This window comes from Anas acuta, chromosome 13, assembly GCF_963932015.1.
Source record: "Anas acuta chromosome 13, bAnaAcu1.1, whole genome shotgun sequence".
Classification (NCBI taxonomy): domain Eukaryota; kingdom Metazoa; phylum Chordata; class Aves; order Anseriformes; family Anatidae; genus Anas; species Anas acuta.
This window is the reverse complement of record NC_088991.1, coordinates 12,562,488-12,704,133: the sequence shown is the minus strand read 5'-3', so window position 1 is coordinate 12,704,133 and position 141,646 is coordinate 12,562,488. Positions and strand designations below refer to the sequence as shown.

Sequence of the window (141,646 nt, the reverse complement as noted above, 5' to 3'; positions counted from 1 at the left end):
TAAAATACAGCATAGAGCTTGAGCATTCCTCATCCCTCCCCCCACCAAAAACAAACAAACAAAAAGCTAAAACATATAAACCTTTTTGAAATTTTTGATATTTTTCTTTTCAAAACATTTTTAAATAGTTATCACCTGCTTTTTTTTTTTTTTTTCCTTTCAATTTATCCTGAGCATTTATATTACTCCAGCCACAGAACTAAGAAATATATTGTTTAAGATCACAGAATAACTTGAACTGGAAGGTACCTCTAGTCCAGCCTCCTGCCTCTGAGAATAATGGACTCTCCTCCCCAGGAAACAGAACATGATAAAATAATACTGAGATACTTTTTCATGAGATGTTATTGAAATCCTTGGCTTTCTGCATTTTTAAAATGCTGTGCTAATGCTGTGCTAAGGAGAAATTCAGTCAGATGACAATTTTATGAGGCACAGGATATATCTAGAGCTAGCAAGGTGGTTACAGAAAGGGACAAATTTTCTGGATTTATACAGGTCATCGCATCAACCCTTCCTCATCAAAATCAGGGTCTTATCTGGTGTAAAACTGTAAATAATGTTACAAAGATACAACTGTTAGTTCCTTTTGATTCCAAGACCTAGAAGAAAGAATAGGTCTTCTTCCCAGACTACCCCACTCACCACCTGAAAAATCCCTTAGCAAGACAAGCACTCAAATATTTCTCATGCAATTTCTGTTCCTTCTATAATAATAACAAAAGGTTATTATTATTTCTCCTCTCCTCTCCTCTCCTCTCCTCTCCTCTCCTCTCCTCTCCTCTCCTCTCCTCTCCTCTCCTCTCCTCTCCTCTCCTCTCCTCTCCTCTCCTCTCCTCTCCTCTCCTCTCCTCTCCTCTCCTCTCCTCTCCTCTCCTCTCCTCTCCTCTCCTCTCCTCTCCTCTCCTCTCCTCTCCTCTCCTCTCCTCTCCTCTCCTCATCGTTGTGATATCTGATTTATATGCAGTCCTCCAGGACAGTTATTGTTCTGTTGGGCACAATGTGGTTCAATTCTTCTAACCACCTCATTGGAGTCTAAACTATTGCTTAAACTCAGAGAAAGTGATTTAACTACTGAGAAAGCCTTTATGTACTATGTTAGCTTAACCTGTGCCTTTCCCACATGCTGGAATGCATTTCTGAGGCACTGCTGGCTGAACCTGTACATGTATCTGTATTCAGCTTCGTTAGGTGATTCTGAAACTACTGACAGCTGGAAGTTGATATGAAATGATGTAGGAATTAAATCCATTCCTTTCTTTGCTGAGTGACAATCAGCTACTGACTAATCCCAGAGAGGTCCTTGGCCAGATGAACCTTTATTAGAATCATAGAATAACCCAAGCTGGGAGGGACCCACAAGGATCATCAAGCCCAATTCCTGACTCCACACAGGTCTACCTAAAAATTCAGACCATGTGACGGAGAGCATAGTCCAAATGCTTCTTAAACTACAACAGGCTTGGTGCCATGACTACGTCCCTGGGGAGGCTGTTCCAGTGTGCAACAACCCTCGCAGTGAAGAACCTCTTCCTGATATCCAGCCTGAACCGTCCCTGTCACAGCTTTACTCCATTCCCTCGGGCCCTGTTACACTAATTTTTGTATGAAGATCATATAAAACATTGCTCTGTGTTACTGGAACACTCATTCATTTACTGCCATTTACTTACAGATGATATGACTGGACCTTTGAGAATAGAAATGCTTTTCTTCACATAGGGAAGAAATAAAACAGAAAACTGCAAATCCTTTCACAATGCACACCCTGTGTATGTTTCTTCAATGTTCCTTTTTGCCAGAATTCCTGCTGTTTCAAGGTCTCTAAATGCAGGATTGTGTAGTCTGATCCAAATGGAAAACAAAAGGATACAAGTAAATGAAGTGAACATCTACAGTTGCAATATCATTATACTACTGGAGAGGATGGAGATATAGGCTGTAGTGATAACTCAGATGTTGCTTATCTACCCCTTCTGCTGAGACTGATTTTTCCTTTGAGAGCTAGCCAAGAGAAATAGGTTATTCTGGTCTCAGACTGAAACAAGCCAGTCAGATATATCCCATCTTAATATTGTTACAACAAACATTTCTACAGAAAGTCCTGAGATCAAATTTAATGAATACTAGTAGCAATACTAGTAAGATTCCTGAAAAAAGAGAGATTCAGAAAAATGCTCGGTGATTAAAAATCAATACCAAATCAAAAGCCTTTTGGAGATGAGAGAAACTAACAGTAGTGTAATAGAAAATTAAGATTCTAAAACTATAAAATCATTTAAAGTTATGGGAAAAACAAACAAACAAACAAACAAAAAACACTACAAGGCTTTGACATCCATAAAGAAGCAATTAAATGGAAACAGGCAGATAAAAGGTACAAATTTTTCTGAAGCCTGGAGATGGAGCTTGGATATAGTATAGCACTTCACAAGCTCAGCTGGAGGAAAGCATCATATAGGTCATCTCTTCATGTCCGTGAAATGCAAATTTTTGCCAGATTAATGCCAGGAAAATATAATATATTCTGGAAAAAAAAATCCTCCTACTTTTTTTTTTTTTATTTTTTTCTACTGAGATTGCATTTGAGAGGATATTGGAAGCTGAAGACTTGACAGAGCCATGAAAATTTGAAGTCACAGCAACTATTAGCTCCAGATACACCTTTGTCTGTATCCCATGTGTAGGCAATATGACAGGTCTTTCACATAAACAACAGTCTGGTGATGATGCTGTGACCCCACAATAATGAAACAATAAAGTTCCATGATATCATCCAAACACCTGCAGTTGTCCCTCTGCAACTGTTTATGAGTCAATCTCCTGTATCCTCGCTGGATTTAAATATATTTCAAAAGCTCTTTTGTGAGATTGCAATATGAAATTTCTCACTTTTATTGAAATCTGCCAGCCTCTAATATTGTTGACCACACTTATTTTGTGTCATAAATGAAGGAGAATTTACAGATGCAGTAGATAAGGTGTGCTTTTGTGTGTGTGTGTTAGCTATTTCCCTTTCTTTCTTCAGTCCACTCCTTGTGCATCTATCCTGGTTTCTTCCAGTTTGGACTGATTGATATGTAACCCAGACACCATTTAACCAACATACACAATACCTGAGCCATATACAATCACAACAGAAATTCCAGTTTCTCAGCAGGATGGTGAGAAAGAGACAAAGTTCATGCTTAATTGTGGAAGGAAGATAACAAGTGTAACTTGTTTGCTTGACTAACACTACCTTAATTCTCCACCCCTTTAATGAGATGCCAAGCTTAGCTTGTGTACATGCAAAGCTGAAATGAACACGAGGCTTGGAGCCTATGTCAGTCACACTGGTCACACTCAAGATGACCTCTAAGCCATTTATATAAATACCTACTTCTTCCTCTTCCAGAAGCTTTTCTTCTTGTCTTTTTTTCTCCTGGTAGCCTTGGACTTTTCCCTCTCTCCAACCTTTACAACCAAAACTCCACTTCATACAGCAGCTAAGTACAGCCATTTCTGTTCGTCACGCCTTGCACTGACAGGAGGCTTCATGCAAATTACCCATTGTCACCCACATCCACACCTCCTCGTGCCAAGGCTGCAAGAGAAGTCTCAAGGCTTGGCACAGCACCCTTCACCCTTGTACCTCCCTCTTACCTTTTTATCCTGACATTGTTGAATTTAATGATGGCATTTAAGAATTTGCACTTGTTTTTGTTTGTTTGTTCTCCCAGATGTTTCAGTTTTTCAGGAAGACAATACATCTTATAGCTCTTTGCTATGAAAATTCCTTCTTTTCTTTGAGGCATGGTGCAAACATGGCTGTCCAAAGATAGCAGACTCCCTCTTCAGCAATGTGTTAGGGCAGATATGCTGCCAGAATACGTCCAGGGAAATTCAGTGCTTACATAATGATAACCTCTTCTTCTAGAGCAGTGCCTCTTGGCCAGGACAGGCACAGGTGTTATGCCTATATGTACCTTGGTGGTTACCCCTGGGCAAGGAGAGTGGCTGGGTGCCCATAGCTGGGCAAGCAGAATGTCCTCGGGGTGTGATGCTGGTTGCTAGGAGCTGCAGCATGACTATTCCATCCCCTGTCAGTGCCTTCCCCATGACAATTATTTTCTGTAGAGGGATTACTCGTGTTTACTGGTGCTAAAGAAATCAAGCTGATTTAACAGTACTGAAACACAACAGGTTGGTTTTCCTGATGATGGGACCAGTCTTTCTCCTTGACCAAATTTTCAAAATTCAGTGATAACTTGGAGAACTCTTTCCTGGACATCTGACTCAGAGTATATTGTATTAAGTGTGGGTTAAGTGTGCCCTCTTCCAGAGAAGGGCAACTGGTCAAGTGCTGGCAATGGTGTCTCTTTGCTCTAGCAAGTGGCTTTTTCACTGGTATTTGAGAATAAGGCAGCTTATTAAATAGCAACATTTCAGTAGTAGAAATTTATTCTTTCTGTCTCTCTCCAGCTCTTTTTATGACAAAACACATGGATAAAAACAGAGGTAAAGTCTCACTCAAAAAATAAAACTTTTGTTAAAATAACTTTTTTTTTTTTCTTCTTTCTTTTTAGAGGAAAGATACAGATAGCAATTTTGGCCAAAGTTAGTAATCAAAGGACATACATAAACTTTGCATGACAACGTGATGATTTAATTCTTGTATTAATTCAAAATGAAAAAAATTATAATATATTTACTTATCTTAGTATTTTATTTTCTGTCATTATAGCTGCTTTGTACATCCTCTTCCTTAGTTTCTCTTTTTAAAAAGCACAAAAAAAAAAAAAAATCCGTGTCTGGTATGTTTTCTGTGGCTTAAACTAGATCAGAAAGGAAATGTCAGACTTGTTCTAATTCTTTGTTAAACTACACCATCATCTGTCAGGTGCAATGCCTAACAGATGGAGCAGCTCTTCTCTTTTTTTATTTGCAGTGACATTCACATCAAAGGATTTCTGTATGAACAAAGAGAGCAGCAGGCCATGTGGGGAATCAGAATCCAAAAGGCTACTTAAAATCCATTTTGCCTCCCAAATGGGATGCAGTAGGTTATTATGGTAGTTGCCAAAACAGTTAAATTATTTTATATATAAAATATATATGTTTATATATTTTATATAATATAAAATATATATGTTTATATATTTTATATATATTTTCACAGAAACTACTACATGGAACCTATGAAGCCTTGCTAATTGTTTTTAAGGTTGCATTTACTTCCTGCCATATAAGCCATACCTTTTAGGATGTAAACTGGAAGGCTAATTTTTTTTATATATTTTTTTTATTTTTTTTCCCCCAGTTATATTCCTGACACTGCCAGCAAGTCTTGAACACATGAAAACTTAAAGGCCTCCACCCCTGTGAGTCCACTGTGAGCTAAATGATTGTATTTGTCCAAAGCTGTGGTTTTGTTTGGTCACATCAGGCCTTAACCCTGCTGAGAACTCTGTGTTCTCAGGTGGGAGGAGATGGCATCCAACATCCCAGACACACTCCTGGCCCTTGCTCCACCGTTCATGTCCTCTGAAACTCAATACAGCTTCCAGCACTCCTGTCGACCCTCCATCAATGGTCATCACCCCCACAAACACCATGGAGTTAAAATACTCAGAAAAGAAGGAACTGAAGAGGGATGCTTTATTAGAAACAGCAACTTCAGTGTGCCATCCAGATCTCTAGCTTGCCAACCCACTGAACAAAAGATAACCCCCACAGGAAGGTATTAAATGTGTGCAGTGCATCTCCTGCTGAGTCCCTGCTTTGTTTTTTTCCCACTCAGTTTCTCAGCCACACACCGTGCTGTGAGACTCTGGCAGGTGAAAATGTGGGAGGCTCTAAAACCTGACTTGGAGCTGTGTAAAGAGGTAACTCCCAGATACTATCAATTGTTTGGCTATGTTTTTGTTTTCTGGCTGATTTGTTTGAAAGGTGTGAAGGTTTTTTAAACTTTCCTTAATGTTACTTCCATTGAGGAAGGCAGTTTATTTACATACAAGTGGTTTGAGTTTAAACATAAATATAACCCAAGATAACCTTTCCTTCTTTGTTTTAGCCAATAGGAGTTTACTTAAAGGCTTTATCAAGCCCTCTCCTCCCATATACTTGAGACCAGGAAGACCCCATAAAAAGGATTAGTGTGTAGTTCTACCTGTGGCTGTCACAGAGTAAAGGCCAACTGCCAAAAAGTTCAAGAAAGCAGGTAAATTATCATACCACAAAGGTCTGGATGTCACACCAACAGAACCTTGGAAACTACACATACGCAGCATGGGAGCCTTTGAAGCAAAAACCAGGAAACAAGATTGAGTCTGACACTGTAATGAGAGGAAATCCCCAAAGCTGGTAAAGGGAAACGTTCTGTACTGTTGGCTGCAAGTTTTTGTCGTACAACTCTGTTCCTGAAGGCCATCCTTGCACACCAGTAAAACCACAAATGGGATGCAGAAGAACTAGCTCTGTCCCAGCTTTGGGCACAAAAGTCAGCTCTGGGTCCCTCAGGTCTCTGTTTAAGCCTCTGCTGTAGCTGTGGATGACGGGCTGTGACAGGCTCTGCACTGTCTTGTTTGGTACTGGTGGTGATCTTGGACAGTGAAAGAGTTTCCAAACCTCTTTTTCTAAGGCATAAAGAGTCCTGGAGACACTGGTCCTAACCCTGCTGTTCATGGAGGTGCTGAGGTTTAACAAGGAAAGTTCTTTTTTCAAATAGGATTTTATGAAGATTCAATGTATGAAAGTACCAAACTCACTAACCTTCTGCTAGCTTTGAAAATTATGTGTGTTTATGGAAACCATGCACACACAGTTGATAATCTGTTAATTTAAGCAAGGTAGGACTTCACCTATTGTTTGGGTCTTTCTTGCAACTTCCTTCTCTTCGGATAAGAGTAATCTCATGTGTTGATTAACACAAGCGATCTACCTCACAGCTGCAAATGAGTCTCTCCTTGCACTCCCTCCAGCATCTTCCTCTCCCTGCCCATCACTGCCCCTAAAACTGCAATGTTCTTTCATAAGTGCCAGCAGAGGAGTTTAACCATGTTTTTCTTTCAGTTTGGTCTCCTTCTCTTACTGCCCTTCCTAGAAAGGATGTGTATCAAAAAATAACGTGTTCAAATTCATACTGAATACAAGAGGCCCTAGAAGTCACTTGCATTAGAATACAGATGTTACTGAAGCTTCCATTTCTCATTTACTGTCTACCTGGACTTTGCTGTTTGGATGCCTTTGCAGTGGGTGAGTGGGAGCTGGACTGGACAACAGCTGGCCCCAGAGAGTAGCGAGAAGTAGACACCTAGTAGAGGAAGTTTAATATCTGGCACAAAACGCTCCTTATCTTGGCCTTGGAGAAGTAATCTCCTTTCCCTGCAGATCCCTTATTTGTATCAATAGCCACTGCAGAAACATGCATGGAAAAGTACTCACAACTTTGACTTAAAAAGTCCTATGATAGCATGGTGACAGCCAAAGCACATGAGCAGGTAGTGATACACTGTTCACATCAGGCAGAGAACACATTTTTTGTGTTTGTGCTGCTGAAGAAATTTGGACAGCAGGAATGGGTTCACCACAGAAACATAAGGCTTTAAAACCATCTAGTAGTGCTCGGTGTCAGCTCATGTGGGAGCAGTACCCATTCTTGTGCTATATTTAATCACCTTCACTGTGGCATCTGGGTCAGGGTTGGTATCAGTCTCAATCTTGTTTTATTAAATGTAACAACATCAGATACACTTCATTTGCTGTTCTAGTTATGTTTCTGTTTCTGATGTTGATTTTTGTTTCTGCTGTAGGTATTTGTAGTGAAAACATTAAATGAACTTTAAGTGAACTCAAGTCAATGTAATATAATCAAAGAGTTTATCTGAAGTACTATAAAAATGATATGAGATCACACACTACTGAGAGCAGATTGTGTAAACAAGAAGAAATGTCTTATACAAGCTGCTACAACATTCTTAATCAGGAAGTTTTATTGCTGTCAAGTTCAGTTGGTCATTAATCTCACTGTTAATAATAAAATTCCCAAATTTTATTCCATTGGATTCTCAAGATATAGGCATTCTGACTGGGATGGTGTCTGACAGCAGCACTATCAGAAATAAACCTCTGAGGCAGAAGACCTTGACTGTATTGTGAGGTCAGTCTCATTTGCCAGGTACGACACGGTATGGACCTGGGATCTAAAAAGGCATTAGCTCTGCCTTCCTGGTGCATGTTGATTTCTGTACTCAGTTTCTGTACTGGCTTTCAGAACAGATATCAGGACTATAATGCAAGGTAAATTTTGGATTTGAAAATTGTTCTTGAGACTGTGTATAGAGGAAAGACTATAAGCTCCCTTATTGTTTGAAGGGCTGAAAAGTTATGGGAAAGCCAGTTTATCTGACCAACAACTAGGAAACAAGGTCAAATCCCAAAGTGGAGCCACTGGACAAATTCAGAATCAGGGTTATGAACCACAAACCAGAGCTTGAATTTGAGATTTAATCTGTTTTAGGCAAAATACTGTGATCTTTCATAGAATACGTTAATTCGATTAGAAATCTGGTAAGGAATCATATTTGATCAAAACTATTGCATGAAACAATGCACACAGTTATGGGCAGAAAACAGTTTAAAACAAAACAAGAGACAATCATTATGGATTGTTTAAAGTTCAGTATTGACTGAAGAAATTGTTATAGTGTGGAGATTTTTATTTGTCTTTTGGCAAGGAAATACTTCTAAAGGTCACAGAAGATTACAGAATAAAGGCCCAAAGCTGGGGAGAGAGCAAGGTGAGGGTGTCCAGGAAATAAATGAGGAAAAGACTAGAAATAATATTCAGGTTAAAGCTATTCATTCCCTTATGAAACTTAACTGGAATTCCACAATGTAGTAATAACTCAGCTTGAATCAGTGGAACTGACTTAAGAGCCAGGGAACAGCAAATAAAAGTACACACCAGGCAAACAGAACTGGCACTGCAGGATCAGGATTTCATCACTCCAGGAAAAGACAGCCCTAGTGTTCCCACGGGGAATACCGAAACAGTTGCTCTTGCCCTTGAGGCACATGACTGAACCCAAGGCAATTGCAGAGGACAAATGCTATAAGGAATGACCTGTGAAGAAATGATCATCTGCTCTCACTGTAAGGGGCATGGACAGCTCTCAGTAATGCCATGCCCACAGTAGTTTCAAAGGAGAATTCAGAAACTACTCTAAAAACAAGCGACCGTTGCCAAACTAAATCCTCAGAACTAGATATTTTACTCGCTTCATAACTTCATCTTTATATTTACCACACTGCTATGAAAAGCTGTGGCTCTTCTCATTAAAAAGTGCAGTTTTTAATGAGAACTCCAGTTCTATGTGCCTATAAAATTATTTGCCTTACAATGTTAGAAATCTTAGAAATGCTAAAACAAACAAGCAAAAACACATCATTCTTGTTCTTGCAGTTGCTGTCATAACTGACCGGAAATTTGTTTGTTTGTTTTTTATTACTTTGTAAAATTAGGTGAAATAAATGGGACTATCACACAGTCACAGAATCCCAGAATCATCTAGGTTGGAAGAAACCTCCAAAATCACCTAGTCCAACCTCTGACCTAACACTGACCACTGGCAGTTTATTGACAGTTTCACTTTTTTCATGGCTTATAGTGCATTCTTACATTTTTTTTAAACTAAGACCATACGGCTTGCTAGACAGAACAACAAATGTGAAACTAAGAACACCCATTTTGCGTCTGACACAACTCACTGCTGGCCAATTTCCATCTTCTTTCTGCACCTACAGCTGTCAGTGAACCTGTAGGAGGCTGGGATATGCCTGGAATGCAGACACACAGCTTGAGAGGGCAATTTCGTCCTTCTGTTTCCTCGTATATAAAATAGGGAGGACATGACCAAACTACATATCTAACCTAAGGTTATCCTTGCATAGCATTATGTAGAGCAGAGCAACTCAAAACCTTGCACCTGTTTGATTTATCAGTAGGACTCATTGAGTATTAAAGGTTATGTGTGGTTATTCCAAAAAGCTGCATATATAGGTATGTGTGTTCTTCAGTCCTGATGACTGATGTGCCTAAAGACAAGCAGAGCCCAGAGCCTTTGCTACATCTGTTTCAGGATATGAATGCAGTGGAGAAAGAGGCAGATGCTTCTCCATTGTACAACCAAAAGCTACAACTCCTTAACTTTCCTCTTCTCATCATCCACCAGCAAATCTGCCCTAATATTTGTATTTTCAATCCCAGAATTCAATCCCCAGACCTGACCAGCTGTGGGATGCTGGCAATGCAGAACATTATCAGAAAGCAAAGCTTGGCTGTGTGTCAGCTTGGTCTCTGATGCCTGCTCAAGGATCACACTGGGGGCAAAATGAGCAATACAAGGGGAATACAAGTACAAGGGGAATGTCCGTCTCTGCAGCCCTTCAAGACAATGAAGCTGAACTTCTGGCAGCCTCTCATAAGCTGATAGCAGACCCAGACTAGAGTGGGGAAGGCTACTAGTAACAGGTGATTCTGTTTAATCTCTCACTAAATTATCATGATACTGGCAGGTAACATGCTATTAAGTCTTAGGACAGTGTAGGCTCTGAGGGTTATATTTGGGTGTGGGAGGGGGTTGTTTTTCTCTCTCCCAAAACTCATAAGCACATTCCTTAGCTACAGTGACCTCACTGAAAGGGTGGAGGAAGGAGAGGTGGATTTCACCACAAGATAAAGGTGTTTCTGCTGAAACTGAAAGTAAAGGTGAGACTGGGATTTCCTTTTTCTTTCCAGGCCCATAAGCTACCATATTCACCCCCTCTCAGGACTTCCCCCTGGTCCTGCACTTCAGGAAAGTTAAAACCCCACAACCTGCCCGTCTCAGTGACTGTGTTACCTTTATCACAGTGTGCACTGAGGCTGGCATAGCAATCTACCCATTATAATACAACAGTGAGAAGAACATGGAAAACTTTATTCCTGCAAGTTTTTCCCTTAAAGGCTTCTACACACAGACCAAAGAACTGGAATAAAGCCATGAACCTACTGGTTGCCAGATCAAAACCAAACACTGAGCAGTCCCTCTCCCTCCATCCATCCAAAAATAAACACAACAGCAGCCTTTCCCCCAACCCCTTCCCAGCTGCTCCCAACAACAGTTTCTTTCTCACCATCTAAACAAGTGACAGTAAAATGTCCAATATGCCGCCTGGTAGGAGAAAGAATAAAGCACTGATACTGACTGTGTGGGACGGTGTCCTAAAATACATTGCTAAGAACTAGAGAAATGCTTGTTCAGAGGATTAAACCCTGCAGCAAAAAGGTTTGAGGATTACACTAGAGCAATACTTGACCAGTTCTTCAGGAAGTACGTTATAGATTCTTCATGGAGTAGTTTTTTCTCTGCAATCTGTACGGGGAGCTAGAGGAACATTTACAGAGTTACACCTACACAAATAATTGCTTTTTATGACTCACACAAGAAGTTCAGACTGTTGTGAAAAAGGAGCATACCCATTAAAAGCTACAAGATCAAAATTCTTGGACGAACACCACTAGTTTTCCTACATCAGGCAACAATAAAAAATAACTTAGAAAGACAATTGCCAGGAGCATCCCAGCACTACCTTGGTCATTTGTATAATGGGATTTGAGGGAAGGAAGACAAGGTTAACAAATTTGGAACAAACACAAGGTAAACAACCAACACTTGGGTCCTGCCATTTGTAACTTGCTGCATTACTAGATCAAAATCAGCCAGCAAAACATGTATTCTATCAGAAGAAAAACAAAAATAAAACTTAACCAGTTCTACTGACACCAGGGAGTATCAGGAGGAAGAATGCAGTCATGGCACAGGAGACAAATGACAAGATCAGACACAAAATCTAACCTCCGCTCTGAGCAATGCAGTGCTAAAGCTCTGTAAAAGCTGTGAGCCAGATAGGAAGATGCATGAGTAGAGACGGCCAGAGATTTGCAAAATAGAAAAGGTAAGCTTTAAAAAAATAAAAAATAAAAAATAAAAAATAAAAAGAACTGATGATATCATTGCTAACAATGATGTCTAACTCCATCCCTTCTCAGGGCAAAGACAGTCAGGTTCATCTCTGAAATGCTGACTTGAGATCTTTTAAAATTGAGCTTCAATAGTCTTGTAGAAAAGCAAAGGGCAAAAAAGGAAAAGCAAAGCAAAGATTTGGGTGCTGTTGTCTTTCATCAGGAGTTACTGCAGTGAATGAGACTAATGGGTGCTGTCAGATTTCTCAATATTAACTTTTTGTTGGAAATCATAAAAAACCCACAACTGTTATGAAATGTGTAATTTGTGTGTGTGTTTGATCCTCATGCAATTTTTATTTGTATTATTTCTTCAGGTTTGGAATGATAAGACATTAATACTATTGGAATGTTGAAGCTTACCAGAAAAACTCTGGAGTATTCCTTCACTTCTTGTCTTCTAAGTGTTTAAGAACATTTCCTCAATTGCACAAGCCAGAAAATACCAGAGAACTCTGCAGGCAGAAGCTAGTACTCTGAAAGGAAAGGTTGCTGCTGATAAATCTGCCAGGTGGTATGTATTTACTCAAGGAATCATTTTCCTTTAGATAGAAGAGGGTTAAAGGTACAGCATAAAATCATAACAAATTTGTTTTTTGTGACTGTACATATTGAAAGGAGGACTTCACTATTTAACTCAGCCTTGCAGCCCAGAAATTCCCCAAAGTGGGTATTGCTCATTGCAATGAACACACTGTCAAACACACTGTTTTTACACTCTGATTATAGTGTACTATTCCTGGACTGTGTTCTGGAAGGGGCCATGAAGATACAGTCTGCTGCTGACTTCAAGTAAAGTTAATGAAAAGCAGTAACACTTCCTACCAGATATATCATCACCAGCAAAGAATGCATTATGGTACGTAAATTATGGTACATTATGGTACCTGAAAGAGTACATAAGGGTCTACAAAGAACAATTACAAAACGCCAGTCTGCAATAACTCATTTGGTTTTGCACTTTCATAGGACATTTTTTGGGATTCATATACATGTATAGAAAGAGGTAGAAAAGTGCTGATTGAATTCAACCACAGGAACTGGCTGAAGCAAAAATTATTGCATGAGATTCCTTTGCAGGAGACAAGGGTAGGCAAATATAAATATCCTTCCTGTATTCAGATCTTGGAATTTCGGATAGAAAAACAAAACAAAACAAACTCCTAAGCTCACATCACATTAGCATACGTGAACTGTACTATTCTTAAACATAGGACATATGAAACAGAACACCTGGAATAGACTTAATATGAACCAGATACCTAGGAGGCATAATAGCCAAGCAAAAAAGTTAAATTATGACAAACTTATATTCCAGCAAATAGAAAACAAATGGCTTTGCTCTGAAATTAATTTAGTACGCACATTGGCTGCCAGACTGAATTAGAGCTTATAATGAAATATGTAAGAGGCCTGGAATTGCCACAGGAAACTGCCACAATCATTTTCAAAACATTTGAAATATTTCATTTAGGTATAAAGTAACATTCATATTCGTTGAGTTAGTCACACTGAGTCTTCTAAATGTGTTTTTCTCCAAAGTTATGCAACTTCTGTTTGTTTAAATTATTATTTTTGATATTCCCATCTGATCTGGAAAACAACAATTCATACCTGTAGCAAAATGCCTCAAACACAGGTCAAAGCTGATTTCATCAATGCATAGTCTTAGATGAAATCTTACCTTGTCTTCTGTTTTATCCTTTATTTCTATGCAGATTTTTTTTAGATGACAGGTATACCAGAATTGTACTCTTGCTATAGGTAGGCAAAAAATAAAATAAAATAAAATAAAATAAAATAAAATAAAATAAAATAAAATAAAATAAAATAAAATAAAATAAAATAAAATAAAATAAAATAAAATAAAATAAAATAAAATAAAATAAATTAAAAAAGACACTGACCATACTGGCACTACATGACACTGGAACTGTAATATGGGCAACATCTGATGACTTGTGTAGTCCGAGGTTAGCATTCTCTATTCTTGGAGACACTGCTAGAACAAAGCCCTGTTGTGTGTAGGGAATAGTTGTAGGGAGAAGGTATTTTCAGGATACTGCTTGAATACAATAAAATGTGATTGCAGGTATTGAAATTACACTACACATACTATACAGTAAATTCTCTCTGAAAGTAAGGGTGTCACTGGAATCCTGCCTGAACACTTAAAGCATGCAAGATCAATATTTAACAGAGACACCTGATACATGTCTTAGGGAGCTATTATCTATATTAGTCATCCAAGTGACATTAAGCATAGACAAATAGGAGCCCAATTTCCTTGTGCAGACAATGCAGGAAAGCTTAAGTATGTCCAGAGGAAAACAAAGAAATATTAATTCAAAAAACGTAAACTTAGACCATACCAGTAGCTTTAGGCTCCCTTAAAAGCTGATATAGACAGAGGGAAATTTGTCTAAGACAAACTGCTGTGGATCCTTTTTCACTGCTGAAAAAAAAGGAAGCCAAAGATTCTGCAGTGTTGATGGTATCTCTGCACATAGATGAGAACAATCCACAGGGATTTTCTGCAGCACCCTAGCATGTGGTCTGGCACCAGCAATTACCTTTTATGAACATTTTTGTTCAATCACATTTCACCTCTCATTCAGCTTTAATATTGTTCTGTGGGTTCATGGAGTTTTCACAAATACATCAGTAAAGTTACCAGGTAGAGTAGAAATGGTTTTATTCTGAGTGCCACAGTAAACTTTTAGTAACTTACAAACCGCCAAATCTGACTATTTTTACGATGAGCACGAGATCCACACCAAAAATAGACATGCTAAATTTTTTAAAGCACAGCTGGTTGTAATCTGATTTCCAATGTCCATCTGTCCTTCTCTTTTTAAAAAATAAATAACAGTATTAGTGCACTGAAGTTGTTTTCATATCTTCCAGTTTTCTAATGCAGCAGGCTGTAATTAGTCACTAGGTGGCCTCTTTCTTCTTTTGGAGAAACCTGATACATCATTATATGAACTAAGGACATAACAAGGAAAAAAAATGCAAATCTACAGAACTTTGTTCAGTAAGGTTTTAAGATCATTGCTGCAAAATAGTCCATTGTTTCCTAACTTGAATGTATTCACTGTAAATCACTAAGGAACTGAATACCTTGGCTAGCAGCCTGAGCCTTGAACAATGTTTCATCCACACAGCAACCTGTAAGAAGGTACACATAGTATCTTATTTCCAAAAAACAGATAAAAACAATACCGTTTCATCCAACTAACAGATATCAGAGCATACAGAAAGGAAGAGTTTATGAAGATAGAATTGTTGCTCTTGTCTACCCTGCTTAGGTTTTCCCAGATAATATCCAAAACCACAATCAGAGCCTCATCTCTCCCTTTGAACCAAGCTCCTGCTTGGTGTGTCCTCTTGCTGCCAAGTGGATTGCAAAAGCAGAGAATTGTGATAAGTCATGGAGCATTTAAGAGACTTTCATGGATGGTAAAATTCTAATGGGATTGAGGTTTCTAAAATAGAGACCAGCACATAATAGTTTAATTGGAGTGTTCAGGTTTCTTGAAGACACTAATGAGGAACTAAGGCATTGCCTAAAGCAAGAGAGCAATCTGGCAAAACGGCTTCAGGACAGGGGTTCTTAATTTGCCTTTCAGTATTTCCCAACCACAGAAAGCACAATCACTTTCTTGCAAAATCACTGTGCTTTTGCAGAATGAACTTTGTGCTAAACAAATGCTTGCAAGCACGTTTAGTCTTTAGAGCAGTATGTGCTGTTATATGAGATTACATGAGGAAATAAAGCATGTTTTGCTATGGTGTGGCAAATTCCTCCATCCACAGAAATGAGATGAATTTTTTTACAGAGGAGACAAATATTCCATGGAAAGACACTCCTGTGAAGAGGAAAGCACTTCTCTTAGTCACAGCATGAAGGAAAACAGTCAGCTCTCTCTTTGCCCTGTTGCAGTTTCTCTGGCTTAGCTCCACTGTTTCTTCTGAGTATTTTTCTGCTTGAACTGGTGACAGGGAGGGTTGTAGACCTCAGAGAAACTGAAAACAGATTTCCTCTATGTGCTTTCTTTAAATATTTTCTCTGTAAACCACTTGAATACACAAAGGGGGCAAGGGCGAAGAAAATGGTCTGTATGACAACTGTAGATGTTAACAGATAGCTTTACACTACTTCTTTATGATCTATTCAGACATGATGTTAAATATTACCGAGTTTACTTTACTGTTATATTTTAAGCTGGTCTAACATGCATACTTGCAGTAATATTAAGGCAAATATTGTAGAACAAACACAGCTAGCAACTTGAACACAGCAAAGATTTATGATGGGGTCCACAGTAGGGGGGGAGCTCTGGGAACAACCCCTCATTCTTCATGTGTCTCCAACCGCATCTAGTGTGGTTCACCAGGCCACGTGTTACCAATGCACAAGTTCTTGGTACTGTAACCTGCTCTGCGACCCATGGAAAACCTGTGAACATTCTTTAGTACTGCCTCTGAACATTCAAAGGCATTTAACAGGCCCTCATGCTGAATCCATCCTGTTCATTCCACATGAATGAATCTCAGCAGAAGAGCCTCTGATAAGACAGTTTTGTTGTAGTACGGATCCATGTTGGACTGTCAGCTGAAGGAGTAAACATTCCTGACTTCTCTGGAATTTCTTTTTTGGGTGTTCCAGTGCATAAAAGAAAGATATCTTCGCAGTCTTTCAGGGGATAAGGATCAAAATAAAATCAGATGAAAGACTGCCAAATCCTGGGCGGACAGCCAGTGATGTCCATGGGGCTTTCTCCAGTTAATATAGTACATTTAGTATCATACTCTAAAAACTTTTTTCCGGACATGTCCTTGAAAACAAATCCCTTATGTTGTATCATTTCCTTGCTAGACAGAAGTCTATTATCTTAGATTTGAAAGACAAACAAACTTTTTTATTAGTCCATACGTTGATTTCTATACATTCTTAATCAGATTTTTGTCAAACATATTTACTTTGAATAGCATATTGAATAACACATAGAGGAATCCTCTTCCAAAGAAACAAAAACACTTTGAAGAACAAATCCTGTGCAACATATTTATCTAAAAGGGGACCATTAATACAGTACAACAAGGACATTTAGCATTTTATGGTAAACAGGGATCCAGGACATTTTAACAGCCCTGAATTCAAAACAGTAGAGATTTGTATAGAGAACCAAATTGCAGTGAGTGACCTTACTTCAGAATGAATTTCACTGCGATCAGTGAAGGAGTTTGCAGGATAAGATGCTAGCAGCTCAGGGGTCATGAAATCTATTTAATGATGTATTAAGTTTCTTACATCACTTAGCAAGTCAGAGTACAGATGCTTCCTTTTCAACATCTGCAAAGAATACTTATTGAGCTCCCCTGCAAGTGAAGGCCCTGAACAGTTGCATGCCATGTAATCCTCATCTCATTAAAGATTTTGGGAAGCAACATATTTTAAGCTGGTTTTGGACTAGCGATGAAATGCTTTGTTTTCTCAAGATGAAGTTGTAGCAGCTACACTTTTTCTACTCCATTGTGACACAGCTGCATGCCTTGTACATTTTGTATTTGTAATTTTCACTTTCGTGCCATTGCGAAAGAGCTGCATGTTTGGATGCTGTCCTAATACTTAATGCAGATGTTTTGCTGTAATTTTTTGAAGGAAGCTGTGTGTTGTGCATGGCACTGCATCCCAGTTAGTGGGGCACCCTGGGGCTGGGATGGTTGTGGCCAGTGGCTCCCAGCCTCAGTGCTCACATGGCAGCTGCCTGCATGCCAACTCCTGGCAAAGCACAAAGGGGCAGGTTTAGGGCACTGGCAAGTTATTTCAGGGTTCAACCCCATTCCTCCAGCACTGGTGATAAAACTGCAAACCCATTTGCATGCATTTAGTTCCTACATGAGGAATAAACTGCCTTATGCATGGGCAGATAGCTTCAGAACAAAAACTTAAAGGAATCCCTGGGGAATGCAGAAGAAACTGTTGAACTAAAATTTTAACAGCATTAATAATGTTCTGCTTTTGCTTCTCTATGGTTTTATTATATGAATGACATGAACAATATAATTTTGACTCCTGTTTATTTTGTATTTATTCCTTCTTTCCTCCTGATTCTTGTGAAACTTAGCAAACTGGGGGAGCACTTATTCTCAGACAGGTACCTCAGTAGATACTCTACCAAACCACAAGGTGATCAGCCAGCCACTGTACCTGGAATAGAGGGTACGTGAGACGCTGAAGATGGCAGCCCTGGACTCCTTCCACAGCAAGTTACCTGGTAAGACAAAGCCACAGGAGACTCACAGACCCTTCCTGGCAGAGCCAATGGGCCAGCACAACAAGCCCCTCTCTGCTGCATTCAGCCAGACCCCACAGCAGGCAGAGAGGAACTGAATGGAGCAGCCCATCCCAACAAGAGCAGTCATTTTCTTCTGAGGGATGGGGAGTTGAGACGAGAGCAGCAAGCCTGCCAGCTTCGAGGAAAGGCTGCCAGACCTCTGCATCCCCACATTTCAGCTTTTCTGTGTTCCCTCCAGGACAACTCCCAGATGGTCCTCATTTTCACAGGGAAACACAAGCAATTTGTTTGTCCCTTGGCTGAAGGGCAAGGGGACTCACCACAGAAGGCAGCTGAGCTGCAACTGTCAGCTGCAGTGTAGCAAGATGATATTCCTGCCCATACTCTGGCCCAAGGAGTTGGACAAGTGTGCTGAGTAGGTGCCAGGGCAGGCTCAGGCTGTGTTGACTTCTCAGTGAGAACATGCTGTACCAAACATTTCTTATTGTATATCTTATATAAACAAGGCATTTAGCTTAGCACTCAGTACTAGTTCATGCTAATAAATGCCAGTGGCTTGCTCTGCTTCATATATTGAAGGAGCATACTAAAGCCAGCTCAGGGACACACACAGGATGCTCAGTTTGGATCAAGATTCTCTGCAATTCATTTCAGCTGATAGTAATCAAATACAGCTAGAAAAGGAAGCTGCAAATAGGATTTGGCGTACAAATATGACAGAGACCAAATGAACCCAATGGGAAACCATCCATTCTATGCCTCTCTTGGGAAAGACACACTGACAGGCCTAGCAATGTTCCAGAACATCCCCCTTTCCAAAGAAATCATGCTGCCACTCAGCTTTAACTCCAAATCATCACTTCCATAGGGAAGAGCATCATTCACCCCTCTGCAGCAGGTTTGCCTTGGCACTGACACTGGCACAACCTCTCCAAAACCCAGCTGTTGCTCATAAATTCATCTCACCATACCTGCACAGAGAGCAAGACACTGAGAAATCATGTATGTGCTTGAAATTCCCTGAGAAAATTGCAGGCATCACGCTAGAGTATAGTATCAGGACAGGCACAGGATGCTGCAGGGCAGCAAAGCAGACATAAGTGGGCTCCCCAGTTTGCACATCCCTCCTTGGACTGGATGGCTGCATTTTCTGAGTCCCTAAGGGAACACAAAGCTTGCAAAGGATCAGGACATGAAAGGGAATCTGAGGTTTGCTAGAGAGAGGCTGTAACACAGTATAACTACTGGAATGGTTTGTAAATATCGGCAGAATGTTCTGTTGAAAGGAAAAAAGTAGCTTCTAAATTTGCAAGAAAAAAAAAAAAAAAACAACTTGCATTTTCGTCTACATTCTTTTTCAGAAAATCCAGAAAAAAATAAACACAACATTCTGAAAGTGTGGAAAATCACATTTTCCATGGAAAATCCCTGAAAAATCCCATGAGAATCTCTAGCATGAAAAAGTCATAGAGCACAACAGTATTCAATTTGCTCTAAAAATAAAGCAACACCAACACAGATCTTCCTGACTTCCATCTCAGGTTTCTCTCCAGACAGTCTTTTTTGGGTGTTTGTTTAACGAAGCTACTCAAATTCGTGACTTATGTATAAAATACAAAGCAGATTTGGCAAACAGAAATGTCACTGCCGAGCTAGTGAGTTCTCTTAGTTTATCACCCTTTCACCCTTGCAAAATGTGACCTTTGAAAGAAGGGATTTTCCTCCTCTCCCTGTCCTGCCTCCCATTTATTATTATTATTATTTTATTATTATTATTTTTTTTTCCTAAGAAAAGAGTGCAGCTCTCAGCCCCAAGAAGCAGTCATTGATTTCTGCTCTCTAGCTGCAGCCATGGGAGACCCTGCATTGCTGCTCTATCCTCTGGGAAGTTTTATCTTCATTTTCCTTGCCTCTCACAGGTGTAAATCTAACTGCAGCTAGATTTCAGATTTTTGTCTTATTTTCCTACCTGTGGAGGTTTGCACAGGCATAGGACTGGATGAAAACTGTTCTTTTTGAGCAGGTCCAAACTGACATGTTGAAAATATATAAGCTGTACTTACGCCCAGAACAGATACAGCTGGCACAGGTAGGAGTGGGGTCAGTTCATGTAGTTTGTATTTTGTTTTGAGACTACCAAGATGCCAATTAGTGGCACAGTTGTGCTCATTACTGACCTAATCTGTACTGCAGCAAAGGTAAAAAGGCTCTACAGCCTCTTATTACACCTCTGAGCCTACCACTTTGAACACCTGGTAATTTTATTAGTATAATTATTTGTTCTGCAGTAGCATGACTGTGTTGTTGTGTTCATTGCTAAGCAATTAACAGTTTGTCCTTCCAGAAATATCCAACGCCCCAGACACTATTAGCTTGTCGGAACATTTTCAACAAAAACATTCCAGGGGAAACACAGTGGCGTCTCTTCCATTTTCTGGGATAAGCATCTCTGCAGCTGCATACCCTACTACCAGAACACCAAACCAGGACAGGGAGAAGTGGTTATTCCTGAAGGCCCCATTTTGCTCAGTTCTGCACAAAATTTCTTCCCACATCACTCTGAAACTACCAGATTTCTTGCAAAATCCTATTTTCAAGGGCACCAGCAAAGCAACATGCCCCTGCTCTAAGAGTGATACATGGCTCCTGCATCATGTTCCCAAGGCTCCCAGGCACTGGCCAGCACTGGGATTTTCAGGGAGGCCAGACTCCTTGTTACCCTGGCAGCACGTATAATTTCTGATTTATGGACTCAGAAGTGCATAGACAAGCTTCAAGGTTAACTTTTTGGACACATTTCACTGAAGCTAATTATCTTTTGGTCCTTGTGTCCTCCAGCATGGGGACAGCCTGCTGGAAATTGAGCATGGTGCTAAAAAAACCCTCTTTTATACTGAGCCTAGTAAACACAATCATTTTGGAAGGATCCACATTGGTGGTTAGAATCAGTATCTCTTTAGCAAAAGCAAATTTCAAATAATCAAACATAACCTCAAAATAGAGTCATTATTTGCCACAATCTTTTTCCCCTTTCTTTTATTTATAAATGAGAAAGCTTATGCATTGAGATGTGGGCAAGTCTTAGCAATCACACCATGGTTTTGCTTCTGGGTGTCAAGACAGAGTCATTTAGGGTTTTTGTATACAGTACCCAAAAAATACAGTAGTAAGTGACATTTGAAATGCAAAAAGTCCAGACCATCAGCAAGTCCTTTCCCTGAAGGCTGCTGGACTGTGTGTGGAACTTATCTCACCCGTGTAGCACCAGGACTTGGTGTACCAGGACTGTTCCTAGGGCATTACTGTCAAAAGTGACCACAGTGGACCAAAGGAAAGGACTACCCGGCTTGCAAACCTGTTACATGCTATGAAAAAGGTATAAAAACATTCGTGTGGTAGGACTTTTCCCCACTAATTCTCTTTTGCCTCCAGCAATTTGCAAATCCATGTCTCCACCTGTTCTCAGGATCCTGGGCCCAAGCAAGCAGGAGGTATATCTGATGCATTTAACATATGTTATCTCTAGCAATATATTTTCAAAACTATATATATGTGTGTGTGTGTACATAATAAAGATCAAATATTTTCTTACAGATAGGTACAGAAGTATCTGCACTGCTTTATTTACACATTCCCTAATGAGAATCTCTTTTAGAAAATCAGCGCAGTCAGTGTGTAATACTCAGCACCTACACAGTTGTAGCTATGGTGAAATGTTCCTCTGGTGTATCTTATCTTTCTGTATTAAACACTTGCCTGATCTCAGGCACATATAAGCAGATATTTAAAATGCCATCAATACAGTTATTTGCCAGAATCTTCCCTTTAGTGCTCATTATGAAAAGGAAGGAAGAATAAATCCTCAGATTCTCCTTCACATAGCTGGTGAGTGAAAGAACAAAAAATGAAAGTAACTGGAGAAAAATGTGTCCCCACTTCAGGGGCAGCCAGCTGTACTGACACAGCCCCATGTCACAACCCAGTGTCTACAGAAAGGATTCAGGGCCCCTCTCCCTGCCCACGGGGGTCTCAGTGTCTCTGAAGCAGCTCCCTTTCCTCAAAGAAGAACTCTCTTGTTGGCTGTTGAACTGATAAACTCGTCGCTTAAACAAGCGATGGAGCTTCTCCTGAAACTGGTTCCCAATAAAACAGTACAGCAAAGGGTTGATGCAGCTGTTGGCAAACGCCATGCAGATGCCAAACGGTAGTGCTGTGTCAATGATCCCTGTCACATCACAGTTGTTAATAATGTTCATATGAGCCAGGGCATCCAAAAAGGTTAAAATGTGGAATGGGAGCCAGCAAATTAAGAAGGCCACAACAACAGCAGCCACCAGCTTCAGGACTTTGTCCATCTTCTGCTTGTTTTTCCCAAACTTCTGTGCTTTTAGCAAGTGCCTCCTGATCCAGATGTAGCATGTTGTGATCACTGTCAAGGGGATGAAGAAGCCGAGTACATTTTTGAGGAAGGCTGTTCCCACAGACCATTTCGCATAATTCTCATGAGGAAATGCCATAATGCAAGCTTTCACCCCCAAGCTTTTAATGTAATGTGTGTCACGGAAATAAAAAGTTGGAAGGGAGGAAAAACCAGCAAGGCCCCACACAACCATTGCTATAAAATACGCCTGTTGTGGAGTTCTTCTTTGAGAGCGAATAGGATGGACAATAGCATGGTACCGGTCCACACTCATGCACGTAACAAAAAATGTGCTTGCAAACATGTTCAGGCACAGGACAGAACCGGAGATTTTGCACATGAGAGATCCAAAGAGCCAGTTGTACTTCTGTGAGTAATAGGTAGCCCAGAAGGGAAGTGTGGCGAGGCACAGCAAATCTGCCACGGCCAAGTTGAAAATGTAGATATTAGCAACTGTTTTGGGGCTACTGTGACGACAGAGCACCACAACTACAATGCTGTTTCCAACCAAACCCAGAACAAAAACCACGGAGAAAAATGCTGGAATTAATGAAAACTGGTAATCCGAAGAGGCAAGTGGGCAGGGAGGCAGAGAGCGCAATGCAGCCGATGAGTTTGCCAGCATTGTATAGAGGACTTGGAGAGTTTCTCTGGTGGTGATGACCACAGAGTAGTTGCTCTGCATGTTGGTGCTGGCAGAAAGGGAGTTTCTGCAGGAAATTCATGTGCTAGTGGCACTTTTCTATCACATTGCTCACCTGCAGATCAGAAACCATGTGTTAGACATACACTCTGTGGCCATCTTAGTTCTGGAATCACAGAATTGCAATAAAATAAAATAATTTAAAATGATGTCAGGAATCTGAGAGCTGCTATACCAGGCAACCCTGTTGGACTTCTTTCCTCTGTCCCACTAACAGGACACAATTAGCACTAGAGAGGTCACGACACTTTTTAATTAGCCTGGCAGAAAAGTGAGCAGCTGGGTTTCATCTGCTATTACAGATGGTGCTTTTTGTGGCCAGCTGAGCAGAAAGATCATTGACTCAAGAGCTGCAGATACTTCAGGAACTTCTGAGACCAAAGGCAGCACTAAAGCTCCTTGTAATCCTTTTCTTTGCTTTCTCATTCTATTTCCAGTACTCTGTACAGTTAAAATAATGTAAAAGGCAGTACTTGCCACTGGGGATTAGGTAGTTCACACCTGAGGATCTCCTGGGACTTCACAAGCATGAAAGCAGCCTTTTAGTAAAGCTATTAGGAAAGCAGCCTTTGATTTTTTTTTAAATCACGGGGCTAGATACAAAGACACTGAAGGGTCTTTACAAAATATCACCTACAATCAGAGTCTTTCTCAATTCAAATCTGCATCTCTTGCCTCCGTGATGGCTTTTAGTCAGAAAATAAATATTTTCCATGTAGATATAAGCAACAGACACTTACATACACAGTCCTTACAAGCACTAGAGTTAACAGCAGTATTTATCATAAATTTAGAAAGATTAAGACTGGTTTTCAGTATGGAAAAATGTGGCTACAAAGCAGCTAAAATAGGAGAGTCCTTTGACAGATCTCTTTGTTCCAGTTCAACGGCTCTCGAGTCTGTACTCTAAGCAGAACATTTTTCAAGCTTCAAGATTTTATAGTCAATAAAGAAATCAGACAAAATATTTTATTGTATATAATAAAAAGACCATTCCTTTTAATTAAGTCCTTATGGAATCACTTAGGCATTTAAGAATTCTCATGGGGCCCTTAAAACAACAGAAATTTTGACCAAGTAAAGACAACAGAGTTGAATAATGATCTCTCATTTAAAAGAGGGTAACTGATCATTTCAAAAATATTTTCTATATTAACCATTTAATATACAATCGCTTATTGTTTCCGTAATGCAAAATATGCAATATGTTCCTCTGAACACACTGACAAAAATGAATTTTAATTTTATTTTCTCAGCATAATGAAAATTCAATAGGAAAATATTAATAATGATTTCTGCAGTGAGCTGGTATTTAAGGTACCGAATCACAAGCCCACATTTTTTAATCAAACAAGTCTTAAAACAGAGGAAGGGTTTGTTTGCGGAGAAGGAAAAATAAAGTCTCCTTTCCCCCTTAACTCTGTTCTGAACCCCTCTCTTCAACCTATGGAAGCTTAAATCTCAGAACTAGTCACAAAGCCTTCTATATCTGATTTCATACTTGATTTAGCTACATTATTGATAACAAAAGGTTTCATTGATAAAAATGTTATCCCCTCTGCATGTGAACAACTTATATCTTATAATCTGCTCCTAAAATACAGTCATTCCTACAATTACATAAGATAAAATGAGGCATCTTACCACAAAATGTATAAAATCAATGGAAATGTTCTAACAACAGACAGAAAACATACCTCTGAAACCTCTAATTTGTCTGGATGTAGCTCTAGGGTTACATGCTTCTTTCTTCTGTTTTCGCTTAACAAGTATCTCCACCAGCTCTCTGCTCTCTTATATCTTCCATTTTCCCACTGGGAGACTTTAACATACATAACTTGAGGACTGAAATATGAATGCCTGCCAGCTTCTTTTCCTTTTGGAAGTGAAACGGTTTGAGAACCCCCCTTTCCAAGGCCACGTGAGCATATGCAGTAAATCAGGAGAGAGGAACAAGACAACCAAAAAAAAAAAAAAAAAGAGCAAGAAAAAAAATAATTCACACAAATATCAAAGCTGGTTTCTCCAGCAGTTCTTGGGCCAGGAGGATACACCCACACACGGTCCCCTTCTGTGCCCCCCTCCATGTACATGCAAGATGTGAGAGCCCCAAGATTAGGATCTGTGTACCTCTATAGGCAGGGGAATTCCCACTCACTTTACAGAGTCCCAGTGCTTGCTAATAAACTTGAGAGAGGAATAGGTTGTTAGTACTGGCAAAACTGACCATAATGTGAACATAAAGAAACAGAAAGCAGGGGAACATCACAGCATTGCTTGTGTAAGGAGGCTGATCCTGTATCCCAATTAGTAGCATGGGAAAACACTGCCCAAGTCCATGCAAAGACATGCACACTGCTCAAACCAAGGAGAACAGCAGGAAAAATCCACGTGGCAGAGAGAAGACTTGGCTCTGAGGCTGCACTAGAGTAGCACACAAAGTTAGCAGATCAGCAAGGTTGTGAAATCACACTAACTTCCCATCCACACAAAACTGAGTTTTTCCATCTGCTTCCTCCTCCCTCGCCTCTCATGTTACACCTGGCCCCAGCCTCTTTCTAGAAGAAGCTCCTGCATCATCCAAGAGGGTTTCTGGAAAATGAAAACTGGGGCAAAGTAAACATCCAGAAGTCTCAGTACCCCAACTGTGATCTCTGCAGCAACAGCCCATCTACTGGGGAGATGTGGGCTGTGCTCTGCAGGCAAGGCTTCACTTGTTGGATGGAAGGCAGCCACAGAAGTCCCTGTCAGCAGTGTCAGCTGCTGCCAGCAGTGGTCCCTCACCAGGATGGACCCCCACTCATCCACTTTTTTGAATGCTAATTCAAAGTGGAGGATGTCTGACCCCAGTAGCTGCCCTTGCTTTGGGACTGTGCAGCACACCAAAGGCAATTGGTATCACAGGCTCCATAACCAGCAGGCTCTGCTTACACCAGTGTGACCTAGGAGAGAGATGGAGAGATGAAACAGACAAAAAAAAAAAAACACAACCCCCCCCCCAAACAAACAAGAAAAAACAAACAAACAAACAAACAAACAAAAAAAAAACACAAAAACAAACATGGTCTGAGCAAGCTGTGGAGAACAAACTCATCTTTCTATCCATCTGTGTCTTTCACACAGCAGGAACTGCAAAGAACGCTGGAAATGCTCATCAGCAAACTCATAAACATCTCTTGGAAGAGAGTGATACTTGTCAAGGCAAGAAAAAGAGTTAAAGCACCCAAATTGACAGCTTTTGTTTTTGTCTGCCTCATATTACAGTCCGGCTCTTGGTATTGTCTATGCAAAAAGAGACAGTTATTTAAAGGGGAATCCCATGCAGCATTTTATTTATCACAGTGCAGCTGATCTACAGCTTCATGGACACAACAACAAAGCAGACAGCAGTCAGGACTGTCAGGCTGCAAGCACACAAGGTGCCTGTACTTGGGGCAAAATCTGGAAGGGAAATAAAGTTCAAATATCTCAAGGAAATGGCAGGCTGAGAATGAAATGGTTTAACACAGAAGCAGACCTAAGCATCACAGGTATCTTGAGGGAGGACAATACCAAATCACTGCATGGGATGGGAGATTCCCTCATCTGTCCCAAAGGCTCGAGCACTGTGTTTTACAGCCAGGTTTAACCAACTTACAAGTCAGAACATCCCTGGCATCTCAGCATACATATGAATCTCCCCAATGCACACACTCACCAATTCCATAGATTTTTAGTTTGGATTTGTGTCATCTCTTTCTTTTCCTTTTCTCTCTCATTTCCTCCACCCTTGCATTTGAGGTTGTCATGGAAAGGGCAGACGAGGACACCCTGGAATGCTGAAGTTTGCATTACTCAGAAAAAAAAATAAATAGAAAAATGTAAAGGAAACAGTAATACCCATAAGGGCTTGGGGGTTGAAAAAGTCAAGACATAACCAAAAAGCTTTATGACGAAGATTTGTGCTCAGTTCATACATACCACAACCAGCACCAGGAGACATAGTTGTTTTGCTCAAGAGGTTTTAAACAGATGATGCATCTTCTTCTACAGACACACTGCAAGAACTCTGTCCTTTTTACAAACTAAACATCCACAAAACAGGTCAGTAGGAGCATACAGGATGTACAAGTGCAGAAGTTACTTGTCTTACTGCAAAGCAAAAAAAATGTGCCTTTTACCAGCCAATCATCCATCTACAGACCCCGCCTCAGATCTGGAGGACTGCTGGCGCTCAAAGGAATGACATGAAAGGTCAGCACTCACTCTGATCCAAATTCATTCAATATTTTACTAACTGTATGTGACAGGACACCCTCAGCTAGGAATTCTTGCTACTAACTGTTTTGCATGCAAACGGCCTCTAGAAGATCTCACTCTGTTTTTCGTCCAACATCCAGTGCACTTTGTAAGCATGGAAAAAAGTCAAATGCATGAGAATGTTTATTTTGCAAAGATAACAAACTCAGACTGTTTAGATTTAAATATAATGTTTTCCCTTACAGATGCAGTTATGATCCTCACAGACACTGGCTGTGTCTATTCTGTTCTACTGCTACCTCAAAAATGGTTCAAACCTTTGTTCTGGCTCCATATCTCTTAGTAGGTCATACCTCATGCTGTCCTTTGCCAAATCCTAGCCTGCTTCTCCCCCCCAGCATTGCCCTATGTATCTGATTCCTTATCTGACCCCAAGTTCTTGCTCCAAAGCTCCATTTAGTGATGTGCAAAAACTCCATTTCCAAATCTATTTCCCTTTTTCTTTCTTTCTTTCTTTTTCTTTCTTTCTTCCTTTCTTCCTTTCTTCCTTTCTTCCTTCCTTCCTTCCTTTCTTTCTTTCTTTCTCTCCTTCCTTCCTTCCTTCCCTCTCTCTCTCTGTCTCTTTCTGGCTCTACGGTTCTATGGCTCTTTTTCTGAGCACTGCCAGTACAGGAGCAGCAGCAAGATATAAGGCATGCCCAATATGGATGCCCAAACTGTCTGTGCATAAATCAGCCTTGTGCCATGCAACACTGCAGCTGAGCTAATGCCTCCTGAGCTTGCAGGACGTTTGTTCAGCTTCCGCAGCCAGGCTCCTAAATGCACATTCTGGCCCAGCACATGGACCTGCAGCATCAGAACCCAGCACAGAGCTCAGAACGGGGGCAGAGTCTTTGACCTTTTTACTGTTCATCTGATTGGAAAGTTTCAAGAGGTGGGAGTTTTCACCACAAGAACACCTATTCGGTTTTAAATGGTAAGGAGCTAGTCCTTCCTGGGGCATGTATTTGAGGAACAATTCTGTGCATGTCTTTTATATCAAGGAACTGAAAAAGAGCACAGGTCAAGAGAATACAGAATTTTTGCTTCATGCTTACAGCAAACTCAGGTTTTCCTTTCTGCTCTCAAGACCATACATCTGAAGTGCTCATTAGAAGTGCTTAAAGAAAAACAAAACAAAACAAAATATATATACACGATGTTCAAAGAGCAACTTCTGATCAGCTGTGCACATTTTTACAACATGGATTAATGCACTCCAATTCTCAGGTCTTAGTTTTCATAGGGAAGCATTTCTGTCAGGGATGGAATATTCCAAAAAGGCAGCGTATCAGACTGCTCCAGCAGACCATCAGAGCCAGCTCCTGAGGTTAAAACTTGCCATCCTGCCAAATTCTCAAAGCAACATGGGACCTAAATACAGACCATATTCATGGGCTTTGTTTCTTTTGGAGAAAGTGAGACAGAAAAATCTCTCATAAACGTGCTCCCCAGAACACATCTCCCAGTGTAGGTCAGCAAGGCTCTAACCCCTTCAGTACTGATTTACAACAGGATTCCCTAACTCTGAAGAACAACAACAACAACAAACAGTCCCAGGGCAGCAGCAGGAGAAGGGGACTCCTTGCACGCACGCAGCCTGGGAGCGACATGTTTGCATCGTGCTGGACAGTGCATTTGCATCATGATGGACAACACGCCTTTGGCACGCACGCACCGAAACCATCCTGCCTGCAGCTGGGCTCCCCCAGCACTCTATAAACTTTTAAATGCATTCCTCCTTCCCACTTTTGTTTGTTTAAGGGTTTCTTTAGGGATTAATTGTTCAATGTTGTGAGTAAGATTAGAGAATCTACTTCATTCCTCACCAGCCTCTGAACACTCTTGTGGAGAATGCTGCTGTCACATCTCTTTTGGGGCTTTAGGGAGGACAGCAGCTGTGACCAGCCCCCACTTGAAAACTGATGTCTGAGGCAGTGAGTCCTGCTCACACCCAGCATCCATGGTCCTTGTCTTGGTGTGCTGGGTCTTAACACTGCCTCGGGTACTTCTGAAGCATAATCAGTTCTGGCAGGGGTTCTTTTTCTGACAACCCAGTATTTTGGCCAGGATGGAGAACTACTAACATTTTTAAAGGGAAGATGTTAGTCAGTGTTTCACTTTATTTCCTGGAGCCAAGATTTTACATGGAAGCACTGAGCAGGCCTGAGGAAATCCCTAGTTTTCCACTTTGCAGCAGCACAGCAGTGAGCACAAGGACGAGATTGCTGGGACCCATCAGAATATGTTATCAAAGAGCTTTGCTCTCATTCATCTGCTGGAAAACAATTTTTGAAGCAGTTCAGTGTCTGGTTGCACCTTATAGTGCAGTGTGGCAGAGGCAGTTCAGAGGGAAGAGGGAAGCTCTTTCCACATTTAGCATTCAGAAAGTTTCCAAGGCATTTCTTTTATGAGCTGTTTGTGTCCAGCCAATAGCACTGCCAACACTGAGATTATCCACTATGACATTGTTTGTTCAAATAATTGGCCTTAAGCGTTTTACAAGTTACTAAAAGTAGTAAGGAAAACAAGCGCATAAGTGACTTTGGAAATGTGTTGCACCCATTGAACTGCATACTTTTGGTCTCTGAATATTTCAAATATGAAATCAATCGCAAAACAAGCAGATTTAGACAGAGAGCTGGGCTTAAACAAGGGCTACACAAATGGGATAACAACCAGAAATAAAGCCTGTGTAGGACAAAAAGAACAACAGAGGAAGTGATCTATCTTCTTCAGATTGAGTTACAAAGCTTCAGCTAGAAGTGAGACAGACCATTCCTGGCATGGGACATGGAGCAGCTCGCTCATCCTGTACAGAGACCAGCAGAAACCTGGCTCCTTTGCAGTCCCAGCTGAGCCAGGAATACAGAGAACATGAAGATTCCACCCACTAAAGCCTTTGGCATGGCCCCAGTTGTGAGTATCCGGATAGTGTGAGCAGCACATGTTTGCATCTTCCTCCAGGACTCCCAGGACAAGCCACTTGCCAAGGCCATGACACTTCTGCTCTCAGGGTGAAAACCGGCATTTGGCCCCCAGTAACACCAAGACAAAGCTGTTTAACTAAGTAAATGATGTTGTTTATAGCTGGAAGATGGTCTCCATTACACAACACAGCAGTCCCAGCCAAGCTTCCAGGAGGAAACTGTTCTTTGGGGGGTTGTTGCTTAAAAAATGCAGAGGAAAACAGAACTAACTGAAGCCAACACAGTGATCTAACAATATGGCAAACCTAACCTGCTTCTGCATAGAAAGCAATGGGTTTGCAAATTTGTACAGTTAACATTTACCATTGGGCATATCATACATTTGTGGTTTTTTTAGCCACTGTTTGGACAGAGTTGTCAGAGCAGATTCTGGTTACCATAAGAGGAACTGGTGAGAGAAAAGAAATCCAAAACCATGAAAGAAAAAACTAAGGCAGACCAAGAAATGATGAGCAAGAAAATGCATCTGAATGGAAGGCGCTGAGAGAAGGTGCTTCAAGCACATCAAACACTTGAGAAGTCCGATATAGAGAAGTGAGGGGGGAAACAAAAATTAAAATAGTGAGAAAAAAAAAAAAGAAAAGCAGTAATTGTGTCACTGTTTACCTTGCTGACACATCATCCAGGTCTAGTCATGTTGGCATTGTAAGTAAAATAATGAGACAGGAGATTGCCAGTCCCTGGCTGTCAGGTGCAACAGTGATCAGCCCCCTGAGGTTCCTCATACTTCCTCCAGAGCAGAAGCAGCAAAAGATTTATGTGAGCATGGGAACCTGAGGAGAGCTCAGATATATCCTCATGTGTGTCCAGTCGCTTGCTCCTTTTCCAATTTATCTACAATGGGAAGATGCAATTTTCTACATGGGGAGAATGAAAATACTTAATCTTGTAAATGAAAACAAAATCTTTTCTTCTGCACTCTGGATATAGGATGAAAACCAGGGAGAAGTCAAAGGACGTAAGTTTTATAGACCCAAGTCCACCTCTTCCTGCATTTTCAGACCCACTGGAGACAGGCAGCACCCTAAGAAGGGCAGCATGCCCCTGGGTTGCTCTGTGCTTCACCCGTGGGGTTAATCTCTTGCCACCCAAAGATGACTCAGGGCTTATCCTGAGATGCTGCTCGATCAGGAAATGGCACTGCCCTGCATATTCCCGTTTGGCAGTGAGAGTGAGGTTTGCTCAGCTCGTGACAGTCTCCCACATCCCATGCCAGATGGGAGAGCCACTCTAAACTGCCTGTGTTGAAGTCCAAACCAGAGGGAAATCCCCCAAATCCCTCCCCTACTCCCAACGTAGGTTTTTTTTTTTTTGGTGTGGTTTTTTTTTTGGTTGGTTGGTTAGTTGGTTGGTTGTTTTTTTAGCAAACTGCCAAGCCAGTCCTGAGAACCATGATCAATCCAGGAGCAGGAGGGTCTCCCAGGCAGATCCCAAGTGAAGTCTATTACCTGCTGCAAAACCCTGCCAGAGAAATCTTCCTGCCTCTCAGTAATGCTCTTTGCAATGCAACAGCACTTAATCAGCTTTTATCTGCCTAAGACTTGATCCCCATTGGTCTGCAGCAGCCAGAAGTAGCTAATTTAATTTCACTGTGTGCTAAAAGCACAGCCCCACTGTTCCTGCAATGCTTGTGCTTCACCTATCCAAAAGGTACATGCTCTTTTTCTTGTCTTCTTCTCCGCTATCTGTCAAGTATTAGATGTGGTGTCTGACTTGTGGCCAGTCATGTTCTTTCTTGTTATATTTATATTTACTTGTGCAGCAAAGACTGGACTGAGTCTGAATCTCTCTGATTCATGCCCAAGCATGTGCAAATGTGCACCTGAAGAGATCATTCACTGTAACAGAGCTGGACTGAGATCCCTCCCTGGAGAAATAGCAGCATCCACAGTCTCTCTAAACCTTTCCAATAATTATTTGCGGATTCTTACCACCAACACATTCAGGAACCTGACTTTCCTCCACAGCCTCTGGCTGGATGGAAACAATCTGACTTTCCTGTCCCCAGGGACTTTCCATGCTCTCAGCAAGCTGCGAGAGCTGCACCTCAGCAGGAACTCGCGCCTCACTTACCTGCATGCAAACACCTTCAGAGGACTATTAAACCTCATCAGCCTGGACTTGTCTCATTGCAATATCTTTGAAATCCATCCACTTCTATTTTCACACCTGCCCTCTTTAGAAAGACTTGACTTAGCCTCCAATAACATGCGCTATGTCCCACAAGCATTTAGGAATCTCTCCAGCCTTATGAGGCTGTCCCTGGAGGGCAATCACATAGAAGCCATTGGCAGAGATTCCCTGAAGGACCTGGAAGCCCTGTATGATCTGAATCTCAGGAAGAACCGGATATGGATTATTCAGAATGGTGCTTTTACAAAGCTTCCCAGATTGGGAGTGTTAAATTTAGGACACAATTTCATTGGTGATTTGCCTAATCAGCTTTTCAACGGGTTGATCCAGCTCAAGACTATGCACCTTGAAGCCAACAGAATCACTGCTATTGACTGCACCTTCAGACATCTGCTTAACTTGAGAAACTTGTACCTGAACAACAACCAAATATCCTCTATTTCAGACTCTGCTTTCTCCTACTTAAACAAACTGCATTTCCTCCACCTGAGTAAGAACAACCTCAGCTCCCTTCCGATCCACTTGTTCACAGAACTGCCAAAACTGAAGTATGTGTTTTTATCTCACAACCCCTGGAAGTGCGACTGCAAGATGTTTTGGTTTTTGCAGTGGACAGCAACGTACAGGGGAGCACTCGAAGGGCTGCACTGTGCCTTCCCGGGCCACCACAACATGACGGTGCTCAGTGTCCCTCATCCAGGGGACCAGACGGACTGCATGGCACCACCTGAGCTGGTGAGCAAGGACAAGTGTGGGGCAGCTGGTACCAGCATGGCTGCTGGGCCTCCTGCTCCCCCTAACGAGGTCTTCTTGCTGGTAGTCATCTGCCACATGTGGTATTTTGCAAGGAGATAGGACACCCTGTTGGCCACGCTTTGTCAGTGTTTAAATTATAAAGTGGAGGCATATTTTCTCACAACCTGCTTATGCACAGTGGGTTTCATTGCAGGAGTTTTTTTTTTTTTTATATATATATATATTAAAATAGGCTTTTTTCTTAACATAAAGGAATTAATTCTGAAATGCTAATATCAAGATTCAGTGGCACCACTGATGTGCTTGGAAAGAGGTCATGTTAGCAAGCACAGGGCTGGGACTTGTGCTGGAGATGTGGGGCTGGTGAGCGCAGCCCTGGGGCAGCCTCTGCTCCCTTGCTGACTGAACACAACCACACACGCTCTTCTGCCTTCCCGCGTCCAGTTCATGCACAGGAGATTGTGAGTACTGCTAAAATACAAATAAATCGCAAGTTTTCCAGCACATCTGGAATCCCCGTAAGAGACTCAGTCTATTGGTGTCTCTGTGAACATGTGGTAGCTTCCCACAGGTGGAATATGAGGTGCTTGCTGTTAAGAGACAAAGACAGTCTTCAATATACTATACACAATAAAACAGTGTTGGGGTAGTGGGAACAAATGTCACAAAATAAAACTTTTTATCTCTCAGCTGCTCCTCAGAGTATCAAGCCTCAGCTAAAAAAATTATGCATTACCCCCTGCAAAGAACCTGTGTGTCTCATGGATGGTCTGTATGCATTGTCTCCTGCTTTTGTTAATGATCTCTAACATGGTATCATCACACCACTGCTGGATCCTCAAGCCACCTACCTCCAGCTGCCAGGATACACTCACTGCCAAGACCCTGTGATGCCTCCGCCACAGTCATTTGTTGTATTTCCTCTCTTGCACAGAGTAGCCTTCTCCATCCTCCCAAAGGGAATTTTCCATTTCTGCAATAGGTATATTATAAAAAACCTGCTGTGGACTATGGGATGCTCTGCCAGAATGTCCCAATGACATCCAAGTGCCACTTCACATGGCCAGGGATGAACTTCATTTAAAGTGTAGGGTCAAGGTTGAACAACATGTCTTCCACTCCAGTGATTAAGTATGGTCTGATCAGAGTCTCATCCCTGTACAGACCTTCCCCCAAGCTCTTCAATTACCATCCTCTGCACAGTTGCTCCAAAATGCTACTCAGTTTTGTTAAATTGGCAAATAAATGTCCCGTAGTGGCACATCAGTACAGAGGAGGTTTTTTTACAAGCTTCAGCCGCACAGGTTCAAAGGCACATTCCTCCCCAAGCTGGTACAAAAACATTAAGTATTTAGGGATGCTTTTTCTTTTGCAAGATTATTTACTTGCAACATATTTCTGGCTAGATAAAACACCTTGATGGGTTAAACCTTTGCCTCTGCCCCTGCCAGGTGCAGACGCCTCGCAGGAAGAATCTGTCCACTCTACAGTAAGCGCATCCCCATGCTGGCTCCTAGGAGCAGCCCAGCAACCTCCGGTTCCAATGTCAGTGTGCCAGCGCTTAACAGATGTGTCCCATGCTAACAGCAGCGAAGGCAAATCCCATCCTTTGTCAGACTGGCTCAAAGGACAATCAACATTCTCTGTTTGCACTTGGCAAATCTGGATTTCCTGCAGAGATGAAATCTCACCAAGGGTACAGTGAGTTAAGTCTGCCCACAGAGACCTTTCCTGCAGAATTAACATGGTCAGCACCAATGCCAAGTTTCTGTTACACGAAGCACCCTAAGCATCGATTTATTGCACAAAAAGCTGAGGGTGCCAGGATTTTCCAAGAAAATCTGCAGAAGCAGGGGCCTCAGTTCCTCAGTTTTCTCAGGGCTGAGAAATTTAATGGAAGAGGGGGAGAATCAGTATTTGACCCTCACTTCCCTAATACTTCAGAAACAAACTTCACGTTGCACTCCCTGCTCTCCCATCCAAGTGCTCTGTTCCCACAGCCCCCAGACCCCTGGCATTCGGTGCTCCTCCATGCCACAGCCCCCTGCTCTCAGGGCTGCTAGCACAGAGCAGCACCAAGCACTGAGCCCTAGAGCAGCACGCAGCTGGAGCAGACCGAAGGGCACTCACTCCACCTCTCCTCGCCAGTCCCCTCCTGCACTGGGGCTGACTGCCACCCGATGGCCAAAAAACGCTCCGATGTGGTGACAGCTTCTACCATGCAACCTGTACAAGAGCAGGTTTGTGTCAGAGGAAGACCTGTCTCCAAATCACATGTCCCTCACTTAGCATTGTGGCCTTGCAGGCCCCAACTTGTATGGTAGCTTTGTTTGCAAAGCTAAGGAAGCAGTCAAACATAGAATGTGCTTGGACAAAGTGATTGCAATTAAATTGGATTGCAGACCAAGACCCATTCCCACTACAATTCATACTGACCACCTCAGAACCCTCACGTGAAAAGAAACAAATATGTGCGTAAGAGAGAACCAGATGAAGAGCACATTGTTGCAAGGTGTTTACCCGGATGATTATTATGTCATTACTGCCTTTCTGACCGTCACCCAGGTCCTCGAGGACGTTCAGCGTGTACCTGAGCACAGGCAGAAAGCACAAGATGAGGCTCAGAGCCTGGGCTAAGACCCAGCAAGCACACTGCCCGGATGCGGTGCAAGCCCATGGCAGCAAGGCAAGCATTCACGTAGTATCAGCTCTGCTTTGGTTGAAACCCCTTTAGCGAGAAGGAAGAACCATCTCTTACCTGCTTTCTCCTAAAGCAGGTAAGCCTTCTCCTTAGCCTTTCTAGCCTTCCCAGTCCTTTAATAGCAGCTCACAAAATTGCCTGGGCTCGGGACGCTGCTAAACTCTTTGAGCATTGGCAATTTGTTTCAGAGGGGCACTGCTTTAGCTGGGAGGCGCAGATCACCTCCCAGCTTAGCATCCTCGCCTCTACCGCCCCCACAGAGCTGACACGCTTTGCCCTGCAATTCTGCAGACCAAGGTAACAACAAGCAGCCACCTGTGCATGCCCCGTGTGCCCCTCTGCACGGCCCGTCACCGCTGGGGGACACGGGGGTGTAGGGAGCTGCGCACACCCCGTGCACCGCCCTGGGACGCGGCTTCCCGCGCCTTCCCGCGCCTTCCCGCGCCTCGCTGCAGGGCGCTGCAGGGCTCTTCCCGCGCAGGACGGCGGCGCTGCGCCGAGCGCGGGAACGGAGCGCGCCGCTCCCCCCCGCGCCGGCCAGGGAGCGGCGCTCGCGCCGCGCGCGAGCCCGTTGGCGGGCCGCTGACTGAAAGCCCCGCCCACGCGCCTGTCAGCAGCGGAGGCTGAGGAGAGCGGCTGCCGATTGGGTGCGCTTTGTAAGGCGTAATAATATGTAATAATAAACCTTAAAAAGTCGCTCCGTGTGAGGAGCTGGGGGCTGTCACAAAAGGCACAAGTTAATTAGGGGCGTTGGGGAGTTATCTGAGAGAACCGCGTAGCATTTCGGGGTAATTTTTTAAGAGAAAAGTGGAGGTAATTGAGGTGGGGGCGGGAGGGAGAAGGGTCGGGCCCGAGGTGGCTTGGGACAAAATGAACATTTTTCAGGGTAAATCAGAGGTAATATGGGCAGCGTGAACATTTTAGAGGGAAAGCCTAAGAAAAATTAAAGTGAGCACAGGTGGCGTTTTAGGAGGGAAAAGGTGGGGTGATTTAGAGGGTACAGAATAAGCAGTTTGAGAAATTTTGTGGGCAAAAATGGAAAATGGTTGTTGCTTCCAAGGAAAAAGCTGAAGTAAATTAAAGGGTCAAAGATGGCACTTTTGAGGAAAAACTGAGGTAATTTCTGGGGAAGAAAAAAAAAAAAAAACACACACAAAAAACCGAAAACAAACAAAAACAACAAAAAATTTTTTTTCAGGGAAAAGCTGAAGTAAGTTAGAAGGATCAAAGGTGGCTTTATTTTTTTTATTTTTTATTTTCCTTTTTTAAGGGAAATCTGAAGAAACGGGCAAAAATTAGCATTTTTTTTTTTTTTTTTTTTGGTAGGGAAAAGCTAAGGTAAATTAGAAGGGAAAATGGTGGCATTTTTTGAAGGGAAATCTCAGGTAACTGTGGCAAATATCAGTTTTTGTTTTATTTTCCCCCAGGGAAAAGCAGAACCAAGTTAGAAAGGTCCAAAGTAGCATTTTTTGAGGAAAATCTTGAGGTAATATGTGGACAAAAGTCAGCTTGTTGTGAGGAAAAGCTAAGGTAAATTAGAAGGGTCAAAGGTGGAATTTTCTGAGGAAAAATTTGAGGTAATTTGTAGGTAAAAATGAGTTTGTTTGTTTTTTTTTGAGGGAAAACCTGTGGTAAATTAGAAGGGTCCAAGGTGGAGTATTTTGATGGAAATGCTGAGGTAATTTGTGGACAAAAATCCTCTTTTTTTTTTTTTTTTTTCCTGGGAAAAGCTGAAGTAAGTTAGAAGGGTCAAAGGTAGATTTTTTTCTGAGGAAAATGTTGAGGTAATTTGTGGGCAAGAATCAGTTTTTTTGTTGTTGTTGTTGTTGTTTTTTTTTTTTTTCCCCCAGGAAAAGATGAAGTAAATTGAAGAGTCACAGGTAGGATGTTTTGAGGAAAATGCCGTATGCAAAAATGAGCATTTTTATCAGTGAAAACCTGAGGTAAATTGAAGGGTCAAAAGTAGAATTTTTTGATGGAAATGTTGAGGTAATTTGTGGACAAAAATCCTCTTTTTTTTTTTTTTTTTTTTTTTCTTCCAGGGAAAAGCTGAAGTAAGTTAAAAGGGTCAAAGGTAGATTTTTCTGAGGAAAATGTTGAGGTAATTTGTGAGCAAATATCCCCTTTTCTTTTTTATTTTATTTTTTTCTTCTCAGGAAAAAGCTGAAGCAAGTTAAAAGGGTCAAAGGAGGAATGTTTTAAGGAAAATGTTGAGGTAATTTTTGGGCAAAAATGAGCATTTTTTTCACTGAAAAGCTGAAGTAAGTGAGTGACAAGGGTGGCTTTTTCTCTTTTTTCCTCTTCTTTTTTTCCTTTTCCTTTTTTCCTCGGAAATCTCAGATAGCTTGGGCAAAAATCAGCATTTTTTTCCCTGGGAAAAGTTGAAGTAAGTCAGAAGGGAGAAAGCTGGATTTTTTTTGAGGAAAATTTTGAGGTAATTTTTGGGCGAAAATGAGCATATTTGTAGGGAAAAGCTGAGGTAAATTAGAATTGTCAGAGGTGGAATTCTGAAGGGAAATGTTGAGGTAATTTGTGGGCAAAAATTGGCTTTTTTGTAAGAAAAAGCTGAAGTAAATTAGAGAGTCAAATCTGGCATTTTTTAAGGAAAAAAGTGAGGTAAGTTAGTGGGCAAAAATGAGCATTTTTTTGAGGGAAAACCTGAGGTAAATTATAATTGGCAAAGGTGGAATTTTTTGAAGAAAATGTTGAGGTAATTTGTGGGCAAGAATCAGTGTCGTCCCCCGCCCCCGCCCCTTCCGGGAAAAAGATGAAGTAAATTGAAGGGTCACAGGTAGGATGTTTTGAGGAAAATGTTGTATGCAAAAATGAGCATTTTTATCAGTGAAAACCTGAGGTAAATTAAAGGGTCAAAGGTAGAATTTTTTGATGGAAATGTTGAGGTAATTTGTGGACAAAAATGAGCATTTTTTTGAGGGAAAACCTGAGGTAAGTTAGAAGTGGCAAGGGTGGAATTCTTTTGAAGGAAAATGTTGAGGTAATTTTTGGGCAAAAATCAGATTTTTTTTTTTTTTTCTCAAGAAAAAACTTTAAGTAAATTGAAGGGTTACAAAAAGGATGTTTTGAGGACAACGTTGTATGCAAAAATGAGCATTTTTATCAGTGAAATACCGAGGTAAATTGAAGGGTCAAAGCTGGCATTTTCTGAGGAAAATATTGATGTATGTTTTGGGCAAAAATGAGCATTTTTATCAGTGAAAATCTGAAGTAAGTGACAAAGATCAAAGGTGGCTTTATTTATTTATTTTTTTAAGGGAAATGTCAGGGCAAAAATTTTCTTTTTTTTTTTTTTTAGGAAAATTTTGAGGTAATATGTGGACAAAAATCAGCTTTTTTTCTGGAGAAAAGCTGAAGTGAGTTAGAAGGTTCAAAGGTGGATTATTCTGAGTAAAATGTTGAGGTAATTTTTGGGCAAAAATGAGCATTTTTTCACTGAAAAGCTGAAGTAAGTGAGTGACAAGGGTCAAAGGTGGCTTTTTCTCTTTTTTCCTCTTCTTTTTTTCCTTTTCCATTTTTCCTCGGAAATCTCAGATAGCTTGGACAAAAAATCAGCTTTTTTTTTTTTTCCCTGGGAAAAGTTGAAGTAAGTTAGACAGGAGAAAGCTGGATTTTTTTGAGGAATTTTTTCAGGTAATTTGTGGACAAAAATCACCTTTTTTTTTCCGGGGAAAAAATGAAGTAAGTTCGAAGGGTCAAAAGTGGATTTTTTTTTTTTTTTGAGGAAATTTTTGAGGTAATTTTTGGGCAAAAATGAGCATATTTGTAGGGAAAAGCTGAGGTAAATTAGAGTCATATATGGCATTTTTTTAAGGAAAAAAGTGAGGTAACTTAGTGGGCAAAAATGAGCATTTTTTTGAGGGAAAACTTGAGGTAAATTAGAATTGGCAAAGGTGGAATTTTTTGAGGAAAATGTTGAGGTAATTTGTGGGCAAAAAGGAGCATTTTTTTCCAGGGAAAAACTAAGGTGAATTAGAAAGGTCAAAGGTACCAATTGTTTTTGAAAGGAAATCTCAGGAAACAAAAAAAAATCAGATTTTTTAGAGAAAAGCTGAAATAAGATAGAAGGGTCAAAGGTGGAATTTTTTGAGGAAAATGTTGAGATAATTTATGGGCAAAAATCAGCTATTTTTTTTTTTTTTTCTTGGAAAAGGCTGAAGTAAATTGAAGGGTCACAGATAGGATGTTTTGAGGAAAATACTGTATGCAAAAATGAGCATTTCTATCAGTGAAAAGCTGGAGTAAGTGACAAGGGTCAAAGATGGTGGCTTTTTTTTTTTTTTTTTTTTTTTTAGGGAAATGACAAAAAATGAGCATTTTCTCCTGGGAGAAGTTAAAGTAAGTTAGATGGGTGAAAGGTGGATTTTTTTGAGAAAATTTCTGAGGTAATTTGTGAAAAAAAAATGGGCTTTTTTGTAGGAAAAAGCTGAAGTAAATTAGAGTCAAAGCTGGCTTTTTTTTTTTTTTTTTTTTTTTAAGGAAAAAAAAAACGAGGTAACATTGTGAGCAAAAATGACCATTTTTTCCAGATTAAAGGTTAAGTAGGTAACAAGGCTCAAACATGGCATTTTCAGAGAAAAAATTTCAAATAATTTCTGGCCAAAAAATATTTTTTTATAGGGAAAAACTAAGATAAATTAGAAGGGATTGGATAGAAACTTTTGAAGCAAAATCTAATAACGAAGGCAAGAATGAGCATTTTTTTTTTTTTTTTTTTTTTTTAGGGAAAAGCTGAAATAAATTAGAAGTCTCTAATGTAGCATTTTTGAGTAACTTAGGAGGAAAAAAAATATAAATATAAATATATATATAAATAAAATATAAAATAAATATAATAAAATGGGAGGAGAATAAACTTCAGGTAACATGGAGGAAAAAAAGTAAGCATACTGTGACAGGAAATTTGAACAAAAACATGGATGTTACATTATTTACATTATTATGTAACATTATGTTACATTACGAAGTAATTGTTTTCCCTCTAATTTAAAGGGGGAAAGACACAAACAAGAAAAAGTATTATTTACATACCAAGTAAAAAAATAAAGTACAAGAAGGAGTAAATGGATAAAATAAACAGAAAATGAGAAGTAACAGGTGCAGTTTGCTCATGGGGAAAGAGAGAGAAGCTAGAGCTCTATTGTTAAAAACGTCTTGTCCTTCCTTTGCAGCAGCAGCCGGTGGGGAAGAAAGAAGAGGGAGGCGTCGTGTGGACCTGCACTGCGAGGCAAGAGCGACAAAGAAGAGGAGCAGAGGAGCAAAGAGAAAGGCACTCTGGGCAAAAGGCCGTCCCGGTCGAGAGGTCTGCAGACACGTAAGAAGAGCATGGCCGGCACCTTTGGTGTCCTGGCCGGCTTTGCGCTGGGCGACCTCCCTGTAAGCAGGGCTCAGGTCTTTTGCTTTAGTCGGCCTTTTGCCACGCTGCTCCTTTGGCTGCCTGGAGAGAGTGTCAACCCTGTAAGGAGGGTGAGCGCCACTGTCTCCGCACCCGAGGGGGAACTGGAGCTCTCTGGACCCCAAGGCCACCCTGTAAGCAGGGGAGGGCCGTTTTGCCCACCCGACTCCTGCGGCCCTGGCGGCTTTCTGCCTGCGGCCAGCGTGACGCCCCGTAGGCGGGGTGTGTGTCACGGCATGCAGCCCCGATGGGGTGGGTCTGAGGCTCTCCTGGCCTGCTCGTGGGTAGGGGTTGCCCCCCGGCCCGCTCTGGATGGTGTCTGCACGGAGTTCCCTGTCTCTTGTGGAAAGCCAAGTTTGCCCCTGGCCCTGGCCCTCTCCCTCTTCTCCCTCTCCCTGTCCTTGTCGGGGTGTGTGAGTGAGCCCGTCCTCTAGGCCCCTGTTAAAAATAAAAAAAGCTGCAGCTTGCTTAGCTTTGGCTTCCCAGAAGGGAACGCAGGGCTGTGTGCAGATGCAGGGGGGTCCCCTTTCAGGCCCCGAGCCGAGGGTTGAGTCTGGACTCGCCCCTTATTTCCTAGGACAGGGCCAAGCCACTTCCTTGGTAGCAGACCAGCCTGTAGCCAGGGCCTGGGTCTGCGCCTGTCCTTCTGGCGCCCTGCCAGTGTGACGCCCCGTAGTCGGGGTGTGTGTCACGAGCCCTGGAGCCCTCTGTCCCCAGGAGCAGCCCGAGCTCCCCCTGTAAGCAGGGCGGAGGTGGCGGCAGTGCCGCAGCCGGCTGCTTTAGCCAGCCAGCAGGAACAACCCCAGCATCGCCCCATCGGAGGGGGCCGGCTGAGGAAGTGTTGTGCCGGAAGGCGGGCATAGTCCCATCGCCTTTGGCGTTGCTTTTGGTTGGGGTGACGTGCGCGCAGTTGGCGCGGAGGTGTCTCCCTGGGCTCCTGAAGACGTGGTGTTGTGCTGCAGCCAGGAGGGCCAGCCCGTCCGTCGGGCCTAGGCCGGAGCCTCGTGCTCCATGGGGCTTTCTTGGAAGGCGGTGAGGCGTGGGGGGACCGCCCTGTAGGCAGGGCTGTGCGTGTCCCCTGCCCTGGACAGGAGGCGCCTGTAGGGCCCCCGCTGTAATCAGGGGGGCGGGCACCTGTGGCCCCGGCCTTTCAGAGGCGCGGGGCCGAGTTGTGTGGAGGGGCCGGGCGTGCCCTCCCCGTACTCGGGGCTGGGGTCCCGGCCCCCGGCCTTTGGCCGTGCCGCTCCACCGCCTGGCTGCTGAGAAGTCGTTCCTGCTGGTGTGGGGGAAGGCCGAGCTCTGGGGCTCCCTGGGTGTCGACCTGCCTGTAATCAGGGGTGCGGGTCTGGGAGCCTTTGTGCTCCGCTGGCAGCCGGTGTGGGGTGACCGTCCCGTTAGCGGGTTCGCGGTCAGGGTGCCCCGGAATCGGAGAGAAGGAGCCTCCGTTTGCCTTTGGGACCAGGGCTGCTCCGTAACTCGGGGCCCAGCCAGTGCCCTGGCGTCCCGGGCACTTTGCGGTCCAGGCAGCGGCTCGAGCCCCCTGTAAGCAGGGGTGCAGCCTGTCTGGCCGCTGCTTTGCCTGCCCAGCTCCGTTTGCCCAGGGTGCCCGCCTCCGAGCCCAGCTCCAGCACCGGCTGGAGCTCTGCTGCGCGTCCCTCAGGTGAGAAAAGCTCATTTCCGCTGTTTTTGTCAGGGGCTGTCTGGGTGTCTGGTCTGGAGGGTGGCAGGGCTGAGCCAGGGGCCAGGCAGTGCTGTGGGGAGCTCTCTCCGGGGACGGGGCTCCCCATATCCGCCAGGCAGAGGAGTTGGTGCTCAGGAGTTGGTCTAAGCGTCTCGTCCTTCCTTTGCAGCAGCAGCCGGTGGGGAAGAAAGAAGAGGGAGGCGTCGTGTGGACCTGCACTGCGAGGCAAGAGCGACAAAGAAGAGGAGCAGAGGAGCAAAGAGAAAGGCACTCTGGGCAAAAGGCCGTCCCGGTCGAGAGGTCTGCAGACACGTAAGAAGAGCATGGCCGGCACCTTTGGTGTCCTGGCCGGCTTTGCGCTGGGCGACCTCCCTGTAAGCAGGGCTCAGGTCTTTTGCTTTAGTCGGCCTTTTGCCACGCTGCTCCTTTGGCTGCCTGGAGAGAGTGTCAACCCTGTAAGGAGGGTGAGCGCCACTGTCTCCGCACCCGAGGGGGAACTGGAGCTCTCTGGACCCCAAGGCCACCCTGTAAGCAGGGGAGGGCCGTTTTGCCCACCCGACTCCTGCGGCCCTGGCGGCTTTCTGCCTGCGGCCAGCGTGACGCCCCGTAGGCGGGGTGTGTGTCACGGCATGCAGCCCCGATGGGGTGGGTCTGAGGCTCTCCTGGCCTGCTCGTGGGTAGGGGTTGCCCCCCGGCCCGCTCTGGATGGTGTCTGCACGGAGTTCCCTGTCTCTTGTGGAAAGCCAAGTTTGCCCCTGGCCCTGGCCCTCTCCCTCTTCTCCCTCTCCCTGTCCTTGTCGGGGTGTGTGAGTGAGCCCGTCCTCTAGGCCCCTGTTAAAAATAAAAAAAGCTGCAGCTTGCTTAGCTTTGGCTTCCCAGAAGGGAACGCAGGGCTGTGTGCAGATGCAGGGGGGTCCCCTTTCAGGCCCCGAGCCGAGGGTTGAGTCTGGACTCGCCCCTTATTTCCTAGGACAGGGCCAAGCCACTTCCTTGGTAGCAGACCAGCCTGTAGCCAGGGCCTGGGTCTGCGCCTGTCCTTCTGGCGCCCTGCCAGTGTGACGCCCCGTAGTCGGGGTGTGTGTCACGAGCCCTGGAGCCCTCTGTCCCCAGGAGCAGCCCGAGCTCCCCCTGTAAGCAGGGCGGAGGTGGCGGCAGTGCCGCAGCCGGCTGCTTTAGCCAGCCAGCAGGAACAACCCCAGCATCGCCCCATCGGAGGGGGCCGGCTGAGGAAGTGTTGTGCCGGAAGGCGGGCATAGTCCCATCGCCTTTGGCGTTGCTTTTGGTTGGGGTGACGTGCGCGCAGTTGGCGCGGAGGTGTCTCCCTGGGCTCCTGAAGACGTGGTGTTGTGCTGCAGCCAGGAGGGCCAGCCCGTCCGTCGGGCCTAGGCCGGAGCCTCGTGCTCCATGGGGCTTTCTTGGAAGGCGGTGAGGCGTGGGGGGACCGCCCTGTAGGCAGGGCTGTGCGTGTCCCCTGCCCTGGACAGGAGGCGCCTGTAGGGCCCCCGCTGTAATCAGGGGGGCAGGCACCTGTGGCCCCGGCCTTTCAGAGGCGCGGGGCCGAGTTGTGTGGAGGGGCCGGGCGTGCCCTCCCCGTACTCGGGGCTGGGGTCCCGGCCCCGGCCTTTGGCCGTGCCGCTCCACCGCCTGGCTGCTGAGAAGTCGTTCCTGCTGGTGTGGGGGAAGGCCGAGCTCTGGGGCTCCCTGGGTGTCGACCTGCCTGTAATCAGGGGTGCGGGTCTGGGAGCCTTTGTGCTCCGCTGGCAGCCGGTGTGGGGTGACCGTCCCGTTAGCGGGTTCGCGGTCAGGGTGCCCCGGAATCGGAGAGAAGGAGCCTCCGTTTGCCTTTGGGACCAGGGCTGCCCCGTAACTCGGGGCCCAGCCAGTGCCCTGGCGTCCCGGGCACTTTGCGGTCCAGGCAGCGGCTCGAGCCCCCTGTAAGCAGGGGTGCAGCCTGTCTGGCCGCTGCTTTGCCTGCCCAGCTCCGTTTGCCCAGGGTGCCCGCCTCCGAGCCCAGCTCCAGCACCGGCTGGAGCTCTGCTGCGCGTCCCTCAGGTGAGAAAAGCTCATTTCCGCTGTTTTTGTCAGGGGCTGTCTGGGTGTCTGGTCTGGAGGGTGGCAGGGCTGAGCCAGGGGCCAGGCAGTGCTGTGGGGAGCTCTCTCCGGGGACGGGGCTCCCCATATCCGCCAGGCAGAGGAGTTGGTGCTCAGGAGTTGGTCTAAGCGTCTCGTCCTTCCTTTGCAGCAGCAGCCGGTGGGGAAGAAAGAAGAGGGAGGCGTCGTGTGGACCTGCACTGCGAGGCAAGAGCGACGAAGAAGAGGAGAAGAGGGATGCGTCGTGTGGACCTGCACTGCGAGGCAAGAGTGACGAAGAAGAGGAGCAGAGGAGCAAAGAGAAAGGCACTCTGGGCAAAAGGCCGTCCCGGTCGAGAGGTCTGCAGACACGTAAGAAGAGCATGGCCGGCACCTTTGGTGTCCTGGCCGGCTTTGCGCTGGGCGACCTCCCTGTAAGCAGGGCTCAGGTCTTTTGCTTTAGTCGGCCTTTTGCCACGCTGCTCCTTTGGCTGCCTGGAGAGAGTGTCAACCCTGTAAGGAGGGTGAGCGCCACTGTCTCCGCACCCGAGGGGGAACTGGAGCTCTCTGGACCCCAAGGCCACCCTGTAAGCAGGGGAGGGCCGTTTTGCCCACCCGACTCCTGCGGCCCTGGCGGCTTTCTGCCTGCGGCCAGCGTGACGCCCCGTAGGCGGGGTGTGTGTCACGGCATGCAGCCCCGATGGGGTGGGTCTGAGGCTCTCCTGGCCTGCTCGTGGGTAGGGGTTGCCCCCCGGCCCGCTCTGGATGGTGTCTGCACGGAGTTCCCTGTCTCTTGTGGAAAGCCAAGTTTGCCCCTGGCCCTGGCCCTCTCCCTCTTCTCCCTCTCCCTGTCCTTGTCGGGGTGTGTGAGTGAGCCCGTCCTCTAGGCCCCTGTTAAAAATAAAAAAAGCTGCAGCTTGCTTAGCTTTGGCTTCCCAGAAGGGAACGCAGGGCTGTGTGCAGATGCAGGGGGGTCCCCTTTCAGGCCCCGAGCCGAGGGTTGAGTCTGGACTCGCCCCTTATTTCCTAGGACAGGGCCAAGCCACTTCCTTGGTAGCAGACCAGCCTGTAGCCAGGGCCTGGGTCTGCGCCTGTCCTTCTGGCGCCCTGCCAGTGTGACGCCCCGTAGTCGGGGTGTGTGTCACGAGCCCTGGAGCCCTCTGTCCCCAGGAGCAGCCCGAGCTCCCCCTGTAAGCAGGGCGGAGGTGGCGGCAGTGCCGCAGCCGGCTGCTTTAGCCAGCCAGCAGGAACAACCCCAGCATCGCCCCATCGGAGGGGGCCGGCTGAGGAAGTGTTGTGCCGGAAGGCGGGCATAGTCCCATCGCCTTTGGCGTTGCTTTTGGTTGGGGTGACGTGCGCGCAGTTGGCGCGGAGGTGTCTCCCTGGGCTCCTGAAGACGTGGTGTTGTGCTGCAGCCAGGAGGGCCAGCCCGTCCGTCGGGCCTAGGCCGGAGCCTCGTGCTCCATGGGGCTTTCTTGGAAGGCGGTGAGGCGTGGGGGGACCGCCCTGTAGGCAGGGCTGTGCGTGTCCCCTGCCCTGGACAGGAGGCGCCTGTAGGGCCCCCGCTGTAATCAGGGGGGCGGGCACCTGTGGCCCCGGCCTTTCAGAGGCGCGGGGCCGAGTTGTGTGGAGGGGCCGGGCGTGCCCTCCCCGTACTCGGGGCTGGGGTCCCGGCCCCCGGCCTTTGGCCGTGCCGCTCCACCGCCTGGCTGCTGAGAAGTCGTTCCTGCTGGTGTGGGGGAAGGCCGAGCTCTGGGGCTCCCTGGGTGTCGACCTGCCTGTAATCAGGGGTGCGGGTCTGGGAGCCTTTGTGCTCCGCTGGCAGCCGGTGTGGGGTGACCGTCCCGTTAGCGGGTTCGCGGTCAGGGTGCCCCGGAATCGGAGAGAAGGAGCCTCCGTTTGCCTTTGGGACCAGGGCTGCCCCGTAACTCGGGGCCCAGCCAGTGCCCTGGCGTCCCGGGCACTTTGCGGTCCAGGCAGCGGCTCGAGCCCCCTGTAAGCAGGGGTGCAGCCTGTCTGGCCGCTGCTTTGCCTGCCCAGCTCCGTTTGCCCAGGGTGCCCGCCTCCGAGCCCAGCTCCAGCACCGGCTGGAGCTCTGCTGCGCGTCCCTCAGGTGAGAAAAGCTCATTTCCGCTGTTTTTGTCAGGGGCTGTCTGGGTGTCTGGTCTGGAGGGTGGCAGGGCTGAGCCAGGGGCCAGGCAGTGCTGTGGGGAGCTCTCTCCGGGGACGGGGCTCCCCATATCCGCCAGGCAGAGGAGTTGGTGCTCAGGAGTTGGTCTAAGCGTCTCGTCCTTCCTTTGCAGCAGCAGCCGGTGGGGAAGAAAGAAGAGGGAGGCGTCGTGTGGACCTGCACTGCGAGGCAAGAGCGACGAAGAAGAGGAGAAGAGGGATGCGTTGTGTGGACCTGCACTGCGAGGCAAGAGTGACGAAGAAGAGGAGCAGAGGAGCAAAGAGAAAGGCACTCTGGGCAAAAGGCCGTCCCGGTCGAGAGGTCTGCAGACACGTAAGAAGAGCATGGCCGGCACCTTTGGTGTCCTGGCCGGCTTTGCGCTGGGCGACCTCCCTGTAAGCAGGGCTCAGGTCTTTTGCTTTAGTCGGCCTTTTGCCACGCTGCTCCTTTGGCTGCCTGGAGAGAGTGTCAACCCTGTAAGGAGGGTGAGCGCCACTGTCTCCGCACCCGAGGGGGAACTGGAGCTCTCTGGACCCCAAGGCCACCCTGTAAGCAGGGGAGGGCCGTTTTGCCCACCCGACTCCTGCGGCCCTGGCGGCTTTCTGCCTGCGGCCAGCGTGACGCCCCGTAGGCGGGGTGTGTGTCACGGCATGCAGCCCCGATGGGGTGGGTCTGAGGCTCTCCTGGCCTGCTCGTGGGTAGGGGTTGCCCCCCGGCCCGCTCTGGATGGTGTCTGCACGGAGTTCCCTGTCTCTTGTGGAAAGCCAAGTTTGCCCCTGGCCCTGGCCCTCTCCCTCTTCTCCCTCTCCCTGTCCTTGTCGGGGTGTGTGAGTGAGCCCGTCCTCTAGGCCCCTGTTAAAAATAAAAAAAGCTGCAGCTTGCTTAGCTTTGGCTTCCCAGAAGGGAACGCAGGGCTGTGTGCAGATGCAGGGGGGTCCCCTTTCAGGCCCCGAGCCGAGGGTTGAGTCTGGACTCGCCCCTTATTTCCTAGGACAGGGCCAAGCCACTTCCTTGGTAGCAGACCAGCCTGTAGCCAGGGCCTGGGTCTGCGCCTGTCCTTCTGGCGCCCTGCCAGTGTGACGCCCCGTAGTCGGGGTGTGTGTCACGAGCCCTGGAGCCCTCTGTCCCCAGGAGCAGCCCGAGCTCCCCCTGTAAGCAGGGCGGAGGTGGCGGCAGTGCCGCAGCCGGCTGCTTTAGCCAGCCAGCAGGAACAACCCCAGCATCGCCCCATCGGAGGGGGCCGGCTGAGGAAGTGTTGTGCCGGAAGGCGGGCATAGTCCCATCGCCTTTGGCGTTGCTTTTGGTTGGGGTGACGTGCGCGCAGTTGGCGCGGAGGTGTCTCCCTGGGCTCCTGAAGACGTGGTGTTGTGCTGCAGCCAGGAGGGCCAGCCCGTCCGTCGGGCCTAGGCCGGAGCCTCGTGCTCCATGGGGCTTTCTTGGAAGGCGGTGAGGCGTGGGGGGACCGCCCTGTAGGCAGGGCTGTGCGTGTCCCCTGCCCTGGACAGGAGGCGCCTGTAGGGCCCCCGCTGTAATCAGGGGGGCGGGCACCTGTGGCCCCGGCCTTTCAGAGGCGCGGGGCCGAGTTGTGTGGAGGGGCCGGGCGTGCCCTCCCCGTACTCGGGGCTGGGGTCCCGGCCCCCGGCCTTTGGCCGTGCCGCTCCACCGCCTGGCTGCTGAGAAGTCGTTCCTGCTGGTGTGGGGGAAGGCCGAGCTCTGGGGCTCCCTGGGTGTCGACCTGCCTGTAATCAGGGGTGCGGGTCTGGGAGCCTTTGTGCTCCGCTGGCAGCCGGTGTGGGGTGACCGTCCCGTTAGCGGGTTCGCGGTCAGGGTGCCCCGGAATCGGAGAGAAGGAGCCTCCGTTTGCCTTTGGGACCAGGGCTGCCCCGTAACTCGGGGCCCAGCCAGTGCCCTGGCGTCCCGGGCACTTTGCGGTCCAGGCAGCGGCTCGAGCCCCCTGTAAGCAGGGGTGCAGCCTGTCTGGCCGCTGCTTTGCCTGCCCAGCTCCGTTTGCCCAGGGTGCCCGCCTCCGAGCCCAGCTCCAGCACCGGCTGGAGCTCTGCTGCGCGTCCCTCAGGTGAGAAAAGCTCATTTCCGCTGTTTTTGTCAGGGGCTGTCTGGGTGTCTGGTCTGGAGGGTGGCAGGGCTGAGCCAGGGGCCAGGCAGTGCTGTGGGGAGCTCTCTCCGGGGACGGGGCTCCCCATATCCGCCAGGCAGAGGAGTTGGTGCTCAGGAGTTGGTCTAAGCGTCTCGTCCTTCCTTTGCAGCAGCAGCCGGTGGGGAAGAAAGAAGAGGGAGGCGTCGTGTGGACCTGCACTGCGAGGCAAGAGCGACGAAGAAGAGGAGAAGAGGGATGCGTCGTGTGGACCTGCACTGCGAGGCAAGAGCGACGAAGAAGAGGAGCAGAGGAGCAAAGAGAAAGGCACTCTGGGCAAAAGGCCGTCCCGGTCGAGAGGTCTGCAGACACGTAAGAAGAGCATGGCCGGCACCTTTGGTGTCCTGGCCGGCTTTGCGCTGGGCGACCTCCCTGTAAGCAGGGCTCAGGTCTTTTGCTTTAGTCGGCCTTTTGCCACGCTGCTCCTTTGGCTGCCTGGAGAGAGTGTCAACCCTGTAAGGAGGGTGAGCGCCACTGTCTCCGCACCCGAGGGGGAACTGGAGCTCTCTGGACCCCAAGGCCACCCTGTAAGCAGGGGAGGGCCGTTTTGCCCACCCGACTCCTGCGGCCCTGGCGGCTTTCTGCCTGCGGCCAGCGTGACGCCCCGTAGGCGGGGTGTGTGTCACGAGCCCTGGAGCCCTCTGTCCCCAGGAGCAGCCCGAGCTCCCCCTGTAAGCAGGGCGGAGGTGGCGGCAGTGCCGCAGCCGGCTGCTTTAGCCAGCCAGCAGGAACAACCCCAGCATCGCCCCATCGGAGGGGGCCGGCTGAGGAAGTGTTGTGCCGGAAGGCGGGCATAGTCCCATCGCCTTTGGCGTTGCTTTTGGTTGGGGTGACGTGCGCGCAGTTGGCGCGGAGGTGTCTCCCTGGGCTCCTGAAGACGTGGTGTTGTGCTGCAGCCAGGAGGGCCAGCCCGTCCGTCGGGCCTAGGCCGGAGCCTCGTGCTCCATGGGGCTTTCTTGGAAGGCGGTGAGGCGTGGGGGGACCGCCCTGTAGGCAGGGCTGTGCGTGTCCCCTGCCCTGGACAGGAGGCGCCTGTAGGGCCCCCGCTGTAATCAGGGGGGCGGGCACCTGTGGCCCCGGCCTTTCAGAGGCGCGGGGCCGAGTTGTGTGGAGGGGCCGGGCGTGCCCTCCCCGTACTCGGGGCTGGGGTCCCGGCCCCCGGCCTTTGGCCGTGCCGCTCCACCGCCTGGCTGCTGAGAAGTCGTTCCTGCTGGTGTGGGGGAAGGCCGAGCTCTGGGGCTCCCTGGGTGTCGACCTGCCTGTAATCAGGGGTGCGGGTCTGGGAGCCTTTGTGCTCCGCTGGCAGCCGGTGTGGGGTGACCGTCCCGTTAGCGGGTTCGCGGTCAGGGTGCCCCGGAATCGGAGAGAAGGAGCCTCCGTTTGCCTTTGGGACCAGGGCTGCCCCGTAACTCGGGGCCCAGCCAGTGCCCTGGCGTCCCGGGCACTTTGCGGTCCAGGCAGCGGCTCGAGCCCCCTGTAAGCAGGGGTGCAGCCTGTCTGGCCGCTGCTTTGCCTGCCCAGCTCCGTTTGCCCAGGGTGCCCGCCTCCGAGCCCAGCTCCAGCACCGGCTGGAGCTCTGCTGCGCGTCCCTCAGGTGAGAAAAGCTCATTTCCGCTGTTTTTGTCAGGGCTGTCTGGGTGTCTGGTCTGGAGGGTGGCAGGGCTGAGCCAGGGGCCAGGCAGTGCTGTGGGGAGCTCTCTCCGGGGACGGGGCTCCCCATATCCGCCAGGCAGAGGAGTTGGTGCTCAGGAGTTGGTCTAAGCGTCTCGTCCTTCCTTTGCAGCAGCAGCCGGTGGGGAAGAAAGAAGAGGGAGGCGTCGTGTGGACCTGCACTGCGAGGCAAGAGCGACGAAGAAGAGGAGAAGAGGGATGCGTCGTGTGGACCTGCACTGCGAGGCAAGAGCGACGAAGAAGAGGAGCAGAGGAGCAAAGAGAAAGGCACTCTGGGCAAAAGGCCGTCCCGGTCGAGAGGTCTGCAGACACGTAAGAAGAGCATGGCCGGCACCTTTGGTGTCCTGGCCGGCTTTGCGCTGGGCGACCTCCCTGTAAGCAGGGCTCAGGTCTTTTGCTTTAGTCGGCCTTTTGCCACGCTGCTCCTTTGGCTGCCTGGAGAGAGTGTCAACCCTGTAAGGAGGGTGAGCGCCACTGTCTCCGCACCCGAGGGGGAACTGGAGCTCTCTGGACCCCAAGGCCACCCTGTAAGCAGGGGAGGGCCGTTTTGCCCACCCGACTCCTGCGGCCCTGGCGGCTTTCTGCCTGCGGCCAGCGTGACGCCCCGTAGGCGGGGTGTGTGTCACGGCATGCAGCCCCGATGGGGTGGGTCTGAGGCTCTCCTGGCCTGCTCGTGGGTAGGGGTTGCCCCCCGGCCCGCTCTGGATGGTGTCTGCACGGAGTTCCCTGTCTCTTGTGGAAAGCCAAGTTTGCCCCTGGCCCTGGCCCTCTCCCTCTTCTCCCTCTCCCTGTCCTTGTCGGGGTGTGTGAGTGAGCCCGTCCTCTAGGCCCCTGTTAAAAATAAAAAAAGCTGCAGCTTGCTTAGCTTTGGCTTCCCAGAAGGGAACGCAGGGCTGTGTGCAGATGCAGGGGGGTCCCCTTTCAGGCCCCGAGCCGAGGGTTGAGTCTGGACTCGCCCCTTATTTCCTAGGACAGGGCCAAGCCACTTCCTTGGTAGCAGACCAGCCTGTAGCCAGGGCCTGGGTCTGCGCCTGTCCTTCTGGCGCCCTGCCAGTGTGACGCCCCGTAGTCGGGGTGTGTGTCACGAGCCCTGGAGCCCTCTGTCCCCAGGAGCAGCCCGAGCTCCCCCTGTAAGCAGGGCGGAGGTGGCGGCAGTGCCGCAGCCGGCTGCTTTAGCCAGCCAGCAGGAACAACCCCAGCATCGCCCCATCGGAGGGGGCCGGCTGAGGAAGTGTTGTGCCGGAAGGCGGGCATAGTCCCATCGCCTTTGGCGTTGCTTTTGGTTGGGGTGACGTGCGCGCAGTTGGCGCGGAGGTGTCTCCCTGGGCTCCTGAAGACGTGGTGTTGTGCTGCAGCCAGGAGGGCCAGCCCGTCCGTCGGGCCTAGGCCGGAGCCTCGTGCTCCATGGGGCTTTCTTGGAAGGCGGTGAGGCGTGGGGGGACCGCCCTGTAGGCAGGGCTGTGCGTGTCCCCTGCCCTGGACAGGAGGCGCCTGTAGGGCCCCCGCTGTAATCAGGGGGGCGGGCACCTGTGGCCCCGGCCTTTCAGAGGCGCGGGGCCGAGTTGTGTGGAGGGGCCGGGCGTGCCCTCCCCGTACTCGGGGCTGGGGTCCCGGCCCCCGGCCTTTGGCCGTGCCGCTCCACCGCCTGGCTGCTGAGAAGTCGTTCCTGCTGGTGTGGGGGAAGGCCGAGCTCTGGGGCTCCCTGGGTGTCGACCTGCCTGTAATCAGGGGTGCGGGTCTGGGAGCCTTTGTGCTCCGCTGGCAGCCGGTGTGGGGTGACCGTCCCGTTAGCGGGTTCGCGGTCAGGGTGCCCCGGAATCGGAGAGAAGGAGCCTCCGTTTGCCTTTGGGACCAGGGCTGCCCCGTAACTCGGGGCCCAGCCAGTGCCCTGGCGTCCCGGGCACTTTGCGGTCCAGGCAACGGCTCGAGCCCCCTGTAAGCAGGGGTGCAGCCTGTCTGGCCGCTGCTTTGCCTGCCCAGCTCCGTTTGCCCAGGGTGCCCGCCTCCGAGCCCAGCTCCAGCACCGGCTGGAGCTCTGCTGCGCGTCCCTCAGGTGAGAAAAGCTCATTTCCGCTGTTTTTGTCAGGGGCTGTCTGGGTGTCTGGTCTGGAGGGTGGCAGGGCTGAGCCAGGGGCCAGGCAGTGCTGTGGGGAGCTCTCTCCGGGGACGGGGCTCCCCATATCCGCCAGGCAGAGGAGTTGGTGCTCAGGAGTTGGTCTAAGCGTCTCGTCCTTCCTTTGCAGCAGCAGCCGGTGGGGAAGAAAGAAGAGGGAGGCGTCGTGTGGACCTGCACTGCGAGGCAAGAGCGACGAAGAAGAGGAGAAGAGGGATGCGTCGTGTGGACCTGCACTGCGAGGCAAGAGTGACGAAGAAGAGGAGCAGAGGAGCAAAGAGAAAGGCACTCTGGGCAAAAGGCCGTCCCGGTCGAGAGGTCTGCAGACACGTAAGAAGAGCATGGCCGGCACCTTTGGTGTCCTGGCCGGCTTTGCGCTGGGCGACCTCCCTGTAAGCAGGGCTCAGGTCTTTTGCTTTAGTCGGCCTTTTGCCACGCTGCTCCTTTGGCTGCCTGGAGAGAGTGTCAACCCTGTAAGGAGGGTGAGCGCCACTGTCTCCGCACCCGAGGGGGAACTGGAGCTCTCTGGACCCCAAGGCCACCCTGTAAGCAGGGGAGGGCCGTTTTGCCCACCCGACTCCTGCGGCCCTGGCGGCTTTCTGCCTGCGGCCAGCGTGACGCCCCGTAGGCGGGGTGTGTGTCACGAGCCCTGGAGCCCTCTGTCCCCAGGAGCAGCCCGAGCTCCCCCTGTAAGCAGGGCGGAGGTGGCGGCAGTGCCGCAGCCGGCTGCTTTAGCCAGCCAGCAGGAACAACCCCAGCATCGCCCCATCGGAGGGGGCCGGCTGAGGAAGTGTTGTGCCGGAAGGCGGGCATAGTCCCATCGCCTTTGGCGTTGCTTTTGGTTGGGGTGACGTGCGCGCAGTTGGCGCGGAGGTGTCTCCCTGGGCTCCTGAAGACGTGGTGTTGTGCTGCAGCCAGGAGGGCCAGCCCGTCCGTCGGGCCTAGGCCGGAGCCTCGTGCTCCATGGGGCTTTCTTGGAAGGCGGTGAGGCGTGGGGGGACCGCCCTGTAGGCAGGGCTGTGCGTGTCCCCTGCCCTGGACAGGAGGCGCCTGTAGGGCCCCCGCTGTAATCAGGGGGGCGGGCACCTGTGGCCCCGGCCTTTCAGAGGCGCGGGGCCGAGTTGTGTGGAGGGGCCGGGCGTGCCCTCCCCGTACTCGGGGCTGGGGTCCCGGCCCCCGGCCTTTAGCCGTGCCGCTCCACCGCCTGGCTGCTGAGAAGTCGTTCCTGCTGGTGTGGGGGAAGGCCGAGCTCTGGGGCTCCCTGGGTGTCGACCTGCCTGTAATCAGGGGTGCGGGTCTGGGAGCCTTTGTGCTCCGCTGGCAGCCGGTGTGGGGTGACCGTCCCGTTAGCGGGTTCGCGGTCAGGGTGCCCCGGAATCGGAGAGAAGGAGCCTCCGTTTGCCTTTGGGACCAGGGCTGCCCCGTAACTCGGGGCCCAGCCAGTGCCCTGGCGTCCCGGGCACTTTGCGGTCCAGGCAGCGGCTCGAGCCCCCTGTAAGCAGGGGTGCAGCCTGTCTGGCCGCTGCTTTGCCTGCCCAGCTCCGTTTGCCCAGGGTGCCCGCCTCCGAGCCCAGCTCCAGCACCGGCTGGAGCTCTGCTGCGCGTCCCTCAGGTGAGAAAAGCTCATTTCCGCTGTTTTTGTCAGGGGCTGTCTGGGTGTCTGGTCTGGAGGGTGGCAGGGCTGAGCCAGGGGCCAGGCAGTGCTGTGGGGAGCTCTCTCCGGGGACGGGGCTCCCCATATCCGCCAGGCAGAGGAGTTGGTGCTCAGGAGTTGGTCTAAGCGTCTCGTCCTTCCTTTGCAGCAGCAGCCGGTGGGGAAGAAAGAAGAGGGAGGCGTCGTGTGGACCTGCACTGCGAGGCAAGAGCGACGAAGAAGAGGAGAAGAGGGATGCGTCGTGTGGACCTGCACTGCGAGGCAAGAGCGACGAAGAAGAGGAGCAGAGGAGCAAAGAGAAAGGCACTCTGGGCAAAAGGCCGTCCCGGTCGAGAGGTCTGCAGACACGTAAGAAGAGCATGGCCGGCACCTTTGGTGTCCTGGCCGGCTTTGCGCTGGGCGACCTCCCTGTAAGCAGGGCTCAGGTCTTTTGCTTTAGTCGGCCTTTTGCCACGCTGCTCCTTTGGCTGCCTGGAGAGAGTGTCAACCCTGTAAGGAGGGTGAGCGCCACTGTCTCCGCACCCGAGGGGGAACTGGAGCTCTCTGGACCCCAAGGCCACCCTGTAAGCAGGGGAGGGCCGTTTTGCCCACCCGACTCCTGCGGCCCTGGCGGCTTTCTGCCTGCGGCCAGCGTGACGCCCCGTAGGCGGGGTGTGTGTCACGGCATGCAGCCCCGATGGGGTGGGTCTGAGGCTCTCCTGGCCTGCTCGTGGGTAGGGGTTGCCCCCCGGCCCGCTCTGGATGGTGTCTGCACGGAGTTCCCTGTCTCTTGTGGAAAGCCAAGTTTGCCCCTGGCCCTGGCCCTCTCCCTCTTCTCCCTCTCCCTGTCCTTGTCGGGGTGTGTGAGTGAGCCCGTCCTCTAGGCCCCTGTTAAAAATAAAAAAAGCTGCAGCTTGCTTAGCTTTGGCTTCCCAGAAGGGAACGCAGGGCTGTGTGCAGATGCAGGGGGGTCCCCTTTCAGGCCCCGAGCCGAGGGTTGAGTCTGGACTCGCCCCTTATTTCCTAGGACAGGGCCAAGCCACTTCCTTGGTAGCAGACCAGCCTGTAGCCAGGGCCTGGGTCTGCGCCTGTCCTTCTGGCGCCCTGCCAGTGTGACGCCCCGTAGTCGGGGTGTGTGTCACGAGCCCTGGAGCCCTCTGTCCCCAGGAGCAGCCCGAGCTCCCCCTGTAAGCAGGGCGGAGGTGGCGGCAGTGCCGCAGCCGGCTGCTTTAGCCAGCCAGCAGGAACAACCCCAGCATCGCCCCATCGGAGGGGGCCGGCTGAGGAAGTGTTGTGCCGGAAGGCGGGCATAGTCCCATCGCCTTTGGCGTTGCTTTTGGTTGGGGTGACGTGCGCGCAGTTGGCGCGGAGGTGTCTCCCTGGGCTCCTGAAGACGTGGTGTTGTGCTGCAGCCAGGAGGGCCAGCCCGTCCGTCGGGCCTAGGCCGGAGCCTCGTGCTCCATGGGGCTTTCTTGGAAGGCGGTGAGGCGTGGGGGGACCGCCCTGTAGGCAGGGCTGTGCGTGTCCCCTGCCCTGGACAGGAGGCGCCTGTAGGGCCCCCGCTGTAATCAGGGGGGCGGGCACCTGTGGCCCCGGCCTTTCAGAGGCGCGGGGCCGAGTTGTGTGGAGGGGCCGGGCGTGCCCTCCCCGTACTCGGGGCTGGGGTCCCGGCCCCCGGCCTTTGGCCGTGCCGCTCCACCGCCTGGCTGCTGAGAAGTCGTTCCTGCTGGTGTGGGGGAAGGCCGAGCTCTGGGGCTCCCTGGGTGTCGACCTGCCTGTAATCAGGGGTGCGGGTCTGGGAGCCTTTGTGCTCCGCTGGCAGCCGGTGTGGGGTGACCGTCCCGTTAGCGGGTTCGCGGTCAGGGTGCCCCGGAATCGGAGAGAAGGAGCCTCCGTTTGCCTTTGGGACCAGGGCTGCCCCGTAACTCGGGGCCCAGCCAGTGCCCTGGCGTCCCGGGCACTTTGCGGTCCAGGCAGCGGCTCGAGCCCCCTGTAAGCAGGGGTGCAGCCTGTCTGGCCGCTGCTTTGCCTGCCCAGCTCCGTTTGCCCAGGGTGCCCGCCTCCGAGCCCAGCTCCAGCACCGGCTGGAGCTCTGCTGCGCGTCCCTCAGGTGAGAAAAGCTCATTTCCGCTGTTTTTGTCAGGGGCTGTCTGGGTGTCTGGTCTGGAGGGTGGCAGGGCTGAGCCAGGGGCCAGGCAGTGCTGTGGGGAGCTCTCTCCGGGGACGGGGCTCCCCATATCCGCCAGGCAGAGGAGTTGGTGCTCAGGAGTTGGTCTAAGCGTCTCGTCCTTCCTTTGCAGCAGCAGCCGGTGGGGAAGAAAGAAGAGGGAGGCGTCGTGTGGACCTGCACTGCGAGGCAAGAGCGACGAAGAAGAGGAGAAGAGGGATGCGTCGTGTGGACCTGCACTGCGAGGCAAGAGCGACGAAGAAGAGGAGCAGAGGAGCAAAGAGAAAGGCACTCTGGGCAAAAGGCCGTCCCGGTCGAGAGGTCTGCAGACACGTAAGAAGAGCATGGCCGGCACCTTTGGTGTCCTGGCCGGCTTTGCGCTGGGCGACCTCCCTGTAAGCAGGGCTCAGGTCTTTTGCTTTAGTCGGCCTTTTGCCACGCTGCTCCTTTGGCTGCCTGGAGAGAGTGTCAACCCTGTAAGGAGGGTGAGCGCCACTGTCTCCGCACCCGAGGGGGAACTGGAGCTCTCTGGACCCCAAGGCCACCCTGTAAGCAGGGGAGGGCCGTTTTGCCCACCCGACTCCTGCGGCCCTGGCGGCTTTCTGCCTGCGGCCAGCGTGACGCCCCGTAGGCGGGGTGTGTGTCACGGCATGCAGCCCCGATGGGGTGGGTCTGAGGCTCTCCTGGCCTGCTCGTGGGTAGGGGTTGCCCCCCGGCCCGCTCTGGATGGTGTCTGCACGGAGTTCCCTGTCTCTTGTGGAAAGCCAAGTTTGCCCCTGGCCCTGGCCCTCTCCCTCTTCTCCCTCTCCCTGTCCTTGTCGGGGTGTGTGAGTGAGCCCGTCCTCTAGGCCCCTGTTAAAAATAAAAAAAGCTGCAGCTTGCTTAGCTTTGGCTTCCCAGAAGGGAACGCAGGGCTGTGTGCAGATGCAGGGGGGTCCCCTTTCAGGCCCCGAGCCGAGGGTTGAGTCTGGACTCGCCCCTTATTTCCTAGGACAGGGCCAAGCCACTTCCTTGGTAGCAGACCAGCCTGTAGCCAGGGCCTGGGTCTGCGCCTGTCCTTCTGGCGCCCTGCCAGTGTGACGCCCCGTAGTCGGGGTGTGTGTCACGAGCCCTGGAGCCCTCTGTCCCCAGGAGCAGCCCGAGCTCCCCCTGTAAGCAGGGCGGAGGTGGCGGCAGTGCCGCAGCCGGCTGCTTTAGCCAGCCAGCAGGAACAACCCCAGCATCGCCCCATCGGAGGGGGCCGGCTGAGGAAGTGTTGTGCTGGAAGGCGGGCATAGTCCCATCGCCTTTGGCGTTGCTTTTGGTTGGGGTGACGTGCGCGCAGTTGGCGCGGAGGTGTCTCCCTGGGCTCCTGAAGACGTGGTGTTGTGCTGCAGCCAGGAGGGCCAGCCCGTCCGTCGGGCCTAGGCCGGAGCCTCGTGCTCCATGGGGCTTTCTTGGAAGGCGGTGAGGCGTGGGGGGACCGCCCTGTAGGCAGGGCTGTGCGTGTCCCCTGCCCTGGACAGGAGGCGCCTGTAGGGCCCCCGCTGTAATCAGGGGGGCGGGCACCTGTGGCCCCGGCCTTTCAGAGGCGCGGGGCCGAGTTGTGTGGAGGGGCCGGGCGTGCCCTCCCCGTACTCGGGGCTGGGGTCCCGGCCCCCGGCCTTTGGCCGTGCCGCTCCACCGCCTGGCTGCTGAGAAGTCGTTCCTGCTGGTGTGGGGGAAGGCCGAGCTCTGGGGCTCCCTGGGTGTCGACCTGCCTGTAATCAGGGGTGCGGGTCTGGGAGCCTTTGTGCTCCGCTGGCAGCCGGTGTGGGGTGACCGTCCCGTTAGCGGGTTCGCGGTCAGGGTGCCCCGGAATCGGAGAGAAGGAGCCTCCGTTTGCCTTTGGGACCAGGGCTGCCCCGTAACTCGGGGCCCAGCCAGTGCCCTGGTGTCCCGGGCACTTTGCGGTCCAGGCAACGGCTCGAGCCCCCTGTAAGCAGGGGTGCAGCCTGTCTGGCCGCTGCTTTGCCTGCCCAGCTCCGTTTGCCCAGGGTGCCCGCCTCCGAGCCCAGCTCCAGCACCGGCTGGAGCTCTGCTGCGCGTCCCTCAGGTGAGAAAAGCTCATTTCCGCTGTTTTTGTCAGGGGCTGTCTGGGTGTCTGGTCTGGAGGGTGGCAGGGCTGAGCCAGGGGCCAGGCAGTGCTGTGGGGAGCTCTCTCCGGGGACGGGGCTCCCCATATCCGCCAGGCAGAGGAGTTGGTGCTCAGGAGTTGGTCTAAGCGTCTCGTCCTTCCTTTGCAGCAGCAGCCGGTGGGGAAGAAAGAAGAGGGAGGCGTCGTGTGGACCTGCACTGCGAGGCAAGAGCGACGAAGAAGAGAAGAGGGATGCGTCGTGTGGACCTGCACTGCGAGGCAAGAGCGACGAAGAAGAGGAGCAGAGGAGCAAAGAGAAAGGCACTCTGGGCAAAAGGCCGTCCCGGTCGAGAGGTCTGCAGACACGTAAGAAGAGCATGGCCGGCACCTTTGGTGTCCTGGCCGGCTTTGCGCTGGGCGACCTCCCTGTAAGCAGGGCTCAGGTCTTTTGCTTTAGTCGGCCTTTTGCCACGCTGCTCCTTTGGCTGCCTGGAGAGAGTGTCAACCCTGTAAGGAGGGTGAGCGCCACTGTCTCCGCACCCGAGGGGGAACTGGAGCTCTCTGGACCCCAAGGCCACCCTGTAAGCAGGGGAGGGCCGTTTTGCCCACCCGACTCCTGCGGCCCTGGCGGCTTTCTGCCTGCGGCCAGCGTGACGCCCCGTAGGCGGGGTGTGTGTCACGAGCCCTGGAGCCCTCTGTCCCCAGGAGCAGCCCGAGCTCCCCCTGTAAGCAGGGCGGAGGAGGCGGCAGTGCCGCAGCCGGCTGCTTTAGCCAGCCAGCAGGAACAACCCCAGCATCGCCCCATCGGAGGGGGCCGGCTGAGGAAGTGTTGTGCCGGAAGGCGGGCATAGTCCCATCGCCTTTGGCGTTGCTTTTGGTTGGGGTGACGTGCGCGCAGTTGGCGCGGAGGTGTCTCCCTGGGCTCCTGAAGACGTGGTGTTGTGCTGCAGCCAGGAGGGCCAGCCCGTCCGTCGGGCCTAGGCCGGAGCCTCGTGCTCCATGGGGCTTTCTTGGAAGGCGGTGAGGCGTGGGGGGACCGCCCTGTAGGCAGGGCTGTGCGTGTCCCCTGCCCTGGACAGGAGGCGCCTGTAGGGCCCCCGCTGTAATCAGGGGGGCGGGCACCTGTGGCCCCGGCCTTTCAGAGGCGCGGGGCCGAGTTGTGTGGAGGGGCCGGGCGTGCCCTCCCCGTACTCGGGGCTGGGGTCCCGGCCCCCGGCCTTTGGCCGTGCCGCTCCACCGCCTGGCTGCTGAGAAGTCGTTCCTGCTGGTGTGGGGGAAGGCCGAGCTCTGGGGCTCCCTGGGTGTCGACCTGCCTGTAATCAGGGGTGCGGGTCTGGGAGCCTTTGTGCTCCGCTGGCAGCCGGTGTGGGGTGACCGTCCCGTTAGCGGGTTCGCGGTCAGGGTGCCCCGGAATCGGAGAGAAGGAGCCTCCGTTTGCCTTTGGGACCAGGGCTGCCCCGTAACTCGGGGCCCAGCCAGTGCCCTGGCGTCCCGGGCACTTTGCGGTCCAGGCAGCGGCTCGAGCCCCCTGTAAGCAGGGGTGCAGCCTGTCTGGCCGCTGCTTTGCCTGCCCAGCTCCGTTTGCCCAGGGTGCCCGCCTCCGAGCCCAGCTCCAGCACCGGCTGGAGCTCTGCTGCGCGTCCCTCAGGTGAGAAAAGCTCATTTCCGCTGTTTTTGTCAGGGGCTGTCTGGGTGTCTGGTCTGGAGGGTGGCAGGGCTGAGCCAGGGGCCAGGCGGTGCTGTGGGGAGCTCTCTCCGGGGACGGGGCTCCCCATATCCGCCAGGCAGAGGAGTTGGTGCTCAGGAGTTGGTCTAAGCGTCTCGTCCTTCCTTTGCAGCAGCAGCCGGTGGGGAAGAAAGAAGAGGGAGGCGTCGTGTGGACCTGCACTGCGAGGCAAGAGCGACGAAGAAGAGGAGAAGAGGGAGGCGTCGTGTGGACCTGCACTGCGAGGCAAGAGTGACGAAGAAGAGGAGCAGAGGAGCAAAGAGAAAGGCACTCTGGGCAAAAGGCCGTCCCGGTCGAGAGGTCTGCAGACACGTAAGAAGAGCATGGCCAGCACCTTTGGTGTCCTGGCCGGCTTTGCGCTGGGCGACCTCCCTGTAAGCAGGGCTCAGGTCTTTTGCTTTAGTCGGCCTTTTGCCACGCTGCTCCTTTGGCTGCCTGGAGAGAGTGTCAACCCTGTAAGGAGGGTGAGCGCCACTGTCTCCGCACCCGAGGGGGAACTGGAGCTCTCTGGACCCCAAGGCCACCCTGTAAGCAGGGGAGGGCCGTTTTGCCCACCCGACTCCTGCGGCCCTGGCGGCTTTCTGCCTGCGGCCAGCGTGACGCCCCGTAGTCGGGGTGTGTGTCACGAGCCCTGGAGCCCTCTGTCCCCAGGAGCAGCCCGAGCTCCCCCTGTAAGCAGGGCGGAGGTGGCGGCAGTGCCGCAGCCGGCTGCTTTAGCCAGCCAGCAGGAACAACCCCAGCATCGCCCCATCGGAGGGGGCCGGCTGAGGAAGTGTTGTGCCGGAAGGCGGGCATAGTCCCATCGCCTTTGGCGTTGCTTTTGGTTGGGGTGACGTGCGCGCAGTTGGCGCGGAGGTGTCTCCCTGGGCTCCTGAAGACGTGGTGTTGTGCTGCAGCCAGGAGGGCCAGCCCGTCCGTCGGGCCTAGGCCGGAGCCTCGTGCTCCATGGGGCTTTCTTGGAAGGCGGTGAGGCGTGGGGGGACCGCCCTGTAGGCAGGGCTGTGCGTGTCCCCTGCCCTGGACAGGAGGCGCCTGTAGGGCCCCCGCTGTAATCAGGGGGGCGGGCACCTGTGGCCCCGGCCTTTCAGAGGCGCGGGGCCGAGTTGTGTGGAGGGGCCGGGCGTGCCCTCCCCGTACTCGGGGCTGGGGTCCCGGCCCCCGGCCTTTGGCCGTGCCGCTCCACCGCCTGGCTGCTGAGAAGTCGTTCCTGCTGGTGTGGGGGAAGGCCGAGCTCTGGGGCTCCCTGGGTGTCGACCTGCCTGTAATCAGGGGTGCGGGTCTGGGAGCCTTTGTGCTCCGCTGGCAGCCGGTGTGGGGTGACCGTCCCGTTAGCGGGTTCGCGGTCAGGGTGCCCCGGAATCGGAGAGAAGGAGCCTCCGTTTGCCTTTGGGACCAGGGCTGCTCCGTAACTCGGGGCCCAGCCAGTGCCCTGGCGTCCCGGGCACTTTGCGGTCCAGGCAGCGGCTCGAGCCCCCTGTAAGCAGGGGTGCAGCCTGTCTGGCCGCTGCTTTGCCTGCCCAGCTCCGTTTGCCCAGGGTGCCCGCCTCCGAGCCCAGCTCCAGCACCGGCTGGAGCTCTGCTGCGCGTCCCTCAGGTGAGAAAAGCTCATTTCCGCTGTTTTTGTCAGGGGCTGTCTGGGTGTCTGGTCTGGAGGGTGGCAGGGCTGAGCCAGGGGCCAGGCAGTGCTGTGGGGAGCTCTCTCCGGGGACGGGGCTCCCCATATCCGCCAGGCAGAGGAGTTGGTGCTCAGGAGTTGGTCTAAGCGTCTCGTCCTTCCTTTGCAGCAGCAGCCGGTGGGGAAGAAAGAAGAGGGAGGCGTCGTGTGGACCTGCACTGCGAGGCAAGAGCGACGAAGAAGAGGAGAAGAGGGATGCGTCGTGTGGACCTGCACTGCGAGGCAAGAGTGACGAAGAAGAGGAGCAGAGGAGCAAAGAGAAAGGCACTCTGGGCAAAAGGCCGTCCCGGTCGAGAGGTCTGCAGACACGTAAGAAGAGCATGGCCGGCACCTTTGGTGTCCTGGCCGGCTTTGCGCTGGGCGACCTCCCTGTAAGCAGGGCTCAGGTCTTTTGCTTTAGTCGGCCTTTTGCCACGCTGCTCCTTTGGCTGCCTGGAGAGAGTGTCAACCCTGTAAGGAGGGTGAGCGCCACTGTCTCCGCACCCGAGGGGGAACTGGAGCTCTCTGGACCCCAAGGCCACCCTGTAAGCAGGGGAGGGCCGTTTTGCCCACCCGACTCCTGCGGCCCTGGCGGCTTTCTGCCTGCGGCCAGCGTGATGCCCCGTAGGCGGGGTGTGTGTCACGGCATGCAGCCCCGATGGGGTGGGTCTGAGGCTCTCCTGGCCTGCTCGTGGGTAGGGGTTGCCCCCCGGCCCGCTCTGGATGGTGTCTGCACGGAGTTCCCTGTCTCTTGTGGAAAGCCAAGTTTGCCCCTGGCCCTGGCCCTCTCCCTCTTCTCCCTCTCCCTGTCCTTGTCGGGGTGTGTGAGTGAGCCCGTCCTCTAGGCCCCTGTTAAAAATAAAAAAAGCTGCAGCTTGCTTAGCTTTGGCTTCCCAGAAGGGAACGCAGGGCTGTGTGCAGATGCAGGGGGGTCCCCTTTCAGGCCCCGAGCCGAGGGTTGAGTCTGGACTCGCCCCTTATTTCCTAGGACAGGGCCAAGCCACTTCCTTGGTAGCAGACCAGCCTGTAGCCAGGGCCTGGGTCTGCGCCTGTCCTTCTGGCGCCCTGCCAGTGTGACGCCCCGTAGTCGGGGTGTGTGTCACGAGCCCTGGAGCCCTCTGTCCCCAGGAGCAGCCCGAGCTCCCCCTGTAAGCAGGGCGGAGGTGGCGGCAGTGCCGCAGCCGGCTGCTTTAGCCAGCCAGCAGGAACAACCCCAGCATCGCCCCATCGGAGGGGGCCGGCTGAGGAAGTGTTGTGCCGGAAGGCGGGCATAGTCCCATCGCCTTTGGCGTTGCTTTTGGTTGGGGTGACGTGCGCGCAGTTGGCGCGGAGGTGTCTCCCTGGGCTCCTGAAGACGTGGTGTTGTGCTGCAGCCAGGAGGGCCAGCCCGTCCGTCGGGCCTAGGCCGGAGCCTCGTGCTCCATGGGGCTTTCTTGGAAGGCGGTGAGGCGTGGGGGGACCGCCCTGTAGGCAGGGCTGTGCGTGTCCCCTGCCCTGGACAGGAGGCGCCTGTAGGGCCCCCGCTGTAATCAGGGGGGCGGGCACCTGTGGCCCCGGCCTTTCAGAGGCGCGGGGCCGAGTTGTGTGGAGGGGCCGGGCGTGCCCTCCCCGTACTCGGGGCTGGGGTCCCGGCCCCCGGCCTTTGGCCGTGCCGCTCCACCGCCTGGCTGCTGAGAAGTCGTTCCTGCTGGTGTGGGGGAAGGCCGAGCTCTGGGGCTCCCTGGGTGTCGACCTGCCTGTAATCAGGGGTGCGGGTCTGGGAGCCTTTGTGCTCCGCTGGCAGCCGGTGTGGGGTGACCGTCCCGTTAGCGGGTTCGCGGTCAGGGTGCCCCGGAATCGGAGAGAAGGAGCCTCCGTTTGCCTTTGGGACCAGGGCTGCTCCGTAACTCGGGGCCCAGCCAGTGCCCTGGCGTCCCGGGCACTTTGCGGTCCAGGCAGCGGCTCGAGCCCCCTGTAAGCAGGGGTGCAGCCTGTCTGGCCGCTGCTTTGCCTGCCCAGCTCCGTTTGCCCAGGGTGCCCGCCTCCGAGCCCAGCTCCAGCACCGGCTGGAGCTCTGCTGCGCGTCCCTCAGGTGAGAAAAGCTCATTTCCGCTGTTTTTGTCAGGGGCTGTCTGGGTGTCTGGTCTGGAGGGTGGCAGGGCTGAGCCAGGGGCCAGGCAGTGCTGTGGGGAGCTCTCTCCGGGGACGGGGCTCCCCATATCCGCCAGGCAGAGGAGTTGGTGCTCAGGAGTTGGTCTAAGCGTCTCGTCCTTCCTTTGCAGCAGCAGCCGGTGGGGAAGAAAGAAGAGGGAGGCGTCGTGTGGACCTGCACTGCGAGGCAAGAGCGACGAAGAAGAGGAGAAGAGGGATGCGTCGTGTGGACCTGCACTGCGAGGCAAGAGTGACGAAGAAGAGGAGCAGAGGAGCAAAGAGAAAGGCACTCTGGGCAAAAGGCCGTCCCGGTCGAGAGGTCTGCAGACACGTAAGAAGAGCATGGCCGGCACCTTTGGTGTCCTGGCCGGCTTTGCGCTGGGCGACCTCCCTGTAAGCAGGGCTCAGGTCTTTTGCTTTAGTCGGCCTTTTGCCACGCTGCTCCTTTGGCTGCCTGGAGAGAGTGTCAACCCTGTAAGGAGGGTGAGCGCCACTGTCTCCGCACCCGAGGGGGAACTGGAGCTCTCTGGACCCCAAGGCCACCCTGTAAGCAGGGGAGGGCCGTTTTGCCCACCCGACTCCTGCGGCCCTGGCGGCTTTCTGCCTGCGGCCAGCGTGACGCCCCGTAGGCGGGGTGTGTGTCACGGCATGCAGCCCCGATGGGGTGGGTCTGAGGCTCTCCTGGCCTGCTCGTGGGTAGGGGTTGCCCCCCGGCCCGCTCTGGATGGTGTCTGCACGGAGTTCCCTGTCTCTTGTGGAAAGCCAAGTTTGCCCCTGGCCCTGGCCCTCTCCCTCTTCTCCCTCTCCCTGTCCTTGTCGGGGTGTGTGAGTGAGCCCGTCCTCTAGGCCCCTGTTAAAAATAAAAAAAGCTGCAGCTTGCTTAGCTTTGGCTTCCCAGAAGGGAACGCAGGGCTGTGTGCAGATGCAGGGGGGTCCCCTTTCAGGCCCCGAGCCGAGGGTTGAGTCTGGACTCGCCCCTTATTTCCTAGGACAGGGCCAAGCCACTTCCTTGGTAGCAGACCAGCCTGTAGCCAGGGCCTGGGTCTGCGCCTGTCCTTCTGGCGCCCTGCCAGTGTGACGCCCCGTAGTCGGGGTGTGTGTCACGAGCCCTGGAGCCCTCTGTCCCCAGGAGCAGCCCGAGCTCCCCCTGTAAGCAGGGCGGAGGTGGCGGCAGTGCCGCAGCCGGCTGCTTTAGCCAGCCAGCAGGAACAACCCCAGCATCGCCCCATCGGAGGGGGCCGGCTGAGGAAGTGTTGTGCCGGAAGGCGGGCATAGTCCCATCGCCTTTGGCGTTGCTTTTGGTTGGGGTGACGTGCGCGCAGTTGGCGCGGAGGTGTCTCCCTGGGCTCCTGAAGACGTGGTGTTGTGCTGCAGCCAGGAGGGCCAGCCCGTCCGTCGGGCCTAGGCCGGAGCCTCGTGCTCCATGGGGCTTTCTTGGAAGGCGGTGAGGCGTGGGGGGACCGCCCTGTAGGCAGGGCTGTGCGTGTCCCCTGCCCTGGACAGGAGGCGCCTGTAGGGCCCCCGCTGTAATCAGGGGGGCGGGCACCTGTGGCCCCGGCCTTTCAGAGGCACGGGGCCAAGTTGTGTGGAGGGGCCGGGCGTGCCCTCCCCGTACTCGGGGCTGGGGTCCCGGCCCCCGGCCTTTGGCCGTGCCGCTCCACCGCCTGGCTGCTGAGAAGTCGTTCCTGCTGGTGTGGGGGAAGGCCGAGCTCTGGGGCTCCCTGGGTGTCGACCTGCCTGTAATCAGGGGTGCGGGTCTGGGAGCCTTTGTGCTCCGCTGGCAGCCGGTGTGGGGTGACCGTCCCGTTAGCGGGTTCGCGGTCAGGGTGCCCCGGAATCGGAGAGAAGGAGCCTCCGTTTGCCTTTGGGACCAGGGCTGCCCCGTAACTCGGGGCCCAGCCAGTGCCCTGGCGTCCCGGGCACTTTGCGGTCCAGGCAGCGGCTCGAGCCCCCTGTAAGCAGGGGTGCAGCCTGTCTGGCCGCTGCTTTGCCTGCCCAGCTCCGTTTGCCCAGGGTGCCCGCCTCCGAGCCCAGCTCCAGCACCGGCTGGAGCTCTGCTGCGCGTCCCTCAGGTGAGAAAAGCTCATTTCCGCTGTTTTTGTCAGGGGCTGTCTGGGTGTCTGGTCTGGAGGGTGGCAGGGCTGAGCCAGGGGCCAGGCAGTGCTGTGGGGAGCTCTCTCCAGGGACGGGGCTCCCCATATCCGCCAGGCAGAGGAGTTGGTGCTCAGGAGTTGGTCTAAGCGTCTCGTCCTTCCTTTGCAGCAGCAGCCGGTGGGGAAGAAAGAAGAGGGAGGCGTCGTGTGGACCTGCACTGCGAGGCAAGAGCGACGAAGAAGAAGAGAAGAGGGAGAGGCATGATATGGAAATATAAGGAAGAGGTGATGAAGAAGTGTTTGTCTGAAATGGATATCATTTGTCAATCATTTGTAATTAATGCAATATGGTAAAATAAAGTACATTTAAGAAATCCAATATTGGGTTTTTGTTGTTTAAAACTGTAAAATTTGAAGTACTGTCAAAACAGTTTTAAGTTTTTGATTGGGAATTTTTGACACTTAATGATCATCTTGCATCCATGGAAACATCCCTCTTTCCCTCCGCCAAAAAAAAAAAAAGCACTTAGAACAGTTTAGATAGTAATTACCAACTTTGCTGCTGTAACATCACATTTTATAGACTCATAACCATCTTCTACTGTAAAATCTGCATCATGAAAAACACTACTGTCGTATTTTTTTCAGTGTTTCTTTCACCCACAGCTGTGTTACTTAATACCAAAAATATGATTAGTAGATAGTTTATGACATCACTGTCATGTCTTTGTCCACTTTGCTTCAGTAGTGTGGTCGTCATACTGTGTAAGTGAAAGCTTTACAGCTGCAGTTAGGGGATATTGTTCCGTTGGTGTGAAGATGTGATGCTCAAAGGCAATGGCATTTCAGTGTGTTGTTTCTCATTGGGTAGTAGGGGAAGGTAGTACTAATGTGGCTATCACATGGTATGAATGTTGGTGTTCTCCAGAGTTCCTTTCTAATTTTGCTGCACTGTTATCATTGTGGTGTAATGGAAGTTGTCGGCTGACAGCGCAGAAGCATAGCAGTGATATATTTTATCTTCAGTTGGAACTGCAGGCAACTCCACACAAGCGTAAGTGGACATAGTGAGCTTACGTTGGTGAAGGTGGGCTAAAGCCCCACTGGGAAGTGGTGGTGGTGGTGCAAAACACTGGCGTCTTGCTGAAAATGCACAAAAATGCATTTTTTGTCAAGAGAAAGCTCTTGTAGAGTGCAGAGGAAGTCCAGCCTTTGCTGTTACATCAGCAACAGCCAATGGACACACTGGGGCTGCACAATGAAATAACATCTTTTATCTGCTTCTGCATCAGATTCATGATCAATTTGTGCCAAGTATTAAATGGTCATTGTCCTTACCAAATTAATTTTTCTTAAAGAAAAACACACAAAAACATGTTTACTAACTGCTCATAAGAGGAGGTAATAGGAGGTGTGACAGACATACCGCATCTGTCCCTGACTTTAGAGGAATTTTATGTGTTTTCAACAATAAAAGGTTTACTTTTTCTCTTACCTCTCATTAGCTTGGTAAAAGAGGACATTTTGACAACAGCAACCTCACATGAGCATGTTAAGTCCAAATTTTGCTATTACTGCGGTACCAGTGAACGGACAAACCAGGGCTGCTGCACAACAAAGCAACACCAAACAACACATGCTGCATCTTCCTGCTTATCAGATTTGTGATTAGATTCATGCCAAGTATTAAACGGTCAATACATTTTTTATTTACCTTTTGTATGCAATGTTTCCGCTTCAGTTCAGGGGTTTCAGTACAATCCTCATTTTCCTCAGCTTCAAGCACTTTGGGAAGTTGCAGGAAAACCTCCCCTTTGCTTCTTGCTGTCCTCTCTTCAATCTCTCTGCTGTTCTGATTTGTGTCAGCTGCCACTATCGCACCCTCCCCCCTCCACTGACCTGGGCTCTCTGGTCATGAGCCTGAATGGGTACAACCTTTTCTCCTACTTTTCCTAGGGTTTGCCGTGATGGGGCTTTTCCCCTACACCTTCGGCCATTATCTTCAGCCACGCAGTAAGTCACAAGTTCGAGAGTAATGTTTTAGAGAAGCTATCATAAAGATAACGCCTCACAAAAACACTGCCAATTAAAAATCACTCACAACTGAAAAAGGAAAAAAAAACACAAAACCACCCTCCTCCTCACCCCCTCAAGTACACCCTAATTCTAGGGATCTTACAGATCAGTGGGACCTGCTGCAACATACAGAAAGCAACCAAAGCACTGCTAAAAATATCTGACAACAGGCTTCGATGCTGGGACAGTGTAAATAAGGAGAGAACCCTGGATTTAAATGTCTTTTTTTATTTCAACTAATGCTTTGCCACCATATTACATCATTTTGAATAGCTCAGAATAGCAATATGATCTCAAAATCTAGCAAACAGCTTGCCAAAGCAAGATAATATTAACTCCTATGGATACAGAATCTTCCTTCTTTGGCGACAACACTTCATTTTTTCTGTAAAAATAATTTTATATTCCAGCGCATTTGCTGTTCAGTTTATTGAACCCTGCTGTTCATGACATTTGCCTCTTCCCTGCACAAAACCTCCCCACAATGTAGTATGGTTTTATATCCAACAACATTTTAAATAAAAAAAAGTTATATTTTTCATGCAGATTTTTGTAAAAATTATGTTCTAAGTACACACAACTGAACCAAGATGCATACAAAAATGCATTCACTTCCATTCTCAGGTGCAACTGTGCCATCAGCAACATGGTATCACGTTACTGTGTGCAGTCCAAGGATGGTGGTATTCTCATATATAGTCTAACATAAAAATACAAACAACCCCCCTTTCTTTTTTTATAAGCAGCAAGAGAAAAAACTGCTATGCTTTATTTGTAAAGTAATCAAAATAGTTAGATGTATAAAAAGAAGCACCATGTACAGAGAATACCAGAAGATCCATCTTCCAAAACACATTTCTCATTTAGCATTGCGAGCTGGTCTGTAGGTCCCAACTTGTATGGTAGCTTTGTTTGCAAAGTTAAGGAAGTGGTCAAACCCAGAATGCACTTGGACCAAATGACAGCAATTAAGCTGGATTGCAGAAAGAAATAAGATCCATTCCCATTACAACTCATACTGACCACCTCAAGAGCCCTCGGGGGTGAGGTGGGGTGGGGACAACACCAAGCATCAGAGAAATAACGTGGTGAAAACAGCTCCAGAGCAGCGTTCAAGGTGCTGGTCTGTTATGAATGCATTTCTGTGAGCTCTTGATAAATCAAACTTTCATTTGGGAAAAGAGCACATCTGTTGGTTAAAACTCCTCTCCCTGAGAATTTTGGTACGAGTTTGTCTCGCAAAGCAAAACAACGTCCTTTGAACTTCAACAGTTCCTAGGCCAACAGCATTTCAGCGTGGACACAGCTGGTCTGCTACTCATGCACCCAGGGTGGCAGGTTGGGTTTTTGTTGTGTTTTGTTGTTTAATTTTTACATGGATCAACCCTTTTATACTCGCTTCATTCCTCTGCCCATCAAGCAGGCAAACACGGTCATGACCATCTTCGGTTTCACCTCCACAAGATCTTCTGGAAGAGCATAGACTCGGGCACCAATTCTTCTTGCCATGGACACAGCATACCTATTTGCCATGGAAAGAGGAGCACGTTATTAAAAGGTATAATTAGTATTTGATAGGGCTAATAGCCAGAATTCATAATCAAGGACTCATCAGCTAACATTTACATTCCCTCTTCTGCTTGCTTTTTAGGAATAATCAAGCAAGTATTATGTGCAAGAAAACTTCCTGTCATTCTACCACTGCAGAATAGTCGCAGAACACACAGTTCAAAGCCATGATTTCACAGGCATACTTCAAATTTGATAACCTCTGATGATTCAACAAGACGAGAGACAGACTAGGCTTCAAGTCTCAAACCCCTGAGCCACTGGCTGAGCATTCATAAGCCTGAACAAACAGGCGAGAAACAGAGATCGTTGCTAGATCAGTGCTTGGGCTGTTCTGTGTTCCTCTCAACAGGCAAGAGTCCAACCAACTAGTACTCAGGCAGTGCTTCTTGAAATCGAATTGCTGTGTTTGTCAGTCATGCCAGTCTAAAAGGTTCAGTGTTTGAAAACTGCAGTAAAGCAGTAAAAACTCTTGCAACTTGCAACTCTTGCAAGTCACAGCATAGTAGGTGTACTCTCCCAATGCAATGTGGCTTTTCAGATAGTTAACTTACTTAGCATTATTCTGTTTGTCATCTTCTGACAGATGACCAGTCTTTACAAGGTCATAGTTGATGCAGCCAGGCTGTATAGCATCAATTAAATCCACCACTGCCAAGCTTGTACTGATAGTCTTGTCCTAGAGAATACAAGCAGAGAAAAGTAAACACAAATGTCTCATCCTTATGATTACTTCTCACCTCAATTCAGCTGCTCTGCAATGTACAACAAAACAAACTTTAAACAAGCTATTTCCAGGCAGCACTGAGTGATTACTCCAGCTGGAGCACAAACAAAAGTGAGGCTTCTCCTTTGGTAACAGAGTAAATTGGAGTCCTAATCTTGTACTAAGTGGTGTGAAAATGCAAAGTGTTTACAGCCACCCCCACTGATCTGACCCCAGGGGACAATGCCAACCTACAACAGCAGCTCCAGCCTCAATGCTTGCTGGTATCTTGGACCCCACCCCTGCCCCACAGGCCAACCATACTCCTCCCCTCTTCTGACACCCCGTCAACTCTCTTGCTCCACCAGTGTTCCCCACTAGGGGGTTCTGAAAGTCTCCTCTCTGGTAGCTTGAAGCCACTTTGTTCCCAGCACAGGCTGCAACCTGTCTTGTGTAAAACCCCATCTTGAACATGTCCTGCTGCAGCCAAATAAATCCTTTTGGGGCACCCCTCTCCTTTTGGATGCAAGAGGGGAACCTGCACCTTGAAGTTCTGGATGGAGGTGGACTTGCCAGCTTCTTTCAGGGTCTGGTTTACCCAGCTGACTATAATGTCATCGTTGGCTTTCTGACCGTCACCCAGGTCCTCGAGGACGTTCAGCGTGTACCTGAGCACAGACAGAAAGAACAAGATGAGGCTCAGAGCCTGGGCTAAGACCCAGCAAGCATACTGCCCGGATGTGATGCAAGCCCATGGCAGCATGGCAAGCATTCACGTAGTATCAGGTCTGCTTTTTTATTTTTTTATTTTTTATTATTATTATCTTATTTTTTTTATCCCTTTAGCAAAAAAAGGAGTCATCTATCTAAAGTGTGATCGCTGTCAAAAAGTCTAATAAGAAGTCTAATTAAGGGGAAGCGCCTGAGTTTGTAATAGCAGCTCACAAAATTGCATGGGCTGAAGGTACTGTTTAATCTGCTCGAGCATTCTTGCCTCTACTGCCAAATACAGAGCTGATATGCAACTAATATGCAGATATATCTTAGGTATTTGCATCATCTTAGAATTATCATTTTGTCTAGTTCTGAAGAAAGTTAATACCTCATTTTGTTAAGTGCCTCCCCCCCTTCAGGTTCTGATTGGGATTATGAAGCAGCCCCAGAATATCTCTTTCACAATTTCCAGCTAAACATTAGAACAGTCATGCCAGCTAAGCTTGGTTGCTACACGTGGGTCAGCCTCAAGCAGGCGAGAGAGGTCATCTCTGACAACAGACTCACTGGAGGTCTTGTCTCTGCTCCAGCCTCCCATATGCAGCAGCGAGACCAGCTCTACCACAGTTTTGTCCAGCTGAGTCTTGAAATCTCACCAAGGACAGAGGTTTTACAGCCTCTGTGGGTAAACTGTTCCACTGCTGCAGGCACAAATCTCACACACCCGGCAAAAACCTTCACAAACTCTGTACTGAAGTCACAAGGCTGATGTGTTTGATCAGATCAAACCTACCTTCTCATCAACTGCCAGACTAAGGCTAGTGTCAACGTTGGGTTTCCGTCATTCAGATCCTGTCCTCCAATGCCAACCAGGGAGAATTTGGCTGGATGCTTTCCCAGGTCTACAGCATAGTTACAGTTTTCTAGCTACACCGGAAAAGAGTTCAAAGAAAAATCATTCACAAATACACTCTTGACTGAAAGCCTCAAATAGGAATTTCTAGATAGTGCACGTTTACTTCTGCTCCTAGTGTCCATGGCTTCTTTCGAAGTATTTTGAAATGCTCACCTTTTTCATATTAGCTCCCAGCTTAGGGTATGGAGGCTTGTTAACCTTATTCCAGTCAACAGGAACTTTGATCTTTTCATATAATTGTAGTATTACCAGTGCATCTTGGAGATCACTAAAACGGAAAACATTGATCAAGCCTGATTATTTCCCAATCTAAGTGATTTTGTAACATCACGAATAATTAATACTCTTTACAGGTTGTTGTAATTTTAACAACCCTAAAAAGAAAAAAATTTCAAAACATTTTTTAATTTTCAGTGCAGAAGAAATGCTCCATGTTTATCACCAGCTAGTTGCTAAGCTAACACAGGTTTTAGCATGGTAATCAGCAACAGATCCCAAAAAGAATTTTGCTACATAAAAACCAGAAGTAGCCACCTTTCTCCATTGACTACCGGGGTCCAGAATATCTTGCCTCCTTAACTAGGATGCCTTAGTCAAGCCCTAAAGTTAGGTGACAGGGAATCTATGTCCAGTTGCTGTAATGCAGTTTGCTCAAGCTCTAACTGGGATCTGAGTGTACCAATTTGCAAGGGGGAGGAAAAATAAACAAATCACCTTCAGCCCTTAAAACCAGAGCTGGCCCAGAAACCCTAAGATGCAGGGAGGATACAGTGAGCATCGCCCATTCCCCAACACCCTTTCTTATACTCTTTCCTCATGACCGTGGGCAACAGGACACTGGTGTGGGCACATCTCCACTTTGATCTGTGTTGGTTGGGTCTCTCCCAAGAATCTAATGCTTACCCATAGAGGTGATTTACATGGGGGTTCACACCAAGGGAGTTCATCCAGTTACGGAAAGTCCGTTCCTCACGGGTCTCTCCTGAACGAAAGCAAGAGAGTTCAATAAGACTTTCATCAAGCTCAGAGCTGTATGGTTTCCCACCTTGCAAGACAGTAAGTGCTGAACAGCATACCTCAAAGTTTTTTGGTGGAAAGAGATTGTTTCTGCCATAACTTTTTCAAACAAAGAAGATTGCCCTGACCTCATGTTTTGGATGTCAGATTGATTTCACCAGACCTCAGAAGAACATGATCTTTGGAGGCCTTTTCCAAGCTGAATGATTTTATGATTTTTGCACTTTCTTGCAGAAAGTGCAACAAAAATGTCTTTCACATGGGAGTTAGCTAACTCACTCTCTAATCCCAATTGTGCCAAGAATTAGTGCTGCTACAAACATCTCACTGCTTTACCAAGGTGCTCTTGCCTGCATCAGGAAATTGCAGCTGAACAGGCCCTCAGGTACCCTCCTCATCTGCCCCAAATGAGTAAACCACCATTGCAGCACTTAAACCTCAAATCATAGGTGTTCAACGGAAATGCCTCCGCTGGGCATAGTCTCTTGTAATCTAAGTGTTTACTTGAGTACTGTACTGTACTACTTTTGTGACTGATAAGGCCATCACCTTCTAGTAGAGTCCAGTCAATGTCCTGGTTTTCAGGCTTGGTAAGTGCTGGGTACTTGTTGAACAGGTTTGCAACAAAGGCCAGATTCAGTTTGGGATTGCCACTGACCACATCAGCCGGCGTGACAAACTGCCGGCACCCGAGCCGGTCTGCCTGCTGAAGCATGTACTCTGCTCTTCGCAAGTCGTCCTTCTCCTGCCGGAGACACAGTGGAGAAGATCTGTCAGGGAAGAGATCAAGCTACAAAGCAGATGGGAAGCTCCTGACTGCTACCTGGAGCAATGTCACAACTCCACCTGCCTTCACTGGGCATCGGTTGCTAATCAAATGAAGGGACAAAGCATCCACACTAGTCCCTGCTGCTGTTGATACACTTGTCCAGGTTTGTCTCTACTTTTCCTAGCATGATCCCTTCCAATTTTGCATGCTTTGCAAGTTTTATGCTTTTTGAACTTGATGGTTCAAAATTAGAATACAGCATGCTCCCAAATGCAGCAAAAATCCAAAATATTTCTCAATCATACATATTAACTGGGATGTAGTGACCAGGCCTCACTTAAAAACAACAAATCACAACATACCCAAGGTATGTACACATCCACTGACACTTTACAAGGTCTTGAAATTAAGATACCAGGTTACCTAGATGTCATGGAGCAATTACAGGGTCACAAGTAGCTTGCAACTATACAGCACAAAGACACAACAGCCTGAATACTTACATTGAAACCTGACATGTTAATATCGATCTGAGGCTCTCCTTCTTTCTGCCCTTTAGGTGCAATTTGATTGAGAAGGTGGAAATAAGCTCTAGAATCCTGAAATGGATGAGAAATAGAACTCAGGTCTCCTGTACAGCACTGAATACATCATAACAATTCATTTCAAGCTCATCTTTACCAAAACACTGTGCCTAATTGGCGTAAGTACCTTTACTGAATTACCAAAATCTGTAAGCTTGACAGACAATAATAAGATGGCAGAAATCCAGGCAGCAAGAAAAAAGAAAGCAAAGGGAAAATGTTAGAAGTGTTTAAGGCAAATAATTATGGGTTTTAACTCTCTGCATACTGACTTTGTTGCACACTGGTGTCGGTCACTTTTCAGTTTTGAAGTTGGAAATACAAGCGTATGCACACACACATGCATACACACACGCCTCAAATATCTTCCCCCCACCCCCTTCCAACCTGACAGTCCTCTCCCCCAGAATCCACTTCAATCTTCTTTCTCTTCCTCCCAATTACTGGCTATGCAAATATGCTCCAGAAACCTGCTGGGGGTTAGTGTGAAAAAGCTCCACACCGACCAGGAGTCATCACCCTCTGGTTTTCACTACTGCAAAGAGTGAGAAAAGAGCCACACCTCACACTTGAAAAAACAGCTGTTATTTCCCTTCCTCTCTTAAAACCATGACAGTTTGGATGAAATGCCACCACCTGCAAGGAGCATGTGGAAATCACACTCCACAAGGATGTGGCTAATTATTTCATCCTGTCCATGTGAGCTGCAGTACAGATTAGCTCCATCAAAACAGACTGACTAAGAACATTCAAAAACATACGACAAATACCAGTTTGCTACTTGATTAAAACATACAACAGTTTTGCTGCAGGATAGTGCTCACACTGGGAGTAAACACTTGGACAATTCTATGCTGGGCTCATTCTAATGGCCACAGACAGTAGCAGTGTGGTACCCTAAATCTACCCTTTGGAAACCCCTGTTATACCTATTTGGAGTATTAAGGTTAAGAAAGGTCCTGTTTATGGATTAAAGGTCTCATATACACATGCAAACACAGCCCTGGCCTGCTCCCAGCTTTTTCCCAGGCATGCGCAGCCAGGAGTGTTCTCAATACCTTGATATCTGAGCTGAAGTTATTGATTTTGTGCCAGCCTGCATTTTCCAAGTGGAAGTTGGCCCATCTTAGGAGCAGCTCTTCCGGGGAAAGTTTCATAAGGTCCTCCAGATTTTCACCATCACGAAGTAAGGCAGCCAGTGCTGGAAGAAAAATGCTTGTAAGATGAAGAATGAAGAAATGAGTTTCAAAAGAGGCAAACCTCCCTCCCAGAGTCAGAACTTCAGGAACATTTCAGAGTGGGAGAGGGGACACAACCAGCTACCAGTTAAGTCAATACAATTTGGGTGTTAGCGGAGTTTCCTGAATGGGTTGTTCCACAGAGAATATGAACAATATAGAAAACATTGTAAAAATGAGAAAAAGTATTTCCCATTTTCTCGTGCAACAAAATTCTCTGGATTTTATGTACAGTCCTTTTAGGTTGATGGCAGTAAGCTAAATACAAGTATACATCTATCTCAATGATAAAAACGTTTCCAAATGATTTCGTATTCACTGTTTCATTCATAAAAACAACATCAGCTTGAAACCATGATAAGCACCTTTTCAGCTAGAGGTTTCTTCACTCACCCAGGATTTTTAAGTCTAAGGTAAATAGCTTTACCACTAGGACAGGATTAGGAAGCTTAGATAAAAGACACTGAAGCCCCTCCCATCCATGTGCTCTGAACTATCTGAGAAATTTCAGTTTTGGAGGCTGTTCAAAGGACCAAGCAAGCACAGTGGGGTTACTGCAGCACGATGCTCCCATGGCTGGGAAGGATGTGAGAGCTCAGCTGTGGCATGGACAGTGGGCAAAGAGGATTTGAGGAGAATCATGTCACTAAAAACATGCTCCTGAAGAACAGAAAGCCTCCTCCTTTTTGGAGGATGATCTATCACCCTAAAACAATGCAAGCAGCTTTTGCAACCTCACCCCTAGCTTGACATTGCCAGGTAAAATGTGTCCAAGCCTCAAGGCAACAGCACAGGGACGGGACACAAAACAGCTTCATATCAAGCGGTCTGCAACACCTAAGAGACCCCTGTGCAGGGACAAGGCAAAGCACAGCCTGTGCATGATCAGGGAGCAGGAGGAGAAAAGGGCTGATGAAATCAAGGCAAGGCACCCTGTCTAGTAAGATGTTAAACCAGGAAAGGCAATCCTATGGAAAGCAAAGTGAAAGAGCTGTAACATTGACTTTGACCACGTCTAGAAAGTATGCACAACCCCCCCAACCCAAGCCAACTTCGCAACTACAAACCAGCTGTCGGGCACTCAGCCTGGCGCACACCCTCGATGAAGCTGATGGCCAGCTCCCCCCTTTTGGCAGAGGGGAGGGAAGACGTGGCAACGGGGCTGGAGGCAACAGCGCAAGCAACACTGGCAGGCTCAGACGCAGCATCACATGCAGCCCCTCGGCAGCTCAGGAGCAAGACGACATTCATGCTGTCCAAGTTATCACTTACAGCATCATTTACCTTCATTTCTGCTGAGCTCAATGTCCGCAAACAAGCCAATCTTAATGATCTGCCAGAGAAGCCCAAGAACCAGGTGGGGTTTCCCTTCCCTCAAGTCCTCTGCACCAATATTGACAACATGGCAACCGATGGCAGATGCAGAATTCAGCGCCAGGTTCAGGTTCTCCTGTGGACAGCACAGTCAAGTGAGACACAGCCCAGGGAGATGTCTTTCATCCAGTGCCAGCAGAGTAGGGATTTCCCCCTCGTCCTTGCTCCAACATCAGCAGCTTGGAGGAAACTCCCCCAGCTACCTACAGTAGTAGAAGCTTTAATGGAGCTGTCACAGTAGCAGAGTGCATCAATAAGAACTGAACTAGGCACAGGGGTTTAATTTCAGCCTCTGCTATTTAGTTTCAGCCTTCAAGTCAGTCACATCTAGTGGCATCAACAAGAACATGACTTAGAGAAGCAGTAAGGTACCCAAATACATGCAAGCACCTGTGCAAAACCTGTTTTACTGTGGAATAACTCACAGCTGGTCAACACCAATAATCAGATTGCTTGAGAAGATACCAATACACATAATTAGTGCAGCAATAACAGGTGTGAACTGCATTTCAGCCATTTTACCTATTTTGTCATTAAGTTATCTTAAGACTAGGCATCCTAGTCTCTTGAACTGTACCCATACCACTACAATTGCCAATTATGCACGGTAAAAACTGCCTTTAATAATTCAAAATAAAAATCTTTCCTTTCCAGTGTTCCATAGCAGCTCCTTGAGCCACCATGCTGAGTTTTCCTTTACTCTATTTGAATGTGAATTTCTGCAAACATATAGAACGGTACTGTACCTGAATTATGAATGGTGTGAGTTTCTTCTTGTTAATCGCTCTTTCATCAATTGTGTCCGGAACAGAAAGATTGATCATTTTGCTGGTAGGAGGAAAAAATAATATTTGAATGACATTTTGTATACCATCTCAACAAGTTGTTTCACTGTTACAATACTTAGCACAGTACACTTCCTTTTATTTGTTTACTCCTGCACTGCTTTTGTTTAAAAATCAATATTTTGTAAATCAGACGTTAATATTTATGTTATCCAGAATGTATTTGGAATGTATTTGAAACTAATAGCTAAACCTGAAACCTTACACATGTTACTGGCCACCATTGATCTCAGATGCTGGAGCAAAAAGAGCACGTGAATTATTCACAATGCAGTCACTGAACTAGCAAAGACTCATTGCTATTTTGTCATCTGCTGCAAAGACTAGTAAGGCAACAGATAAGTACCTGCAAGGTACTTATCCCCTTCAGCAAACTTAGTTTCAAGCCCAAAACAAAAGTACTAGACAAAACCACTAGCTTGTAACAAAGCAGAAGCATCATGCATTGACACCAAAAGCCTGGGTGGATAGAGCCCTTCTTTATACATGCAAAATATTGTGCACACATGCTGGCATACAAAAAAACAGACTAGAACAGGATGAAAATTCCCCATAACTATGGAGTTTTTGGGGACTATTTTATTTGTTTTTCTTTTTTAAATTCAGGAGCAATCATGACTTACCATAGCACAATCCCATCTCCCACAGCTTTGAACAGGTCATCTGTATTTGGGTTCATTGGAATAACGTGCCTACAGTCAGGATCATTTTCCAGGGCTTTGTTTATCCAGTTTACAAAGGCATATTTTTCTTCCTCTAAGATAACCAATTATAAATTTAATACAGGGTTCTTCACAACATAGCAAAGATTTACCCAAAACAGTTTACAATAGCCCAGGGAAAAAAAAAAATCAAAAAAAAAAAAAAAAAAAACACGCTATCATTACCACACTATTTTATTAGACACAGTTTAAAGAAACCTGAGTTTGACTTCAAATTATCAGAATATTCCTGTCATTTACTCATTACTTTATATCTTTACTATGTTCAAATGTGACACAATGGCTTCATCAGCAAGCACAGCTAACAAAACATATAAGCACACATTTTACACACAGTTTACACACTGCTAATCTTGCATTACACTATATTCCATCCTGCTCTCACCTTGATCTGTGATCATTCAGCTACTGGAAAACAAAAGCAGAGTGTGGAGCAGGTAGTCGCACTACTAGTCTACTACTTTTGCCTCCACTTACCAGAGAAAAAAAGAGGTGAAAGTCAGAGGAGTACCTGAGTAAGAGTGCTGCGTCCCCTCACTGGAGAGCTCCGAGGTGCCCCCAATCGCACAGATTCCCTCCTTTCTGTTAATTGCTTTTCTGAAAGTTTTAGCAATATCGCTGCTTTTCACCTCTTGGAAAATCTACAATTTAAAGTGCGCTGTTAGACAAAAAAAGATTGCCTTCATATACTGAGAGGGCTACAGAAGAAATTATCTTCTCTTTGTCAGCTTTAAAGCAAACTTCACAGTACAACAGCAAATGTGAACAGCCTAGCAAAATCGTAGTGGTATTAAGTTTAACATGGGTAGGAGGCAGAGACTAGTCCCACTCCCTTTTAACACATATTGCAAGTGGCAATTGAAACAGAAGCATTAGGCTTGAAGTAACCCTCACACATTTACCTTTTCAAGTAGATTTCAAGGGACCACAAGAAAAAAGTGAAACCTTTGCAATATGAAGGCAGGTACGCATGCAGCAGTTTCCATAGGACCGAAGTTGAGAAAGCTGTTGTGTAATTTTAACCTCTCTGTGTAAGCCAGATGCTCATGTGACTGTGACTTTAGTTCACACACAAGAGTTTGTCCACAGCCCACAGGAGACAAAAAAGCAGTTCTCTAGTAAGAGCATAACAATCTAATCTGCAATTATCCATAACAGATATTTCAGCTAAGTCTTTTTCTAGCAGGTGTGGACTACTGGACAAAATGCTGTCATGTGTGAGAGCAGAAGAGATGCTTTAGCACAGGACTATGCTGTGTAGTTTGTGCAGGTTGAGTGTTACTATTAGTGGCCTTGAGTTTAGGACTATTCTAACTATTAAGAAAAATACATTCAGTGGTTTGAAAGCCTACTGTAATTCCATTAAAAGTTAAGTAAACTAGTTTCAACCACACTGAAAATACAAATGTAAGAAAAAACAAAACCCCTTTGTTTTGTTCATGCTTTCCTTGCTCCTGCCAGGTTTCTGCAGTGCTGGGTTCCTCTGTTTGATTCCTCAAGTCTCATCCATCCCAACCCAACATTCTGCTACTTTTTTTTTTTTTGATTGCACACAAATCTTGCAGAAAAACATAAGAAGGTTCTCCAAACACTGCCCTGGAAACGGCAATGGAATAGCACTGCAAATAGAACAAGGTGCTTCTGTTAAAACAAGACAAGGGGACTTGTCTGCCTGGCTGGGTCAGCATGCCTGGTTGCCATACTTTATCATTCCCAACCCTTAAACACAGGTAACGTAGCAAGTCAGGATGATGGTGCAGCACAGAGTTAAACCATCTCCTGATGGCAGGCAGAGGTTTTGCTCACCCCAGTGATCAGGCAGAGCTGAGTGAAAACTCAACAGCACGGAGGTTTGGGATTTTCTGTTTGGTTGGTTTATCTTAAATCTGTTTAAAAACAGTTATGTATTTTTAGTTTTGCCAGATTCATTACTGGTATTGCACACCCTCACTGGAAAACGCGTTTTAACACTGAGGTACCTTGACTCTAACATCAAGGTAGTTCATGTCTTACTTTGTGTCCCAGAAACCACAGCAGAAGTGCTCATAGTTAGAAAAGATCAATGGTTCTGTTGGTAAAAGTTCTATAATTAACCATTGCATCTACTGTATGGATTGGTTGCCTCTAAGACAACTAATGATGTTTACTTGACCATTGGTACCATTGACGTCTGACAGAAGACATTGATTTCTTCCTTCCTAGTGCAAAGTTAGAGTTATGGACAAGTTCAAACCAACAGCTGAAACATGCACCCAGCATGCAAGTGTTCACAAACTGCAAACAAACTCCAACTTACTAGTTGACTCCGAACTCAAAAGTTCAGAGGGTCTGAAAACAATTAAGGAACAGAAAAAGGTAAAGCTAAATTAAGCAATATCGAGAAAAGTAGCTGACATGAAAACAGCTCCCTAAATGCACTGCTCATGTTTTATACTACTCTTCTAACGTTCACTCAGAATATCAAAAGGATAAGGAGAGGAAGTGTTGTGCTTTTGAAAATAATAAAAATGGACGAATTAATAAAAAAATCTGACCTATTTCTAAAGAAAAAGGCTGAAGGAAAAATGCTGAGACCCATCCTCCAACTTTTCCCACTTCCCTACTCCTGGTTCTTCCCTTTTAAGGCAACAAATGGATCTAAATTTTCCTACTTCAGCAACTAAATTAATTTCCAAGTGTGCCTTGAAATGCCCTCACAAATCTTGAGCAAATACTTGTAAGCCCCATTAAATTGAGAAAGGAAATTATACTGCTTCACAGGGAAAACAACCATTCATCTGTATGCCTGGAAAAAGTGAGCAGATTCCACTCAATACTCTAAGTTTGGAGAACTGGAAGTCTCTTTTCCAGTTGTCACTCCACATGGAAACAGGCTTTTAGCCTCCAACAGACTTTTCATAAAGCAAAAGCATGTGGGAGAATATTGGTTTTTTTGTTTGTTTTGTTTGAAAACCAACATGTTCCTTCTCTGTCCAAATCGAAAGGCTGGCAGCAACAGCAAAACAAATCATAGAAATCTCAGTATATGACCAAAGAGCTACTTTTTACATGGTAAGTCCTCAAAAGTCATCATTAGAAAACTAGAATTGTGTTAAAGTCAGCCTTTTTTAGCCCCCTTTTTTCAGTTTTGTCTAAAAGGAGCCCCGGCCACCTAACAGAGATTGCTGAAAATTCAGAAATATCACTTACATAGACAAATTCTTCAAAACTAATCTTCCCATCTTTATTCTTGTCGCCGTCGATCATGAGCTTCTGGATGATCTCTCTCACTTTGTACCCAGGGAGAGGCAGGTTGGCTTCCTTGAAGAGCTCATGCAGCTCGTAGTCACAGATGAACCCATTGCTGTTGAGGTCTAAGGATTAAAAGGGGCAGGAGAAAAAGAGGTGGGAGAAGGCAATTTAGAAATATGTCAGTCATCCAACAGGAAGAACTCCAGACACCGGAGAAGAAAAGAAGCCCCCACCCTCAAACATGCTTTAGAGAAAGCAACCTATGTTCTGAGGACATCTGTAAGACAGAAAGTTTAAGCAGGATTTCCTAGTATGATCATCACAAGCCACATGTTTTAGGGCTACATTGCACAGACCATTCATCTGCTGAAAGCAAGAACCATGCAGGATGCAGACACACAGCGGGACACCCACACCAAAAATACCAAGTCCAAGAAGTACACCATTCAATGGACACACTCAGGAATCAAAGGTGCAAGTTAAATACATATAGCTCGTCCTTGAAACAGACTGCAAGCCATGAGATCCCTCTGTCTTTGTGCAATGGCAGCTTCAAAGCAGAGCTGAGCAGGACGGCTCTTCACACACAGGACCAAGGCTGTTGTAAAAAGTTTCGCAAGGGAACATCTGTGTTTTCATAAATCATCTCCAGAGTTACTTTTCACATCCGAACTGCACTGCAGCTGCGTTTGTGCATTAAAAATAGAAGGTAATGAAACACAGCACTTCTTAACATTCTGAACTGAAAACACTAAGTCAGCTCTGCATTTCCTTTTTTTAATCATGTTGATAATGTTATTCATTTATTGCTGACAGAAAATTGAGGCCAGACATTTTAATACAGCCCAAGAAAGCTCTGCAATGACATTCACTTTGACAGTCACTGCCAATATACAGCAGCACTTCACACTCATTGAGATGTGATCACCTACTAGATCTGGAAAGAAAGAAAAAAAATAAGTGCAAGCCTGGAGCTTTACACATCAACAGATCCCATCCCCTTTGCAGATGTTATCACATTTGCAGATCATGCAGTACAAATCTAGCAGCCCCAGTCTTTCTTCAGGCAAGAATGGTTTTAATGCCACCATGGAAAGGCACAGTCTAGATGCTGCCTTCTACAAGAGGACTAAGGTGAGCAAACATGGTTCCCAGCACAGCTGGTATCCAACTTTTAGAAAAGGCATGTCCACAAGAGGCCAGAGCACTTGAAGCAGCCTGTGCACCCAGATTTATGTCCCAACACATAAGTGTGACCCTCCAGCACGGCCAGAGACAGGGGCTGCGAATACGTTGTGCTCTTACCACCAGCTCAGAAGCGACGTTAAAATCTGTTTGCTGTAGGCAAGTGGCACAGACAGCCCAGGGAACTTGATTCACTGCCCAAGCCTCCATTTCTAATACTTATAAGGAAGCAGTCTCTCCTTAAGGCCACAAAATTAAACTGCATTCAAGCAGAAGATTCTGCTCCCCAAACACCCTTGCAGACCACAGCCTGCATGATCGAAGAGCTGCACCTGCCCCAGCAAGCTTTGGTTTTGTTCACATGGGAATCTCACACTACAGCCACTTGGGTCAGTACCTATGCTTAAAGGAAGATACTTTCTACAATAAGAGAAAGCAATTAGGATAGCTCAGAAGTCCAGTTAGCATATTTTGAAAGTCAATTTACTTTTAATAAGTGGCAGTAGTGGTTTTTAAGCACTAAAAACCAACAAGCAGCATGTCCTCACCATTGCTCCAACTCCCCTCATTTTCTAGGTCAATATGGGATTTTAAGATTGTTTTCATAAGGTAGCCAGAAAGTGAAATTCAAACACTTACTGACAAACATACAAAGTAACAGTCCCTGGATCTCAAACTAAAGAAGAACATTGAGTCCAGACAATTAATAAATGGATTTAACTACTTTATAAAGTGCCAGCGTTTACAATAATGCTGATGAAATAAAGTGCTTGGGTCCAACAATTAATGATGGCAACAGCCTGCTATCTGGTTTTCGATTTTTAGATTTTTATTTAAAAAAAATATAAGCTTGCAAAGGCAAGCTTTATCTCAGTCCAGGCTGAGATGTCATCAGCAAACTATTTCCCTGTAGGTAAATCACAGCTTCTTCTGTTACAGTTTTCTTACTACTAAATTTAACTACACAATATGTGTCTTTTTTCCATCTCACATCCAGGGAAAAAAATAATAATCAGACAAGGAAAAGAAGGGACTTGCTAATCTCCAGGGCCTATGAACCTGAAACAGGTCTTTCATTTCACCTTCAGCATGCCTGAAGCCAACACCTATTGCTTCAGCCTGTGCTTGGCTGAACTATCCACAGTCTTTTACCATGCTGCCAAATAAAGCAGGTAAATCCAGAAATACCCCTTCATCACTTCTTCTGATCAGTCCACCTCCTAAAAATGAAGTTTTACATCTATCCAAGTGTTAAAGAAGCAGACCACAGAGAAAAGTAAGGTAAGATTTTAAAATACATATTGTATCCTTGATGGAATCATTAAAGTGATCTTGATTGGATTTGTGAACAGTTTTTGTCTTGAAGTGACTACCTTAAGCATTCAGAAGAGTTTCCAAACCAGGCTTGTCTATGCCTTGTCTGAGGCTATTGAGAAGTGAAAGAAAAAACATACAGGATTTCACAAGGCAAAAAGCCACTTGGGTGACAGCAAGGAACTGAGCTCCAGTCCTCATCTCTAACACACTGCGTAGAGATGTGCCTTGTAAAAGAATACCTAAATCTGTTTAGAGCAGTTTTGTGTATGAAGCCCTGCAAGTCTTTTAAGGGTACAATCCAGTTCGACAAATTAATCCCTAACCTTGCATTTATATTGGTTTTCTTGCAAAACAGGAACTGTAACATAAAAACACTCTGGAATGCAACTGAGGAATTAGCCCAGCCCCTTGTCTGGCCCATCCACACAACTTGCTTTGCTGAGCTCAGCCTCTGCCTGAAAGCATCACCTCTGGCTGCAGGTCAGATATCAGGATTTTCCTGCAGTTTGGTCAGTACTTGCCCATGATGCTGGTGAGGTACATCAGCTCACCCCCACAAAGCAGCACCTTCCCATTCTTCAGGGTTTGCCAGGCTCAGAGCTTTCCCTCTGCTCACTGGGGAAAAACATTAGAAGCTCTGCAGCACAAAGCGTCATTCAAAATGCATGTTTGCATGCAAGCGCATACAACACAGGAGTGCAGCACCAGGAAAGATGCTGCCCATTATGAGGGACTGTGCACTGGCTGCTCCCAGCACCTGCTTCAGGCTCAGACAGTCAGCACATAACACAAGTTTGAAGGACTCGTCCTGGTGAGAAACACACCTGAACTCACTCAAAACCCTCAGGATCTCAGGATCTACATCCTTCCAACTCTTAACGACATCCCAAACACCCACCTAGAATAGCTACTCTTCTACAATATCCTGAAAAAAAAAAAAAAAGTCACTGATTTATTTCATAGATTGAAAGGGCATCTATGCCCCAGACGTTTTGGAAGTGGGAATTAACGGTAAAACAGGTCTGTTGGCTCAATCGCAAGACCCCACACCGAGTTAGAGGTTTTTTCAGTAAAGATGCTCTCATTTCAAGTTTTAGCTCTTTGGCCACAGGAATGCAGATTTAAGCATTGAAGCCTGGTGGATATGCTAGCCCATGGTTTTGGCTTGGCAGCAAAACCTAGTAACTAGTTATTCACTGCGTGGTGGAACATCTGACACAGCAGTTAAATATACAAAGTAACACCATTAAAAAAAACAATGTCCTCTTCGCAACACCAGCAAGATCTGTAATTGTTTCCAGCATTGCTACAGGTCCACCATATGGTGCCTTGCTGGATGTCCTGCAACAGGGCCAGATTTCAGACAGGAGGTGGTCTAAAATCCTTCTCTAACAAAATCTAAAATGGTATTCAACAGCTGAAGAGGCTGTCAAAATAGAAGCTATCCCAAACAAAATCCCTTAGCATATGACCCAGAATTACTAATGGAAGAAAGTAAAATTGTTTTACCAGACAAGCTACAGCCTGGATTCATTATAATCTGCCTGATGGAAAGGAAACTACAGCACATCTGAAGTTTCCTATTTCCACTGAAAGATGCATGCATGCCAGCATACTAAACCTGCAAAAGGTCACTGCCGTGATATATGGCACCACCTTCTGCCCATATGCAGGTGGCGCAGCAAAGCCGCAATAAACAAAACCCCAAAGCTGCTCCAAGCTCTGGCTCAGCTTCCTCCAGACAAGTCCTTAAAATAGCTTAAATAACAGGATGCAAGAGGGGAAAGTAACCCACACATTTCCTTTTAAGGACATATGCTCTCAGCAGGACCACAGATCCCTATTTGCCTTAAGCTACCATTTCAGAGCATTGTTTTACTACCTTGCAGCATCGAACAAAGTGTTCAACTGGGCTGTGTTTTTAAGTACTTAGTGTTTCCAGAAAAAGATGCTTATCACTGCTATTAGGATCAAGGAGGAGGAAGACAAATAAGCAGAGCAAGTTTTCAGATTTTGTTCTGCCACACCTCTTCTATGAAGTGCCACTGTTTGGCCAAGTGCAGCGACCAGTTCTGTGGAATGAATTCAGAGGTTAGCTGAGATTGGGAGCAAACAGCTAACCCCACTAACACAGGTCGTATAAAGCACAGATAGTTATTATGTCCCCTCTAATAATTACTTTTGTCAGATGTTAAAATGTTCCTTCCACCCCTGCTGTTTATCACTTGGCTCACTTTCTGCAGCAATACCTGGTTATTGGATGCTGGGTGTTGCTTGCCCAAGCTGCAGCTGACTTTACTGCTAGCCTTAAACTGCAGTTTCTCATCTGTGGACTGGACTGTTTCTACCAAGCAGCAGGTAGCCTACGGACTTGCCTTTTGCTGTTAGAACAGCATACCAGATGCATGGGAGAGAAGGGATACCTGCAAGAGGCACAGAGAGCAAGAGGTGACAGAGTACACATTAGCAGACTTTAGGGACACCCTCTGACACTAGAAAGCTGACTCTACCCAGTCGAGCTGCACACAGAGCAACTGATCAGACGCACATCCTCAAAGCCCTGTGAATCTACACTAGCAACAGCTGTTGTGGTAGGAGCATTCCTGGCCAGAGCCGTGACTTGCCCCGTACGAGAATTAAAGCAGGTCTCCAGGAAGCCAGCACAGCCATGTACTGGAGCTTGCACATCACCTGGTGAGCAGAAATCACTCCATTAAGTGTTTCTTCCTCCCTCCCCACATCTCTCTTAAGACATCAAAGAAACCAGCTAGCTGAGTTTTACTATAACCATGCCTCATTGCATTCAAAGTTTTCCAAGTAGCTGGATTCTGAAGTGGAAGAAAAATCTCGCTTTACACAGCAGCCTCAGTCCAGTGTTTTTTCACATTTACTGGGGACACCATTAGAAGTTCAGCCACATCATTACCAGGCAGTTATATAGCCCAGGGCAAAGATGGCACCTTTAGGCAAGAATTAAAGGAACAAAAGCATTAAAAATGCTCTTGACAGGCACAGGCCCTCCCACAGCAGTGTCTGTGAACTGTGCCATGCCTACAGCACACAAAACAGAAGGCAGATAAAAAAAACTAGTAGATCTCATCACACTTGTGGGTACATACTAATGGCTAATTATCACATTTTTTAATACGTAAGTTTTGACATTTCTTTTATACTGGTAAACTGAACAGGGACAGCAGAACAAGCTGGTTTCTTGAAACAAATTACTATCGGACTTGAGTTTCCCACTGTTTTCAGTGCAATGGCAGACAGCCAACCTAACCTCAATAATTTCCCTACACACTAGTGACAAAAAGCCACTCCATCCAGCCAAATGAATCATTTAAAATTTATCCAAGGACAGAGCAAGCTGCCCACACCCATGTCTCAAAGTTTGCAATTAGAAGTGCATTACACAGCTAGAAGCAGGATGGTTACTCACCTGCCTCTGTGCCAGCTGACTTCCACCTGCTAGAAAAGTCTGGGACAAGAGCAAGATAGGAGAGGGAACTGCCTAAAACGCAACTTGCTTCATATCCTGACAGCAAATGCTATTCTGTGAGAATTGGTTACCTTTGAAAGTTACTTTTTCCCCTACACGTTGTTAATTTAGAGCAAGTGAAACTTCTGTTCAGATGCGAGGCAGCTACTGATTCAGAGCAATAACCAGAGCTCAAGCAGCATGGATGTGCAGCCAGGGAGATGAGCAGGGGCGGATCTGACCACTTGTGCAATGTGTTCTCATCCAGTGCCAGCCCCAGGCATGGTTCCCCAGCTGCAGGCACTGACCTCAGCCCACTGTCACCATCCTGCTCCCATCCCACCCCTCCCTGGACTTTTTCTGATCCTCCTATAAGCCCTATCAGGAAACTAAACCAGCAGAAAAGTTTTCTCCATGATGTCACCTCTGCCCATTTAAGCTTCCTGAAGCAGCCTGCCAGGGGCTTGTGCAATGCCAGTACAGGGGAGCAGGGAGGCAGGCGGAGGCAGCAGGTTGCAGCTTGGGCAACCGAGTATCACCAGCTGTGACGGATGGGAGACCCAGGGAGAAACAGAGCCACCAGAGGGCACTGCACATGCACAGTGGCCACAAAGCATTTTATTATCACCGCAAGTTGCTCCATAACGTCCAGGTATGCGGCCACTAATTAGGCTTCACCTATAAGGTCGCCAACTGTGGTGCCTCAAATGCACCTGCACAAACCAGAAATGTTGAGCCTACATTTGCCCTCTGCACAGCTAAGCCCCAACTGCCAAAGCCAACACCCTGAGGACCAAGCATTGTGCAAGCCCTGAAGTGCTGCCTGGGCCAAAGGAACACGATGCCTCCTGGGATATTTCTTCCACCATCAGCAGCCAGAGAAGCCCACCTGGAGCACCAAGGCAATGCTATCCACCAGTGCTCACTGGCAGCCACACTGCCCATGTCCTTTCCTATGTGCTCCTTGGCTAGAAGTGACATGCCAGAAGTAACAAGACTGTTAAGGGACTCCTGGGCATGAAGACAACCACAAGACAAGGCGACTGCCTGTGTCCTGCTGGCACCATTTTTCATGGGGCTAGGATAAGTCCTCTTCAAACATACAGCAGACAGGGACAAAAGTGACCTTCTCACTGTGACTTACCAACTTTGGCAAAGGCCTCCTTGAGTTCTTCCAGCTCATCTTTGGAGATTTGCGTGGTGACGGCCATCTCATGAATTTAGTGATCACCTGAAGAGAGAAAAAGGACGCTATGTGAAACCAAGCTGCATTCAAACACGCGCAGTTTTGAACAGCAGTACAGTAACAATCGGTAACAAGGTCACCGTACCTCTCAAAGTCACATTTATCTTTCCACCGAGAAAAACAGATGTGAAACTTGGAAGATGGGAAATGTGCTCCTTACCAAGTCAGAAATCCCATTAGCTTTGTTAATATTTAGCTCTCTATATTTATTTTACAGGCTGTGTTATTCTGCACACATTAAGGCACCCACTACAGGTACATGCTGTAGTTTGGGAAAAGTTCATATCTCCAGGGATTTTCCACGGCTTTGACAGAATGGATATCTACAATTAAAGTATTAATACAATAGATACTGAATGCTCTGCCTGCCCATCTGCCCACTGACAGCGTGCAACTACCTAAACCAAATAAAGATTCTGAACCGTAGCTGAAAAAGGTCTTTTTCCAAGAGGAAATCTGCTTTTCTACAACAAAACTCTTTGAATAAACACCGATTTCCCAGAGTCAGTCTCTCAATGGTATGCAAGGAACGGGGGCTGTTTGCACAGCCACTGACTTCATGCACACTCCTCAGTCAGGCATGCCAGGAACACTGCAAGCAAGTGCCCTACAGCCAACACCAGCCCCACACCAGCCATGAGCATGCCGAAACGCTGCGTTGATCAGACCAGCACAGCTTCAAGGGTGTTTAAATAAGCAAAGGATGAGGCATGCATTTCCTGCCCCCGTATATCCTAATCTTTCTTTCCAAGCACTGGATAGGTGGCAGCCTGCTAGCCTAGAGAAGAGGCATCACCAGAAAGATGGCGAAAGACCAGGGACCTGCCCATGCCCCTTCCTATGATTTTTGTGACAGCAGCGTCAGATGATGTTGGCACTTAGACTGATACAAACAAGAGAGAGCAGTGATTCATTGGACATGCAAACAGGACAAACCCTGTGCAGTGGCCTCCTGCAGAACTATGGGCATTGCTAACAGTGCCCACATTCCAGTACACACATTAGCTACAGACTAACTAAGGGTCTTTGAAAATGAGGATCTGGGCAGGCTCAATGCAACTTCCAGTGATTATTTGCAACCCAAGATTTTCCAACTCTTTATTAGCTACAAAGTAGGAAAATAAAAGGTTTCCTCCTCTGCCTATGGGAACAGAAGCAGCCTACACCTCTGTGAGCAAAGGATGAAGGCTGATTTCAGGTTTACAGACCTTCAGAAGACAGGATCCTGAACGGGCTGGCTCACTGCTTATGCGACAACCCAGGCTTGGATTCATGAATACCTCTGCTCTGACTAGCAAGCCTCTTGTCTGAAGCTCACAGCTGCTCTAAGAGCACTTGCTGGGTTAAGAACACAAGTTTGCCTATAGCTGTAAATATTCATTTTCTGTAATACTTCGTTCAGTCTGGAAGGAGGGAAGTCATTAGAGATGAGAGCGATGGGCAGGCGTGGCACCCTGGGAAAACAGCACTGACAGGTGCCAGCAGAGAAAGGCAACAAGAAGTTTCATCACTGCAGAGCCATGTAGGAGAGCACATCAGACCCCAGCTCCGAGCATCTGCAGAGTTGCCAGCAGGTAGGACAAGGTATTTAACAGTCAGCAAGAGCCACTGACAGCCAGACAACTGACTGCAGCCTTGGGTTCATACTATAAGAATAGGACAGAAGGAGGAATTGCTGCAAAGCTTGTTCAGGTTCACAGAGTAAAACAACACCATGGTAAATTTTTACAGCTGCTCCTCTCGCTGGGTGCCCAATCCACCCAATCGGGACCTTCTCTGTTACCGAGCCAGCTCCTCTGCAGCACCCAACCAGCCTGGTCCTTGGGGCCTCCAAAACCAAAACCTGGGTGTTTGTTTTTTTTTCCAGGGGATAAAGCAGTTGCTTGGCAACAAAGTCAGCTCTGAGCAAGTTCAGTGCACGGTACCAAAGGTGGATTTCACAACTGGCAGAAACACTCTGGTATCGAGATTGAAAGCAGTTTCGGCTACACATGGCATCACCTGACAGGCAGGAGAGGCTGAACTATAATACTAAAAATTCAGCCAAGCCACCCTCACTCATTCTTTTTTCCTAATCCTCGTTTGCTCCAATTCATTTTCAAACCATTAGGGTTTCTCTTCAAATGGATTTCCCAAAACATCACTGCCTATCCCTTTCATTGGAATTTAATTTGCTGCTGTCTATCTCTACCATCTTTAACACCAAAACAAGAAGCTAACACCACTGTAAGCTGAGAGTTTTTTATTAAAGCTGCATTGTCTGACTATCAGAGAATTATCACACTCAGGATACGCCCTACCGTTGTTTGTGTGGGTTTTCACTGGAAAAAAAAATCCAGTCTCCGTGTTTTTCATCTTAGCAAGTCTATGAAAGATTTACCTCTGTTTTCATATCACTTTCTTCTTTCTGTTTCTCAAGTTGAGAGGAGAAAGAGAGAACTTGAACCAAGAGAGGAAAAAAAAAGCAGACACCTGACCTCATTATAGCTGTCTGAGAAGGGGAAAGTGTTATGATATAACAAAACAGTATTTGAAAAGGTTAGTGAGATGGAGACAGTTATAAGTAGACAGGGACAGTTAAGCTCCTAGAAGGATTTTATGGAGGTTTGTGGGTTTTCCATTTTGGTTGGTCCCCCTGCTTTCTCCCAGTGAAGAGGATTACACCTACATTTGGCACGCTGGGTTGGAGAGCTCTTCAGATTTATTTTATTTTATTTTTTTGTGTGTGTTGCTTAGTTGTTTTTTTGTTTGATTTTTTTTTTTTTTTAGTAGCTGAGTCAAGGGCATTCAGAATTGTGTTTTTCATTCAGACACATTTTTAAACAATTGGCTTTGTCTTCACGGACATAAAAGCCCTTTTATAACACTACACTAGTGATCACACATCAGCTGTCTCTCTCAAAGTCCTGGTGGAGACCCAGTACCGCGTCCCTCATGCCTCACCACGTCCCATCGACTTCTGCTGGGAGAAGAGCCTCTGTAGGGCACGCAATGATGGCCAGAGACAAACTCTGCTTAAAGACCCATTTTAGAGGAAGGAAGAGAGAAAGAGCAACAAAAGATGACAGAAGCTAGTGATCCCACGCTCATTACACACCCTGGTGACAGAAGGCCCATTCAACGTGCAATTGACCCATTCAGGTCAATGTGCACAGAAACAGAGCGTATAAGGAAGTAATTCCTGTTCAACATCCCTTCACTCCTGCTTGCATCCCTCCATCAGGAAAGAAGAGCAAGGGGGGCTCCCTGCTCCTGGGATGCATTAAAGCAGCTTCACAGAAGCACACGGCCAGCAGGCGTGCAGCCCATTTATGCTCTTTGAAGACCTCACTTTTTGCTGGAGATGAGAGCTGCTTTAAGTGCATCTCAGGTTTTCTAATATCAACTCCCTTCCCAGATAGGAGCCGTATCAAGTTTCTGTGTAAACAAGCTTTGTAGCTTCTAAACACACCACAGCGAGCGCATCAGGGTCACTTTATTTGCTCTCCAGACAGAACTGCAATACTGGCAGGTCAAATAAAGTTGCCCCAGCCCCTGTGTTTTCACAGCTGTAAGCCACCTGGAGATGAGCTGTGAGGATGCTCCATCAGAGGCATGCCTCCACTCTGGCACTCCACACTTGCAGTGCATACATCAGACACAAGTTCCAGGAGCTCACCAGTACTTCTGGGTGGATTAACAGCTCAGACAGCAACTTAAGACACCCTGTCCACGCAAAAGGTCCCCAGACAGTCCCAGGAGGGAAGCATTGGAAACTGCAGGCTGTACAGAGGATTGGTGGGAAGGAAAATAATTTAAAAAAACAACAACAAAAAAAAAAAACAACCACAAAACAGTAGTTTGCACATCTTAAAAGGTAAAGGATTAATTCAATTTTAAAAAGACACAGCAACCAAATATTTCCCGACAGCAAGTCAAGCACTTCCAACAGAAACAGAGCTGGAATTTGCTTCTGATCCAAATGAAAGAATTTGCTTTTTTAGCAGCTCTGCACTAGTTTGAAAACTGAGCCACTCTGTCTTTCCCTGCCCCACCCCATTCTAATATCTTTACAACTGACTGATTATCAGTTTATTTACTCCAACAGGCAAATACAGAGACACATTAAAGTGTCAACAAAAAGGTATTAATATGTCCTTTTTCCATCCAATTTCAGGAAAAAAAGGAAGAAAGGAGATAGGACTTGTCTTGGAACAGTGACTCACCCAACGTATATTCCTCTTTTCAGAGGAACCTGTGGTTTTGCTGTCACTTCGTGACAAAGGCTCCAGACATGAGAAGGCAAGTCAGTCAGCATTAGCAAATTAAAAATACTTCAAAACTTGCATGCCTTTGACCACTAATCCAACAAATATCAGGATTGCTTTAGGAATAACGTACCAGACAGCCAGGCAGGCACTGGGTACACCCTGCAGCCCTCTGCAAGTGCCAGACCCTCTGGGCTTGCAGCACATGCAGCAGCCTCACTAATTTGGAGGCAATCCTGGTGACTCAGCTGACGTAGGATCTAGCCCCCAGGCTTCCTGTTCTCACCATCGTCTTCCTCCCTGCTCTGCAGGCAGGGCTGCAGCAGCAGAGGATGGCGTGGCCATCCGTATTCCTATGCTTCCCAGTTCCCCCGGCTCATTTTGCAAGAAGTTTCAGCCAAAATACCCATCCTCAGCTTTATTTTATTGTGAACACAGCTCTCTTCATTCATGCATAGCACCAAGCAACTTACCTTAACAGACCAAGAAGCAACCCCACGGAGATTCAATTTTATAACTGAATTTATCTAAGCTCATCCAGTTGTTCTAATTGATTACCTCCCACCCCTCAGTTCTGCACCTTGCTCAGGACGCTGCCTTCACACGCAGCACACCAAGCCCTTTCGATTTGTCTGTCCTGGTTCTGTGCCCCACCAGCTGCTGTGCAGACACTCCCTGCATTGCAGAAGTACAAGAGACCACAGGCAGCAATTGCCACTGCATGGGACACCCTAAGGCTCTCTTCTTCCCTCCTCTGCACAAAGCTTACCTCCGGGTGCTGTTTAGTACATCTCAACAGCAGCAAGTGTCCCTTTAGCAGGTCTGCTTTTATTCTTTCAAATTCCCCTAACAGGCATGCTGGGAGAGACATGCATCCCGCTAAGTTTATTTTCATCTGGGAGCGGATGAAGAGACTTCGCTCCCATTGTTACACAACTCCCTGCCACTGTAGGGAAAATCTGTCAAATCCATCAGGAGCAGAGATGCACTCTGGAGTTCAGCACCACCCTTGGCTTAACAGCAGCTCTCTCTGGATTTGGAGACATGTTTATGGGGCACCCACCTCCAGATACACACTTTCCTCCAACAGGTCCAGGTTAAAAAACGAATTTCTCCAAGGTAGATTTGGCAAGAATAATGCCAGAGAATTTTCTGCACAGCTCCTGGGCAAATGCCCAGTGGGGACCCATGTTGCGCAGAAGCCAGGTCACTCCAGCTGTAAGGGAACAACTGGAGCAAGCTGGTTTTCCTGAACCTGGACAGCCTGATCCTTCAGTTTTTGCAAACTGGTCCAAGTCTTTTCTCTCCCTGCAGGATAGAACAAGATTCACTAGTTTCAGTCCCCTTAAATCCTTTTAAAAATGACTGCTGAGCCCACCAGCCAATTCACATGTCTCAGACTCTCCAGCACTACAAAGCAGACTTTCTAGAGTGCAGCCAAGCCCAGACAGGGTCAGCACCATTCGCACCGTGATCCAGAACAAGCTGCAGCTGGTACCCACAGGTAACCCAGATTCAGCATGATAAATTTCTACTTACAGCATCAAAATAGGAATTAGCCCCTCGCTAAAAGACCAGGGAGTAGGAAAGCCACATCTTTCAGGACAGCATCTAAAATACTGAAAGCTGGGGAAACACAGACATTTGCATGGATTTGAGTACACAAATTTCTGTGTATCAGATACAGACCAGCAGAAAGACAGCGAGAACCTGGTGATGCTCAGACACCCAGCTGCCCAAAGGCTGGATGGGAGGGCAGAAGTCAGTAACACAACCTCCCCACTCCAGCTGCACATGGCAAGAAAAAAAGCTTCTACAGCCTTTGAGGCCATCCCTCCAGCCCTGAAGGACTACAAGCCTGAGCTGCCTGATGCATGCCAAGGGTGACCTGCAATCCTGGAGCAGGGTCGATGAATGGAGGCTTACTCCATGAGACAGCATTTGCTAGGAGGTTGGATTGTCAGACACTTCAAACTGTGTTTAGGACTGCAAAGGAAGGGAGAAGCACAAAGCTTCCCGCAGACCTACACTCCTCCCTATAGGCTCCTGACGTGAAAGACCAAGTGGGTCAGAAGGATGGTCAATGCAGGGGTCGTGCTCATTTTCAAGGAGGACAGCAGCTGCCTCCCAGACCTCACCAACTTGCCTTTGCTCACCCCCACCACACCACAGGCTCCCAGCTACAGCACGCCAGCTGCCTCGCTGCCTCAAGTCCATTACAGTTATCTACAGAGCATTTGGAATCTGCAGGGCACAGTAGAAACCAGATAAAGAACTGCCTGAGGCACCAGTGAATCAGTCCTTCAAAGCCTGTTTGCCAAATGCTCCCCCAAAACGTTGCACTTAGGTACACCTCTGTTTTCAGCAGAGCAGCTGCTCCAGGATTAGTGTACTTTCAAGACTGTAGCCCACTAGATCAGTTTAACTTGCTTTTGAATTTCAGTGATATGTTCACATCAGAGGAAGTGGAATGATGTTCCCCAATAACTAGTTATTACAGCACGAAACAGGTAATCCTTTCAAGGCCTCTCAGGAAAGGAAAAGAAAACTCATTCTGCCTGGAACTTGCAAAAGCAAGAACAATTCATCAGAGTGAATTCAAACCTAAACGCAAAGGGGATGGCAGGGGTCATATGTCTGCTAATGGACTGAGACTCAGAAGGCTTTATTTTAAATTCCTGGCTCTGGCACAGAATAGTCATGCTAGCCTCTCAGGAAATTCTTATGCTCATAGTAATCCTTATTCTTGTGCAGTTCACCAAATAAAGCAGAGCATTAAACACTTCCTTCTGCCTATTCTGTTTCTTAGCCATAAAAGACTTTGAGGACCCACCTCTTAGCACCCATGCACAACAAAACATAAGGCAGCCGTCATTTTATGATGGGACCCCCGGAGCAACAGTGGGAAAGCTAGCAGATTCCCCACCTGTATGAGCAAGGAGGTATAAGAATCACAAGGATGAATCAGTGCAAACTTCCTTTCAGAAAAGAATGGGATCTGCTTGCTGAGACCTGCAGTTTACCCCTGACATGCTTTAGGCATGTATCCTTCCATTTCCCAATATTCAGCCCTAACACAGCCCAATTCCTTACAAAGCTGGCCTCAGACCTCGGGCTGTGCCCTGGCCCACAGCAGCTGTATAACGCTCTTCACAAATACAAGGGAGTCATGGCCATACAGCCCAGACCTTCCTCCATTCCCCCAGCACCTCCAGCCCCACTGTGCATGAGGGATGTGCCCACTAAGCACTGTGCTGAACATTGCTCTCTGGCCCAAAGACTTTCCTCCTCTTGAAAAGTCACGGCAGATGCTTGAGCCATCATATGATTTCTGTACCAGGTCCCTGCTTTTACCAAGGGCCATTGCAGCATCACAGACCCCCAAACGGGGGTCCTCAGCCCCCAAAAGCTAAATGACACAGGAGCTTCTCCCACGTTTGGTAGGTAACAGCCACTACAGCTTCCATTCCCAGGCAGCACCTTTGCTTGGCAGGTGAAGTTGCTGATAAAAAAAATATTCCATGATTAAAAGAAGTGTTACTCAGTCTGCCTGTTAGGCTTCCTGCCTGTCCAGGCAAAGAAATCAACCCAATCCCTAAATTAAATCACAGCACAGTCACTGCTTATTCCATGCCAGCAAACAAGCTTCCGCAAGCCAAACACCCAGTGTGACGTTGCTGATCCCCGGTGAACTGGACAACAGGGAGTTGCAGCAATTAATTTTGAGAGGGTGGGTTTTGTGCAGTCTTTCAAAAGGTACAGCCATGGTCAAGTGATTTTGCAGACTGTTTTATCAGCTTTGAAATAAATAGCTGTCCTGAGACTGCACAGTCAGGACTGAAATCCCAGCAGCCCAGAGACCGCTGCCCATTGGGCAGATAATGAACATTCAGAGAAACATGACAGCGAATGCTGAAACTACAAACCATAGCTTGAACATGGGGCTATGTTTGTTTCAAAAGTCTCAAAAAAAATCAAAACAAAAAAACACACCAGGAATTTCGCAGAGTGATCTCTTACTAGAAAGAGCTGCTGATAAAATGAGAAAAATCTTTTTCCATCCTTCCCCTGCTACTCATAATCTTGTTTTAAAAGTACTTGGGAGAAAGGGAAACAAGTCAAAGTAATTTGATTCATAGCAAGAAACAATGCTAGACTGTAATAAATCAGCTTTGCTGTATAGCTGTTCTAGTGGCTTTTGGAAGTAGAAAAAAACTGTAAATTCAATGCTTATTTTCTCTAGAGTAGATGCTGAAGATCCTATCTACCCTTAACAAAAGCAGAAACATTAATCTCAAGGATTAATGTGAAAAGCCTGGAAGAGCAGAAGAGAACTGTTCTCTTTGCCTCCCAGGAGGTTGCCATGATAGTGAAATTCAGTTTACTCTGCCAGCAGGATGTTCCCTACGCTTCTCCTCTAAAATGTAAATTACTACAGGGAGGAGAGAGAGGGAGCAAAGGTACCAAACTCACCAGTCATACACCTGTACTCAGATCAGGCTAGCTCTGCTCTTGGATTTTGGACAAGCACTCATCTCTGTAAAACGCACCCAGATTAGCAGATCTCACAGCCAGGCAGGCTCTCCAAGATGTACCCAGCACTGATTTCTCTCTGGGTCCCCATGCGGGGCTCTGCCGCCTCCTCCCTGGGTCCAGCAGCCCTGGCAGCACCCAGAGCACGCAGGACAGAGGTGGAGGGGAATCAGCTCCTGGCCTCACCCCACCTTCAGGAGGATGGGACAGTCCTCCAGCTGACAAAGTCACTCCTCACAGCCAAGTGTTTTATAGAAGAAATGCCAGGTAAGAGTAAAATCAAGCTTAATGATACCTCAGAGCAACACATTCATTATAAACAAAACCAGGTAATGAAGAAGCAACTCTAGATGTGTTTTACAGGCAAAGATTTTCCAATATGTTAAGTCCACATTTTCCCACCATAAAGAATTCAGCTTTCCAAAAGGTACTTAGTATGCTCGTGTGCTTGGGGTACAGAAGTATTTTAGTCAGCATTTGGAGACGGTCAGTCCCAGCTTCCAGCATCAAGCACAGACCGTCTGCCAGAAAACATAGCAGGCGAGATAAACTCGTCAGTTTGGAAACAAACTGCTGCCAACCTGCAATGCCACATGCCACTTCCCGTCTGAGCTCAGCAGCCCAGAGCCCAGCCTCTCCTGGAAGTTAGGTAGCCACCAAAGCCAGCAGCCAACAGCAATTTCCCCAAAGTATTCAAAGCTCCTCACTTTCTGCGAGACAAACGTTTAAATATTTAAGGCTAACATGCAAGTTTAAGCAGTTTTGCTGTTTCAAAGCCTGGTGCAGACTACGGCTGGGAAAGACGTGCCCCAGACAGAGATTTCTGGGAAGACACACCCTCAGCACTCGCTCAGAAACAAAATACTCCTCGATGCAAAGTCTGTCACAGCACCTCTGCTCTGTTCGCACGTGCAGTACAGCCAGGTACACAGATAAATAATGATTTTAGATCAGATTAAAACTCACAATTCGTCTTCCTGATTCTGACTAGAACTATTTTATCCGCTACAGCGCTAGCAGTCGCTATACATTTTGCAGAGGATAAACCACTAAAGAAAAGCAACACAAGCAGTCGCAGGACAGCAAGCTCCCGGCGTGTGCTGGCGGCTCGGCAGCCAGGTGCCCAAGCAGCAGCGCAGCTCTGGCGCCAGCCCGCAGCGAGCCTCCCTTACCTCGCCTCCTCTCCCGGCAGCAGCAACTCATGCGAGCGCGGCAGCGTCTCCCACGCCCACAGCACGGAGCTGGAAGCCCAGCACTGCTGCCGCCCGCCCACCCGCCGCCCAATGGGCGCTTGCCCTGCGCTGTGGGCAGGCGCTGCCCGAGATCCACAGGGTGGCACAGAGCATCCCAGAAACAGGCAAGGAGGAAGGGGGCACCCCCTGCCCCTAACTGATTTTTGTTCCTTTAGTGCCCGGCACCTGGGAGCAGAAGGCACTAAGATATGAAGCTTTTAGGTAAGCAAAACATTGTATTTTATACATACATATACATATATACACATGTATATACATACCTATATGTACCTCTTATATATATATGTGTATATATTAAATGTATGCATATAATTTATACAAAGGTATAAAGCTTTTTATAAAGCTTTTAGGTAAGCAAATAATTTTCTTTATATATTTTTCTTATATATTTGTATATGAAGAAAATATAAAATTGTGTGCATTTATGTGTATGTTCTTATTATTACTTATATTTTATATAAAAATCTTTATAGCTTAGTATAAATTATATACATGCATTACGTATATATGCAAAAATACACACATACATATATTAATATATACTCATCACTAAAAAATTTATCGTTATTTTTACAGATTAGTCTCAGCTTGTCCAGTCAAATAGCAACACAGAGATTGTCTTTTGTTCGAAGCACTTATTTTGTGGAAAGCTTTAAGACCACCAGAAGTTTACAGAGCAATGAGAAGCTGGATCTGTTTGGTCTCAGCCCATATTCAGTAGGATGGTGCCTACTATTTCACCCCACTGTTTCTCCAAACAAAACCAAAACAACAAAAAACCCACAACCAAATAAAATACCCAACAATAAAGACAAAACCAAAACAAACAACAAAACAAACAGATGTGGTCTAAATGGGTGGTAAATACCAAGTTCAGAGCTGGTACACATAGCAATATATTGCATTACCTCAACAATTAATCCCAGTCTGCTCCAGAGGAAAATACAGACATCTGCTACCAACCAAAAAGACAAGCAACAGAAATGCGCACTTTTTTTTTTTTAGCTGATCCAACATACAGGAACAGAATAAATCACCAAAAAAGGTTAAGTGAGATTTTCCAACTACGTATTTCAGAATTTTCCTTCCCTGATAAATCCACAATGCCTGAGCCCTCCTATAGTGAAAAGGAGAGAACATCACTTACCAATAAGCAGAATACTTGAATTAGTAAAGAATTTGAAGAACTCGTGACCATTAGAAAAATTAAAAATACTTGACCAATAGGCTCATTGTTTTTCTTTCCTTTTTTTTTTTTTTTTAATTACATCAGCCAGGGAAGTGAGTCACTGCCTGGTCCCATTTCTTGGGCATCACCTTAAAATTTAGCTTCCAGCTGTAAAGTTTCAAAAGAGGTTTTAAAAAAACAAAACAAAAACCCAACCCCAAACCCACAACCTGCCAGCTTCCTCAGGATGGTAAAAATAATGAAAACTAAAATAGAGGTTTTTAAGCCGAGAACTGCAGCTGCAACTTAGAAAGAAAGAAGTTGGCTTGAAAAGCACTTTTGCACTCCACTGGGATCAGGTTGCCTGAACATCAGATGGGATTTGGGAAGAGCAGCTTCAACGCTGCTCTGACTCGTATCAGCAGCTGGGCTCAGCATTGAGTCGGTCCCTGGGTGTAAGGAGTTTGTCTGACCCACAACAGCAACAGAACCCGTGAAGTCCTGGGGCAACCACACAACAAAAAGTGAATATATTAATTTCAGGAAGTTTAGTCCCTCTCTGTTTTTGTTTAATGTGCAAACACACCACAGAATAAAAGCTCACACTGAGTTTTAGGAAGTTTTAGGCTTTGGGGCTTTACTGGTCTTAGAGACAACACGCAAAAACTCAGCTCCCAAACTAGACTGTGATTTCTTCCGTGACAGCTCTGTCCTTGCTCCTTCAGGGCTTGATAGGAGCAATGCCTGATCTGGGGAGGGGAAAGAAAAACCTCCTCCCCTTGCCTCTGGCAAGAGCGTTGCTAGGAGAGAAAAGCAGCACCTGCAGGTTTGTAGGTGTCAGACCCATGCTACAGAGGCAGATAACTAAAAGCCACCAGCAGCCCATGGAGCTTTAAACCTCTACTTATTCACTTTTCTTTTCCAGGTAGGAATAACGCACCCTATGGGGCTGCTAGCTGCCGCTGTTCCCTTTGCCGAGGAGGGAAAGGGCACCGCCACCCACTGTCCTCAGCCAACACAGATGCTCAGTGGCTCCATGGTGAGAAGTCGAAGTTGCGCTCACAGGGTGTGCGTGATACACACCCATCCTCCACATTTATAGAGGATCGGCAGCAGCCAGTTGTTCTGCAGCTTTAAAAGCACTCAGCTCTCTAAATATCTCCAAACCCAGCCTTGTTGGTGCAACCTGCAATTACACGCAAACCCAAAATAGTGCCTCGGCAGCGCCAGCACCACTCCTCGCCATGGCACGCCCCAGCACAGCTCCCCGCCACTCCCAGCCCGCTTCCTCCAGTGTGGCTGGGCAAACACGGCTCCCCGTGTGCTTCCAAAATAGGAGTTTTACAATCAGCCTACTGCACCAGCGTATTTTCCTCTTCCTCCCTAAGAAAGCCTTTTAGGGAAGCACAGGATATGCCTGAGGTGCTCTGATCAGGTGACAAAGCATCCACTCCCCTGCACGAAGTGGAAAGCACCCACGCCCCAGCAAGGGGCGCACACGGGATGAGGAGCCCTTCCTTCATCACCGTCAGCAACCCAGGAGCACACATCTCGTTGCAGAGGAACCTGACCACAATATACCAAAAGAAAAATCAACCAATCTCTCATTAAAACATGTGGCTGGAGCAAGAGGATTCATTAAGGTGAAGACCTTCCTCCCCTTCTCCCCCGGTTGGTTTGCCGACAGTACTTGTGTCCAGAAGGGATGCAGAGAGGCACAAATTGTACCAGGACCACAGACCGAAACCCACACACAGGAAGGAGGACAGCGGTGCCGTCAGGGTCAACAGCAAAAGACGTCACCAGCAGCAAAAACGCCCTTGAATTGCAGGGAGGTGCTGACACACCGGGGACAGGATCCCTCCAGCGCATCGTTGCGCAAGGACGCGTCTCCTCCCCGGCTCCCGCTGCCAAGTTTCACTGGGAGGCCACTAACACGTATTTGCCCTCCAGAAGTTACTCAGAGAGAGCTGCAGGAGCAGCCACCGCCTGCCAGCTGATGAGGCAACAGAGAGAGTAGCCCCAGAGTCACCTCTCCGCTCTCTTCTCTTCCCTCACCCCCTGCCCTAGTAATGCTCTGGGGAAGCAAGGAATGGTACCACGTGGTGGCCTTCAGCTACAGCGGACTGGGTGACCCCACAGCTTTCCCCAGCAAACATCACCACCTGCTCCTGGACACCAGGCTCTCCAGCCCCCTCCAGAAGAACCCTTTTCTAGCCCTAGCTAACAATGTCAAGAGATGCTATGGTAATACAGGAAGCTATACAAGAACCACCAACCACTTCTGGGGAAGTATTTTGAATGAGGGCACCTCCACCTCCTGCTTCAAAAAGCAGTTTGCTGGGCTCCACTCTGTCATCCAGGTGATGTAGGACATGGTGCACCCCCCTTCCCAGCACCTCTATGTTACACCAGTCCAGCAGAGCATTGACACCCACTGATGGCCCCTTCTGCACTGCCATGGTCCCCACACGCACCCACCCAGCGATGTTGCACCTGCTGCCCCTGCTCTCATCACCCTGCAGGCTGCCAGGGGCAGCAAACGCAGCTCAGCCTCCTGCCCCAGCCTGGCCCTCGCCTGCTCTGGTGCTGTAGGGGTGTGGTGCGAGCTGGGGAAACAGGAGGACAAGTAACAAGTGACAGGAAAGGCCAGGATTATTCAAGAGAAACTTTCCAGCCTCAGTTACCTGCCCTGCAGCAGTACACTCACACATCTTGCAGTCTTTGTCTTGTTACCACTGAACAACTGCTCAGCGAACCAAGGATTTTCAAGAGCATCCCCTTCCTTCAAAAGAGAGGGAGGAGAAAGGGCAAAAAGAGTAACCAGTTGGAAGAGTAGCCATGTAACCTATATAGTTTATTCTACCAAACAGAAAACACCACACTTTGCACGTCAGGGGGCTCTGGAGAGCAAAGTTGATGGTCAGCCACCTTCTCAGGGATCAGCGACCATTTACTAAGCACCATACTCTCCCCTTCCCCAGTTCTGTCCATTCTCTTTCAAAGACAAAGATTTTAATGCAGTTATGCAGAGATGGACAGGAGCACTCTCTCCTGTGCTTTTTAAACACAAACAGGTTTTATGAACTTCTTGCATTCACCTTCAGATGCTGACCAACTGCAAAGTACATTCCACTAGGTAAACATCTGTAGAAGGACTTGACAACCAAGGAGCAAGTATTTGACCTTATCTCTTCGATTTATTAGTCTCTTTAAAGAAGAAAAAAAATCTGTCTTTGAGAGATTTCCCCCTTAAAAGCTTTTTGAGCTACTCTTTCAACAAGTCTGTCACCAGGAAGAAAGCAAGACATTAGTCAGACTCATGCTTATTTAATAAAAACCTGCATATGCAGTAGGGTCTGAAAGTTTGTCTTTATTTTTAAAATGCTTGCAAACTAGAGTGTGATTTTGCAGTGTAAAATCCATCTGAGAACTTGCCCAATCTATCCTGGGCTCCAGCAGAGCTCAGCACACTAATTAACTAACTAGCTCTTCACAGCTTAGAGCAGGGGGTCATGCAATCACCAGAGAAGTCAGCAAGTATGCCCAGACCACTGTGGAAAGGATATCTCATGTCTTACTATTTCATAAGGAAATCAGACGCTCCACTGATGTCAGCTTCAGGAAATGAGCCACAAGCAGATGATGCCGGAAGAAGGCTTTATTTAGTACTGACTCACCCACTTTATTAAATTCTAAAGACAGAGGTGGGTGTGGAGAGGGGATACATGGAGGGAGGAGAAAAAAAAAAAGAGCGAGTTATTCCCTTGAGATCATGGGCAACAGGGACTACAGGGTTTTGTTTTGTTTGTGAAATGAGACTACAGATGAGCTGTGAACACTTTCTGCACTGTCACTGCAAAAAGCTTCTCGTATCTGCTGTGTTTCACAGGCAGCAGCCAACACCCACGAAGTTTCAGGGGTGGGTGGTACCGTGGGTCCCAGAAGCCTGAGCAAGGGCACCTTCCCATCCTTTCTGCAACATCTTTGAGCCAGAGCAGAGGCAAGAGAAAGGAATCTGGACCAGAGAATCTTTTTAAGCCAGTTTTGCACCTCCACCTGACCCACCACAAAGTGCACCTTGCACCTGTCATGGGTTGTAATAAATTGGCTCCAATGAAAAGCTTTTTCTTTGGGTGATTACAATGGCACGAGACGAAGGCTGATAAGGACCGAAGCATGTAGAGAGGAGACCTTGGCAAAGCAGAACTACAGCCAAGCAGGGCAGGCATCAGTGCGTGCTGCCATCCACAGGCCACCACGTCCACCCCCTCCTCAGTCCCAGCTCGCTGTGGGGTCAGCACATTGAGGGATGGGCAGAGCAGAGAGAGAGCAGCCCTGCCACTGCACCCCAGCTGCACCAGCTCAGCCACGCCATGGACCAAGCCGCTGCAGAAAGGAAAAGGACAGGGAGGCGAGCGGTCTGCCAGGAGGGTCTTGAAGGCACAAACATCTCTCATTTGAAATGCCAGGGCTGCCCATCATTTGTGTGGCTCAGGCATTCCTCTGCTCACCTAAAGAGTGTCCAGAAGAATATCCACATTAAGTCACCATTCAAGAAGATGATGTTTTACACTGGAATCACTCTGTTACAGAACACACAACTGCCCAAACAGAAGATTTCTAAACAGAAGAGCTGTTCTGATCCCTTTTCTGGCAACGCCCAATTTAGTCACATTTACAATTGAGACATATCAATTGTCCACGTGAAGTTTATTCCATGAGGATACAATCCAAGTCACTTCGCAAGACCTGCAGTGTAATAGAAGCGTAGCTCTTTATAGTGGGGTCTTGACATGCAGGGAAAAAAAAAAAAAGGAACTTTCAAAAAATACAAAAGAAAAGTTTTTTTCTGCAGATGGAACCACAATACAAACTGCAGATTTGTTCACAAGAAGTTAATTCAAGTCTGACATAAGCCTTGTTACCTCCCATCAGTAATGAACATTGCACAGTCTGAGTGGCGGCAGTGTCTCTGTAAACTTTCCAGCTACTCAGACCAGGCTTTTCCAAGGAAAGGACCCACTTATCTAACACTAAAACATAGGCACTATTACAAAGCCAAGCACCCTGCCTCATTTTGATTTGAGAAGCCTACAGCAAATGAGCCATCTCTAATACCAAGCAGAACCAGTGACTTGTCTACAGAAGCAGCTCATTAGGCTACTAAGCAGAAGGCAAATTGGTATAATCTTCAAAATAAGATTACAACAGCAAAAAGGATGTGGCTCTCAAAATAAATCTGTGGACTGTAGCAAGCCTGGCAATTATGCAGAACCAGAGGTCAGGAACTGCGTAACATCTTCCACCTATACGTGAGATGAGGTTACACCACTTTGGTCACAGCCTGCTCAGACCAGTAAGCAGAATTTTGGTCAGCTGTTGGCCACTGTCCAGACCAGTCTGCTGCAGAATGATCCTGGCTAGCAGTGGGGCTGTGGGAGACAGCCACTGGGTGGCTCTTCAGTCCCACACAACTCATCTGTGGGTCACCTACCACCATTAAAAAGGTTTCACCACTGAGGAGTCAAGGCAATGGTGGTGCAATCACAGATCAATCTGGGAAGCAGTCACACGCCCAGCCCAACCCACCAGGACCTTTAGGGAGTCACTGGTATCTCACCCAGGCATCCTGCCAGATGCTGGAGGTAGCTAAGAGCCATGAGACTTGAAGATTTTGGCGCATGGTTCATTCAGTTGTGCAAGTGGGCCTATGAATTCAGCTGCATTGGACAAGTCCAGAATCTCATCTCAAGGGACCTTGAAGCTTTTCCTGGTATTTAGCTTGAGGCTAGATTTGTTGGCTTCCCCTAGAACTGTTCCTTTTACCTGAGACACCGCAGGAAATTTTCTGTAGGATGGATTTGCTGTAGATCCAACTCCAGCAGCTCCTACAGCCATTGCACTCTGTTCAGACGTGTAGAAAAGTGAGTGTGCTAGACTGCCACTCACACCTACAGTGCAAGTTGTCACTCATAGCCTTCAGGTCCCTAGACTGTTATCTTCACCATACAGCTCATCATGCTGTTAATTAGTAAGCTGTCTCATGTTTTCCAGCCCACAAAAAAAAAAAAAAAGCTTCTGGTAGCAGACTGACCTCTGTCCTGTGAAGCCATTCTTTGCCTTGACCACAGATTTCTTATGCTCTGAAGTCTACTACTACTGCTGCTGCTGAGTTTAATATTTTATGAATTACAGTGGAAAAAATCCTCATCTTTCCAAGTTTAAAAAAAAAATCTACAGATTCTCCACAAAGCCAAGTCTAAGCAAGGCATGCTATTTGACAGAAGGCACGAAGTAACTGTGCAGCTCAGGCAGGACGTGTGAGCAGTAACACCACAGGTACAACACACATTAGACCAAAGAGATCCAAATGCTAATCCAGAATGTTATCTGTGAATGCAATCAACACGTGAAACAGCAATGCACAGCTCAGTGCCAAGTTGTTTTCAACCCAACGCACAAAGCCTTAATCGCTAACATGAATTATTGACCAGTGCCAGTCATAAAGACTCTTGCATAACAGGGGGTTTCAAGGCCATTAGTACAGGGTTGAATCTCACTCCATTTCATGGTGTTTTTTTGTTTTTGTTTTTTTTTTTCCCCATAGACCTTCAGAAGGCAGGGAGCAAAGAGACTAAAACTATCCTATATAACCCATAAGAATGTTATATATCCCTTGGGGGAGGAAGGTAAAAAAGGCTGTGCCATTAGCAATGGCTCTAAATGGGGGCGAAGTAGGCTGGGTGCTGCTGTAACCACCCGCCCCAAAAAGCTGCATAACTCCCAAGAGTTCTTAGCCGGGCACAGGCATTGTAAGTTTTTCAGTTTTTCAACAAGTAGTCTGACTACGCTGACTTTGCTAGAGCATTTGGTTTATATTAAACAGTGGCAAGAGACCAGCTGGAAATTAGATCAACGAGAATGTTACAAAGGGGTAGGCAGCAGCAGGGCAGAGGCAGGATTGCACTGGAACCTCCCATCCGTGTCCCCAAAGAAAGCTTAGTCCCAGCCTTGGCCAAACAGAGCAGAAAGGAACAGGCTAAAGTTTAGGTCAGACAGACATTCGGGACACTTACACAAAATACTCGAAGTTTTCAGAAGGCCCAGTTTCCCCTTTCTCCTCTGTGGAAAGGTGAGTTTTACCTAAACAAAGACTCAAGATTGGTCATTACTTGTAGGAGCACACGAAGACTGGAATACATTTCTAGCTGTATTTTCATTTGTTCTCTATTGAGCTCCTTCAAAGCGTTGCTATCACAGAAAAAAAAAATCTTAAAGGCAGGGCAAACCTCCTCCCCTTGCCTGTCTGCACAATACCAATTGTAACAGCATAACTTTACTTTAGGAAATGGGTAAGGCGTGTGTAAAATCCTCAATCTGTTTTTGGAGGCAAAACGTTTTATGCAGAATTCAAGAAGAAAGAGTTTAATTGCAATATGGCTTTTGAACTCACTTCCCTCATTCCTGTGACCAGCTGGAGACAAGCACCTTGTTCTATGTTGGGTCAAGGAAATGTTTGACTACAGGATTTATAGTGGAATATATGTTATGTATATTCCACCGCAGACATCCAGCAGTTACAGCAAAAAGCAAACACTGTTTTAGCTCAACGAAAACAGCAACAGACTTGAGTATCAGCCTGCTCATTAGGGTCCTACTACAGAGGCTCTAAGGCAGGACAGCATCCAAGCCTGTCCCTGGGATGAGACTCAGCATCCTGGAATCTCAAAACCACAGCCCTGCTCCAAACCCAAACAACGCTCCACAGACCCTTCCCGGCTGATTATCAGGAAGGAAAATAAGATTGCAATGGCAGCGTAAACAAGGACCCAGGATTTATGATCTTTCAAATGTTGTTTAGCCAATGACCCAGCTGAAACACTGCTTCATGAAGTATGAATGCCAATTTCAGGGATGGGTAGCTGGAATTCAAGTTTCCACTTGGTTAGTGCTCTTTCGGAAACGCTGAAAGCCTCGGTGCTCAGCCAGCAGTTTCGCCTGCTGGGAGGGGCTGCCCTGAGCTCTCCCAGCAGAAGCAGGGCAGCAACCAGGACTCATTTCACCACTCTATCAACGCTTATAGCATCGCTTGTGGCCCATATTCCTGCCACTAACATACCAGTGTTACATGGGACTTCCAGCATGCAGAAGCAGGATCACACCTCATCTTACCAACTCCTGCAACAACAAGCTACAAAGGTGCTTTAAGGGCATACAGAAAAGCAGGATTGTAGCTGCAATTTTCAGATTCAATCACAACAGATACAGAAGAATATGCAAGTGGCACACAGGTGACAGTGCAACCTTGTTCCACAAACACTACACATCACCTTTCATCTAATCCAGAAGAGGTGCAAGTTTAAGCATCTTGGGCATTCAACACTGGAGAGCCCTAAATTAATCCCTATCATACTGGCAAAAATCTGTCCCACATATATTAATTTGAGGGCAGAATCACGTGTCTTCCCATTCTCCTTCTACCATCAAAATACTTTTCATATGTTGATCTTAAAAAAGGGAGAACAAAGGTTTTCCTTAAACTTTGTTTCCTGCCGCTTCAATGAGATGCTGTAATTCCAGTAGGAATCCAGAGGACTTCCCTAGAGCTCTGCAATTAATTACCTTCTTCTAGCAGGACAGTCTCCCCATCATCTAGAGCCAAGGCAACAGAAGCAGTTCTGTCAAATAAAACGGGCAGGAGCCCCACAAACAGGCCCCAGGGCAAGCAAAGGATTACCTACTGCATGCCAGAGCCAAGCATACCCCAGCTGCTGCACTGGTGTCCGCTGACATCTCCTGCAAAAGCACAGCATCTCCCCAAACTGCAGCCTCATCCAGCACCTGGTGTTGGAAAAACTGGTACAGAGCAGCAGCACTTCTGACGTCACTCTGCCTGTCTCAGAGACATCACAGATCAGACTTCCTTCTTTATGCTTTTTCTCCTGGTATTTTGCAGGTTTTCCTTGTCTTGACCTGCCTCCGCAGTGGGCAGCTGTTCATGTTGCCTCATTTAAGTTCCTGTACTTAAATAATTTTAAAAGCAGCTTAGCTAACATTCTTTTCAAGGAAAAAAAAAAAATCTCAGTTCCCTTCAGCACAAAAATGTCTAGTAAAGAAATAACTGCAGGAGTCAGTTTTTCCACTTTAAGTATTTGAGATGCGAACTAATAGCCCCTTGACTCTCAGCTAAAGTAAAAACATGCAACTAAGTTAGACAAAGGCTGAAGGCTCTGTCCCTAGACTCTAGGAGGAAAAAAAAAAAGTCCTTCTACCGCCCTTCTTCAGTCAGTTTCATGACTGCTTACAAAGGTTTTTATAAACGAGACAATATTTCCTATCTTGAAGGTTTTTTTTTTTTATAATTACAGTCTAGCCTAGATTAGAAGAACCAGAAACAGAACAGGCCAAGGCGGAGTCCACAGCAAACTGAAGAGAAAAAGGCATTTCAGAGAGACGTTCGATCATCAAGGTCACGTAAACCATTCCAGGCCCATGAAGCATGCTAGTCAGAAATAGCCATGAAACAGGCACCACACAGGGGCTCCTTGCCCTCCTCGCATCTCTGTTCTTCTCTCATGCTCCCTGCTCATGTATTTATCCAAAGCACCTGTCAGGGCTCAGGACTGAGCTGGAGGATTTCGTGGACAGGAGCTTCCAGCCCCACATCCCACAGGGACTGCATGCCACTGTCTCCAGCAGGGGACAGCGAGTGGCTGGCACTATTACCGCTCTGTGAAACAACTTGCTGCCTCCTAAGCCTGGAAAACAACACGAAACAAGGTAAGAAGTCAATGGTTGAGATTTACTAGGCAGAGAACTGATGCCCAAAACAAGGAGACACTCAGCCCTTCCCTCTGCTGTCCCAGGGCCAACCACTCCCACTTGCCCAAGAAGCCTCGGCTTTTGGGGCTTGGCTTTTTTAATAGGTGGCAGAGGGCATGTGGTGGGCACCACATCAGGCACTGGTCAACCTCCTGCTCTTAATGGTTGTATCCCCCCTTTTTTTTCCTCCTTTTCTAAGAGGAGGGAAGAGGGAGTGGACAGTCAGGACAGCATGAGAGGCTACAGGGCAGAAGCAGTCTGCAAGCCCTTGTAATTCTCTTGAGCTGGGGCACACCTAAACTGGCAGCCTAATGCCAGAGAAGCCCCAAAACACTGCTGCTGTTCTTGCTGGGCATCAAAATGCTGGTCAACATGAACAAGGGAAGGTAAGAGACTGTGCTTTGGGACCAGGATTGCTATCTCCCACTGAATGCACAGCCCCCAGCCAAGTAAGCAGCATAAACGCCCTCTCACCTAACTCCCTGCCAAGTTCATGCGACCAGGTAGCACTGCACTTTGCTCTGTGAAAGCACCTCCCCATCCAGGAGACTCTTCCAGCTCCACTCTCCTTCCAGAGAGGAGAGCCTCAGGGTCCTCCTGCCACCCATGAAACACCTTGCTACCACACTAAGATGTTTCCATCTCAGGTAATGAAGCACCATAACTTCTGCCAGAGTTTTTTTTCACAACTAAGCTGAGGAAGGCATTTAAGGAACAAAAAGAGCCTTTGACTTCTTCCTGCATCCGTGGCTCAGCAGAGCAGCATCTATTCCACCCAGCAACCAACCATCTTCACTAACAAGAGTGGACCAGGAGCTCTTTCCAGGCCCCTGGACTGCAGAGTCTGTGGTCACCAGCCTACAGTTTTCAACTATCAGTTTTTGCAAGAAGCGTGGCTAGAACTTTTCTGCAATAGCCACGTGGGCAGAAGACACCTGGCTGTGCACCTTCCTGACACAGGTCACCATAATACTCTGGTGTGCTAGCAGCAGATTTTGAGCCATTTTGCAGCTGAAGGGCTCACCATGTCAGTGCCCCAGAAGCCAAGACATGAACGTGTTGTACACAGCTTTCAGCCTGCTGAAAAGAAAGGCTATTTTTAATCCAAGCTCACGTCGGGTGGGGCTCAGTCTCCAACCAGGCCAAAAAGCCACTATAACCCACAAGACCAACCTCTGGCAGCCTTTGGTTGCAGGCTGATGCCTGTTCTATTTTGGGGATGGGAGGAATTTAGAATAAAAAGATATATAAATTAAAAAACAAAGGTGGCTATGAAAAGTGAATAGAGGGAAGGGCCAGACTTATCCTGTGTATTTTAAGTCCAAAGAACAAGGCTGTAAAAGAACATAAATCAGAATTACTTTATTTTCTACTTCTGAGAGCAGTTTACAAATTTCCATTTAAAACATGGGCAGGGAACAGAAGAGTGCAGCCCCACATTATTTTCTACAGGAGGAAGAGTCAGCCTGTGGCTCCTTGCACAGCAGTGAGAGCCTTAGGAGAATGAGACAGGGAAACGGTCACCAGCCACCTACATACAACCAGGATCCCACACAAGGCTATTTCTGACAACAGTGCAACAGCTGCTTGGACACCAACATTTTTTCTGACATTAGGATTGTTTTAAAAAAAAAAAAAACACAAAGCAAAGTCAAGGGTTTGGAAAATGATAGAAGTTTTGCTTACTTAGAATTTATGGCCAACAGGCAACCAACCCATCAAAAGCAAAGATGTTTCATATGCTCTCAGTACCTCAATGAGAGTGAGATCACAAACAGACCACTGGGTTTTACTTGTTACAGGCACCATCCCAACAACTCCTTTAGGTAAAGGCATTCAACCCAGTTTGACACAGACAAGTATTTTACCACGTCATTCCCACCTTCCTTGCAGTACGACAAATGACAGCACCTACTGCCTGGTATCTCACTTCCCATCACAAAGTGTCCTATGCGATCAGAGAAACAGTAAATGACATAAACTATGTTCAGCTTTAAAAGAAACAAATAAAATAAAGCTTACTTCAAAACATCAGAAATTAGGCCTCCTGCAGAGAGACTACAACTTATCTTCTCCTGAAGATCACTGTAATATCCTCTCTTCACAGCTATGCAGGGACTCCCAGGAGCATCTGTGAGCTGTCAGTCTTTTTACAGGAACAAAAACCTACTGAAGAGGCAGGAAAAACAGCTGTAAGCATTTCAAAGGAGGAAATGAGACAAGGAGATTGGTTAGAAGCATATGGCCCATATGGATTGACACAAGCAACCGGCCACAGTCCTAACCAGAGCTTCACATCTCAGAGAGTCATCCTGCTTCCCACATCCTCAGCTGTATGTCAAACCAATAATTATTTTATTTCTCCCATACCATTTCCCCAATATTAGTAATGCACATGCCCTGTGGCAACAGTCGTGGTGATGCAGGAGCACATTCCACCTGGACACGACAAACCAGAGGCCAGGGCTGCTGAAATTTAGAGATAAACCAACAGGAAGCAATAAACAAAAGGGAAAGAAAGGCTTTACGTAGCTCCATCTCTGCCAATAGCAACTCCTCTTAGGACACGGGCCACCTCTCCATCTTTACACCACTCACAAACCCAGTGACAAAACCAGCTCTGAGCAGGCCAAGCGTTAACCCACAAAATACAGACCTGAACCACTAGCTGTTAGAGGAACACACATGATATAATTCTTGCAAGCGGGCCAGACAGGACTTGCTTGTCATTCTTTGCATTTTTAATCTATTGCCAAAAAAGCCAACAGATTACAGGCTCCCAGGAGACCAGTGGATGCCCCAGCACCACATCCCCGGTGGTTCACACCTCTCCTGTTGGAAGCACTGTTATCAATTGTGTCCTCCATGTGAAGATCTTAAATACCTCCACCAGCAGTAATTCTTTGGGACCAAAGTCCATGGTATTGGCAATGCACAGATCACCACATCTTCTCTGCCAGCCCCATGTCCCCTGCCTTTGAAGAGGGGACTTCTGTTTTCCTGCTCCATTACTTCAGCTGGAAACTATACTAAATGCTGGCATGCATAAGCACAACCCACCCCCAAAGCATCCCACACATACCAGCACCCTGAGAGCAGACCACAATAGGGATACCTTCATTAAACTCCTTGCCATCCAATAAGCTCAAAAGAAACAGCACATCCAGATGAACACAAACCCAAATGTGTGGAGCAGAAGACACAACAGTAGCACATTCATGGGCAGCAGTCACACGGCTAACAGTGATTACAGCCACTCACTGTCAGCTGAGCCGCCTCTGCTCAGAGCTCCTCCAGGATGGTCGGTAAGCATTGCTTCTCCCAGCCACACCACCCAGAGCCCAGGTGTCTGTTACAACACCATGCAGCTGCCTTCAGTCCTGAGATCACAGCTCTCACCCTCCCCACCTACTCACATACCGGCAACAAGAACAGAGGCACCTATGGGCTGAAAAGCTTGGAGCTGGAAAAGGTTTTAATGGTGCGAGCAGGGAGAGCTGATGGTGTGTTAGAGGCTGAGCAAGTCTCTGGGACTGGCAGAGGTGAGGGACATGGGGGACAGTCTGTCCACACACATACCCCCCAGCCAGCAGTGCTGCACGCTAGACTCAGCCGGGAGCTGGTCACAGCAAACACAGCCACGGCTGCTTGTGCAATGCTCCAATTCCCAAAGTGTCAACAGGAACATATGTGAAAAGATGTCAGCAACAGATGCCTATCTAAGGGTTTGAGGAGCCACGGATCGGAAAGAGAACAAGGTGATACTGTGTCATTCATTAGAGCAACCCAACAACAACAAAAAAAAATTAATACATCCTTGCATCACCCTCATTGCAAAACTAAGACCAACTCTTTTTAATCTACTTGAAATGAAGAGAATGTTTTGCTCTGCATACACGTTAAGGTTATTTGATGAATTCTTTCAAATTCCGCATTTAACTATCATTCACATAGACCTAGTGGTAGACATTTCTGTCTTCACGTTTGGCTTTTTGACGTAATTAGCAACTTTCTTTAACTGCTTGATGAGCTCAATGTCCATATTCAATTGTATCTAGTACACAAAGTTTAGTAATTGGTTCATAAACATTAACCTATCATATTGCAGCTGTTCCCAGTTCTCAGTTGTAACCAGTAAGTTAAAAATTAAACTGTTATTGCAGGTTGATAGATTGTCAGTCACATGTTTAAACAGCTGGCACTGAGCAGAAAGATGAGAATCTGCCTTCCCGTGCTGAATTACTGCTCTAATACACATAGAGGTAAAGGTAACACGCAAAGCCCAAACGTAAGTTTCTTCTGCTGTTTATTGCTATTATGTGGCACACAGTTAAACCAAGTTGCAGCCAAATAAAATAAATTTCATCAGTCCACCCTGTAAAGCAACAACGTAGCATGTGAAACCATACTGTTTTTCATTTTCCATATGAGCTTTCTAACTCTTTTCTCAATCCAAACCACTCCCATGCCCATGCATCAGGTCAACCAACCTTCCTTGCTGCACTGCAAGTCACTACTGAAAGCCATTAAACACAGCACCATAAATTGCCTCTGCTCTGGGGTACTGCCTGAGCTGGGACTGTGCTTTATGGGGCACTACTAGAGCTACATGAAACCCAGCCTGTGATGGAATAACAGAAATAGGTGAAATGCTGCCTGTCACTTTCTTTGCCACAGGCAAAGCCAACAGGCCTGTATCGGAAGAGGGACAAACCTCCCTACAGGATTCTGGTTTACAGTACTCAGCATTTTAAAAAGGAAAGGATTGATGCAAGACATTATAACTAAAAAAATCTGAAGAGATTGCTGTGAAACAGAAATACCTAGGATGGTGTTCCCCCTCCCCACCCCCCAAAAAAAAAAAAAAAAAAAAATACCAGAACTCTTCATGTTTCTCAACCCATCATTCAGTGTCATAGAAAACAGGTTACTAAGAACACAGATAGGGTGTACTTGGGCAACTGTGCCAAGTGAACTACTACCATCCAACCACCAACTCAGAGGCTAAACAAGGCTGTCTTTGGTGATCAAGGTTACTTACTGCTTATCACTACCATCAATTTAATAAGGAATTGGATTAAGAGACTATATAGATACAGAAATATCACAGGCACTCCCTCCCCAATATCACCATCAACCATGTAAAAAAGAAAGCATTTCTCTTCTCTCAATGTAGTAAGCTACACACATTAGCAAAAAATGTACCCAAATGCACTGATGCTCCACATGAGAACTTGCAGTTTTACTAAACAAGTTTAACTATAAAAGCGTATACTTAGCTCACTTGCAGCTAAGCACATTACTGTCCCTAACATCCTTTTTCAACCAATGATTAAAAGATGCAATTCTCATTCACTTCTTGAAGTCATAACAGTTGTATTTTCATTTCTCTGAAGCAAGTTAAGTTGCTGCACAGGAGCCAAGTAAACACAGGAAAGAGCTACTAGATCTCACATGAGTGGATGTGGCATCAAACCCATTTAACAAGGCTGCAATTCCTTCACTCACCATCTTAATCTCACAACAATTGAAACCCAGAGCAGAGAATTCAGTAAAGGAGCCCCAGGGGAAGGAGTTTCTCTGCATTTATCCCAAATCCAAGCATCTATCAGACAAATACCTAATGAAGTCTTCAGTCCCCAGAGCCCTCCCCACTGTGAAGCTAATCTAGACAAAACTAGTAAATAGGTTTCTAGAGTTCTGGGCATTCTTTAATCTGGGGAGGTATTTGCATTCTTTATAGGAGGGAAAACTTTTGTCAGATGAGCTTTGATAAGAGAACAAAGACACTGGTTAAGCACAGTTCTTTATATCTAGCACTGAATAACTCAATTTAATAATCACATTATGATCTCTTAACACAGACAAAGAATGAGTAATTCATCTTTCACAGAGAATTCTTTCAAAGGACCTCAGTTACAACTAAGCAACATCCTCAAATTGTTAAACTTTTGGCAAGATTAATGGGCAGTGATAAGCGCAGTTCCGAAAAGATCTCTCTTAGCAAGTTATTTTCAAGTATATTTTTCTGAAAAGTATTCAAATGCAAACCAGCGGATCTGAAATTTAAGTTCTCTGTGGGCACACCCCACACTGAAATCCATCAAACTCCCCTGGGGCTGAAATCAGCTACAGAAGACTGCACCCAGGGGATTCGCCTTGTGTCAGCTAATCCCCCAGAAACACTGCTCACCACTGACAAACTACCAGCAGCTCCTCTTTGAACAAGGTTTCTTTTCAAAACAGATTGAATTTCTATACATTATTATGAACAGCACTAACATATGTTGATCTCTGCAACTATTCCCTCTTTATATCCAGGTTCCATCTGTTGTCTTTAAAGTTACTCTGAGTAAGTCTCCCAGCATTAAGGAGGTTTTCTTCTCAGGTTACCAGGCTTACTTGAGGCGTCACAAGTGTTACTGGTTGAACAATGGCTCCAAGTTCTCATGCAAAAGCAATTTATCTGAGATATCTATTATCTTTTATAGTCTCTTCTACAGACTGACCAAAAACAGGAAGCCCAGCTCTAGCTTGCACACAGGCATTCCACTGGGATTGTGTAACAGCAACAACAACCTCCAGGCTAATTCAATGGCATTTGCTCAAAGCTATACTAACAGCTCTCCTGAAAAGGGAAAAAAAAAAAAAAAAAAGAAAGAAAGAAGAAAAACGGAGTCCAAGTGATGCCCTGCTTGAAGGTATGGATGTTACTACAGAGTGCAAACACACACAGCCTCTCCCAGGGAAGCATTACTATTAAATGGAGGTTGGATTCCCTTCCACGTGTCTCACCACTATTTTCACTTAGATAAACATTTAAAACTTGCTCTGGGGCACAGTCATGCCTGTGGAGCCTGTTAGCATCAGAATTTGATGCTATTGCAGCCGGTGCCAGGCTGCTCCAGCCTCCCCTGTGCAGAGGAGAGCCTCCAGCTTCGCCTCCTGAGGATTTCCCCGCTGCTCCCCTTCCCTTCCCAGCCTCCCAACAAGAAGCCATTGTCCGGGGGAGCACGGGGACGCTTCCTCTCCCAGTCCCAATTAGAGATGTATAAAAATAAACCCACACGCTTGCCCCGCTGCTTCACTTTATTTCAACCCCCCCTTCGCTCAGACGGGAAGCCGGCTCCAGTTTCCTCGCCATTTCTGCCGCCGGCCGCGCTATCCTGCGCAAGAGATCAGAGTTAAACGCCAGCTGAATCCCCCCTTTTTGCGTCCTGCTCTGCGGGAACCCGCAGCGGCTCACCCCAAAACCTCAAGTTTCACAGGGGCCGGGCCCCGGCGGCTCCCCCCACTCCAGCCCGGAGCCCCTGCACGGCCCGGGCCCGGCCACGCCGCGGCCGGGAAACCGCTACGGGAGGCTGGGGGCAGCGCATCCCGGCTCGGCCCCGGGGGGCGAAGTTTGCTGTGGGGCCAAACGGGACGAGCTGCCCCTCGCCGCCGCCTCGGGGCTGGAAGGGGCGGCGGACACGCACCGCGCTCGGGGCTCCGGCAGGGGCCGCCCCCATTGTCCCGGGAGCGCAGCGGGAGGGGAAGGGAAGGGAAAGGAAGGAAAGGGAAAAGAAGGGACGAGAAGGGCCGGGGGGAGCCTCCCGCCCCGCCGCTGCTGGCAGGATGCTCCGCCCGGGCTGGCGCTCCTCCGGGGGGAGCAAGCGCCAGCAACTTTCCGCAAGTTGGAGCCGCGCTGGGAGAGCTGCCGAGAGCACTCACCGCCGCCGTGCCGAGCCGAGCCGTGCTGCTCCGAGCCGTGCTGCCCCGTGCCGAGCCAAGCCGAGCCGTGCTGTGCTGTGCCGAGCCTCAACCCCGCTGCCCGCGCTCGACGCGCCCCAGCCCCGCCGCCCCGGCCGGATTGGGCCGTGCTGCTGCACATCACATTGGCCCAGCGCGGCGATTAGGCGTCGGGAGAGTCACTCAGGGCGAGGAGGAGTTGCCTTGCCTTGCCCTGCCCTGCCCTGCCCTAACCCGCACTGCATGCATCCCTCGTGTCCTGCGTGCCTGCCTGCTCCTGCCCTGGAAGCCTCCCCCCTCCGTGCAGCCACGCGTCCCGCTCCCACGCACGCGTTGCCCCGCTCCTGGAAGCTTTCCTCGTTCTTCCCCTGTGTGCATCCCTGCAAGCTGGCTTCCCTTCTGCCTACAAGCATCCCTGCCTCTTCCAGGGCATGCACCCCTCCTCCCATGCGCGGGGCTCCCCTTGCAATCTCATTTTCTCTGTCCAGAGCGAGCACCCGGCTGGTGCTGAGGATGCTGGTGCTAAGGATGCAGGTGGGCACGCCGGGGGCCAACCCAGACAAAAAGTCTCCCGCAAAAAGTGTGAGGGTGCAGGGGTGCCTCAATCCTTTCACCCTGCACTCTGTGCTGTTGGGCACGGGGCATTGCCGCAGCCTTTCCCCCAGAAGAGAAGCCTTGAACTAAGAAAGGAAAAACAAACACCATCTCCGTGAGGAAAGGAGTGAACAGAGAGAATGAGCCAGGGGTCCAGAGGTTTATCACAGAGCTGGGCCAGAAAGCTGCATCTCAGATGAAGGACCTCCGGCTTCCCAGCATGGTGTGCCACCAGCCCAACACTGCCACCTCCACTGGGCTCAGCCGAAAATGTGGGTTGAGGTTTGAATGCTTCTTCTGGTTTTAGGAGAAAAGCAGATATGTTTTCAGGCACACAAGACCCTTTTCAGTTCAGAAAGGCAAATCATGTCTGTGCCCAGAGGTGAGAAAGTAAAAAAAATCAGACATAAAACAGGAACATTAATGCAAGGTGTTAAGCCTTTTATAAAGCAATAGCACATCTCATTTTTTGTGTGTGTTTAACTATTTTCCACCACTGTGAGAAAATTAAACTTGCCGGAAGGTGACAGCTACCTAACAAACTATAATTAGATATGTTGCATACCAAAACAAGATCATTCTCTCTCTTCTATTCAAAAATTAAATATATGTAGGACATACTCAGCTAGAACTGTCCAATAAAAACCATAGTAATGAATATTTATGTATGTTACCAATGTTACAGGTGCACATTTCCATATCTGAAATGCATAGTCACACATTATGAATTATTTACAGAAAGACTGTCAGTCTAATCATTACAGAATAAAGAAAAACACATTTCATTGTCAAAACCATCAGAAAAAAAAACTGTTTTCTAGTTAATTTTCCAAAGCTACAAAATGTAAAGACCTCACAGAGTGGTTCCACATGATGGAAGCAACGTGGTTCACAGTGGGAGTTTCCACTCCACATTAGCAGGAGCAGCTTCCTGAGAAGAATCAGACCCTCTTCCCCTTGTCCTTTTATTTTCCTTGTACATCTGAATTTCTCACTGGATGTCAGAAGCTTGTACATATTCATCAGTTTATTAGACTAGCTCTCAGGAGATAAGAGTAGTAATTTTATACTGGTTTAAAGGATTAGTTCTATTTTACGCTCTGTGGTGGGAGTCCTGTGTTCATATTAGGCAAATGATTCACATTGCACTACCAACATGACAGAACTATGTATATTTTTGATTCTGGTTATGAATTTTGGCAAAAAATACATTTCAGATTTTTGGTCAGATTTTGCTAGCATGCCAACATAAAAGAGCTAGAGACATGAAATCATCTTTGTACATCTTGACTATTCAGAAAATGCAGATTACACGTTTCTGTGTCCTGCTTTTGTCCAAACCAGTAGTATGAAACAGGCAACTCTTTGTTCTCCAAATGAGGGAGTGAAGTATTAAATATATTGAACATTTACCAGTTGCCTGTTTTTCAGGATTTCCTCATGGCTTCATACACAATTAAAGTTTAGCTATAGCAGACAAATCCATTAATTCACCTACAACTCTGCTTTGTATCCTGATACGGTCATCATGGTCAATTTATGATTTTTATAGCATACTCAATGTACTTACTGTATTCTGAGATGCCAAAATGTGTCCATTGAAGATTCTTTTATATATAATTAGTGAATATCTTCTTTCCAAGAACAAACAAAAAATGCACATTCTTACGTGATTATTTATGGTTAAAAGCACTCATTAACACAGATATTAGCTTCCCTTCCTTGCAAAAAATAAACACAAGGCTCAGCAATTACTGCTTTGTGGAACTATGAACAAACTTTCTCAAAGCACCTGAGAGCATGCAGTTGAATTCTTATTTCATTACTTCCAGAGGTGAAGTAGCTGGGTGAGGAAAGGTGAAATTTTGGCAAAGGTCACAGGGGAAAACCAGTGCCCTTATGAAAAGTCCCATGGAGGTTTCAAGTGGAGACTGAAGCATGGGCTGGATCTGAAATATCAGTGTTGGCTGCTGTCTGAAATAATGTTTGGGACATTTTGAAAGGCCCTTTCAAAAAGGTTGCTATTTAGACAACGACAGGGAACACTCTTGACCCAGTGGGACTTTCTGCACAATAGCATGCATTAATAGAGAGGTTAGGCCCAAACAGAAAACAGGTATTTCAAACCTGATCTACGCCACAGGGTGGTTTTATTTGATATGACTCATAAATAAAGTTTCAGTGAAAAAATTTTTGAAGAAAATATGCGCTTACAGAATATTGACTTTTCAAACTAACAGAGTACAGGAACTTAAAAGAAAGGTAATAGGCCTTGTTTTTTTTTGAAAATGCAGTACTTCAGCAAATTATTGTGAATTTAACAGGTATCAGAAAATGCCCTGGCTATAATGCCACAGTAGAAGGATTGCCTACTGGATTTTTGTACTGAATATTTTTGACTGTAGGGACATGAATTTTCATAAATGTTATTTATGAAAATTATATTATGAAAATAATAATCCCCAGACAAGTGAAGGGCTGACCCTGCCTCCAGCATTTCTTTGTCACTGACTCCTGAGGAAGCTGTACCAGTTCTTAACAATCTTTGCCACTGTCAGACTGAGATCAGTGTAACTCTGTGCCCACAGAAGTAAGTTAAATGAATTTTAATTATGCCTGTTTAAATGTAAGCTTCTTATCTGGCAGCTTAGTAATAAATCTCCTGTACCGCTTTTCTGATGTATAAAAGTTACATCCTTGTTCTTGGCTGAGTTATTTAATAATATGTACCTTTAGCATATAATTATGTTCACTTACATGTGACTCTCATAGTGAGACAACACTCAAATAAAGTTAAAAAGGGACTATGAGGATAAACAATGCTTGTCTTTTCAGTGGCACATCTAATTCCTTTCAGACTGACAGCTCCTACCAATGTCACTAACACCACCACCACCACCAAAAAAACATATTCGGTTTGTTATACAGGAGATGGTGCTTTTTGGAAATGGTATGGAAGAAACAATACAGTCCTAAGAGATGGTGTCAAACATAGAATGGTGTGCATCTTTGCAAGTTATTCCTGATATCCCATGCATAACCTAGCTCTTTTAAGATGAAGGTCATCATAGACCATAACTGGGGGGGTGGCAACAGTCAGGAAGAAGGGAAGAAAGCCTGACGGGGTAATTAAAAACTTGTGTCTCTGTTGCAGGGTATGCCGAAGAAACAGAAAAACTGCAAAACATACGAGGGGAGAGGCAAGCCCACATCAGAAGTGGGCTTTAAAGAAACAGGCTTTAAAGGAGCTGGTGTTAAATTCTTCCATTAGAATTAGGGCATCTGTTCTCAACTAGATCTTTGTTTTGTTTTCTGCAAATACTTATCCAAAACATTAACATAATCTAAGAACCAGGATATTAATGTCAAAAACACTTGTCATCAATCCTGGAGAACAACTGAATGGCACTATGAATAGATTAATTAGCTAGAACTATTTTTTTCTCTATTGCAGCAAAACAGATTGAATTCTGTGTAATATTTTGGAGCTACAGCAAACTGAATTTGCCCCCTGCTAGAAACATTTACTCAAATAATTCTAGGTTTTCCTTACTTAAGAACAACTTTGGGGAAACAAATATCACTAAGTCTATCCAGCAAGCCTGGGCTGTGCAAAGAATCTGTATCCAAAGTCTAACGAAGTTTATGAGACTCTCACAAGAAGGCAGATCAACCACTGAAATTATCAGTGTGCCAGGCTGCAGGCACGCTGCTGCCAGCTGCCTTCCCTCTCACCATCCCAGCTGCCAGATAACTGATCACATCTTGGGACTCTGAACCATGTTGTGAAACTAACAGTGCCTCCTGTTTATTTTGTTGTGAGGCAAGCTCGTGCTTTGGAAAAGGGGTTGCCCAGGGGTTTCATGCTCTCTCTATTCTGAAACATAGGTTTTGTTTGTTTGAATTTGTGCTTTTCCTGTCAAGGAGAGTATTTAAATGATAACCTATCCAGCATGAGGAGAGCTCTGCAGCTGCAGCATAGCAGTGGCAAGCCAGATTTATTCATGTTAAGTCTTTGTACAACCCCTAACTACTGTTTTATCATGGACTGAGCTTCCAGGAGACTCATTGATTTATTTGCCATTCCTAACAACAGGGTGAACTTTTCTCCTTCATTGTTATGTACCAAAAAATCAAAATATAAAATAAAATAAAATAAAATAAAATAAAATAAAATAAAATAAAATAAAATAAAATATGAAGCATGGCAATGATAAGTAGTTTTTGTCTCTTCTTTTCACTTAATTTATCAACCCAACAAGACCAGACTTTGAGAAGATACTGAATCCACACTCCCCTTCTCCTAGGTTAGGTACAAGTAACTCCAAAGCTAATCAGACTTCTGGACAGCACCAGCCGCAGGTCAGATATATGTAGTTTTGTACAGAAGAACCAAGCAAAGATAGCTGCAAACTGTGGAAAACACAGTCACAGTCACTGTCCATGCAGCTGACATTCAGTCATTTTGGTTGTTTATCTAGGTTGACGATTTTGCAGGCACTAATCTGGTTATTACTATAGCTTGATATTCCATGTGCAGCTTCTTATTAAATCCTGGCAACAGGCTTGGAGCTGGACAACATCACCCTGGAATGAATTTTTAGGAAGGGTTTGATCAGGGAGAAGCCTGGTAGTTTGGCATGCTGGGACCAATACCACGTCAGTATTTCAGGCCATTTTTTCTACACTGCAGCAAGGCTGTAGATGGGAAATAAAAACTTGTTGATGCAGACAATTCTGCACAGTGTAATGAGGCTTGAGATGGGATGAGCTGGAAGGTGGACAGGGCCTCCAAGGAGAACTCCCGTGTGCACAGGGCTGGCCTCTGTGCCAGTAAGGCCTTCCAGCAATGTCCTTGCTTTCCTCTCTCTCACCACTCTGCCTTCCTTTGGCTGAAGTTAAAATGAGGCACAAAAGAACTGTGTGGCAGCTGATGAATACTATTAATCTATTGTGGATAAGAAAAGGAGGCTGTGCTCAACAACCAAGGAAGTGTTCTTGCCTCTCAAGGACTCTGACCATTTCTGATGTTCCTAGAATTTCCCCATTTGCTAGAAGCCAATTGGATTTCTTTTCCTTTCTAGTCCATAACATATTTGTGAATATTGTATTCTCCTTTTCTTTGAACTTTCTTCTCACTTTGTTTATTTTATTTTCCCCTCTACATCTTGCTTCCTCCTCCACGTTACTCATGCTGACACAAAGTTCCCCTGTACTCTGTAAAACTCAACAATCCCACAGCCTCTGAAATCCAGGGGGAGCGGAAGCAGAGCAGGGCTGTCTACATTCCTGCAAGCCCAGGCTTGGGAGACAGTGTGGATATGTGCCAGTGCTAATAAATAGGGAATTATTAGTGACTGTGTAAAGCAGAAAAATTGCAGAACAAGATAAGACTCACAGAATTCCCACTAGCTGACTTTGGATAAGGCTATTTACCTAAGGGGAGAAAAAAAAAAAACTTATCCTTCTATGTATACCTCTCTATCCAGCCATACGTGTGTTTGCGCAGGCACAGCATATAAAACACATCAGTGTGACTGCTGAAGTCTATCTGTGACACACACTCTGCTCCTTTGCACTGCCTGGTGCAGAAGTGCTTTGCAGTTTTGCAGCCCTCCAGCTGGGCTGCAGGAGCTGCCTCAGGTGCACCAGAGCAGCTGGGGGTTCAGGGCATGTTCTGCCTGGGCCATGCATCTGTGCCCTAAAACTAGGAGGGGGCTGTGGCTCTGCCGTGGCCCCCTACCACGTGTCATGCTTTGGCTGGAGGTGGCTGTCCCCAGCCCAAAGGCCAGGCTGCACCACACCTGCCAAACCAAACACCTGTGTTGCTCCAGCTGGGTTCAGCACGCAGGAAACCCAAGGCTGTGGCCAGGACTGACTGAGCGGAGCAGATTACCTTGCAGATCTAGCAATTGCAAGGCTTTGTTGCCTCTTCCTGTGTCCCACAGAGTAGTGACTGGGCCAAGCACGCTGATGTTGCAGGCTTGCATTGCTGCAAAACAGTGCTAAATACTCCAACAAACTGCACTGCACAGGTGGGTCTGCAGAGCTGAGCCTGCTGCATCCTGGCACGGCAGGAAAGCAGGGATGCTGTCATGGGCATACAGGTGGGGTGGGTGCTACAGCACTGGTCAACATTTACATATCAGTGCTTTGCATTCTCCAAGCTCTATTGCTATGGTCACAGTAGGTAAAGAGAGAGATGGCTGAGATTAATGTGAATTTTGTCATAATTGATGTGCAGGAGGAACTGCCTGGGATGAATAGGGAGAGGAACTGCAGGGACAGGGCAAACAAAAAACAGTCTGGGGTGGTTGAGGTTGAGGTGTTTTTGCTGTGAGCCATGGGACAGAGTAGCTGTCTTCTCCAAGACCCTTCCAGACCTATTTCCTAGGACCGCAGTTCCTGTTTGTTGCAGGAAAGTACTTCTTAATACTACTCGGGCTGGGATTTCTCCCATTTCTCTCCTGCACAGGACCCCAAGCAGCACACAATGTGTAGCAGCAGTGCACGGAGAAGCTGCAGGATGTGGGTGCCACAGGTTTAGCCTCCACCCTGGCCCCATAAGTGGTGCTCAGCTCTGCCCTCACTGCACAGCAGTGTGGATCTGTCCTCAGAGCAGCAGCATGCAGAGTGCTGGATCCAGCTGGCAGCAAAGCTTTCTCCTTTCTGACCCCAGCACAGTACTACTCCCTGTGCTTAGCCCTTGCTGTTCTATTTTTTGCTGATTTAGACGTGTTAAAAAGACATTTCTCTTGGTGCCTGACTCTAGGTGAGGTTATTAGGTAGCTGGGTCATTGCAGCATGTGGCTCTCACTTGCTGAAATCATTTGCATTGTGCTGCAGGTTGGTAACACTCTAAAAACCTCATTTGGAATGGTGACTAATCAGCACCAAAACTCCTGCAAGCTTCATTTTAAAAACAAGACATATTTTCTTCAAAAGAGAACAAGAAAACTGCATTTCCGTGTTGTAAAATGATTGGCTTTCACATGGCAAGAACCCAGCTCATTTTCCCTCTGGTCTGCATTCTGCAGTCATTACCACACTTATTTCCAATAGTGCAGAAAGTCTTTTCCATATGCCTCCTCCTCAGCCAGTAGTCTGTAGCTAATGTTTAATGTTTCCTGGGCAGGAGGAGATGAGGACAAACCAACAGCTCTACTGTGATGACAACCACCTTAGGAAACATAAAACCTTTCTATAAAAGCAGTCGCCAGGTCTGAGAGCAAGCCCAGTCCTTCAGACAGTATTTCAACGCGTCCTCTAAGGAGCGTGCAGCCTTGGGACAGTCTGTGCAAGGAGTTCATGAAAGAACAAGACTGTGCCTTGTCCTACGTGAGGGGAGAGTACTCAACAATGAAGAAGCTGCTTAAGGCTAAAAATTCCTATGGACAGACAAATCTTTATGAATTCATACCAAATGTGTTTTGCATGGGCATTTGATCCCACTGGTGCTGAAGAATATTTCTGCCAATTAAAATGGGTGAGCAGAAACCTCGTCTTCTGCACTCCTGTAACTTCCATCACAGTAGCTTTTAACTGGACACTGTCCTGCCATTTCACATTCCAGCCTGACAATAGTCTGCAGGTTTTGACCAACATGCTCTATAAAAAAGAGTCATTTACTGGAAAAGGACAGTAAACAGCTCATAAAAAGTGTTTCTCAGCAGCAGTTCCAGAAAGGAATTCCTCCCAGAAGTCCATTTCTCTCTCTTTGTTAGAGCTGATAGGGATGGAGGGGGATTCATAGCTGCAACGTGGCTTTAAAAAAAGAAAAGCAATAATACTCTGTGAAAAAAGAAAAGAAAAAAAAAAAAGAGAGAGAGAGAGAGAGAACGAAAAGTACTCTAGTGGACTAGTTACAGGCATATTAGAAAACAGGCTGTGTTGTCCTCAATGAAAGGCACTCATCGTCCTCTTGCTTCTGCAAGCAGGCAGTCTAAGTCTTCTAAAGAATTTTAAGCATGGGAGATCAAATCAGTGAGAGGTCCTCAGCTTCTGCATGTGCAGTAGACCTGAGATAACCAGACTCTGGCTGCACTGTCCCGTACAGAAAGGTACAGAAACTGGTCCTCAGAAGACATTGGGAGCCTCTGCTACCAGTCTTGCCAAGCCAAGGCTATTCCCCAAAGCATTGGTCCCAGGAGCTTCATTGCTGGCATTTAAGGGCTAGGTCTGTCCGCATCTCTTCTGTGTCCCTGCCCCAGCAGCAACTCCAGTGGAAGAGCCCAAAGCTGAAATTCTCCAGAGATCCATCTTTTTTTTGACAAGGGGCAGCTGGTCCCAGGAATTTATGAGGGCTACACTTGCAGGAGAGGTGGCCGTATGCTCACCATCTGCATCCATGCACTGCAGCTGGTTCAGGCGGGCAGTGCTGGTGGGGGCATCCCTCCTGACTAGCATCTCCTGTGCTCCAGATGGAGACAAAACACAGTGTTAAGAGCTCCCAGCATCCAATGCCCCAGATGGAGGAAGAAGCTCATACAGAGTAACACATATCTGCCCCACTGAGATCTCATCTCATATTTAACCATGGCAGTGTGGGAGTTTTGATTTCTTCCTACACTTTCTGCTTTTGTTTTAGCATTATCTGTCCTCATTTTTGATATTGCATTTGTATCCAAGCCCACTTCAACTAGTGTGAAAGCCATGAAAAAAGTGCTTCTTCTAGAAGGAGGGCAAGCGACTTTTGGCCTTAGGTTTGATTTTGCCCTAAATATTTTTATGTTTGATTTAGTTTTGTGTTCACACATGTATCTCACAAGAAATTTGAGAATGAAACACTGCCAAAGGCATTAACACATAAAAATATTTTTCATCCACTAATTATCCCCTCTTGATCTGCAAAGAAAGATTTTTTTTCCCCCAATCTTTTTATGCCCATGATCCATCAAACTGGTACTGGGAGAAAATCTGAGGAAGCTTTCTTTCTCATGAAGCTGCTAAGCAGCAAATACAAGCTTTATCTTTTGAAACACACTTTTTGCAGTGGTAGTGACTATAATATTGTCTGATGGATTTATCAGGCCAGTTAGCCACGAGGTGAGTTTGGGAAATCTGGCCTTATTTACAGATGATTTTAAAGACTTGTGTTCACTGTGGGTATCACTGATTTATTAACGCAATTATTTAAACACTATACTGAAAGACCTCTTTTACAAAGAGTTGGAAATCACACAGATGTTTTATTTTTTCACCACTGAGACCCTACTTTGAGGGTGGCTGCTGGCAGATAGACCCACACTCACACTCATTTTTGAAAAAAAAAAAAGAGAGAGAGAAAAAAAAAGGATTCTGACTCCTCTGAGCTGAGGAACAGAGCTGTTTTACACCCCAGTGAGTCTTGGTTGACCCTCCTGCTGCTCTGCCCTGTTATTGCACTCAACCACAAGCAATGCCAGACCAGCCCTCCTCATAAAATCTGGGTGTAATCTGTACAGAACATAGTCAAATTCTCCTAAAACGTCAGCATCAGTGAGTGACAGAATGTGTGTGGAGTCAGGTCAAACTCAGCAAATCACCCTCAAATGCTGGGGATACAGGTTCTAACAGCACATTCAGGTCTAACATTTTTTAAGCAACATCACTTGACGCTTCATTTCAAACATGAAGTAAAACATTAAAAGGAGGTTGAAAGTGTTGAAAGTGTTCACATCAAGTCAACCCAATAATAAAACTTTTAATTCCAGCTCTACTGATGAGTAACTAAACACATCCCCGTGTTTAGTTTTCCCAGCCAAACTGGATAATCATTATTTTCCTACTCTCTAACTGGGGAAAAGACTTTTACTTCCCTACTGGATACCAGTCCCACAGACCTAGGAGATGGAAGACACCCTCTGTGTAACACATACCAAAAAAACCCTTTGCGCTGTGATGCAAATAAGCCTGTAATGGTTTTACATCTCCAGCTGGGAGGAAGATTTTTTCCACATGCATCTATCTTTCTGGCACATACGTAGGTTTAAGCCTCAGCTTGAGACCCTGGCATCTTCTCACCATGATAATAATCTCCAAATGAACAAGACAGGATTCTGAAAGCTTCCCCTACCGAGTCCCACCCTAGCTAATGCTAACTAGCTGCTGAATCTACCAGTCCTGTGAGTTGGATACTCCCCTTCACACAGCCTTTTATCTAGATCTTCACTGCCCACCATTTCTTACTGAGGCATGCAGGGTTTTCACACAATTCTTAAAACTTTCAGCCCTCCTCCACAGTGCCACCTCCTTGGTCACACCTCTCTGCGTGCCTGTCTGCTGCCTCTCACTCTATTTTCAGAGTGTTTAAATGCTTTGGGGTAAAGATGATTGTGTCCGGTGCCCATGTGCTACCTAGCACGGTGGAGTTCTTGTGCCTACATGGAATTTCTCAGAGCTGTGACTATGGAGACAGTAGTGATAGCACCCTGGGGCACAGGAGGGTGACAGGCTGGGAAAAATGATGGCAATGCAAACGAACATTTCCTACAGGCCAGCCCATGGGTGACACACGCTGTGATCCAAATGACCCCTAACAACAACTTATCTTCTGGTCTGAACACAAATCTGTCCCTCTGTCCCGAGCTTCCCTTTGTGACTTGCCTTGGACATCACGTGCAGCCCAGCCTTATCGGCGTGGCAGCTGCCTCCACCCTGGGATGGGTGACTCAGTTCCCTGCCAGGAACTTCAGTGGAGCCACAGAGAGAAAAACTTTGATCTTTATCAGCATGAAAATAAAGTCTTCTTGGAGGCCACCCTTCCCTGCACTCCCAGCTGCTCCAGCCAAGCATAGCTGCAGCCCTTACCACTGGCACTGCCATGCCAAGGGAGGGCAAACACATGCTGGGGGGGATTAGGAAGACACAGCTGCTAAAACAACAGCCTGTGCAGGCAGAGCACGGGTGCAGGCAGCTGCCTGTGGTGCCGACAGCCAGGGCAACACATGGGCTCACCTGCTGCCTCTGGAGCAGCTCCTGTCAGCAGCCCTGCAGACCCATGTGTGTGCCAAACTGATTTGCAGCCCCGCTGCTAGTACTAAAAGCATATACTCAGTTGTACGCTTGCCAAACCATAGCGTTTTCTCCCTTGTTGTAAACATGGGATGATCCAGCTGGGGACAGTCCACACTGCCCCTTGTACCTCTATCTGCTTTCTCTTCCCTTTTCCTTGCAAAATGCTCTGCGTGGAAGGCAGCAGGCAGAGGTATTTCTCACGTGGTCAGCACATGGCTGGTCAGAGCAGGACAGCTGGGACCAGAAGGCTGCAGGGTCTCTAAGGGACAACTCCAGCACTGATTTCTCTGTCCAATGCCACCGGGGAGAAGTGCGACCACAAACTCAGATCTAGCTAACGGGGTCTCCAGCTGCTAGTATGTCATTCCTGTTGTTCCTGAGTTTTCCTTTACTGCTTCTCTGGCCTTGACCATGAACAAACTGCTCCCTGCTTCCTCCAGCAGCCGCCTGTGAGTTCACATGCTGCTGGCCAAACACACATTGTTTGAATTTTATTGTCTGTGCTATCTCTCTTCCAGCAGCACGGGTAATGGCAGCACATATAATATGCCATCTTTCCAGTAAAGCTGCCTATGTTTAGGATTTTGTCAATGAGGACTCTCTCCTGTGACCTTTCTGTATCCTAAGCTACACTGGCAGGAGAATCAGGAATAGAAATATTCCACACTGGGTGATCAGGAGGAAAACCGGACAAGCCACCAGTGCGGATGCTGAAACTTCCACACATCTGAATTGTTGGCTATCCCTGACAAGTGGGAGACAGGCTTTAAGTGTTTGATAAATACCCATCCCAAAGCAAAAAACATTGGCAGTCAGAGTGAAAGGAAGTGCAAAAAGCTAAAGAAACAGAAGACAAAGCACCTTGTTGTGCCATGATACATCTATGTAATGCTTTGCCAAGCTTAACATCCTCTGAAACTTCTTGCCTTGCAAAGCGAGGGTGTGATTTGCACATGCTATCTGCTCTGTCCACAGCAAAACGTGCAGGGCAGCTGTTGAGGTCAGATTGGGGAGAAAAAAAAAAAAAAAAAAAAAAAAAAAAAAGAAAAGGAGAAAATGTGCTAGAAAACAGAGATGAAGGCTTCAAATTCTCATACCTAAAGAGCTCAAGGCAAGTAAGAACATCAGGAGAAAGATAAAATGTATGATGCAGTACATGTATTGCACTGGTGTTACCGCTGCCCACAAGCAGCCAAAGGAATGGAAGTGCTTATCAGCTCAGTGGTCAAAACAAAACAAAAGAACAAGTCTTGGTTGGCAAGATGAGAAGGAGAGAAATATTTAATCTTAAGCAACCGAAAGCACTTAGCTCAACCTGAAAAATAATTGCTGTGTTTCCTAACCCCGTGTTTAACTCCTTTTACACTTCAGGTCACTTCCAATGGAAAAAATGCATTTTAAAAGTTCCATTGGAAATTCAAATAGTTACAGAGGTCCCAAGGTGAAACAAAGGGGAAAACAGAAGGTACTGAAACAATCATATTTTTCAGCTGTATCTGCTGTTGAAATCATGAATAATTTCAGTTCTCCCCAAAGACTTTTTACATTTATTTTGGGAAGGGGAGACATCTGACCAACTGATGGGTATCAGTTCAGGGGCTGCCCACCAGAACAGAAAATCTTAAAACAGTTTAAGAAGAAAGAGGCAGCTCGAGCCTCTACCTCTGCCCTGGTGCACATGTGGTGAAACAAGTTCCTGACCACACTGCACTGATTATATATTTGTTATGAACATACAATCACCCAACCACAAATAGCAGCTTGAGTCCAACATGTGTCTCATACCTGACAGACCTTTCCAGCTTTGTTTTTGAAGCATCCAGTGCTGGAGGCAGTGATGAGACAATGGAGCCTCCCTGTCACAGAACATGCTCAGCAGCTCAGAGGCTGTCAGTAACGGGGAGCAGAGGATGCTGAAAAGCAGGAGAGCCTTAGATTTCTGCCTCTTGTGGTTTTTAGGGCATTACAGTGTCAGGCATACCTTTTTGGTGCCTACTCCATGCCTTGGTGGCCAGATCTCCCTCTGTTGTTGACATGGAGACTGACCCTTTGCACTGAGGGGTGAAGCATGTGATGTAGGACATTTTCTTCTGCCTCCCATCTTGCAGACTTTGAAGCAGTGTTGTGCAGGTTCCCTGTACAGGTGTACAATGCCCAGTACTTTGCCCCCTGTTCTGAAACAGGGTGTAACTTCAGCACTTTGTTACAGAACAAAGCAAACAACTGATTGAAAGCAGATTTTTTTTTTTTTTTTTTTTGAAGAATCTTGGAGGGGAGATTTTTGATTCATGCTTTGATTACCAGGAATAGAAATGAGAAGAATAAGGGGCTGCTCTGCTGGGCTCCAGGACCACAGCCTCTGGCACAAGGAGCTTTTTCTTTTTCACTTCCCAGAGGCATCCCAAAGACCCTGGTGCCAGGTGAGGAGCACCCAGAAAAGGTCCTGCATCCCCTGATGGTTGCAGTGAGGGTGGCTCATTTTTCAGAGTTAACATCCACCCCCAGCAAAGCTTGGGATGCAGTAGAAAAGCAGTGTCCGTATCTGGTGCTCTGCAGAAATGTTACAGGACTTTCAGGGAGATGAGGCTGAAGGTATTGCAGCAGTCATAATCTCTCTTCCTTTTTGTTTGTTTTCTTTGTTTACACTGTACTTAACTGTTTCCTTCTAAATAATAACCCTCCTGTTATCCAGCATAGCCAGAAAACCCTCCTGTTATCCAGCATAGCCAGAAAAATCAAACTTCTATGTCTGAGAAAGGAAGGCCTGATTCCTCTGTAGGATTTTATATGTCAATGGCAGTAAATCAGTGGTGTTTTCTTAAAATGAGCTGCCAAAAGACGAACCAGGCCACAGCCTGTTTCAGCTGTGTCTATGATTCCTTTGTTATGATTCACCTTCCACAAATATCCAAATAAACAAGTTTGCTGGCAAGAAAATTCTGGTGAGAGGCAAAAAGTTGCAAGAAGTCACTAAACTCTCACTTTGAACTGAGAAAGCTCCTCTGAACAGTTTGATCCTTGAAGATGCCCTGGCTTGTGCCCCGCAACACTCTTTGCTACAGGCAGGTAGCCACACCATGGACTTGGCACGGTGCATGGTCAAACCATGAATATTCACAGTGCTAATTTGGCACATCTTCAAGAAATACATGTTTTTCCCCTGTGCTCTTTTTGTGAAACCTACATAGAAGAGTGCCATCAATGCTGTTCTGGTATTCTGCTTGTTTTTGCTGATCGTGGTATATAGAAGCAGGTGATTCTTTACAGGGACTTCACCACTGTAACAATGATTTCTTCCTTATCAGAAATTTCCACATTCTCTTTTATTTTTGTGATAGATTCAATATCACTAAAAAGAAAGCTAATTTCCCCAACTTTAGAGTCCAATACATCAGTAGATCTAGTGATTTTGGTAGATCAGGGGTTATCTAGTAGGTGAGTGTATATCTAATGCTCTTACTTGTGTGGTATTACAAATCATTATATTTTTGTACATATTATATAACTCAAAGAACTTATAATTCTACTGCATATCGAACATTTCTGCCACCATGTTTTTAAGAATGAAATAACCATATTAAAGAATCAAATAATGATTTTCTGAAGTTTCAAAGAACTGTAATACATACATTTTTAGAGGGAAGGGAAGTAATTCACAAAAAAATTGTTCACTAATAAATATAATATATACATATATTTCCCTCCCTGCTCCAAGAAAGAAAAAAAATAACATAAATCCTTCACTTAGCTCATTTCATGGCCACATACAGTTTTTGTCTTTGGTGTCAACACCATCAAGACAAGGTACAGAGCTCCTCCTCAGGGTTTTGGTGTGTGAAGCAGCTCCAGGTTTACAGCATGACAGTAATGAAGCATTACATGGATTCCTTACCCCAAGTGAGGCCATGATGGTAGTGTCTGCAGGAATTTAGTAGAGGAATTTAGAGGTGCATGAAGCAGCAGCTTGCAAAATAGTTGAGATGCTGAAATATACCCGTAAGACAACTGCTTTGGACAGGTTGATAAATGAGCCTGTTATCCTCTGTCCTTCAGCAGATCTTGTGCCATATATTAAGTCCTGTCAGAAATGGCTCAGGGCTGATCTCCTGGGTGCGATGCTCTAATTTTTGGGATACGCATATGGGTCAAGCCGAAGTCCAAGGCCTGGAACATGCACAGCCTGAGACACAGCTTGCTGCACGCCAGCAGCCTGCAGGCTCTGCAGGCAGCTGCAGCCATGGCACAGTGCATGGGTGTGTGGAGGGTTGAAAAGACAGCAGGGAGATAGAGCTGCCCCATATTTACAACTATAGCTAGTCTCCTTTTTTTCCTCTTAAGAAAGAATTCACTAAGCATTTCTGAGCTTGAGCTGTTTACATTAGTACATTGTTAAGTTGCTTCTTGATAGGTATTCTAGAAAAAAAAAGAAAAGAAACTACATCTCAAGGTATTTTTAAATGCACTCAACTGTCTCAATCCTTTCACTAAATCTAAGCTGCAAACTAAAACTATCCTTTCACATTTTCTCCAGACAGTGCATACTTTCAGGGTACAGAAATAGCTTAGCATCCCTTTTCAATAGTTTATGAGTTGTCAATTGATGCTCACTGTGTTCTGTGTTTAGAAATCATCCAGAGCAGCAGGATGTATGTACCCAGCCCAAGAAGTCTGTTTATATTTCATACACATAGTTATTTAGACCAGCTGTGCTTGTGAGAGTTCTTCATATTACTGCTATTGTGCAAAGAGCAAAAGACACTGAAATACTGTATTTCAGAAGGCTGCTGAACAGCAATGTTTGAAGTCCTGACTGCAGAGCAAACTGCTCTAATTTGAACTTCTGGAGTTTTTCCTGGAGCTGTGTGGATATTTTGGGAAGTCACTCAGAGGAGCAGTTTTTGGGAGAGGAGGTGGATCACAGGAGAATATTCTCCTCCCAAAGTAATCTCAGTCTAAAGTATTTCCGAAGAAAGAGCAATATGGTTTTTGGGTCATGTGATGATCAGTTTTGTATTATTCATAAGATATTTGCCCCATTACTGACTGGTATGAGAAGATGATGCACTGGGGGAAGGGGTTGGCAGGCGGCATGCCCGGTCCCACCAAGCAGGGAAAGCAAGTGTCATTATTCCCTGCTGACACATGGCACAAGGAGATAACGCACAGAAATAACGACTGGGAGAGACACAGGAGAAGGGCCAGATAAACACACAGACTCACTGGACACCACATTTGCTCTGACAGAAGAGAATGCACTGAAATGCACTATTCCCTGGTGTTCTCCTCCCTCTAATTCATACTGCTGCAACTTTGCTGCTGGAAACACAGCTCTACCTTACTCCTCTGCACATCAGAGGTTTTGGCTCCAGGAGCAGCTTTGGGCCTGTTATAGACAAAAACACACAGTCAAGCCACCTCACTGCAATGCTATAAAAAAGTACATGAGAGGAAATATAGAGAGTGTCTTACACTGAATTATAATTCTGTATAAAATTATACATACACCTTTTGGATAGAAAGGGTAGAAATGTATGATGGAACTTTTCAAACTATAGAAGCAAACCGGATCCTCATTTTCGTGGTTCTAAGAAAGCATAGCAGGAGGCAAGCTTTCCCTCCTTGCCAAACATGTATATTTAGGAGACCAAACCCCATCCAGTCTGGGCTAGGAGCGCAAGACAAGCTATTCATGAAGTGATGCCCTGTATCATCTGTGATGTGCTATGATTACAACTTACCAAACTAAGCTCAACTGACTAACAGTTTCCCAAATGCCTTTCTTTCCCTGTTCCCTGAGCAGCCATCTCCCCTTCACACTCTAGATTTACTCTTGACCTCCCAGAGATGTTTCAGGTTAGGAAAAAACAATCATCCCTGTCCCAGTCCTGTATATCTCTGTGCACACAGGCGCTGCTGCTTCCCAGTTTCCCCAGTTTGGAGCAGATTTCTTGCAATTGGGGCTGCCAAGGGTGTGCCTGCAGCACAGTGCTGCTCCTTGGCTGCTTTGTGCATGACAGCCCTGTACTCTATGCTGTCTCATGGCTGGATCTTTCTTATTTCTCCTCTTGAATTGTGGTACAGAAAATATGCAAATCAGTTAATGTTGCCCCTGCAGAGTTGTTTTGCTTTCTGAACACATTTTGGACAGGAGTAGATGGGGTGCATGTGAGAAAGAGACAGAGTGGCAGGCTGATGTTACAGAAAGGCTGTGCTCTAACCCAAGAGGGGCAAAGGAGAACTTCTGTTGTTGTTTTTGGATTTGTTCATGCAGCGTTTCTCTTTGTTTTTCTGCCAAGACTGCTTTTAAACGTCTGACTCCACACTTTTGGTTGGTTATTGAGAGATCATTGCTTCCCACACTTTCACATTTTTTCCACTGAGCTCGTAAGCATTCAAGTGCTGTGCGTTCAGACAAATCTTGCTCTGCCCTCTGTCCCAGGGTCCACTAAGGAGGAGGGCATCTCTGCAAAAAGCATCAGAGTCCTCTTCAGACACAATCAGACACAATACTGGGAGTGTTCAGAGGAAAAAATCAGGAAAAACATTAGGTGCTAGAAGTCCTGAACACATTGGCCAGGCTGGGTGTGACGGAGCTGCTTGCAGCTGGGGAATTGCTGCAGGGTTAATGGAAGGAAATAGCAGACCAGAGGTGGTGTCAGAGCACAGCGCTGGGGAACACTGTGTACTTATCCTGCAGACAGCCCTGGCACATGGCTGTGGCAGGCTTACCCGCTGGGCATCAGCCCTGCAGCCACCACCATCACAGCAAGATAGGAACAGGATATTTTGCAAGCCTGGAGGGAATGTGCTGTCCTGCTATAGATTTTTTCCTTAGCTGGTGCAGTAACTGCTGAGTGCTCTTTTCTTTGCCGCCGCTCTCAGAGGTCCCTTAATTTTAATGGCAATAGAGGAAGCAGAGGCCAAGCAATGAGCATGCTGGCTACGTAAATCCTGACCAAGAACAAGTGCACCATAGCAAGGCTTGTAATTTTGCTCTGGCAGATCACCTTGACCCCCATCTGTCTGCAAGGAGTACCAGCAGTGCGGAAAGGCAGCCGGGGGAAATGCGATGCTGCAGGGAAAGGGAGCTGAGCAGTCCAGTGCTCCAGGCTGGTACTGTGCCCTATGCAGCACAGTCAGGGATGGCCCCAAATGGGTCTGGTGAGACACAGACTCTTGCAAGACATAAATTGGGATCTGCTGCCCAGCTCCCAGAGGCAGTGAAATTGCCATCCTAGTGTTAGTGTGCAAGGCTGGTGTCCCTTTGCTCACCTCCAACTGTGATTCTGTTTCATATGTGGTTTGTTACTCCTGGCTCTTGCAACAGCAACCTGCATTCGGTCACCACATGACCTGGCCTTCTTTTGTTGCTCTTAAATGCTTTCAGTGTCTGTGCCCTGCAAGAAAAAGGACTGACTCCTGTTAGAAAAGAAATACATATGGTAATTTCAGAAGCATTTTAGACATCCCTTCAGCACACTAAGATATTTCAGATGTGTTTGAGAAAAGCTGCACTTTAATGAACTGATTCAGCACACTCTGTTTAATGAAATTTCTTTTTACTACCCTTGAATAACTTACATAATAACCACTGTTAGTCTTGGTCTCTGGTGTGTGGATAACAAACAGCAGCAGTGCTCAGAAGCCAGCTCTGGTGAGGAGGCACGGTGCTTCTACTCTCATCTCTGCAGGAGGGGAAGTCAGCAAACACTGCCAACCCTCATAAAATACAGGATTAACACACCCTGTCATGCACAGAGTACATTACTCATTTGACAGACATATATGTGTCCTCTGCCCAGGACAGCCAGCAGCATTACCCTCCACATTACCCAGCTGAGATCTCATGTGCCAAACCAGCTCTAAGAAGGCTGTGGCACTCAGGAACACAATGAAGGGACACAATGCCCTGGAGAAGGCAAACAGAATTCCTCTGGCTTTTATCAGGTATCAGGATGAGAAGTGGAGGAGAAGAGGCCTTTTCCCAAGGGACATTTTATTCTTTTCTTATGCCAAGAAAAATTAAGCCATCCATGTGCCTGGTTAGGTGGCCCATGGAAGTATGTAGGTAACAGTGAGCTGTGGTGGTGGGTTACAGAAGGACACTGTAACAGAAGCACAAGGGGGGAGAGTATTAAAGCAAGCACACAGGGCTGCAACAGAGCAGACAACAGAAGAGGCATTAAAAAGCTTTTTTTTTCCACTCTGTTGCAAAACAGGACTTGAAAACAGAAGAATTTAAAGTGTTTTAGTAACAACCTCTCCTCTTATTGAGGGGATTTCCCTGGTAGATCTCAAAACACTACCAATCAAGTTAATACCCCTTGTGCCTCTAGAATAGAAAAGAAAACTGAGGCTCAGCTAGGGAAAAATACAATCAACTAGAGAGAGAGCTCTCTGACCAAATCACACCTCTTTGTGAGTACCAAAATCCTCCTCTTAATGCATACAGTCCAACATGTGATGAAGTTAGCAGCATTCCTCTGTTACAGCATCCTGATATTCACCATAGCATGTCTGCCTTGCTGATCATGGCACATAAAGGGGTTAAACTCACAAATCACTGTCAGTATGAAGAGCAAAAATGACTGTGAATGTGTGGATCCCCAGCCAGTTTTGCTAACATTAATTTCCAAGCAAAGGCAGTGCCTTGACCAGCACTGCCCCAGAAACATGCAGCAGCCCAGATACTAATGATGGCCTTGGCCAATTTAGCTGGTGGGCAGCATGCTACACCCTGCTACTCATGTCACGCAGGGAAATAAGGAACCTGTTGTGATAATCCCATCCTCTTAATCACCAGCTGCTCTTAAATTCCTTTTGAGCATGTTTGAAATCAGTTAACCTTTGCATAATCCTGCTGCTGGTCTGAAACTTGACAGCTGCAGAGAGAGCACAACTCACCAGCTGACAGCGTGCACAGCCATGATGCTCACAGGTCACCGCCAGCATCTATGGCTTCAATGGGAACTGTGCCTCTTCCCATTGCTCAGCCTGAATGCACCCCTTGGACACCATCTCAACAGAAACATGTGATATCAAGAATGATGTGCTTGTGCACACTCCAGAATGCCAAGGAATGAACAGGATGACATCTTGCCCCCTTTTGTTTCTGGAGTTCCCTGCCAGAGTGCAAAGCTCTCATGCTTTCAAAGGGCCTAAACTTTCTTGGGTACTAATGCAGAGGAGAGAGGGAAAGCAGCAAAGTGCCCTACTTCTTGCTTTCATTTTCAACTTGGCTTGACAACACATTGTTGCCGCTAGCACATCTCTCTTCCCATTCTCTTTTATTAGCAAATGCACTTTGACTGGTTGAATTATTCATTGCAAACAATTTACCAGGCCACATAAGGCCAACTTTTCTCTGCTTGTGAGTTATCCACAAATGAACATGTATTTTGTTACTGATGTATATTGTTGTCGGTAACTGTTCAGTAAAAAGCCCGTGTGCATTTCAGACAGCGAGTTGTTTGAGAGCCGTTTGCTTGGACTGGCCTGTCCCTGGGTGGGAAGTTTCTGGGAGCAAAGAGAAGGGAGCAGCCAAGCATGGAGTGAATGTGGAGCAGTCTGACCCCATTTACACAGAAGACATCCAATAATCATCATCCCTTCTGTCTCACAAGCACCCTGATTTGTCAGAACAGCAGCCACTGCAAGCATTAATGTTAGTAAAACCCTGCTTGCATGAATGTTTGCACAAATCAAAGAAGACAAGGTGAATTACTGAGCTGAACATATCATGTCAACTGAACATTTTGCAGCACTAGGTCAGGCCGATTGCTCATACACCATCCCCGTAAACTGTGGGAACTATCTGACTCAAATGAAAGTCCCAACCTTGCTAGATTCCTTGTTCATATAAGAATGTTCACAGAAGCTCTGTATAGCCAGAACTAAGACCTACCTCAGGTTTGAGACTAACTGCTACTGAACCAACTGGATTTTCTGCAAGCACCACACTTTTCTAGCAGCTCACACACACACACTTTTTTTTTTTTTTTGTAACGTGAGCTTCATTGCTGGTTGTGCAAAATCTAATAGATGATGCTGGGTCAGGAGGCTCTTTGTAGTATAAAAGTACAAGAAAGTCCAAGTATTCATCTGCTGTAAATGAGAAAAACTTTGCCTGAGGCAAAGAAGCAGCAATTGTTTACACCAGGGAAGCACTTCCAGTATATACCACAGCATCATCTAGCTATTTCTTTTGTGGTGATGTTGTAAGTCTTGCTTGCTGGAATACAGTGTACTATGAAGAGCATTTCTCACCAGGGAGAGTGTTGCTCTCCAGGAAATAAAGATAATACATCCTGCATTACTGCCAGATCACCTGTATTGCTGGAAATGATTAGAAACAATCAAGAACCATCTGTGACTGATGATCTGAGAACAAACTGTGCTATACTGTTGAGAAACAACCTTTCTAATTCCCCAAATCCAAAAATGAAATAAGAGGCCAATGCATCAGCGATATTCCTCAGGACATTCTCTCCCTTCCCATTTCCATACATCCCAGGGGGCTGAGCCCAGCACAGCCAAGCTCGCTGGTGCTTCCCAGTGCAGGTAGATGATGGCAGTGCTGGCTGCCTGACCAGCTCCATCACATGCATAATTGAGAACAAGCTATTAGGAAAGCAGGCAAATGACAGAGGAACTGACAAATGGTGCTGAAGTCAGGTGATTTGTTAGACCTGGGTAAGTTTCTTTGTTCTGAAATATTTCCTTGAGTAATAGGACAAAAAAAGTCACACGTTGTTGTTGACTGCTGGCAGCTTGCTCTGGTTTGAGGGCACGGTGCTTTCCAGCCACCCTCAAAAAGTGTGACAGATGCTGTCTAGACTGCTGCAAACCCAGACCTTATGTTGGTATGGTCTGAAACCTCATTGTTGGCCTCAGATTTTGCTTTAAAATGTTTTTTCAGCAAAAAATTCCTCAGAAAAAAGATGACTTCTCACTGGACATACAAGTGACTTAGCCCATGCTCAGATATCTTTTCTCACACAAATTAATTTATGGTAACTTGAACATGAGAGCCATGCAGGAATGTTACCTGTGCATGTGAAGCAGAGCTTTGCTCAAAAAAGTGGAACGACAGGAAGGGGGAGAATCAGGCAAAATCTAGCAGCTCCCATTTTGATGTAAACCCCAGGTTGCTAAATGCTTGAAAGAGGTTCAAGAGGGCCACAAAAAATATTTGCAAACTAGAAGAATACTTTTAATGT

General features: G+C 47.4%; 3 protein-coding genes and 3 long non-coding RNA genes across 14 annotated transcripts; 4 read left to right on the top strand and 2 right to left on the bottom strand.

Moving 5' to 3' along the window:
- Window positions 1-20,140: 20,140 nt before the first annotated feature.
- On the bottom strand, window positions 20,141-28,104 carry AGTR2 (angiotensin II receptor type 2). The gene is made up of 4 exons (XM_068696978.1): window positions 27,435-28,104; window positions 27,172-27,292; window positions 25,172-26,416; window positions 20,141-23,529 (listed from the first exon to the last, which is right to left on the bottom strand). The coding sequence occupies exon 4, from the start codon at window positions 23,454-23,456 to the stop codon at window positions 22,338-22,340; it is 1,119 nt and encodes a 372-aa protein (XP_068553079.1). The 5' UTR covers window positions 23,457-23,529; window positions 25,172-26,416; window positions 27,172-27,292; window positions 27,435-28,104; the 3' UTR covers window positions 20,141-22,337.
- A 4,140-nt stretch (window positions 28,105-32,244) lies between these two features.
- On the top strand, window positions 32,245-34,291 carry LOC137863645 (nyctalopin-like). The gene has a single exon (XM_068696977.1). The coding sequence runs from the start codon at window positions 32,468-32,470 to the stop codon at window positions 33,728-33,730; it is 1,263 nt and encodes a 420-aa protein (XP_068553078.1). The 5' UTR covers window positions 32,245-32,467; the 3' UTR covers window positions 33,731-34,291.
- A 7,276-nt stretch (window positions 34,292-41,567) lies between these two features.
- Window positions 41,568-53,398, top strand: LOC137863796 (uncharacterized). 2 transcript variants are annotated; one of them, XR_011101152.1, is made up of 6 exons: window positions 41,568-43,402; window positions 43,596-45,475; window positions 45,666-47,606; window positions 47,797-49,737; window positions 49,928-51,409; window positions 51,599-53,398. It is a non-coding gene; the product is annotated as an uncharacterized lncRNA (long non-coding RNA). The 2 variants fall into 2 exon arrangements; XR_011101151.1 differs by having other exon boundaries at window positions 43,593-45,475.
- Window positions 53,399-53,406: 8 nt separating this feature from the next.
- Window positions 53,407-59,747, top strand: LOC137863795 (uncharacterized). 3 transcript variants are annotated; one of them, XR_011101150.1, is made up of 5 exons: window positions 53,407-53,539; window positions 53,733-55,211; window positions 55,402-57,342; window positions 57,533-59,473; window positions 59,664-59,747. It is a non-coding gene; the product is annotated as an uncharacterized lncRNA (long non-coding RNA). The 3 variants fall into 3 exon arrangements; XR_011101148.1 differs by having other exon boundaries at window positions 53,730-55,211; XR_011101149.1 differs by having other exon boundaries at window positions 53,730-55,211; window positions 59,667-59,681.
- Window positions 59,748-59,764: 17 nt separating this feature from the next.
- On the top strand, window positions 59,765-67,476 carry LOC137863794 (uncharacterized). Of its 2 annotated transcripts, none has more exons than XR_011101147.1 (5): window positions 59,765-61,142; window positions 61,333-62,814; window positions 63,005-64,945; window positions 65,136-67,076; window positions 67,270-67,476. It is a non-coding gene; the product is annotated as an uncharacterized lncRNA (long non-coding RNA). The 2 variants fall into 2 exon arrangements; XR_011101146.1 differs by having other exon boundaries at window positions 67,267-67,476.
- Window positions 67,477-69,504: 2,028 nt separating this feature from the next.
- Window positions 69,505-118,988, bottom strand: PLS3 (plastin 3). 5 transcript variants are annotated; one of them, XM_068697227.1, is made up of 17 exons: window positions 118,821-118,988; window positions 113,133-113,279; window positions 89,983-90,069; window positions 82,817-82,980; window positions 80,139-80,268; window positions 79,529-79,661; window positions 78,807-78,888; window positions 77,971-78,136; window positions 76,507-76,649; window positions 75,368-75,463; window positions 74,645-74,840; window positions 73,982-74,060; window positions 73,232-73,346; window positions 72,956-73,089; window positions 71,993-72,116; window positions 71,297-71,421; window positions 69,505-70,695 (listed from the first exon to the last, which is right to left on the bottom strand). In XM_068697227.1, exons 3-17 carry the CDS (start codon window positions 90,047-90,049, stop codon window positions 70,563-70,565), a joined length of 1,887 nt encoding a protein of 628 aa, XP_068553328.1. In that variant the 5' UTR covers window positions 90,050-90,069; window positions 113,133-113,279; window positions 118,821-118,988; the 3' UTR covers window positions 69,505-70,562. The 5 variants fall into 5 exon arrangements, with proteins under 5 accessions (XP_068553328.1, XP_068553329.1, XP_068553330.1 ...); XM_068697228.1 differs by having other exon boundaries at window positions 113,133-113,276; window positions 118,821-118,981; XM_068697229.1 differs by lacking the exon at window positions 113,133-113,279 and having other exon boundaries at window positions 118,821-118,981.
- Between the last annotated feature and the right edge of the window lie 22,658 nt (window positions 118,989-141,646).

Excerpts from the sequence above, each read along its gene's own strand:
- AGTR2 (XM_068696978.1), bottom strand. The coding sequence starts at position 23,456 with ATGCAGAGCAACTACTCTGTGGTCATCACCACCAGAGAAACTCTCCAA.
- PLS3 (XM_068697227.1), bottom strand. The coding sequence starts at position 90,049 with ATGGCCGTCACCACGCAAATCTCCAAAGATGAGCTGGAAGAACTCAAG. Across the intron at positions 80,269-82,816 it reads GTTTTGAAGAATTTGTCTAT|ATTTTCCAAGAGGTGAAAAG; the intron begins GTAAGTGATATT and ends TTTAAATTGTAG. Across the intron at positions 76,650-77,970 it reads TGAGCTCAGCAGAAATGAAG|CACTGGCTGCCTTACTTCGT; the intron begins GTAAATGATGCT and ends TTTTTCTTCCAG.
- LOC137863645 (XM_068696977.1), top strand. The coding sequence starts at position 32,468 with ATGTTCTTTCTTGTTATATTTATATTTACTTGTGCAGCAAAGACTGGA.